The sequence below is a fragment of the Drosophila yakuba genome, chromosome 2L, assembly GCF_016746365.2.
Source record: "Drosophila yakuba strain Tai18E2 chromosome 2L, Prin_Dyak_Tai18E2_2.1, whole genome shotgun sequence".
Classification (NCBI taxonomy): domain Eukaryota; kingdom Metazoa; phylum Arthropoda; class Insecta; order Diptera; family Drosophilidae; genus Drosophila; species Drosophila yakuba.
Window position 1 is genome coordinate 19759064 of NC_052527.2, and position 115780 is coordinate 19874843.

A 115780-nucleotide genomic window follows, 5' to 3' on the forward strand; every position below is an offset into this window, starting at 1 on the left:
AAGCGAGGAGGTTCCTCCAGCAGTTCTCGTCGGCGCCTGACTCTGATTGATTTGAATAAACGCGTGCATATTTATCAAATTAGCCACAAGCAGCACAGAGGGAGACATATCGCCCTGGGAAAGATATGGAAAGGGATGCACACACATATGAACACACAATCACTCAGCGAAAAGCTAAAGGATTTCCATCAAAAAATTAATGTAAGAATTATTTATTTTAAGCGTAGAAAAATTCTTAAATCAAAATAATATATAATAATATATACCTATAATATATAAAGGAATGTTAAATGAATTGCATTAAACTATCAGAATGCAATTTATCCAACATTTCCTCTATTTCTTAATGTGCTTAATATTTTAATTTATTTATGTTTATTAGTCATGTTAGTTGTGTCAAGTAGCACCTTATGATCATATTTCATCATATTTAATCACAATGGGTAAAAAGCCAGCAAAGTACATTTTTAAGTGCACGTTTAAGTGCTCGGAACCATATGCAAGGCAATTTCAGAGTTCAGTCTTTCGCACAAAGTGTCATCAACTAATCAAGCATGGGTGGCAGGGCGATACGAGAAGGGGCGAGCCTTTGTAGGACAGGCTTGGACAGATGAAATGAAGATGAATCTTTTGTGGTCAGTAAAGGCATAAATTTTATCAAGCGGGGACGACGCCACTTCAGCGGTGAAATGTGAAAACATCATAATAAATAGGCTTATCAAATTGATAAAATGTTAAGCATTCTTGCCTTGAGTTTGATTTAAATGCCAGGCCATAAATCAATAGGTAAATGAATAAATATTACATCTATTGTTCACAGCGGTGGCAGCGATAATAAATAATATCCACCAAAGCAAACTCTTTCAGCGATTCCGCGCTGTCCATTAGCGCAGGGCATAAATAAACAACCATTGTCCGGCAGCTGAAGCCATTAACTGGCTTTGTTTAGTCGGTGAAATAATAATAATAAAATTGCCTAAGCTTGCTTTTTCACTCGCACGGAAATTTTAATATATACTTGGCGCCCTTTTAATGCATTTTCTAAGATTTTACTTTATAACGGCAGAAGATGGATAAAAACTCGGATAAGTATAAAAGTATAAAGGCGGGAAATAAGACGTTCACGCGCACCAGGGTTAAGTCAGAATTGGGAAAGAGTTGGGGAGAGTTGACCCATAATTTTGAATAATTTTGTTATTTATTTCTTCTTTTTTGGCCACAAAGGAAAGCCAACCATTAAAGAAGACCCCTGGGATACAACGAAGGGAGCCCCTTTGATGGGCATTGCATTATATTTTCATTAAAACGCCTAACATTTAATGGTCTTTAAGGGTAACCAAACTCTTAAGCAGTTTACCATCTAATAAAGCAGTCTTATTATTATATAAGAGCACATTTTTTTATACAAGCATTAATGATTGCATGAACACAAATAAAACGTAATGCAAAATTTATTCTGACGAAACAACAACAAATGAGGTCACTGCATAAACGTATTGCCAATGAAACATTTAAGACACACACGAACAGTAAAACTACAAATGGAATAAGGGAAAATACCAAAAATGCAGTTTTATTGAAATTTATGGCTAAAGTTCTGCCCACTTTCCTCTTCTCGCTGCTTCGTGCAATCCACATATTTCAATTAGTTTCAATTTGGCTAAAAAGCCGCGTGTACGTATGTATATATACATATACTAACATGGATTTCAATTGTAGAATCAATTGTTGATCGCCACAAAAACGGGATAAATGGGAATTATTGTGCAGGCCCTTAAAAATTATAATAAAAACAATAATCGAATATTACGCATTCGATGCGAACGGCCAACCCTCTATTGTTTATCCATCTAGAACCGAAAATATTTATATAACGCACGTGTGTGTGTGTGTTTGGGTACGGCTATGTATGTGCATATATCTATGTCCCAGGTCAACATGCGTTGAGCATTCAACGACGGTCAGCTGCATTGGCCATTGGAACGGAAATGAGAACTCAACGCAGCGGAAATTTAATAACGACCAACAATTTAGCCATGGAACTGGGGAGTGGGAATGATGGGAGAATGCCAGAGGATCGTTCTCACAGTCGGGACAAGAAGGACATATTTATGCGGCCATTTTGACTGACCGCATGCAGTATCCACCATCCAAACCAGCTGCGACCACGCCCTCCAATTGTTGTCCATTGACAAATGACCATTTCATATGTGAAATGGCAATTCAATTGATTTCTCTGCGCCAAACCGTTTGCAATTGAAATGAAAATAGTTCGAATATGTTTCAGCCATCGGCCGCTGACCATTTCTACCCTCCCTCCACGGACCCCCAGTAATGAGAAGTATTTCATAAAGCCCCATACCCGGCCACATAAATTGCTCCGTGTTTGGGCGAGAAAAACTGACAACAAATTGTCAATAATATTGACTGGGGTGCGGAGAGATGTTGTAAGCCAGAATGGCAATTTCGTAATGAAATATATTGCCTAGAACAGTTTAAGTATGTCAACGGGCATAATAATAAATTTTATAGTTTCATTTGAAGTGACGCACGACAATAAAATCGTTGTTTGGGATCGGTTTGCAAGTTATTAAGAACATTGCAGGAAATACAAAAGACAAGACAACAATTACGCTCAATTATAGATCCTACATTATAACTAGATGTAATTTGAAAATAATACTATATTTAATAAGACAATATTTAATATGAAAAATAAAAATGTGTTGCTTTCAATTAGGTAGGAGTATTTAACTAATATTCTTTATTGCGTATTGTATAAACTACTACCTAATAAACGAAAGCAATGTCTAATCAAAATGTCAAAATAGGTACACATATAAAATTTAGCAACTGAAATAAACTAACATTCAGTTATAAAGCAAATATAAAAAGTAGATTAAAAATTGTTGAACACTTAGCTCGTTGGTGTATTGTGTTGAGAGTATAAAAAGAAACGTAGCCCACACATCCACACACATAATAAATTGTTCGTTTATCAACCAAAACGCATCGGAAGCAAGCAATTTCCTATGAAATTAATTTCCCTAATCATCAGTCGTGGAAGTCGCAAGTCACCCGGTTAACTTTTTTGTGAAAAGCGACATAAGTCAGGACCTTGCTAACCTTCTCCAAAGTGTCACTCGTTCCTGTCATGCCAATCAAGTTTATTAAATGCCTTTTGCCTGGGCTCAATTATCTTCTTGAAATTCGTTTTTTTTTTTTGTGAGGGCGGCTGTGCTTTATAATTCATTCAGCTCAGTCGCTGATATGTGGAGAACTGGCTGAGATGACTGCCAGCTGTGTTTGTCAGATAACAAAAGAGCTCAAGACTGGGCCATCCTTTCGCCATTGTTCATTTCTTTGGTCGAGATTTGAGCGCAAAGATATTCGAATGCGGATTCTCCGAAAATTAAGTTATGCAGATGAGAGCTGTTAGAAAAGTGTTGGCTTAACTTGTTCATAAAAATATGAAAAGTGAAGAAACAAATATGATTTAATTTTCGCAGAGCAATTACAATTCTTAGGAGGCCAAATCCCAACTCGTCCAGCTTTGGAAATTCCATTTGGCCAAAGCCTAAGTCAAAAAGTAAATTTTCCATTATTTTCTTTAATTTAAATGAACCTCCAGTCGCTTGGATTGTCTCTCCCTTTCTGTTTCTATTCACACGGGACCACAATATAAGGAAAATTTGCATAACAAAAGGCTTTTCCAGTTGCTGCACAATGCAAACATTGCTAAGTCGATTCGTAATTTTCAATTAAAATCCCATTTATTTTTAGGAGGTGCGTTTAAAAAAGTTTATCTCGCATTCTTTTTGCTAAGCGAATTATTTCCTGAGCAAGGAGTTAAACGTGATTGACAATGTCAATGCTGACAAAGAACTTATTTTTTCTATTGCTATTCTGAAGATGTTATAAATATATGCTGCAATTCAAGAAGATTTATAAAATACAACATTGAAACACATATAAGCGGCGAAATCAATAAAAAAGCTTTTTATACAATTTACAAAGATTTATTAAGTTAATTTAGCGACCAAGGTGACATCATGTGCACATTTTACAAAAGCCAGTAATAAATAGAAGATATTGAAATATAAAATTATCAAACAATATAAGTAGTTTTAGGTGATTTTTTGTTTTTCCTCCTAAACTCAAAAAATTGTACCAGACCCAATCTATTATCCTTTTCCATATAATAGCGCTCGGGGTCCAATCTTTTGGCTAGCCTCCTCAATGAGTCCTCATCAGCTAAGTGAAGACTAAATAAAAAGCTTATCATTGCCGAATCAAATTGATCTCTCATCTCATTTATTACATCCGAGTAGTTTTGACAGGTCCAACGAAACTGCAGAATTCGTTCCCTGTAATAGTTGGAAACTATGCTTTGTGGTTTGTTTACGCGAACTTTTATCACATAGTCCACTGAAATTTGACTTAGTCTTAAGAACTTTTGCTGCTTATCATCAAGCTTAAGTATGAGATCATAAAGTCGCTCCAGATATTGATGGGGTTTTCGTAGATTTTTTGTTTGCAGGGACCCCAGCATGATGGTCCTCAAATATTGTCTATTGGCGTCCAGTAATTGGTCGACGGTATTTGCGTGCTTGCAGGCCAACAAAAGTCTCGCGAATGCTGGCTCCAATAAATAGTCCAAAAAATACTCCCTTAGTACATTCATCAAGCGCATACAGGCGTTTATCAACTTGGAAAAACATTTGAATGTGTCATTAAGGTCTTCAAAGCTTTTAAATGCAATACGATTGCGAAACTGCATCTGTTGCCTATGTATTCTTTCACAGAGCACATAGTAAACATAGTGGAATCTCCACATTGCGGTGAATATAGCCTCGTACTCCTTGGATTCCCCGCCGAGTAAAGCTTTCCAATGGACCGGCATCTTCCATCGGAGTATAAGCATTGACCAACACCTGGATCCCTCCGACTGGCTCTTATCTATATAGATGTCCGGAACTGGATTGTGCAAAATTTTATCTTTCATTTCGTTAAAAAGTCGTATATTGAAGGAACTCTCGGTATCACCAAGGATGGGCTCGAACATATAAAGGAACTCATTGGTAAACTTAAGATCCGAAAGCATTATGTACTTATGGAGCTCAGAAAACAGGTGCTCCGGATTGGTCCTAATCTTCCGAAGCTGTTTTAGGACCTTGCTGGATACTTCCAAGTGCAGCTTTCTAACAAAATGGTAGAGTGGTTCCTGATCGCCATGCCGAAAAAACTGATCCAATGTCTCAAACAACATGCTACGAAGTTCGTTTCTAGGCAGACAAGTTTCAAGGTTAATGGACAAATACTTATCTGAGTATTCCAAAGTTTTGCCTACACTTATCAGAATTTCATTTAACTGAAGGTCAAAAATACCACAGAAAAACTCTGTGATCCGGTAGCGTTTTTGCCAAAATTCATCTATCTTTAAAGATTTAGTTTGTTCTATGAGAAACTTATCGAGATTAGTAGAAGGCAGTCGACCGTTCCGAAGCCATTGGTGGAGATTAAATATAAATGGTTGAATTATAACTCTTAGCCATTTGAGAAGTAAGTTCCTTTGAAATCCGATTCTTCGGCTTGATTCCTCATAAAGGGAGACCACAACAGACTTTGCTTTCTGAACATTGTTAAACACCTCTAATAACCACTCGAATTGCCACTGAAAATTTCGAGTTCTGCGATACAAGGCAAGCAGTGAGCAGGGATTCCTTTTCTGTACATCATAAAATTGGTGGAAATTAAGTAAATACTTTTGTAGACATTTTCCGAGAGCAACAGCAGTTTCACCCTGTTCGGCAAGCATGACATGATGTTCTTTTAGCTCCCGATAACAGTATCCCAAGTAGCCGATGGTCAACAGCAGATAGGACTCACTTATATTCTTCTGATGCTGGGGTGAACGCAATAGAAGTCTTCCTGTTAATGGGGATACCTTCAAATGTGGCGATCCGTAGCCCATCATTCCATGGAGAGCATCAGTGAATAGACCCTCTGCAGATAAATCGTGATTACCTTTATCCCGCGATTGCCACCGCAAGGAATCATATGCAGTTTGTTCCTTTCTAGTTAGCAACTGTTCCAACTTAGCTTTCCCCACAATAGTCATCAAATCGGGGAAGTTCATATCTTTAGGCGCTTTTCTTATGATACGTTTTAGAACCTGACTTAACCGATGTTGTATCGATGCGGTAATTAGATCACCGTCTGCACAATATTTTTTTTGGCCCGTGATCTCAATGAATTGATCCAGTTGCTCATATAAATCAGGACCATTTGGATCTTCAGGGGGCCATTCATATGCAGGGTTCGATTTAAAGGACTTAACTATAACGCGAGGGGCGGCAATAACATAACGTTGATGGTGCCATTTGGGCCTAGGTTTTCTACACCACTCTGCAGAAGTAGCCTTATAAGTAATCCAATCATTCCTCTCAGTCACTTTGCATTTTCTTTTATTTATACTAAAACCTTCAGCAATGTATTTATCCTCCTCCTTTGAATAGTTTACCTTCACACTACAATTCTTACATAAATAAAGAATTTGATTACTGTTTTTACTTGACAGCTGTGTTTCAGAGCATTCGCATAATTCTGAAGTCTCAGACATGTGTTTTACATTTCTCGAGAGCGGTTTTCCAAGAATAGCATCAGAAGGATTTTTTAAAGTCGATTTAGATAAAGATGATTCAACATTCTTTAAAGGATTTACCTTAACCACATTTTCCTCAGACAAACCAAACAAAGTACCGTCATCTGTTGTATAATTTAATTCCTGGTTTTGTTGCTGCTTACTTAAATATTCATTAGATTTGCGATTCTGTAAAACGGCAGAAACACTTCTTAAGGTTATTTCCGACAAAGATTTAACCACTTCATTTAAAATGTTGATCTTGACATTACTAACTGTTTTCGTAATTTGACCTAATATCGGTGAAAGTTTGTCTTGATCATCGGGTTGGTGACCTGAAGTTAACCTTTGACTTATATCGGAGAATCCCTCCAAGATATTAGTGCTTAAATTACATGAAGATGGATTAAGTTCTTTCGAACCTCCACTACGCCTCTCATCTAACATGAGGGAATCTTCTTCATTTTTTATAGGAATATTTATCCCGGAAATATCGGACAGAAGCTTATCCATCTTCTTTAAAACTTGCTGCCTAACAAGATTACTCGTTTGGGTAATTTGACTTAATGCTGGTGAAATATTTTCCTCGACACCGAATTCATTTAAATTCTCTGTGTTATTTCTTAAATCGCAACCTTCCGTACATACATCAATTCTTAATTTACAAGAAGATGAGCTTAATTCATCCGAATTTTCAACCCAATCTGAACAGATCTTTTGTCTGCTTTTTCTATCTTTAAACATGTAAACATTATCCTTTTCATTTAAAACGTTTACTTTAACTCGACTTAAAATCGGTGAAATCTTTTCAAAATTATCCGGATCACAACACTCCTCACAAATATCAATGTTTAAATTTTGAGTTGATAAACTTAAATCTTTTGGGTCTGCAAATAAATCTGCAATATCTTCATTTCTGCTGCTTTCAACATGCAAGCAGTTTGAATCTTCCACTTTTATAACGCTCTGCTTGAATTCTCCAACCGATTGTTTAATTTCACTTATTATCGGTTCAATCATGGTCTCACTATCCTCTCTAGCTAAATATTGTTCAGATATTACTGGTGTTGCCTTCAATCTCAGAGCACTTTTAACAAAGGGGCTGTTCTTGCAGTTAATGTCGTTTGGATCATTATCACATTTGACCACTTTCTTATGTAATGCAACTGCTTGATTATTTTTATAAGATTTTGGCAAGGACTTATCAATTTTTTTTCTCGGACATAGATTTGATGTCGCCTTTTTTGTACTCACTGGGGTGTTATTAGACTTACAAGGTCTACAAGTAACACGGGAAAGAGCTCTTGGATATTGCAATCGAAGCCCGTCTGTAAATCTGGAATTTCGACCGTAGTTTTTCGTCTCATTCTTAGTTGATTCTTTGGACGGTTTTTTCAATAGTATGTGAGAAGAATTATAAAGGGTCAGTTCCAGGGACTTATCCACTTCTTTCAAGATATTTATTTTTATATCACTTACTGCTTGTCTTAGTTGATTCAAACTCTGATCCTCCGGCTTTGACAATACAGTTGCATCCATTTCTTCGGATTCAAAAAATGCTTGACATTTTATTTCTGTAGCCAGCATTTGTTTTTCAACTACTTCGTTCATTGCCACCAGTTTATTTTTGTAATCTACAAATAAATCCTTCATCTTTTTAAGATTGCTTTGAGTATGTTTATCAAATTTGTTTACGAATAATTTACCAGTAATATTTTTGAGAGCAGCTTGAGAAGACTTACAAGAATGAACTCCTATAGGAATTTTAAATGCTCCTTTATATAAACTATTCATTGAACAAGTAGCACTAGTATTATAAGGAAGAGGTTGAGCACTTTTAGGACTAATATTAGAATCATACAGCTTGAACTCCGAGTTTATGGAGGTACGCGATTTAGATTTTTCTGAAATATTTGAAGGGTCACAATAATCATTTTTTTTCTTAAGATCATCAGTAAAAGTGCTATACGATGCGTTGCCAGAAATGTTCTTTTTCACTCTACATGATACAACATGTTTATCTACACAACTCATAGAAAATGAAATTGTTTTATGACCAATTAGATTTTGTTCAAAGGTAAATGGAATAATATTCTCAACATCCCTCCGATCTAAGCTTTCGTCTTTAGCTAAACAACTTTTAGATACCTCTATTTCTTTGGGAAATGTATCATTCATTTTATCTGTGCCATCATAAAGTTCTTCCTTTGTATACATTGCATGTTCATTAGCACTCTTCAAAACTTTTTCATTACAAACAGCTGAAGAAACGAGTACAAAATGATTGTCAGAGCAGCTATCCAAAATGCGAATAGAATTTTCCACTGGTCCCATGGAGGAGGCAGTTTCTTCACAATTAATATAATCATATACAGCTAAAAGAACCTGATCGATAAAAGAAATGTTAGCCAAATACTCTGAGGCAATAGAAATATTGTTTTCATGAAAATTAGGTGAGATCATTTCCACTTTCAAACCATTTTTGAAAGTTTTCGGTTTTGCGGACGTGTCTCTTGGTTCAGATCTTTCTTTTTTATAAGTAACCACAGTAAATCCGTCATCAATTCTGATGCCCATTAAAGGGAAGGAAATTATTTTAGTATAACTTTCAATTAATCTATAACCTTCCACATGTAATATTTCATGATGCACATTGCGTAACTTGAGTTCTTTGTCCTGATAACATATTTCCTTATTCAAGCCCACAATCATAGGTAAGCTTTGGGTGTTAACTTCATTTCGAAACCTTTTCGATTCCAAATAAATATTCATTTCGGAGTCGGAGGATATTTCTTTAGCATCTGGAGTTCGACCAAGTCGTTCCAGTATGCTTTGAACCTGGCCATGCATACGATCGATAAGTTCCATGCGATAAGTAAATGGCTCTTGAAGTCCGTTTAGTTTTGGTTGAACGGAATCGAATAGATCATAGAACAGTTTTAGGTACTCGCATCGCTGTATCTCATCCGGCTCTATATCCACCAGTTCCTTATAGAGGCGCATAAACAAGTCCCCCCGAGTCTCGTGAAGAGTTCTTTCCTCTGGATCCTTTCCTCGTTGCAACCGTTCGAATTGCATCCGAAAATCATTGAGGAATACCAACTCAAAGGAACTGTTCAAGGGCTTATTGCTTTCGGCTATGAAATGTACAGATTTTTCGACATCGTGGGTAAAGTTACCAAGACTAACACTCAACTCCAAGATTCCCATATGAAGATCATAGGCCTCGGTACTGCCATCCTCTCCAGGGGGTTGCTTAAAAAAACCAGCCATTTCCTCATCTAGTGCAATTTTAATTGGCTGTATCTCCATTTTTGAAAATTGATATCAGATAATCTAAGGAACAAATATAACAGCATCCATACTTTATACAATAGTAAAACTAATTAAAAACATCTTACCACTAACAAGATATCGAATTTTGGCACATTTTATTTAAATTTGTGACTTAATTCCGAAACTTGATTAATATCTGACTAACAAGATTTTCAGTGCTACATGAGTGTAATCAAGCAAATAAGATTTTAGTTCTCTCCTTGTTTTCTATTCCTAGTTCCGCAGCGCCATTCACAATAATTAACCCATAAATCTGTCACAAGATTGTCGACAACTAAAAAAGAACTAAAGCAAGCCATTCAGCAAAAATTGCGATGCCTGCGCACCTTTTTCAGTTTCTGCCGGAATAGAAGCAACCGCAACCTTTTGCAACCTTTCGCAACTCCCTGCCAACTTTTCATTCATTACATAGCTCTCAACGCGCCGCGAATCTCCAGTACTTGGGGGGTGGAGAGTGGGGGGTGCTGGAAATGTATGACGCTACTTTTAGCCTCAGACCGTAAAAAGTTTCTGGGCTGCAGCAAAAGGAAACTATGCAAAGATAAGTGAAAAAGATTATATATGCATTGTACTAAAATTTACCGCCGACATGAGTGAAGCAGTTGAGCGAGTTAGCGTGGAGAACAGCCCAGAATTTTCTTCCGCAAAATGGCACGAAATTTACGTGCAGGCAAGTCAAACGTAACGCAACCGGAACCAGAACCGGAAAGAGCCATTTAAAAAGGCGGGGCTCCAAAAAAATTTGTGTCTGAAAGAACTCGCTCCGTTTTTCGGCAACAGGCCGCTCTCATCCTGGACGGAATTTCAAATGACAAAGGCAACAGGCATTCGGGTCAAACGAAGAACATTTATTTTGCATATTCGTGTGAGGAAAATTGGTTGTAGAGCCAGACAGCAGTCCACATTATAAAGTGATTTTTTGAAAAATGCAAGAACTGTTGCTTCTCTAACTGATATATGTATATCGTATAGATAAGTGCTTGAAAATGAGCTTGGCTATGTCTGACGAATGGGTCATCTCTGACGTGTAAGATGTCAGCTTTAAAATGAGTTTCCAAATGATAGTAAAGTGTAATCCAAATAACGGTGCACATTCTCGTATACGACTAAAGTGGACTAGATTCGTTAAAAAGGCAGAAATATGCATAAAAAGTTTACATATTCTTGATCAGGATCACAAACCGCCGCTAGGTTGCTTGCATCTTCGCCATTCCTCTAGGTGACTTACGGGTAACTTATATTTCAGACACTTAATTTATAGCGTCTTAATTGTTTATGCAAATTTTTGAAATTATTTTTTCATTATCTAATATCTCTAATATTAATTAAGATATCCTCCGCATTCGTGACCTACTTATGACACACCAAGGATAAATATCCCTGTTCGCGGAATCAAAGACTACTCCTTTACATCGCTCTTCCATTTTTTGTCCTTTGCAGAATTGGCTCTATTCTCCCAGCCGACAAATTCAATGGACAGTGCACAATAGAATCGGTCTGCCTAACAAACCCAACTTGTCCGCTTGTGAACTATAACTAGGGACTCACTTATGTTGTAGTTACCGATTCATGTGCATGTTGAACAAACGACTTCACTGAACAATGCAAATAATTGTCAAACTTAGCTGGGCACAAAGAAAGTCGGCTATAGACGTAGCTGCAGAAAACTAAACCCCTTGCAATAAAAGGAATGATATGATTTTTATAGCTCTGCCAGCAGGCATTGTGTGCAGTTGTGCGAAAACACTGAAAACGAAAACATTTAAAATTAGAAATAAAAAGTTAAATGCTAAAGCAATATATTCCAAATGGAATTTTTTATAAATTCCAGCTACTCGATCTTATTAACACTAATTTTATATTTTTATAATATTAAACGCTATTATTTTTAAGTTACAAGTATGTTTGGTGCCAATTGTATGCAGATTTTTAAAGGGGATTATATTTATACTTTGTATTTCTCAGCGTGTAATTCGTAATACTGCAGGGGGACTTAGAAGAAAGCTCTACTGATTGTCTCAGGGAATCCGAAATTGCGGAGGTAAAATCGGATGGAAGGCATTCAAACGTGCTAAGCGGCGCTTTAATCGCGCACAAACACGGATTGGGAATGGGAAATGTGCAGGACAAATCGACAAGTGCCACGAGTCGAATCCAGCCAGAGGATCCTGCGACAGAAAATAATAAAAAAAAAGGTGCACATTGTTAGCCCTTCGTCCCCTGTCATTGGCTTTTCACATTTCAATGAGCCTGGGCCGCCAGCTGGAGTCACTGCCTCCATTTCGACGAACAATGAAAGTCAATAAATTTGATTTGACATTTCCTTGGGAGACGCCCCACAGTTTTTTGCGCTGATTTGGCACATTTTCATCCGCATTGTTTGTCGCCGAGCTGCAATTGTAATTTTATTATTATGCCTGACAAAACGTCACACATTCTGTTTTTTAATGATCTGGGCGTTTTGAGAGCCATGTTTTTATCAATTGGTACATGGGGATGGGAGTCTTGTTCTTCGCGTCTTTACTTTGGCGTCATTTCAATCGAAATACTACGAGTTCTTTAATATCAATGTTGAGTTTTACAACTTCGATAATGCAAAATTTTAAAACCATAAATTAAGCCAATCATAACAGAGGTCTTGCATGTATACCACATAAGATTTGTGCTCCTAGAAGCCAACTGATATGGAACTGCACACCACACAAAATTAATCATCAATTTCTGGATTCGACCGGTGTGCGAATCAAAATTTATGCACTGCAGCAAGTTTGCGATAATTGAGGCTGGAAACTGCAATTGCTGCATTAGCCGGCCAGGAAATTAATTTACAGCTACTACCAAGTTTTGATTGCCAAACATCTCCGGATATCTGTGTCGGCTAAGACTCCGGTTTAGTTTACATTTACCGAGCGCACGTGGAAAGCGCTTAAAGAATCAAAACACGGACTTAGAGTCTTAATACTAATTAAAATCATGAAAGAGCAGAAGGGACAAAGGGTCGAGCAATTACGTGCCACACTTCAAGCGTCGTTTTATGGCAGACATTGAGAGCCATCCCATATCCCATGTTTATGGCATAAGCTGCTGCTTAAATGCAACGCATCCTCATGCACTCTAATCCCGGTCGGAGATCCAGATCCAGGCAATGCAATGGCCCGGCACATATAAAATTTAAAACCTTCTCCGTCTGTCGCTTATAATTACATTGTAATTGCAACTGGTTGTCATCTTTCGTATCCTCTCTGTGCCAATGCAGGTTGCAATTTAATGCTTATTAGATTTTGGCATTTTATGCGAGCGGTGGCTTCTACTATAGCTGTGGCTAAGTTTGCTATCTGAACTGACATGGCATTTGACTCTTTTAAAGTGTAAAATAAATGTTCTTGAATAAAAAGCATATGTTCTCTTATTAGTATTGAGACAACCCTTAAGGGTATTCAAGCATTGTTGTGTTACCTTGACAAACTGCCTTTGATGTTTGGCTTATTTTGAATTATAATGGCACCAGCATTGGGGATTAGTACACCTAAGGACATTATGCTTCAATACAAATTAAGCATTTCGGCTTACGGCAAATTGTATAAAATTAAATTGCAATTTACTCAAGAGCCTTGAAATTCGAATGCATTACACGCACACAAACGAGATGTGAAGTTTGTTTTGTGGCCAGTTGAGTTATTATGACGTTGTTTGGCATTCGAGTGCGGCCTAAATATGTGAAAACTGTGTGCTCATTTGTGGTTAATTGAATGCATATATTAAAATATCAGGGACTTCGTGTCCAGATGTCGTTTAAATTGGCTTGGCGGGCGTCAATTATTAAAACCTATATTGCAAAATCGTTAAATGTTGAAGTTTTACAATTTTACGGGCAGATTCGTAAGCCACCCACTTTAGATTAAAATTCCCTGTGCAACGCAACTCTTTTATTTCTTTAGCCACGCAGCAAATTAAAAAATTGTGCAACAATTGAAAGCACTCAAAAAGAAGGGAACATCAGCAGAAAAAAGCTAAGAAATTGTCAAGAAAATGCAGCGATGTTCATCCCACTTACAGAACGCTGGACTAGTGCAGCCAAGACAACGACCGAAGTACGGCGAGAAATTAGAAAAGGAAACCAAAAGATACATCTCCTCTAGTGACTTGACCACGGGATACCCATCAATCGAAGATTATTTACACATTTTCATAGCAAAAGCTGGGAAGATTTCAATATACGAATGGCTGTGGCATTAAAAGGAACGATTTAAATATCCACGCCCGAATTCTTAAGTGAGAGAGTTTTATTCAGCATAGAATGAACTATTCTTCTATAAATTTTGCAGGCTTCCTGTTCAGATCTAAAAAATATTCTGTGAATAAAGTAAATCATACTCCTTTAGCCGCCTAATACAGGGCATTGTAAAGCGAAAAATTGGAATAGAAAGCCAGCGAGCAAATGCCAAGGAACACAATGAGATGAGCAAGCTGTTCAGGCTAGATGAAAGGACGAGGACCTACAAGGTGCCAGGAGGAAGGATGAGGAGTGGGACAAGTTGGAGAGGACTACCAACCGGATCGGTGTCGGTGGCACGTGCAACACTTGCCACAGTAATTGATAGCACGCTAGAGTGATTCGTAGTGCAATTCAAGGCAGCTTTTGCCTTTTTGCACCGCTGCACGACAAATTTATTTGTTATATGTTATTTCGTTTTACTTATTTTTATTGTTGTTTGGGTGAGATTAGAGCCCGAAGTATCTGTTTAAAGAAGAAGGCGACTCATGGGAAACTCTTAAGAAGAATTAAATTTTTTTAAAGAAACTAGCTCTGCTTTTCAGATACTGTTCTAAATCCTACAGTATATTTATCATCAGATAATCACAGTAGGGAAATATTTCTTGACCGCTGCTACAGTAGTTTGCGATGATGATGAGACACTGATTACGATCAGCTCCATTGTTGTGTGCACAATCAAGTGCGCATGAATAATTCCCTCGGCAAGCAAATCCGCTATGAATTACACACACTTACGCTCACACTCCGCTGCCAGCAACCTACTACTTTGGCTTTTGGTATGCTTTTTTCTTCATTTTTTATGACTGCATGCTGGCTGAGATAGAGGGAAGCTGGTTGTGATTTACCGTCAACATCTTGGCAATGGAAATCATCAGAGGACTCGTCAAACTGGAAAAAATATTTCTACCAGAAGGGATGTTATACGAGTATATAGGAATTCTTGGAACATTTTAAAAGTATAGCCATAAAATAAACAAAATAAACCATAGAAATTCTAAGAGTTTTGTAATCACTTATAAGAAGGAGTAAGGTACTTTGAGACACATCTAATAATGTTTTTAAAAACTAAGTGCATTGTTGTATTAAACCTTAACTAACAGTACAATGCTTTAAGGGAACTCTCAGTGTAAATGGCAAGCCATTGTCTTTGCGTTCAGAGTGCACAAATCTATTTTAATATTTTCTTATTTGCCACTGACATTTAAGAAAAAAACGCATAAATTGCTGCACACAGCCTTTTCGCCTTCAAACTGTGGAAGGGGACTCGGCGGGCTGCGGGGTAGAAATGTCGACTACCTTGGGAGTTTCTTGGTTGAGTTTTCCCAGGGAGTGCGACGCAACTAAAAAGATTTTTTCCTCTACTATTATTCCCACGTACTTAAGTTCTTTTTTTCGTCCTATCGGAGCTTCTACATTCTTACACACATACACACACAGAATCGCAGGGATATAACAACGACGATGACGTCGACTGAGAGATATGCAGAGATATAAAGCAATTTTCTACGTAAATACTTTGTAATGGATTTAGTAAGTAGTAAAGTATGACGCGCTTGCCATCTAGAGCATGTCGGCATATATTCGTTTTTGTGAGTGTGCTATGTGTGTGTTGCCAAGGCTCTGGCAGTGCTTGTGTCTGTGTTAGCCATGTTTGATATTGTAAATCTCAGCATATATATTTTTGCGCATCATATAATTGATGAAAAAGTATTACAGCGATTTTGTTGTTGCATACTTATGTGCGCAGACAGTAATGCCTTCGTGTGTGCCTTCGCCTTCACATAGCCTTAGTAAATGGAGCGTGGTGAGTGAATTATATTTAATGCTTTGTGTAATTTAAATATAATAAAACGCCGTACATCTTTTTTTGTATTTTTTTTTATCTGACTGACTGAAATAAGTACAAAGTATGCAAGCACACAGAGACAACCAGACAAATAATAATTTTACATACTTTAGCAGACATATAACGCAATCGTAAAATGTATAATACTCATGAGTTTCCACACATTTGAGTGTGTTGAGCCAAAGAATATGTCATAACTTTTAAGTGCCGTGTACATGCATAGTCGTATATACATGTTGGGGTCTTTTATTTGCGATGGTTGGCAAGTAAGTGATAAACAGCATCAAAGAAATACATGTTTAATAACTTAAACGGCTTAAATATATTCAACAATCCCTCATCTGTTCAATATCAATACGTTTTATATCATACCTTAATTATTGGAGGGTGTTAATTTATTGAACAGTTTACCCATCAGTATTTCTTTCAAATTAAAACTAATAAGAAGTCGAATTTGTAACTATGTAGTTTGAAATTTAATATATTGCTAGTCGTTTGTACACCATTTCTTGTTGGTTGCATCATCAATGAATTCTCTATTTCATTTTTCCCTTTTTAATTGCAATCGAAATACAACAATTGGCTAGCCAAAATTTGTTTACCTACAGCTTGATTAAAAAACCACAAAAAGCCCAATAAAAAAAATGGAAAACTTGGGGAAAAAAACCCACAATGAGCACTTGATTGTGGAATGCCTCCACCGACATGTTGTGACAAGGAGGTCAGCCACAGGGTAATTTAAATGAAATGAACAACAAATGCACTCACAGTCGTAAAAAGGAAAACAAAGCCATATCCACTCCACAGGCGACATGTGCCGCAAATGTTGGCCAAAATAAATAGCTGCTGTGAATTCCACCGAGAAGCAGGGAGACGCATTCACATGTATTACTATAGAAAACCAGTTGGTCGGTTTGATTCCCGATGATTGGGGTGCCAAAACATCTGCTTCGATCCGACCCACACATATTGCTCTTCAAATTGGTCCACTGTAAAAAACAGCGAACGGAATTGGAAAAAAAATTGACGGGGTCAAGCTTTTATGGCGCTAACAAATTGCTTTTTATAACACAATTTGCGTTGAGATCCAAACAATAATACTCAACCATTTGTTTCTGGCAAGTAAAAAATGTACCATTTTATTCTCCTTTTAAATGCAAACGGAAGTTGATGCCAAGCAATTTAAAGCATTGCAGTAAATCATTAATTAGTTTTGGAAAACTAAGAAAAGCTTAAGGAAAATGCGTTTTACAACCTAATATTAAAACGCGTTTTTTAAATAGAAGATAACGATATTTCTGGGACTTTTCTTCAAAATTATTTAGCCATGCTTTTCAATTCTCCTATATATTTCGTTTTAAGTCACTGCGAATAAAAGTCACACATAACTCTCAATGATGAGATTGGCAAATAAGGATCTTTACCAACATTTCAAGGATGCAGGACTCGATTTGGCAAACCTTACACATCGCCGCAAAATTGAAATTATTTCAGTTTATTTTACCTGGATGCGTCTAATTATGAATACCTGGCAGTTGAGCTCTTATTGTTTGGATGAAATCACTTTCACACTTCAAACTATTCAATTTTGGATGGGTAGCTGCTACAATTTGTATATTGCTAATCAATAGTTGTAATCTGCAAATTAACGTTGGAATTCACAAAGGCTGAAATAAATAAATATTTTATGTTAGCAATCATTTGCTATATATGCATATCTAAATGCCATTTTTCGGCTTCACGTTTTTATACAAATTGAAATGTAATACTGTGGAAGTGCCACCGTACGTTTTCATCACGCTGCACACTTCATCGGACTTTGCCAGTGCCATTTTCCTTGGACCCCCGGCTGTGTGCTCTTCCTATTATAAATAACAAATCCCTAAATACACCACTCAAAATTCAATTAAAACTCTCGAAGCTCCAGCGCAGGCAGATTTCGTAAGCCCCACAGCCACAAATCCATAGGGGAGTCGGTTTTGGGATTTGGGGAATATGATGCAGCTGGGGGAGTGGAAATAACAAAAATCTCCCTCTTCGTTGCCCCCTGAAAAACATTTCACGAAAACAACAACCATTGAGTGCTTTTCTTTTTTTTCGTTGAAATTTTTGTTTGTTATTGCAAATATTTATCAAGGTAAATATCTGCCCATTCCTGGGCAATAAAAAATCGCCATTGGCCATCGTCGTCGCCCAGCACTTAGCATAAATCTAAGCAATCATTTTCCCAGCTTATCGCCAGTAGACAGCGCTTATTGCCAATAAAAGAAATTAAAATGAAAACGACCAAATAACACCAGGTTTACCAAGCCGCGAGCTTCAACTTTGCTCATTTCTTATACCCACAGCGATAAAATTGGCAAGCTACAGTCACTGTGAAAAGCGGGAAAGCAGTCTTCGAATGAGTTCTTTAAGCCCATTTATGTAGTTTAGGTTTTCGGGTCCAACGATTGCACATGACTGCAGCGGTATACAAATATCATTAGGAAAGGCCGCAGGCGGAGGAAAACCATGTTAGCGATGGGATGTGAGTTGGTACTAAACTATTCAAATAAAAATGATACGATTTTATTTGGAATTGGGAAAAGCCATTTTTAAATGGACTTCTATTAGATATTTACAGATAATATATTTAAAGAACACTCATATTAAAATATGAGAGCAAATAAAATTAATGAATATTTCAAATGAACATTAAATTGCTCTAGAATCTGAAATATCAAGTAAGCCGAGCATCACAAATAATATACTCTACATCTAAGCTGGCATATGAAATTCTGGGACGTTAGAACATTGTTTACCTATGCAACCCATCACTAGCGATTGTCCTTTGAGTTGGCCAGTTGTCGACGTTGTTTGAGCCATTGCGACCAGCTGTTTTCCCTGCTGGTTTTTTGTGGGCCTGTTAAGTATGCAGTTTTTTCCCCCACAGGGGTCCTTCGGTCCCTTCAAACCCCCTTGGTTCAGTGTGCGTGTTAAATGTGTGCGATTTGTCGTGGCAGCTCTTTAATGGCCTGTGGGCGGTGGTTGTGGTGGTGCTGGTGATGGTGATGGTGGTGGTCCCCTTATGCTTATGGGTTTTGCATGGCGGCACGTGTGGGACATGCAGATGGTGATCGAGTGAGGAGTTGAGTGGACCTTCGGGGAGGTCCACTTCCACTTATGCGGTCCCCGGCCACCGAATAACTAAAATTGAACAAATTCCTGACAAATTGGAATTTGGTTTAGTTTTTTCTTCGATTTTTTTTACTTTTCGGACCTTTCTTGTGCCAGCGAAATTTCCTCACATTTTTCTTGTTTTCTCTTTTGCTGCCTTTTTTTGTGAGCTCCCTGCTATTGTTTCTACAAGATTTCTCCTCAAATATGCTCTGTGCCATTATGATTATTTCTACATTGCCCGCGCGTCCTGTTGAAAAATGACACTTTACAACACTTGTAATTTGTTCTGTATTCTGGGAGTTTTTCCTCTAGGATGAAGCATTTTTATACCGGTTGCTCGAAGAGTATAAGGGTATACTAGATTCGTTGAACAGTATGTAACATGCAAAAGGAAGCGTCCTCGACCATATAAAGTACATTTACATATCTCTGATCAGGATTAAAAGCGGAGTCGCTCCGTCCCTATGAGAGTCGAGATCTCAGAAACTTTAAAAGATAGAAAGTTGAGATTAAGAATGCATCCAGCGCAAGTTGACCCATGTTGACATGTCAACTTTCACTCCCACTAACCGCCCAATACTGCCACGCCCACACTTTTGAAAAATTTTGAAATTTTCTTGTACTCACTTCCACCAGCTGGGAAACGGGTATCTGATAGTCGGGCAAATCAACTATGGCATTCTCTCTTGTTATACCCGTTCCTCGTAGAGTAAAAGGGTATACTAGATTCGTTGAAAAGTATGTAACAGGCAGAAGGAAGCGTTTCCGACCATATAAAGTATATATATTCTTGATCAGGATCAATAGCCGAGTCGATCTGGCCATGTCCGTCTGTCCGTCCGTCTGTACGTCTGTCTGTCCGTATGAACGTCGAGATCTCAGGAACTACAAAATCTAGAAAGTTGAGATTAAGCATACAGACTCCAGGGACATAGACGCAGCGCAAGTTTGTCGAATCATGCTGCCACGCCCACTCTAACGCCCACAAACCGCCCAATCCTGCCACGCCCACACTTTTGAAAAATAATTTGATATTTTTTCATTTTTGTATTGGTGTTGTAAATTTCTATCGATTTGCCAAAAAACTTTTTGCCACGCCCACTCTAACGCCCACAAACCGCCCAAAGCTGCCACGCCCACACTTTTGAAAAATGTTTTGATATTTTTAAATTTTTGTATTAGTCTTGTAAATTTCTATCGATTTGCCAAAAAACTTTTTGCCACGCCTACTCTAACGCCCACAAACCGCCAAAAACTGTCAGTGTTGAAGACCTCCTTCGCACTTTCCCTAGCTGAGTAACGGGTATCAGATAGTCGGGGAACTCGACTATAGCGTTCTCTCTTGTTTTTATTTGGTTTTTGGGATCACCATTACAAGAGGCACTGTGATTTGTGGCCATCAATGTGATATGTTGATGCCTCTCTCAATGCTATTTTGAGGCACGCGGAATACTCCGCTTCCTCTAAAATTTTCAGAACTATCCCCTTATTGGCTGAGAAATAAAATATTTAAAATCGCACTTAGTCCCAAGCTGCAAGCAATATAAATTAATTCCTTAATTTTGTGTATGGCGTAACCATAATAATGTTAAGCTGTTTATAAGACCTTTATTTCCTAGTTTTTCCGATCTTGATTGGCTTCCCTAATAAGACGAATGGCTCTTTGGTGAATAAGTGCAACTTCATTGCCATTATAAGCTCTGCAATCCAGGTGACCGCAATTTAATCTGCGTGCAAACAATCGCTACTCACTGGCCAAAAACAAACCGCAAAACCCAAATGTTTGTTATTTAGCATTCAAATTAAATTCATTATTTATAGATTTCGAATTATTACAAAAAGTCACTGGCGAAACATTTGTATAGGGCTAATTTGAATTACATGAAATGCTAAAAATCAAAAGCGAGACCAATTTTAGCAGTTTCATGGGTGGGAAGTTTTGTTAAATTATTGAAATAAATGCAAATTTCATTCCAGACAACCGAAACGTTATAAAATTGTCAAATCTCAAATTGGTTTAAATTCATTTGTTAGTAATTAGCTTTAAAAACATATTTAATATTTAACTAATTGTGAAACTTGCTAATCAACTAACAATATAAAATTTATAAACATTAGCGCTGTTATATAAATATTGCGTTAAGCCAATTAAAAATAATATACATAGTCGTATATGAATATGTGCAAATGTAAGCAGTTACAATGCCATCACAATATCCAAACCATTATAATTAATTTGCCATTCCGGTATCAATGTTAATTTCAACATTTCGATGAAAGTCACTATCTAGGCGCCTTTGGAAAACCTCTCTAATGGGCATACACCTGCCCCGTTTGAAAAGTACTCAGACTTTACACACAAAAAATTAAACAGACTTTTCTTAAGTCGAGTAACCTGACTATCAGATACCCGTTAATGGAAAAATTTTTGGCACGTAGATAAACATGAAGCCACTTATAAATAACAGTGAATGCTAGGCAGATTTAAGCGGTATGGGTATTTGTGGGAGTGTCACATTTTAGAATTAGAATTTCAGAATTGACTTAAAAAAAAACTTAAAAAAATAACCTTAATGATGTATATGGATGGAAAAGTATCACATACAAACATAACATTATATAGATCTGTAGATGAAGCAACACGTTGTGACCGCTTTTATGAGCAGACAAGGGGCATTATTAAGTCACGTAGCATCGTGTGTAACTGACACTTTCATCAATTATCGTACTTATAGTTTCCTTTCGCGTGTTGACTACTTTTTCCGCTTTTCCACTTGATTTTCTCTCAACGCCCAGCTCCTTTGCCTGGCCGCCTTGCTGGTTAATTGAATTGTGGCTAAGATACGTGGTCAGGTCAAGTTGATAACTCCAGCAAAGAAAAGGCGTTTGCAGCAGTGGAGGTCATCGGTCTGAGTGCCTTTGGATTCGTAAGCTTTGTGTTATGCTGTTTAAAACGTCAGAGATTCGTTTATGGAGGAGTTCGTAATTATAATTATTATATAATTAATTTCTAAATTTGATTTACTTTTTTAAGGATAACATTTCATATTAAAAGCTATAAAGCACCAAAGAAGTCAAGTTCAAGCTGACAACTAGGTATATATTTCTGATCGATTTAGAACCATTAGCAATTTAAGCACGCGCCGGTTATAAAGCAAATAAGACATCTATACCAAATCGCATTTCGTGGATATTTTAGTCAGTGAGCGTTGTTTGCGCTTCGAGTGCGGATCGTTAGCGGATTAATTGGGTAAAAGTGAAACTTCTGGATATTGAAAGCAATCGATCAAAATTCTAAAATACCTTTGGACGATATTTTTTTCAAAATTCGAAGTCTAAAATGCTTTTCCTCACCACCCGAGTCGAGCACACGTCCGAGCAGATTTTCAAAATAAAGCAACTCAGACAACTGGTGGAGAGTAAGCTAAAAATGGTGTGTGTGAAATCCTCTATTCGATCACCCAGGCGAAACTGTTTCAGAGTGCGAGGATCTAAGTGTGGGCACCGAGGACACCCTACTGACCAAGTTTCTGCACTACACACGCTGGGACACAATCAAGGCCTACCAGGCCATACACGCCTACTATGAGTTCAAGATGCGCCATCCCACCTGGGTGGCCCGCCACCCCATTGAGCACTATCGTCAGCTCTTTTACGGCGCCCACTGTCGCTACGTAATGCCCCAGGTGGATCGCAATGGACGGGTGCTGGTGGTCTTCAAGACGGTGGATGGGTTCCGGGACTACCCCGACTATCTGCAGAGTCTCGTCGAGATGGACGACCTGATCTTCGAGTCGCTCTTGCTGCTGCCACGTGTCCAACAGAATGGGATTACGGTTATTTGTGATCTCCAAGGGTGTGTTATATCGTATAAATTTAGTTTAATTCTTTATTCCTGGTTATTCTTACACAGTTGTTATGCATTTATGATAAATTTTATCTTTAACATTGTTATTGGTGCTGGGCCCTTTTTTTATTTGTGTTTTCAAATGTTTCTTAAAATATCATCCAGTCATAAGTTTAGTCCAGTTATTTAGTTCATTTTCATTTCTAAGACAAATGATATAATCTGAACAATTTTATCACCCTTCATTTTCTTATTCAAGATTTAATAGTAATCTCGATTGTTACTTCCCAGTACAACCCGAAATTTTCTGCGACAATTTTCGCCAGCGTTTATGAAGGTGGTGAACGAAAAGAACGGAGTTCTGCCTTTCAGTCAGCGTATTGTACATATAATACAAAGAGGTTTCCTCATGCACGTAACCTCCACTTTGTTTATGCCCTTCATGAACAAGGAATTCAAGGAAAAGGTAATACTAACCCGAGGTTTCAACTGGTTAACTCTAAATGTGTCGCTTTAAAGATCTTTACCCACGACGGGCGACATCTTAGCAAGCTCCGCGAAATGGTTGGCTACGAAAGTCTGCCCGCGGAATATGGAGGTCCTGGGACAAACGTCCTGGATACGAACTTGATATTCAACCACCTGAGCCAAAATGCGGAGTATCTGGAAAAGCTGCAGACTTACGGAAAGATATAGAAGGAACCTATTGTTTACTATCTATTAGTATATTTGAACAAGAACCAAATATGACTATTTATAATTATAAATAAAATGGGCTTTTTTTTTTAAGTAAAAGTACGCAATTAGTAAGTTGGCAACGCGGTTTTGGAACTATCGATATGCGATAGGCGGTAGTGCATTTGGTCAGTAGACCGGCAGGGTTTTCTGTTATCGGCTGTAAGGTATTATTGTTGTGAAATTTAAAAACATAGTCGTGACATTAGACAAATAAAGTTTTTTAATGGCATCTAATAAGGTGAGTTTACAAATTATTGCACTTAGCATTAACTTACCTGCATATTTCGATTTCCAGGAATGCCTTATAATTGTGCTGGATGTGCGAACATGTGCCGCCGAAGAAGTCAAGCTCAAATCCGCAAAGTGTGTGGCTGAGATTCTTAAGGACAAGGTGTGTGAAATACCTTGGGAGTTCAGTGCATAATGCTAACTGAATCCATTCCAGATAGTGTGCGATAGGAAGGACTACGTGTCGTTCGTCCTGGTGGGTAGCGACACCAATGAGAAGAAAACTGATGCTGCTTCCCACCCACATGTGGTTCCCTTTGGTGATCCAAGGCTTTGCAGCTGGCAGCTCTTGCTTGACTTCTTCCAGTTTGTAAATAAGACGGCCTGCGAGGAAGGAGAATGGCTAAATGGTCTTCAGGCGGCCCTGGATCTTCAGCAAACAGCAGCCTCGTAGGTAGCTTAGCTTATACTTAGGCATCCTGTTTTATGGAATTTTCCTTCCAGCTTTAGAGTCGCCAGACGAAGGATTCTCCTGCTCTTCGATTTCAACGACTTTCCACAGGATTACGAGAAGTTCAACGAAATCACCGACGAATTACTTACCGAAAACATTGAGTTAATTGTGGGGTAAGAATATTTATTTTATTCAAAACAGTCTAACTAGACCACAAATGTAGCTTTTCTGACCAAAAATTCATTCCTTTGAACGTTTAATTCATTCAGAACGCACAACATAGCTTACGTAGACAATGCCGAGACCTCTCAGCCGCAGTCCATCTTCAACTTCTCGCGCAAATGCGGCCCCGATGAGCTGAAGAACCAGAAGCATGTCCTCAGCCTCGTTCCCCGATGCAATGCCACGTTGTGCAGCTTCAAGGAGGCACTGCACACCGTCTTCAAGGTGACCAACCGGCGACCCTGGGTGTGGAACGCCAAGCTGAGCATTGGCAGCAAGATCTCCATTAGCCTGCAGGGCATTATCGCCATGAAGAACCAGACGCCAGTGAAGCTGGTAAAGGTCTGGGCGGAGAAGGACGAAATAGTAATTCGGGAGACTCGGCATTTTATCAAGGGCACCGAAGTAACGCCGCTGCCGGAAAATCTAATAACTGGTTACATGCTGGGCGGCACTCCGGTGCCATATGACGAGGCCGTGCTAGAGTCAAAGGACCCACACCCACCTGGTCTGCACTTTTTTGGGTTCATCAAAAGGAATGCCGTCCCAGATGAGTACTTCTGTGGCGAGTCCTTGTACCTTCTGGTACACCAGAAACAGAACCAATCTGCCGCGGTGAAGCTGGACGCTCTGGTGCGCGCGCTCGTTTGTTCCGATCGGGCCATCCTATGCTGGAAAATATTCAGCACCAAGTTTAATAGACCGCAAATGGTTGTGCTGCTGCCTCGCCTAGCAGACGATACTCATCCCGCTACATTGTATATGCTGGAGGTTTCCTACACGTCTCAGCACCACTTCTGGGATTTTCCCGCACTACGAACCGCCAAGACGGAGTGCAGCAAGGAGCAGCTAGATGCCATAGACCAGTTAATCGATAGCACCGATCTGGAGTGCACACTGCGGGACACGCAGCAGCCACGTCCGTGGGCGCAGAATGATCTGCTGCCCTTCGACGCTCTCCCCAGCATCTTTGAGCAGAATGTTATGGACGTCCTAGAGCGCAAGGTTATCCATAATAACAACAAGGATGACGTGGCGCTTAAGGACAAAAACTTCACGGATGTATTCTGGCGAGTGCCAGAACCCCTGGAGGAGAAGTCAAAGAGAGCGGCCGCTACTGTAAAAAAGCTATTTTCATTGCGCTACAGTCGCGCCTGGCAGGAAAAGCTACTGGCCAAGGAGCAGGCAGCGAATGGTGTGACAGTCAAGCCGGAACCAGCACAAAAGGAACTCCCGATGCCATCAGACGGAATGGGCTTGATCGAACCTTGCTCCGATTTTAAACGAGTCCTAGCCAGCGTTTGCTCCCTCACTAATGCCACTGAGCGGGATGCCCGCTTTCAGGGGCTGGCTGCCGATACCCGCGTGGTGATTATCACACTGCTGGAGCGCAAGAAACATAACATTGAGCAACTGGGCGAGATCATCACCCTGTACCGACAGAGCTGTATAGATTTCAACACCTTTTTGGAGTACGACAAGTTCGCTGAGGAGCTAAAGAAAATCACGCTGGCCAGAAATTGCAGCAGATTTTGGCAAGACGTTATGGTGGCCAAACAATTGGGCCCTTTGGTCCTGGGCGAGCTAACGCTGGACGACGAATTGACCCTCAAAGCCTATTACACCATAGAAAATTGGGCGGAAAACGAGGCGGCCGAGATGGAAGACATTGAAATGTAGTTTATCACTCCATTTTGTAAATATTAAGCAAATGTGTTAGAATCCGTTTTTGGTATATCCAGTTTATGCAGTTCTAAGTTTAAGTGTAATTATTATATTATTTATATTAAATCTTTATCTAGAAACTTATTTGCATGATTTAAAAAATGGTTTAAATCCGTGGTAAATTCCGGCTTTACTTTCATTATATACAGTAAAATGTGTTGTTTAACCTGAACAACGACGACTTTATTACTTCAACGTCATCACAAATGAGAATTGATATAATTTTTCTGGATTGCCTTCAATCTATGGATCTCTACCATAAGATATATGTGGAAACCCTTTTAGTAGTTAATGTGAGCAAATTTTAGGTATTGTTTTTCAAGCTAAAGCGTATGTATTTGGAATACAATATATGACAAAACAAACCATTACATTAATTGGTTTTTTAGATTTTCCTTTTGGAACTTTATTCTATATTGATGAATTAAAGAAAACTTGTTGCTATATCTTTTACGAGAGATAGACAAGAACTAAATGTAAATTTAAAACTGAAATACATTTTTTAAGTCTTAAGTTACCTACAGATAAATTAAAAAAAAATAATGAATACGTAGCTTGTTAATTCCAAAAAAATCACCTTTTGAATTCAAACTGAGGAAATTTTGAAAATAGCCGCAACAACTTGTTGTTTTGGATTTATCGATATCGTGAAAATCATCGGATGCCGTTTACCATTTTATCGATTTTGATTTCCGCACCAATCAGCTGATTGTAATCGGCGTTCGTAAATTTAGTCAAGATCTGAGGGCATACTGTACTAAACTGTTGGGTTTCTGTTGAGGATTGGCCATGGGAGTTCCCACGAGCGATTGGATATACTGGTGTCGCCTGTGCGCCCGCGACGACGTTGTGTATAAAGTACGCGAGCGGGACGACGATCTGGTAAAGATCATCAGCAAATGTTTTGATGTAGAGGTAGGTTATTATTTGTTTGCCCAGCCTCCAGATTTTTGATACATTATTTTCCCACACATGCAGATGACCCTCGAAGAACCGGAACTGGGAAGCATGTTGTGCGAGGAGTGCTACGCGGTGATTGGCCAGCTGCTCACCTTCTCGGAAAGCGTTACCAAAGTGCAAGCCATTTTTGAGCTCCTACGACACTCGGATCCGCAGGATAGCCAGGACTTGGACTCACTGCGTCTGGAATATGGCCTTCCGCCAGCATGCAAGCAGGAGCTTGAGTTCCTGGACATAGACGATGCGGATGACAAGAGTTCCTTGGTCGAGGAGCTAACGATATCAGAACATTCCACTTCTCCGTCTCCAGATTTTGATGTACAGCCCGTTCGGAGACGAGCTAATCTCAAACAGTGCAAATCCGAACCTGAAGTGGCACCCTTATCTAATGCATCAATACCTGAAAGTCAAACAAAACGCAGTCGCAGGCAACAGAACGTTGTTAAGCAAAATTCGGAGATGTACAGTCCAGCCGATTTGGATGATGACGAGTCCATCCCAGACGAAGATGAGGCCCTATCACCGCCGCCTGTGAAACGGAAAAGAGGCAGACCCAAGGGCACAAGCAAGCAGAGAAGGCTGAACGACAGCAAGAATTTAACTTCCCAAGAACCTAATGACAAGACATTCGAATTGAGCATGTCGCCCCAAGAGGATGGCTCCCATAGTTCGCCTTTTGTCGACTTCACCTGCAAAGCCTGCGACGAGACCTTTATGTCCTTCATGGCTCTGCGCAGGCACAAGCACGACATGCACGGCGGTCCAAAGAGGTTCGTTTGCGACCACTGCGGAAAGGGTTTGAAGACCTTCACATCGTTGGTGGAGCACCAGCTGGTTCACACGGATGAGAAGCCCTGTATATGCCCCGTGTGCAATGCTGGTTTTAAGAACAAAGCCAGGCTGAGGGTAGGTAATCGAATAATCTTATGTCCAACTAAATCATGTAATTTTAATATCATTTCTAGGTGCACAGCCAGACACATGGTGAGCCCAGGTTTGAGTGTAATATCTGCGGCAAAAAACTGCAGACTCGGGCAATTCTTAACAAGCACAAGTATGTGCACACGGAGGAAAGACGCTTTAAGTGCGAGGTTTGTGGCAGCGGCTGCAAGAACTCCACGGCCTTGAAGATCCATCTCCTTGGACACACAGGCCTCAGACCTTATGTATGCAAATACTGTGGGAAGGCGTTCGCCAGCAACACCAACTGCCGCTCCCACAAATGGAAAAAGCACCCGGAACAGGCGTCCAAGGAGGATGAAACCGAATCTTCCCGTATACCAGTGCCGACATTGGAGGAACTTCGGGCAATGTAAGCATCAGTCCTTCGCAGTTATTATAATTGTATTGTTTTGCTTAATTTTGGCCTACATTTTAATTTGCAGAACTCGCGAGATGGCGAAGGTCAAAAAGGATGATTAGAGCGTAAACATTCAATTGGTAAATAAAACTTTATACCATAGACCCGTATAATTGTTTAATTTCCAGTGCGCAGTAATGTGTATCCCCCCAGGAACATTTATATTTACACTTCATTAAACAATACTGCCGTTTTTGCAATTAAGTTGGTTTTTAATTAGTTTCAAGATACATTTACACTTTAAACGCACACTTAAATTGGGGAATGAATGGATGGCGTATTGATCACCTCTCAATATTTTGTGCCATAGCTCGGTGATAAAATAGTAAATATTAAGCGATTAAATAATAAAAATGTAACACGAGAAAAAATATAAGGAACAACTAAAATAATACAAATTAAATCATTTGTGAGTGGGTCTGTGTAAGATAAATATCTAAACATGTTTTGATTTCGATGGTTTTGCTATAATTATTTGCTGTTTAGTTTAACACGTTGAGAAGCAAAATATTTTGGCATGGCCTTCCAAACAGAGCAAAGAGTCAATAAATAGGGCATCCAAGTAGGTTGGCTCTTTATTTCTTCCTCCCTCACCACCCCTAGTCAATGTTCAGGGAGGACATTAACTCTTCGACGCTGCGTGGAAATAAAAGAAAATAAGTCATTTTGATTAACCGGAAATCGTAAAAGGCCGCTGTTGGTTAGGTACGAATGTTTACACTGGCACGCACGTGATATCTATGTCCTGGAAGGCCACGCCCAGCCAGGCCACCACCAGGCAGTAGTGCTGGAAGAGTTGAAGTAACAGTTCACCCTCGTCGAGCATTTCCAGCCGCTCGATACGCTGCCTTTCTGCCGCCGAGATGCTCTCGTACACCTGCACCATGTCCCAGGCACGGGCGCCAGTCCAGCCGCTGTCCTTAAAGCGGTTTCTCTGCGTATCCAGCGACAAACAGGATTCTACGCCGGCCAGACTGCAGCCCCGTCCGCGCAGATTGTTGAGCATCACATCACCGAAGCGGTCGTTCATGTTGACCTGCAGCGGTCAAAGAATTGTATACAATACATGGATGAGAAACAAACAGAGGAACATGCCAACCTGCTCGTAGTTGACGAAGACTGCTGCTTGGAACTTTTGCGCAATCCACTTCAGCAGGTTCCGGCAGTTTTGCGCCTCGATATACACCAGAACGCACTCGGCGAGGAATATGGTGGGCAGGGAGTAATCAACTTCTGCCTGCTGCAGCTTGCTGTCCACCTCGTCGAGGTTACGCAGGTCAACGCCCATCAGGTGGTAGCTGGGTCCGTGGAGATCTGTGGGACTGAGCCGCACCTCTCCATCTTCGTCGTGAATCCTGGCTAGCAGGGCCTTGTTGCGCTTGATTGTATAGCACTTGCGGGCGGTGACCGTGGGGAAGTCCAGCTCTATAAAGTTCTTCACCTGGTGGGCGGTGTCCCTCAGCCGGAAGTAGAGTGTGTCGAATCCGCAGCCCAAATTAATGATCTGGCAGTTGCCCGAGGTTTTCTGTACGGACAAAGGGTGGGAGACGGTTAAGGCAAGGTCAGACTGGCATGGACATGCGCGGTGTAGAGGGCATGACGGGCACGGCCTTGATGCAGCAATGCAACAGGATGACCTTGGCACGTGCCAGACAGTTGGGAGCCGCGGCAGATGAACTGACCTTTAGAAACTTCTCGACGCACATCTCCACGCCCTTGACCCGGGCAAAATAGCCGCGATTGATCTCCGGCGCCTTGCGTTCCTGATTGCGCACAAAGTACCCGATGTAGTCATCCTTCCAGTAGCCCAATCGCACCGCACATCGCTTGCAATCGCTGGCATCGTCGTTGGTGGCTATCACAGCCTCATCGCACGGATGGAATTTGTGCGTCGAGCCGGCAATTCCGGCCGACGCTGGCGGCTCCATGGCTCTGCGGTTGATGTGCTCGGTGGTTTCCAGTTGGGTCCTTATTTACAATCAGCTCCGGTGGCGAACACGAGTTCCAAAATCCTTGTTTTCCTGTTTAGAGTTTTTTCTCTCTTGAAAACAGCTGCAGAAGTCGATAAGCGATAGCAGTGCGCAGTGTTGAATAGCTCTTGGAGCCTGTCCGATAGATAGGGAGACCAATAGCCCGATTAGCGATGGCTTGGCGCGCACATTTAAAATATACCAAAGAAAATAGTAAAGTTATATTGCACTTATAGTATCCATATCCACATGTCACAGATTAAAATATATAGCAAGTTAATTTGTGAAAATCTCCTAGCTTTAAGATCCTAATGATAACAATTTTGTCAGGAAAACTTCATAATATTACTTTACAAGCATCAGATAATTTTCGGGAAAACCAAGGTTTAGGTCTCATAATGTCGTGTTTATCTTTATTTCTTCGCTTAGAATGTTTTTAATTTCCGGGCAAGTCCAATTTCGTACCCACTCTGGTATACATAGATTTTAATCCCAATTTGACAAGTATTTTTGTAACACGCTCTCGGGTTTTTTGCCAGTTTTTGCTCCTCAGTAAAAAACAAATGCAGTTTTTCTTTACCCTAATTGACTTAAGCACTTCATTAATAAAGTAAGGGTCAACATTGTAAACAAAGCGTCTCAATGCACAACTGCTTTAATTGCTTCCCGCATCTTTGACATCGGAAGCTCTGCCGCTCGAGTTATAATTAAAATTAGCAGCTACGCCCAGCAACCCGCTCAATAAGTCGGGGTCAAAATGTGAACCGATCGCCAATTGGCTTCGCGGTGCGGAGCTCGAAGCGTGAATCACATCCCATCCATCCATCGTCTGGGCCGCCGTCCTATATAAAAGAATTCAATTAGAAATTATGCAAAATTTTATTCCGTTTTGTCATGCAAAGATACTTTGTCCAGAACCGCTTCCTTTGGATGACAAGACTTTAATTTGTTTATAATTACTCACTTTGTTTTATTTTGTTTTAGTAAGTGTTAATAAAAGAAAAGCCTTACTCTTATTATAGTAATAATTCTTATTGCTTGTTGCATAACTTTTTGCATTACTTTATTCTTTAAAAGAACACAAAAACTTCACTAAACTGAACTTTAAAATTATAAATATTTAATATCTATGGATGTTACTTAAACAAAATTATGTGAACGATGTAGTTTTCTCTATCTTATCCATATTTGCGTAAAGTTATATTAAAGTTACTTTTTTATTATCATTTTTTAAGATGCTTTATTGACTTATGTTTGTGATATGTTTATTTTTAATGTTTTTGCAGATTATTTATTGCTTGCGATTATTGGATTTCCTCGATCTTTTATTTTCCGAGCCCCTCTAACAAGGCGCCCCCGATCTGCTGCCCCACTCCGCCCCTGAGGCACCACCAAAAGCACCCACGCCAAGTCGAGTTCCGCTCCTGGTCAGCTGGCAGAGCTGGCTCTCTTCCGATTCGGATTGCGTTTGCGTTTGAGTTTGGGTTTGTATTTGCTTGGCTCGTCAGTTCGTCGGCAGCGTTTGAAAGAGTCGGTCGATTAGTTGGCTGCGTTCTGGCGGTAGAGCGCACAGGTGAGAGTTCGGAGCGCAGGGGCGTTTAAAGCTGCGCGCGCCCAATACAACGAAAGAAACGGTCGGTCAGGTGTACGAGTATCTGTGTGCGAATCGTTGGTAACAGCCGGCCACTGAGTGTGAGTGTTAACTGAGTTACGTGCGTTGGTGTGCGTGAGAAGTGGTTTTTTGACGGCACATTGCGCTTACCTGGCTTACCTGAGTTTCAGTCTCCGACTCAAAAACGGTCATTTCAGCTGCGTTACGTTTTTTCTCGACTTGTATTTAGTCTTGTGTTTTTTTGTTTGTTACCTTTTCGGGGCGTTGGCTAAGAAAGTTATTGTGAGTGAGAAAAAGCACAAAAGTTAAAACTAAACTGCGAGTGGTAATGGTTGGAAAATCGCGATTAGATAGTGAAATGACGGTTAGAAGCCGCAACAAGTTGCCACGGCAACGTCATCAATTGGAGCATAACTGTAAAAACAGTGAGATTAAGCGACACAGAGAGAATACAATAGCAATAAAAAACATAAAGACAAAAACATAATACTATTTCAGTATATTAAACATTTGTTTTCTACAATCAACTCAAGATATCTTTTCATATTTGAATTTTACAATTTTGTTCTCAAAAATAAAACAAATTTAAAATGATAAAAAAAAAACTTTAAATAATATAAGCTGCTCATAAAATGTTTACTTAATTCATTCTGAAGTACCGGGATACTACTATTAAATTGATTTCATGGTCATCTAGAAAAATATCCGTAAAACATGTTTAAAAGTGCATCCCATTCTTTGCTGTGCATTGGTAGCAACAACACCTGTGTAGTGGGCCAACATACAGATATACACACGGCCACAGAGATAGGCACGCACACAGGCGCACCTGCGCTTCACTTTCAGCGTTATCGTTGCGTTTATTTTTTGCTTTGGTGATTGCGAAAAAGCAAAACTTCTACAAATGATTCATCCACGGGCAACAGCAACAGCAACAAACGCCATCGAAATTTCGACACGAAATCCGATCTGAAAGTTCCCAACCAGTTTCGCTATAAACTGCACAAATACTTTTGTGCAGGCGTTTGCACTTCCGTAACTTTTTAGAAACCCTTCGAGGGTTGAACCGTCGTATCATCGAATAACCGGGTAACTTGAGGCGTCCAAAGGCAGGTTAATGCACCCGTACATGTACGAGTCCTTGTGCCACATTTCACACACTCGCAGTCAGTACAATAGCACCAGGCTCACCTACATCTTATGTACGTTCTACGGATATTCGAATAGTCATCTCCATTGTTTTGGCCCGACCTGTACCTCTAAAACATAATGCAACCAGGGTAACGATGGCTCTGTTGCATCGATACAACATAGACTGCATTGGCAATCAAATGCCAAGAGCAAAATTCATACACAGACAATTTTGGAGTAGCCAGGTGTTTATATATTTACTCACTTATTCTTTTGCGGCATTTTCACACGTATTAGGGGTTGGATTGGCCGGAAACGCCCGACACAAATATATTAATAATGAATTTTATATTATTAATCAGTCTTCATGACTTCACTTCTTAGAATGTTCGACACTAGTTCATTTCCTTTTCTTAAGTTTGTTTGCTAGTGCCAGATCGATTTGAAGACTTACTTAAGTCATGGTCCATCGAATTCGGAAACCAACATTTTCTTAAACAATTTACTTGCCACCCATTGGCTCACACCATTTTACACCGATGACCTTTCTCTATTATCGGTGCAATTAACCCATTGACGCCGTTCCCAAAAGCCCAGACAAAGCACGTAACATTCAGTGTATGGGGTCTCTCCACTCGACTCCACTCTGAAGTCGCATTTTATGCTGTAACTTATTTTTAGCGCTTTTTTCGAGCAAGCATTCAAACGGGTTTGTCGGTCTCTCGGCCTCTTCTAATGCCGGAATGGATTCGAGTGCCAAGAAAATTGAGCCAACAACGTAATGGAAAACCAGTTTGGTCACTCTTACTGGAACTCAGAGCAGAGATTTGTTTTCATTCTGTTTGTTTATAGTAGTTCAATGTAGTTTTTGGCTGACCGCCAACGTGATCCGAAACGATTGTTGATGTATTTACAACATGAAAAACCCATAATATGCGGGATAAACTACTTACAATATTTATATAAGGCCAAGAAAAATAAGAAAAGCCAAAAAGTACTTAAAAACAAATTTTTAAAGAGAGCAAAGAGAGATTCAGTAATTTTGTAAGAACTCCACTTAACCTTTTGAATATTTCTCTTCACCTCTTTTTTTTACTTTTCTAGGTCACCATGATGCACAAATTGAAATACCGCGATAAATTAAAATGGCTTCTAGCGCTTCTTGTGCTGATCAGCATTTGTTTTATGCAGACAAAGGGACAGACAAGAGACCCCAGGTTTTATTCCCGCCCGGGCGTTGACTACCATTGGCCAAATCCAGGGGATCCAGATTACAGGTTAGTCATGGTTTCCGTTCGGCTTATCAGCTATTGTAAGTACTTACGTTTGATTCTTACAGAACTTACACGTTCAACGATCGCCGATATGGTCACTATCAGCCCAATGGCTATGGAGCCAATTATCCGGGCAGAAATCCACCTGGCCAATATCCACAGGGAATGCCGAATGAAGATCGCTTTCGATTCGATCCGGTAAGCAGAGAATCATATAGGTTAAATATCAACTGGAAATTAAGGCTTTACCCAACCCGTGAATAAAAAATCTCTTCGTAATTGTGTAATTTTTAAGACATTGCACTTTCATGAATATTTTGATATAAAATACCCAATGCAGCATTGTAAAATGAGCCAAATATTTTATGTTGGGTCCCAACTCGAGCTTTATCAATTAACTGTCGTGACACAAAAAACTGACCCCCATACCATAGAACCGTGCCGAAAGATCTGTAAGCGAACAATGCCAAGTCATTGAGAGAGGGAGTTTCTGCGATCAACAGAACGTTCCAATATCAAAGCAATAATCTTAATTAAGTTTTCATGCCACCGCGACTTAATCAATTACACATGTCGCCCATTCATTGATCGGCTCAGAGTCTCTATTTGTTCCACCACGTGAAATGGGCTAATGATGGTCTCATATTTTCCCAATTTCCCATCCCAGAACGATCCGAATGCTCGGACCCAGTTTCCGGGAGTGTTGGCCGGATGGCGAGAGGACTTGCAGGGCAAGCAGCGCCGGGATTCGTTGACCCTGGAACGGGATGTATTCGTGACCACAAACTATGGCCAGGTGCAGGGCTTCAAGGCGTACATGTACGACAACCCAGACCCCAAGTCCTTCTATCGTCCCTATCATTCGACCGTGGACCGTGTGATGGGCGAGTGTTCGGTGTTCCTGGGTATTCCCTACGCCCTGCCGCCCACTTTCGAGGGTAGGTTCAAGCCACCCCGCGTCCATCGAGGCTGGCAGCTGCTCCAGGCCGTCGACTTTGGACCCGCCTGTCCCCAGCCTGTGCGGTATACGGGAGCCACAAAGGGAGTCATGGACATGGATGAGGATTGCCTCTACTTGAACGTGTATTCGCCGAAGGTAGGCTTGAACTAAATCACGCATTATCATTAAAACTTAAAAACCGCTTTACAGAATCATATAAAATATTAATTAATAACTAATAAATTTTTTGTATTTTTTCTACCTTGTTAGACTGGGGCTGGTGTGGCCCAAAAGTACCCTGTAATGGTGTATATCCATGGTGGCGAGTTCATCCGTGGAGCCTCCAACCTATTCCAGGGCCATATTCTGGCCTCGTTCTACGACGTGGTGGTGGTGACCCTGAACTACCGCCTTGGTGCTCTGGGATTCCTTTCCACTGGTGATGAGAACTCGCCCGGGAACTATGGAATCCTCGATCAGGCGATGGCGCTGCGTTGGATCCATGACAATATTGAGTTCTTCAACGGTGACCGGAATGCCATCACTCTATTTGGTCCGGGAGCGGGAGGCGCCTCGGCTGGTCTCCTGATGGTGGCACCAAAGACGCGGAACATTGTGCGGCGTGTGATCGCACAGTCCGGATCGGCTCTAGCGGATTGGGCTCTGATCCAGGACAAGTATCGCGCTCAAAACACGAGTCGCGTGCTGGGACAGCTACTGGGCTGCTCCATCGAATCCTCATGGAAGTTGGTCAACTGCCTGCGCACTGGACGCAGTTTCTACGAGCTGGGAAACGCCGAGTTCTCTCCCCAGGTGGGTAGCTTTCCATGGGGTCCAGTTCTGGACCACAACTTTACGTTGCCCGGCGACGATTGGTACGAGGGATGGCGCGAAAAGGACTGGCGTTTCCTCACCCAAACTCCGGAAACCCTAATCCGGGCAGGTAAATTCAACCGGAATATTCAGTACATGACGGGGGTGACCACACAGGAAGCGGCCTTTTTTGTGGCCCAAAACGAATCTTTAAGTCCTTACTATGAACTAGATGGACGCTTCTTTGATCAGAAAATAAGGGAACACGTTTTCCGCTACAACTATACCCTTAATCCGAACGGAGTTTACGAGGCTATCAAGTACATGTACACCTTCTGGCCGGATCCCAATAATAACACCATAATCCGGGACCAGTACATCAACATGCTGAGTGACCTGTACTACCGAGCACCAGTGGACCAGATGGTCAAGCTGATGTTGGAGCAGAAGGTACCGGTCTATATGTACGTACTGAACACCACCGTGGAGGCACTAAATCTGCCACAGTGGCGGAAGTATCCACACGACACCGAGCGTTATTTCCTTACCGGCGCGCCCTTTATGGACACCGAATTCTTTCCCAAAAAGGAGCACCTGCAGCGCAACATGTGGACGGATAATGATCGCAATATGAGCCACTTTTTCATGCAGACCTACTCGAATTTTGCCAGATATGGGTGAGTACCTACACCGATTGCTACAATTACTATACCTACATACTTAACACAATGTGCTTAAATTTCTAGCAATCCGACGCCACAACAGGTGCTAGGCATGCATTTCCAGAGAGCCTATCAGGGAGAGATTCGGTACTTGAACATCAACACCACTTACAACTCCTCCATCCTGCTCAATTATCGGCAGACGGAGTGCGCCTTCTGGACGCAGTACTTGCCCACAGTTATCGGCGTGCTGGTGCCCACCTATCCACCCACAACGGAGTACTGGTGGGAGCCCAAGGAGCCGCTGCAGATCGCCTTCTGGAGCATGTCCGTGACCTGTTTCTTCCTTATTGTCTTGGTGGTCATCTGCTGCATCATGTGGCGCAATGCCAAGCGGTAAGATTCGGCTGAAAGTAACACTATACCATAATATAATCCTACATTCCAACTCCAATCTAAAGCCAATCGGATCGCTTCTACGACGAAGATGTCTTTATCAATGGTGAGGGCTTAGAACCGGAAGCGGATACGCGTGGAGTCGACAATGCCCATATGGTGACCAACCACCATGCCCTGCGCTCTAGGGATAATATCTACGAGTACCGGGACTCTCCATCCTCCAAAACCCTGGCCAGCAAGGCGCACACGGACACCACCTCGTTGCGCTCACCCAGCTCGCTGGCCATGACCCAAAAGTCCAGCAGCCAGGCGTCCCTTAAATCCGGGATCTCGCTCAAAGAAACCAATGGTCATTTGGTGAAGCAAGCTGAAAGGGCAGCCACGCCACGATCCCAGCAAAATGGTTCGACGGCAAAGGTGGCGGCTCCAGTGGAAGAGAAGCGTCTGCTGCAGCCACTTTCCAGCACGCCCGTGACGCAGTTGCAGGCGGAGCCGGCTAAAAGGGTTCCCACCGCCGCCAGTGTCTCGGGCAGCAGTCGGAGCACCACTCCCGTGCCCTCTGCCCGAAGCACCGTACACACCACAACAGCCACCTTGAGTTCCCAGCCAGCGGCTCAGCCGAGGAGAACCCAGCTGGTGGAAGGAGTGCCTCAGACTTCCGTATAAGTAACCGCTCTCTAAGCGCAGGATGCGCTTAGGGAGTCCGCCGAATCGTCCAATTACAGAGCCAATCAACAATCCAGAAGGAAGAACACCAGGTAGGTCGAAGTTTTTATGACCGGGATCTATACCAATAAATCTTTCTTTGTTTTGTTGACCTTAGTATAAAAAATTACATTACTTACAAAAACCTACATTCTTACAGTTCCTCCCGGGATTTTAATTAAAGTAAGTTAGTTATTTCCGAAAAATGTACGTTTTATTTTGTATTTATACTAGGTTTTTAAACAGATCTTTGAGATCTCAGTTTTGAGTTATATTTAGGAAAACCTGTATTTCTTATGCCTTACTTTAAATTTACTTGTTCGTAAGTTTGATAACCCAACGAATACAAATCCATATCAATGACATTCCATAGCCTTATAATCGGCCTTCACGTGTATATACATATATAATTTTAATGTACAATACGAAATATTTTAATATAGGAAATATAATGAAAACTAAAAATCTTTTTTGTAACAAATATTGAGCTTAACTTTTACTAAACTCCCTTTTAGTGGTAGTAATATCGAATGAAATTTACATAAGAGCATACATATTATTTGAATTATTATAGAAAGAAATAAATTAACGTTATTAAAAATAATGCATTACATTATTTAAAACCTGCTATTTTATAATACAAAATTCATAACATTGTCGCGTTCCATATCATAAGAATATCATGTTAACCATTAGATCCTAGCCACTCCCACACATCATCAAGAGCAATACCTACAGTGCCTTAAAATCTGGTAATTGTCTCCGATGGACGCATCACTAGTTCTTAACGAACAGTGTCCCTTATCCATGTACCCACTAAGTGTGCCTTTCATACATACATAAATGTACTCCTAGTAATATACTTTCTATATGTTTTGTGTGTCGCATATAAGCAAAATGACCATACAAAATCAGTGTGAACCGTCCAATAACTTTATGTTTTTAAAAGTATCGTGTACATTGTCTTTTTGTATATATCTTCATGTGTTACACGATGGAAAGCATAATGTTTTAAACACATTATATGTTTATATGTACTTTAGATAAGATTAATGTATTTGTCTATTAATAAATATTTTTACATTGCTCGGATGTTGTTTTTTGGCTTTGAAATAAAACAAATGGTATTCCTAGGTAAATTAGTGTTAGATCTCATGGTCATATTTATTTAATCCACGGCCATGATATTAACATTCTAATAATATACAAAGGTTATCGGCTTTAAAAAAAGTCAGTATTTGGCCGATATTTTAACCAAAGAATAATTGCAAGGTTCGGAAATCTTACAGTAAAGTTATTCGTTTTTGTTTCTCATAAGTAAATCTACAATCAAAGATGAAGCTGGGAAACAGCTCAATGGATATTAGAAACAACTTCAATTCCAATAAAATACGATTGGAATGGAAGTGGTAGTTGGGCCTTAAAATAGATTTTCCTAAAATCTTATAGATACAACGACGCGGCAAATACAATGTCACGCTTGAGCAACCTTATTCCTTCGGAGAACTTGTTTTCCAAGTCAGTGTTGCCAATGGTTTTCGAGGCCTGACACATCTGACGTAGAAGCTCCTCCAGTCGCCTCATGCATCGGATGATGGAGCCTTCGAAGATGTCGGTCATCTTGCAGACCGCAAGGAAACTGGAGCCCTTGCACCACGCCAGCACCACGTCCATCAGGAAGGGCTTAAATTTGTCCACGTACGTATCGGCGTCCAGATCGAGTTTGCATTCCGTGGACACCTTGGCAATGCGCCGCGCCAGATCTTGCATCGAGCGCAGTGGTCCCGATAGCTCCGTGGCGCTTTTCACCGACTCGCTGGACTTCTCGTCGCAAACAAAGCAGGAGAGGAGAGCCACGGCTTGCGGAGCGGTGAGGTCGTTAAATATTCCGTTAAAGATCATCTCGGTCATGAGAAGTTCATCCGCCGAGCTCAGTTCGCAGGCAACACGGCCCTTAAACTCAATGACGTCGCCAGGTTTGCAGTAGCCCATGCGCCGAAGCACACGCTTGCGATGCTTCAACTCCTCCATCTGCAGCAGACTGCGGGCAGCCTTTAGCTCGGCCTTCAGGTCTTGCAGTTGCGATTGCAGCGCTACCTTGTCCTGGTACCGCCGGTGGATGCGCTCCAATTCCGGTGACTTGTGCAGCGGATGCTCCTCTAGTCGCGTCTCGAATTGGGCAATGGTATTGACAATATCGCGGAACTCTCGTTCTTTGATGTTCATGTCATCGATGGGATTGAGGACCGGTGGTCCCTTGGGGAAACGTTTCTTTGCCTCCTGGATGGTCTTCAGCACGGCTCGCCGATTGTCAGCACTGCGCAGATCGTTGGGGAAGTACACGCGAATTGAGCTGATCTGAGTGATGAGGGTGTGGGCCACCGGTACCACCTCCATGCATCCACGTTCGTTCGGTTTGCATGGCTCCGTGTCGCCGGTTTTGGCGGCCGCTTCACTAACGTGCAGTAACACATCAATGGTGACGCTGGGCTCACACTTTAAAGGGTTCTTGCGGCTTTGGTCTTGTTTCTTAAAGTTCAACACAATCCCCCAGTCGTACTCCTGCGAGCCGGCTGCTACCTTGACCAACCTACCAGGCTGTAAAAACGGCAAAAGGTATTGTGGCTTCGTTATCCACTGACGAAACTGCTTGCCGTGCTGATCCAGCTGGGAACGTATGTGATGGTAGGAGGCAATGTTGTGCTCGTCCTTGATAGTCAGCTTATTCAGCTCCATCGTCTTCTCTTCCACCTGGTCATGCAGCCCGGGCAGTGCAGCTTGATTCTGGAATTGATAGAAACTGCGTTCCAGCATATACTCCGGATTGATTTCCTCCACGCGTAGCAAATTTAGCACCATATTGTATGTAAGATGGAAAGCCGAATTGATTGGATCTGCCTTGCCCTGAACAATGTCACGACCAACGGCTGGCGAAACTTTTTCGTCGATCATGAGGATGACGATGCCCTTGTCATCCAAACCTCGTCGACCGGCACGTCCCGCCATCTGGATGTACTCGCCAGAGCTGATCCATCGGAAGTCCTTGCCATCGAACTTACGTGGAGCCGTAAATAGCACAGTTCTAGCCGGCATGTTAAGGCCCATGGCAAACGTTTCGGTGGCGAACAGGGCCTTGATCAGACCTTCGCCAAACAGAATCTCTATGGTCTCCTTCAGAATGGGCAGCAGACCGCCGTGATGGATGCCAATGCCTCGACGCAACAACGGCAATACGTTTTCCACCTGAGGCAGGCGACGATCCTCCTCCGAGAGCACGTCCATGGCATTGTTGAACACCTCGTCGACTAGTTTCTTTTCGTCCGGAGTGTTAAAGTCCAGCTTGGCCATCTGCATGGCATAGATCTCGCAGTCCTTCTTGCTAAACGAGAAAATAATTACCGGTGCAAAATTGCGCTCCATGATCATCTTGACGATTTTAAAGATATTTGTTTGTCCAGCATTAGTTCCTTTAATGCCACCATTGCGTCCTTTCTGATCTCCTTTCCCAGCCTCACCTGGAAAAATGCAAATTAAAAAATGTTTGGAATAGTTTTTTTTTATCCTTAATTTACCTGCATTGGCGAGCACTGCCATTGCAGTGGTGAAGTTATCTTCCTTGAACTGCCCCTTTTCGTCGACGATAAGATGGATACCATCCCCTCCGGCCGGGAAGATGTAGTGCTGCAGAGGAGTGGGACGGTAGTCAGTGTAGACTACATGACATGGCTGCTTGTGAAGGTGGCACACCCACTCTGCGAACTGCCTAGCATTGGGAATAGTGGCCGAAAGAAAGACATATCGCACGTTGTCTGGCAGAAGGATGAGCGTTTCCTCCCAAACAACACCGCGCTCCTTGTCGCGCATGTAGTGAATCTCGTCGAAGATCACCCAGCCCACCTCGCGCATGATCTCGCTTCCGCGGTACAACATGTTCCGCAGAATCTCAGTGGTCATGATCAAACAGGAGGCCGATGGATTTATGGTCACATCACCGGTAACGAGACCTACGTCCTTAAATTCGTCAGTGAATTCGCGGAACTTCTGGTTGGACAGAGCCTTGATGGGAGTGGTGTATATAACCCGCTGCTTGGCAGCCAATGATTTTGCTATGGCATACTCCGCAACCACGGTCTTTCCGGCTGACGTGTGGGCGGAAACCAGGACACTCTGACTGTTGTCAATGCACAGAATCGCCTGGCGCTGGAACGGATCGAGCACGAAGGGGTACTCCTTCGCAGGCACGCCGCTGAACGGCTGTAGTGGTATGTACTCCTGGTCGGGATGGGCGGCAACCTCGTGGGTGCATGACTTGGGTGCGTCCAATAAGTGGGTCACAATCCTGGTCCGCAGGGCTTCCAGAGCCGCAGAATCATCCAAATCGATGGTACGAATGGGTTCGTCATCTGCGTCGTCGTCATTCAACGCACCCTTTGACTCCTCCTGCCTCAGACGCTTGGTCGGCTCCTCTTTGTCAACTCCTTCTGATTCTTTGGAGGATTTCGCAGAAGCGGTGTCCTCCGCTTGCCGTTTGCTGCCCTTTTTGGCGCCACCGCTCCCCGAGGGCTTCTCCTCCTGGTTAACTACCGGTGGCGGCACTGCCGGCGACACTTCATCAAAGCAGTCGAACAGCTCTTCTATATCCATGTCTTAATCTGTACTAACTGTCTGTTTACCTGATTTTACGAACTATTTCAACGCACGCCGCAAAACATGTGAAGAGCCGATAACACGATAGGAATTGTAATCGATTCTACTGACCAGTGTAAGTGACGACCATCTGACTATTTTGAGGGAAAATATATTTTTGAAGTACTTAAAATTATTAAGAATAAAACTTATACTTTATAACTTAAATATGCTATTTTGGTATCCTCAAATTAAATTCGCACGATATACGGTCATTATAATATATGTTATGCATTGGACAGTCAAACATTCGGTTAACGCAGGTGTTTTTTAAGTAGCTATGTATGTACATATTGGGTAAAACCAGGCAATTGAGCAGCGCCAAAATGACGAAGTAGTTTATGTTGATTATTTATTTGCTGTGGAGTTGGTAGGACACGCTAGATCAAACGATTCTAAAGCCTGGCTTTTTGACGGGGTTTATATACATTTTGTATGTGTTTGCTTAAATAAGGGCGCCTGTTCTGTACTTTGGAAATCTCTTAATACCGTTGCAGATTTTAGTTGGTAAGTAGGAAAGCGTATATTATTTTGCTTCATAGGAATAATCATACAGTAAGTAAAATAAATACAAATAAATAAATGAATAAGCTGTTGAATTTGAAATGGTATAGTCGAGTTACGAGTGCAAGGTAGAAGTTAAATTTATTTTTTTTAACAAATCGATGAAACGAAAATAACGGAAGAAAGAATTTTTTTATGCAAGTGGACAAAAAATCGTGACCATGTTTGTGGCATATAATTTTTTTTTTTAGATTTTGTCATGTCATACTATTCAACGGATCTAGTATACCCTCGTAGAGTAACGAGTAACAAGTACAAAAAAGTCCACAGTTCGGTCGCGTGCGGAGCAGTTTCTGGTATATCTGAGAGTGCGGCCACACTGGCGACAACAGCTGTTCTGTTTTTCCATTGTCGCTGTCCGATTAAATTATACAATTGTTGGCGTTTTCGGACGTCCACATCGCAGAGTTCACGAACAAACGGTGCAAAATGGTAGCTGGTGGTGCCTCGGAAACGGGCGGCGTGAAGCCGATGGTCATTGCGGGCCGCATGGTGCGGGAGCGGGAGCGCCTGATTGGCATGTCGCCGGAGGAGCGCGCCTGGCGCAAACAGTGGCTGAAGGACCAAGAGCTGCACCATGGACCGCGCAAGGTGCCCGCCCTGGAGCTGGAGCTGAACAACCCCATCAAGCGCTTCTACCGCGCTCCCCTGGACAAGGTCTGCAATGTTTTGGAGCCCGTCCTGGTAAGTTATTGTCGTGGGTATTATGTAATCAAGTTTTTGACCGAAGGAGTATCCGTTCCCCCGCCTACAGGGCTTCCAGAGGGCGTTCACCGTGCGCTACTGGACCGGAAAGGCTCTCCTCGCCCTCACCGGAATCTACGCCGGCGCCTACTACTTCAAGTACAACCAGAATGTGAGTAATGGGCCAAGTATTCAAGTTGGCTAAGCCATAAGTCATTCCATGCTAACTGGTGCCCGATACCTAAGAGTAATAGATCAACCAAAGTTAGTTATTCCAGAAAAATTCGTAGGGAAAATAATTTCAGGACTACAGTGTTAAATATAACAATAAGAAAAGGATGTCCTCATACAATGACGTAGTCTAAAATTATAATTTTATAACGCCATGTAAAGAATTTTAAATATGTATATACATAGATGTACATATTTAAGCATCTACAAACGCAGGGACTTAAGTATTGACACTAAAACTTCAGATTTAAACTAGCACTGTTATGAACTGGCAAAAACTGTAAAAACCTTGAAAAACTGCTTAAGTTTTTATCAGTGGATATCTTAAATATTTTAAATTGGAAGATTGGACAAAATTGCTTTATTAGATTCATAAAGATCTCTTAGTATATATAATGTCAACGAAAGCTATCAAAGCCATTCCAAAGTTAAGATAGTCTTAAAATTTACATTTGTGACTCGGTAAATTAAGGAAATTCGTTAAAATTCCTGAGGCTTCAAGCCTACATAAGCAAGTTAATAAGATCGCCTTTCTTCAACAAATTTACTGCTTCATCGTTTATACTACATAATTATAGCTAAATGAACGCCTAACCTTTTATTTAAGGATTGGACCCGGAAGGGCGGCTTTCGTGTGATCCACTCGCGCAAGCAGTGCGTGCCTGGAGATGAGGGCTATCCCAAGGTCTCCGATCGATCGGCGCCATCCGATTACGCGGCTCGCGGATTCAAGGAGTCGCCTCTGAAAGCTTGAAGATCGTCCCCGAGCTGGCTTAGTGATTTTGCTTAAGTTTGAAACGTAAATTAATAATATCAAAACAAAAATCGCAATAAATATGGAAACAAAAACACAGAGGAGGAGATTGAAAGTGGATTGTGGTTTTGCCATGGCTTCGCTGCTGCAGAAGAGGTTTTTCTGCTGCGCTCGGCGGATATTCTTTTTTGACTGTTACTCTGTCAAAAAGCAACCCTAGCACTTTGGAGGTGTGCTCAATTCGCTGAAATTGTTAATTATCGGCAGCTTTCTTTTATTTGGTTGTTCGAGCTGACGAAGAAACCAGGCAGCGATCGAAGCTCAAAGAAAATGAGATTTTCTAATCAGGTGTGGCAAATGGCGTTTAATCAAATTAAATATTTAATCAAATTAAATTTACATAAGCTTGATGATAAAAACGTCCAAACACGTAAATAATAGTAAATAATTAAATAATTAAGTGAAAAAGTGGGCATCAGCAGTAATTAAACTAACAAACTTTTTAAATTTGAAAAGTAATACATTTCACCTAAACTTTAATGTTTGTGTACGAAAATGTAATATCAAACGTGATAAAGTGAATTAATAAAAGAGTACTCAAAATTATTATTAAGAAGTGACTAATTGAAAAATAGATTTTCAAAACCTAAATCGATTAAAACTCAAAAATAATTATAAGATATAATATGGATTTATGGATTTTTAATCTTCTAAAGAACTATCCGATTAAAATTCCTGTAGTAACTATAAAAAACTAAATTAACCATAAAGCGCTGCAAAGAAAAATCTTCGGTAAGGATTGAAGATTACTGTTAATAAAAGGCATGTTTAATAGATAAAATTGTAATTCAGTAAAGTGGTTTGAAAAACCCTAGAAACATATTTAAATATTCCGCGCTTATGAACTGCAATTTGTCTGCAGTCTAAAGTCTTTACTAGTCTTGTCAACGCAATATGTGTAAATATGTGAATCAAGCAACAAAGAGTTTAAAAAATATAAAAGCGTGAACTTTTTGAGTACAGCCGTTATCGTTTGAAAAGCGCGCCAAAACATATAAGCTGCGAGTAAAAATGGTTAAGCATCTCATAGAATAACAAAATCGTAAGTGTTCTTTCTAAATTTGATTAATAGATACTCCCATGATTAAAATGAATATATAACAATTAAAATATAAGGGAATCGTGCTGTTCCAAAATTGTTTTAAATCCGTTATTGAAATATTTAACCCCTTACAACTGAAATTACGTAATGTAATTTCTCTGTTGAAAAATCATCAAACCAAGATTAAACATTTTTGCACACCTTTTATTGTTTCAAATGGAGCGAGCCACTAGGAATCACGAATAACGCTTAAGGAAAACCCTAATTCCAGATATGAGCACATGGAATATACAGTGCATTAAAAGTCATGTTTAATTGTAAAATAAAGTCATATTCATACAAGCTAAATGAAAGCCTAACAACTCCACATCAAAGTGTACAATTCGAGATTCAAATAACGCGCCCAATAAAAATCCCGAGACGCGATCGGCCGAGCTGGCAACGCTGCTACCGCTAAACATCGACTCTCTTTGCGCCGTGTGGCCAGATGATTATGGCCTTTTTTTATTGTGTGACTATTTGCTCTTTCTGCGCTGGTCGAAATATCCGATCGCTGCTTCGCTCTCTCGATTTCGATCTCGTCGCAGTGCCGTTTGTCGATTATTGTGTTACTTTCGAGTCGCTGAAAAGGCCGAAAAAGTGTGCTTGCGCCTAAATTAAAATTGTGCTGGCCAACGGCGATCGCATCGAATTGGCCTTGACTGGCGTGGGGTTGACCTGGCCGTGAAAAAGACCGCAGAACCACGAGAAAACGACCCAGAAAGGTGACAAAAAGGAGGTGAAACTGTCTTGCTGGCTGGCGTGCACTGGTGTGTGTGCGTGCGCGTGTGTGTGTGCGGCGGTGTGTGCAATTTTTTCATCAGCATTCCAGCCCGCGTGTGATTTTCAGTGTGCAATCCCGCCGAGAATTTGCCCAAATCCTGCCCACCAGCAGGTGAGTGATCCCGGCCATTTGGCCAACTCGATTTGAAGCAGGTGCAGGGTTCAAAAGTTCGTGAACTTGCGTATTGAGCGATCTCTCCTTTAGGCCTTTTTTCTCCATCTACATTCTACCAGTCGAAAAGTAATGGAAAAAAAAACGTGAGCAGCGACGTCGACGTTTTTTTCCTCTCTCTCTGTTCCCCTGCCCCTTCGCTCCTCTCGCGCTCTCTTCCGCGCCTTCTCTTTGTGCGCGCAGCTGTCATCGCTGTCAGCAGCGCGCGGCGACGTTGGGTTCCCGCGCGCGGGAAATCGCCAAGTTCAATCGATTCCATTTTGCCCGAATTAAACGGGATTTTTGATTTTAGTAAAAAATCAGATTCTGCGAGCTTTAATCTTTCAATTGGTTACAGGCACGCATAGGTTTTCATTTAGCTTGTCGGATTAATCAGCTCTCGAAGCTGGTGCCTAAAATGCTCGAATGTTAATCGATGACAACAACAAAGTGGTAGCAGTTTGTTTGGTTTCAGAGCAGCGTTGCCACCTGGTTGGCCCTCAGTCATTTTGTCAGATGTTTTTAGCTTGCAGTTCAAAAAAGCTACTAAAAAAGCGTATTAAATAAAGTATTTTAAGGGTTCTAAAGAATTAATATGTAAATAACATTTTACTGAATAAGGAATACACTTTAAGATATATTTCTTTTGATCTTGAATGATCTTAGAGCAGTCTAAAAATTAAAAAAAAAAGAACAGAAATATTAAAATTTAAATATTTTATTTTGTGAAGGTCGTGTATGAATTTTAATGGAAATCTGACACACAAAAAAATCTGGAGTATTTCCTCTTAACCACGATATATCCCAATAAATATGCCCTTCTGGCATCCTCGTCAGCTGTTTTTCGACCACCCAGCTGTTTGGCCGTCGAACCTCCAATTGTAGTCTGACTAGCCTGTTGGGGACTCCAATTGCAGACTCCATTCAATAAAATGCGAAGCTTGCCACCAGCGGCTTCATCGCCCCGTCTCGCTCTCTCACGCCCTGTTCTTTGCGCGGGAGATGCTCGCCCCATCTCCGTCTTTCCCCTAGAGTACAACAAAGTTGCCCCCTGTGTTTGTTGCATTTTTTGGCGCTTCGGATCAGCTTGTTTTGGCGCGTTCCTCTTGCACACTCGCCGCAGTCGCTGTCGCAGTCGACGTCGCTGCTTGTGATACCCAGTTCCACCAATTTTTTTCGGTTCAAAGCGATCACTTTGCTGCCGCCGCTCCGCTGCTCGTGAAGTTTTTTCGTGGCCGGCGTGTGACGACGACGACGACGAAAAACTCTTGAAAATCGTTGTTCAATTCCCTTTAAGAAAAACAAGTGAAAACACCGGGGATATCGAGCATTTTCCGCCTATTAGAAGGTAAACCCAATTGCACAATGGTCTGATTGGAAACGGCAATATGAAATTCCGAGTGGAAAAAAATGTATGACGCGTGTGTGGTGTGTGACAAGTGTGTGTGGAACGGTAAAGGAGAGAGTGGAAGAGAACGCAGCGTTTGCCGTCGTGTCTTTGCATTTTTTGCTACAAATACAACATCCTCTCATAAGAAAATTGACACGCTGTAGGATTTAACCGTTGCTTTCTGATTGGCAAGAGACGGGGTGCCCGAGTACCAATGATTACCCGTAAAAAGTTCTAGTGTTTAGAAAATTCCGATAAGAGTGCACTATAACCGAAAGTTTCCTATTCGAATTTTACTGCTATTCAATGGGAAAATCCTATAAAATTGAGAAAAGCCAATTCCAATCACTTTTAGGAGTGCACAGAGTTTCTTAAGCTTAATGGGAGTTCAGTAAACTATTGGATTTTTCTTATCATAGAAGGATGGAAATACAGCTTATTGGCTTGCCCTGCTGTTTTAGCCAACTTTCTAATCTTTCTCCCGCCCGAATTGCACTTTTTCCCGCCATTCGCATAGATTTTGGGCGGTAAAACAAAACTGCGCCAGCCCAAACGCCTAATTCGCGCCACTTTGTGTTTCTCCATTCTTTCCCCTATGTTCATTTCATTTATGTACGCTTCCTCCAACAACACACACAAGCACACAGACACTTGGAAGAAATGCGCTTGCTAAGAGAGAGGGGAAGCTCTCTTTCTCTCGCGCTCTTCCGTTTTATTCCAATCAGAACAGCGAGTCAAGTTATTTTCCCCTTCCCAACAACAAACAAAAACGTTTTAGTACTGCGCTACCGACGTCGACTGCGGCAGAGGCAGCGACGGCGGGAAAAGTTCAACGCAAAACTTGACGAACACGAAGCAGAGGTCAAAGCAGAATGGGGAAAAAGAGTAAAGAACAAAATAACCAATTATGTCAAAAGTGGCGCAAAAGTCTTTGGTACACGGAAATTGGCAGTAAATTTAGCCCTTGCCCAAAAAACCGTGTTAACATACAAACATATACATACATATAACATACACATATTTCACGGTATTTGTCACACATATATTAGTAGAATTTTAATTATTGTAAAATCATGATGTGTATAATTTTTTTCTGAGTAGTAACTCTATGTACGCGGTCCTAACCGATGAGTAGGCGAGATAGACTGCTTAGTGGAGAATGGAGTTCATTGATATTTCTCTGCAATTTGCTTTCGCTTCCCCTTCTTCTCCATCTTGCTTCGCGCCAACTTCGTTCTCTTCTATTCTCTCCTCTTCTGTTTCCATTTACCTGTCGCAATTCACGTTGTTGTTGTTTTCTTCGCAATTTTTTGGTTTCTTTATTTTTTTGCATTTTTTGGCGCTTTTTTGCGTGTTTGCTTATTGCGCCCGCGTGGCGGTGGTGTGCGCGGGGGTGGGCGTTGTATTGTTGATAGGGTGGATTTTTGTATACTTAATTTTTCGATTATGTCACCATCACGCCGAATATCCGTCTTTTTAGTGTGGATTTGTGGAGTTTAAATCATAGGGAAAAATTCCTTTTCTTAGAAGTGATTTTGAAAAAGTAATAGCATTAGTAATGGGTGTTCGAAACTTCGTTTATATTTTCCAAATTTTGTCGACCAGGTGATGGGATACTCGTTTGTTTGACCCATCTAAACACTCCTTGCATCACCTATTCAAATCCCCGTCATCACCTTTCAATTCTTCTCGGGATCAAGTGCTTCCCACCTTCGAAAGCGGTAGGTCATCAAAGCATTCTCTAGATGAGAAGAGAACCCAGACTGATCTGAAATATTTTCTCATCATACATGCGTGAATGGTTAATGGAATCACACATATCAACTGGCCTGGCCATATTAAACCGAATTCCTGGTAAAATACCATAAATATTTCTCAATTACAAGTGCGGAATGTTTTACAAATATTACATGCTATCCAAAAGGATGAGTTGTGAATACTAACTCCTTAAAGAAATGGTTCATATGTATATGTGGCCATTTTTATAGTCCATACACATTTTTTTCGCTGCGGCAGAAGAATCCGATTCGGAATCGGAATGAGGTGAAGCCGTATGTATGAGGGCAGAAACAACAATGATAAACAGTTTCCAGTTATTCCCAGACAAACAAAGGATAGTCCGACTGGCGAGTTTGGGAGCTGGGAGCGGGGAACACAGGACGCAGACCACTTGAGCTGGCTGAACCGCTGTGGGCATCCTTTTAGACGCTGCTAAATATAAACTAAATAGTCAATTGAGCGCGTCCCGATGTCCTAACGGCTACTTCAAGGCCGTCAATTCCTGGAACTGGAACGCCGCCGCCGTCGTTGCCGCCGCTCCATTCAAGAACTTCGATTTGTTCTCCTCCATCGGCTGGCCCGGCTTTACTTTCACACGCCGTTTTGCCCAGGCGGCGCTCTTCAGATACGCGCACACAGATATTCAGATGCTCGGACTCACAGATACGCTGGTGCGCGCAGTCGAGGAGACCTCGTCGGGGATCGACTTTCCTGTTTTCTTTGGCAGTACCCTGTAGTTAGGGTAGGGGTGGTGTGTGCGACTGAAGCAAAACTCCGATCTTTGGCCAATAGACCGTTAATAATTAAACACATTTAAGGGTTTGACTAAATCATCGAAGATCTGGTATCAAAATTCCATCATCTTTGCAAAGGTATGCCAAAGAGACATCAGTTTTTAGGAACCCAGCAATAGATTATACATTATCATATTAATCAGGTATAGAGTAAAGGAGATATGGTTTGGGCTTTCGTTTTGTGATATCATCTCAATGAACTACTCCACCAGTATCCCCAGTACTATGGAGCTCGTGGTTGCACAACTCTTGCAGACTTTCGGTCCTCCGAGTTCCGACTAATTGCAAGAGCTGTGGCCAAACCACAACACAGAGCCACAGATACCCAGATGCATTCGTATTTATCTCGAGTATCTCAGGAATGTATCTCGCCGCTCCGCATGTGCAGAGCCCAAAATGCAGCCCAAAAGGACGCACAAAAATTGCAGGCCAGACAGTTGAAGACGCCGGATAACTCGAGACCTGTTTTCCCTCTACATATGTATACGAGTATAGTATGGTATATACTTGAAATACATACAAACATTTTTGTATATGTTTTTGCGCTCTCCTTTGCGCATTTTGCGCATTCTTCTTTGCATTGCCTCAAGTTGCATTCATATTGTATCTCTAGACTTGGTCCCATTTCCTTGTGGGAAATCTTCGGCACAAAGCAAATATTCCACGATGAGGGGCCTTTGCATTTGCCGAAAAAATACGGTCGACTTTTTTTTCGACACTCGGTTTTCCAGTTAAATGACCTTGGAGGACCCCGTCCAGGTAAACAGATTCACTCATGCATCGTGCACCTTTAATTAGGCGCAGTGTGGAAAGGAAACCCCTGAGTTTATCCGCTCGATCCGCGGCATTATTCATATTTGTATACCTGTCGCCGCGGATTTCCCCCGAACTCGCAGCCTTCCTCACTTAATCTTCATTAGAGGAAGTTGCAGCCTGTGTGTGGGCAGTTCTTGCAATTAGTTAGGGGTCCATCTTAGTCACTGGTATTTGGACAAGAAGAATTAGTCTAGCGATAATACAGTCATTTGTTTGCCATGATCCCCTGTCAACTGCTTTGTAAAACTAGAGGATATTTGTTTGCATGTATCCTTATTAATGAATATTAATTTTAAACCATTTGTGATAATTATCCCGTGATTTACAAAATATGTAGATTACATTAATCCGAATACTTATGATCTTAGATTAATAGCTAAAACGGACATTTTTTGATTTTAACTGAAAGATAAATACCATTATTTTCTGTTACTTTGGTTCCTTTTTTTGCGATTATTGTTCAAATGTTGATCTTATTCACTGTTTTAGGCTTTGCACCTATTTAGATGTTCTAAAAAATAGGGTTTTTAGATTTTATAAATATTCCAAAATGACCAGAGAGACACAAGAATTTATAGATCTTTTTCGGAAACTTCATTGTTGTATATGGAATAATCAGGGGGTTGAAAACTAAGAAAGCAAAAATACTTTAAAAGGAGTTCGGGGAAGAAAAGGGAACCCAATTAATTAGGAGGCATATCCGCAATTAGTGTGAAAATGATGGTTGGAAACAGCAAAATATTGTGCATGAGAAAAGGCCGGAAAAACGAAAAGCAAGGCAAAAAGTGAGGAAAATAGACAATTCGTTGCGTAAGAACAAGAAAGTAAGGAAAGAAAGTCGTTGCCTAAAAAGCATTCGCATATGGGGTAGGAAAAAGGTGTCGAACTGAATGGTAGGCCGAAGGGAGGTCCATAAATCGTGGCAAATATAACGCCAGGCCCATATGTCACTCGGCAAAGGAAAATAAATGAAGCAAAGAAGAAGAAAGGAAGCGAGAAGGGGAAGGGGAAGGGGAAAAGGAAACGCGACAGGATACAATTAGCGAGGGGGAAGTCAATTGCAGTTACAAAAGCAACAGCAGAGACATTTCCAGAATCCTTTTAGTTGGGGTAGGACCTTCAACAGCTGCCGCTCTTCCCTTCCCCTTTTCCCCTCTCCCAGCTCCATCCACTCCACTCACCTGCCCCGCATCGCATCGAACTCATCATGCACTTCTAACAGAAGGTCAGCGATCAACTCTAGCCACAACAGGTGCATCGTGGCAATAAGGACTCCGCTCCTCGATATAATTAAGCGTTGTAAACCACTAGAAAATGCGGACGTTGCGCATGCGCCGAATGCGATGCACCTGACATTGGTACACTCAAAAAATTTAATTAGCTAATGAGTAATGCATTGGGACACATAGAAGACGCTTAAACAAGTTAATGCATTGAAACTTACGGAGTGACATATTTAATAGCAGTGTAGGGAAAATGCAAGGCGAGCAGCTGAAGCTGAAACTGCAGCAGAAGGCATCAATCGAGACTCGTGGAAATTCTATTATTATAAAAAAGATGACCATTTCGTGACTATCTGTTAAGATGACCCAACCCTAGAAGAGTCTTCCCATTCTTTCTATTTAAGAAATTTGAATATCTTGGACACACTTTACACCCCAAAGATGAATATTTACTTTCGTTTGTTTTGCTAAAAGCAAAAAGACGGTGTATTTATGTTATTCGAGAAAAACTCAAGTAAACAAATTTGTTTGGGGTTTCAAAGCGAGAAAACTCCTCGACCACATGCTGTGTGTGAGTTTCTCTTAAGGATCATATGTTTTTTTTTCCACAAGGATCTGCATATAGTGTTGGACTAACTGTTGATAGGTTTGTGAAATCGTAAAAACTCGACAACGCGTCCCATGTGATGACCATAGACCTAGACTCAATTATCTTAATATTTGATATTCGCTTTATAATTTTAAAATTATTTCTTTACAATTGATGACCTCTTTTATTAAGTTTATACTTTGTTTAATTTATTTGCAGTTCCTTTTAAGTCATTCAGTATACTCAAAACATTTCTGCTTTTGACGAGCAGCCTTAAAACCAAATTCAGAATAAACAGCCTTGACGGCCTATTAAGGCCGTACAATTATGGGTTTAAATGCCAAGAGGTAAGTTCATTATGAGCATTTTATTAATTGGAAAAACTTACCGTTAAACAAGTACTCTATTTTTCAAAAAATTCTTGTAAAACTCTTCCTTATATAAATAAAGTCTGTATTACAAAACAATAATTTTTGTTATGTTTTGAGCTGTATTAAGGAATTTTATGTTTCACGTGGATTATTTTTTGTGAAGATCTTAGTTTAAGCGAACCTGCGGTATTTTCTTAGACATTTCCTTTTCCCATCAAACACTTTTCGTGACTTCCATTTCCTCCACAGCTCTGACCAAACTAATTAGCACCCCACATGAATGAGACTCCCCAAAGGTCTATACTACCATTTGTTTCTAACGTTCGGCGACTTCCTGTGGCGACATCCGATCGACTTCCTTTTTACCACTAACTATCCTGGTAGGCAGCGGGCGGAGCGTCTCCCTTTAATTCTCTTAACCAAAAGTGATGTTTATCTAATAGCTATTTCGTAATTATAAAGCGACAGAGCCCAACTGGTTATGCCCGAATACTCCGCGGGAAAGACCCGCAGGAGCTACAACCACTCTGGATCCTACTGTTCCAACTTTCTGACTCAAGTGCGATAATCTAAAATGTATTTTCACTGTCAATTTCCAAAAAAGCCATCTGTTTGTAGGTGTTAAAGTCGAAGCAGCGTTGATAACCAAGTGCCGCATTCCTCAACACTCTGCATACCTTTACAGGACCATTGCAGGACCTTTTCGAGGTCCTGCGTGTGATTAGTATATAATTGCGCGCGAAAATGTCATTAGAAAAGTGTTTAGTTGTGGGACGGTTCGGGTCAGCTCGGTCATTCAGAGGGTTGGGTTTTGAGGGGGTTAGTTTGGTCGGGTTGATAATGCTGTCACTGCAGACACACACTTTTTGTGGCTTTTTAAGTCATGTCCTGGACAAAAATTAATTGAGTTTAATATGTTTTCACCCTGCACTATATACTCTTTTTCTTGTAGGTGCCTGCGCATGACCATAATTGCATAATTGCCCAGTCATTTGGTTTTGTCAGTTGCGTCCCCTTTTTCCATTCCACAACAACAACATCATCATCATCACCCACTGCCACCCCCTCCGACCCACTGATCACTGCGATCACTTAAGTGATAGTCCATTTTATGGACATATTTCGTGGTCAGCTTGTGTGCGACATAATTATTGGTATGTGTTGCCAAACTATTTCCCTGCCATCTATAACGGAATTTATCAAAAATGTCACGGAAGTTTCGTCTCAGGCTGTTCCGATTTCGTTGCATACTTTTGAGGGCATGGAGTAGTACAAGCTAATGTACTATAAAATGTTATATTAAATTAACCTATGGAGTTAAGAGCAACCAGTCCAACCTCCACATGAAATCCCAGACATAACTGTTTCGTGGATACAAAGTAAACGCATAAATAACTTATTTCTAATCCGAAAGTCGCCGTTCTTTAATTTATCATGTGAAAAAGATCATTCCCTCGATAGTCCACTTATTATCCACTGGACCAGATTCCAGGAACTGCTTCTTGGAAATTCTTCACGTCATCTCCGAGATAGCCACCCTACCCTTTGCTGCCTACAGGGATTCGAATTTGAAAAGGAATAAAAGGGGAAACGAAACCGAAACAAGGTATCTGGCTTTGCCGCAAAGGAAAGGAAACTTTCACCTCGAAATGACAAATTTCAGTTTGAACCCTAAGCCGCGGAGATGACTGGAAACCCCTGACCCCGAAACACTTAGTATACAGAAAGAAAGCGGGAAAAACTTGCAGGCCGCGTGCACGTACGCTCCATTAGTCCTTTCTCGTCATAACTCATTTTTAAGCGATTCCATTTTCTCGTAATTTACTACGTGATTACTTTTTCTTGTTCATTAAACCATTAAACCCGATCGATAGTGCAGGGCAAGGATCAAAACAGGAGGCTGCAATGCCGAGCCTCTGGCCAAGAAAGAAATGGCTAAAGCATTTGAATTTATGTGCAGCAGCCCTTTTTTGTATTGTCCCTTTACACGAGTTCCTTAAGAAGGGTTTTTGGTCCCAAGGGTTAAATTTCGGTTTTTCTCCTGAGCTCCTCGCTCAAATTGCGAAAATTCGCGCATCGAATTGCCTAAAGTGCAGTTGCTTGCTTCGCAACACTTGAGAGTTGCGGCGCAAGGATATAACATCTGCCTTTGAAGCATAGAAAATTGTATTTTCCGCGTTTGCCAGCCTTTTGCATTATGCTAATGTGCATGCAAATTTGCCAAAATTGCTCTATCTCAAGGAGGAAAGGCTTTCCTCGGGCCCTCACAACGGTCCATTTCCCCCGATCAGTCATCTCGATTTCAATTTCCCGGATGTTAAATATTAATGTATCCGTTGGGCGCCTTAATCTCGAGCCTCGCATCGCGATTCGAATGCCGTGTCAAAATTCAATGAATTTATGTTCGTTTCGTTTGTATCTATTTTAGAACGCCCCTATGTGTTTTGCAGCCTTGCCTCCGTGGCATATTGAATTTCTCTATTTTGCAAAAAAGAGGAGAAATTCGAAATAGCTGAGCCCCAGAAAATCGTACAGTGGTTTGGGCTTACCAAAATATGGGGGACGCTTTAGATCGATTTGAAGGAAATATTAATTATAGGCATTAATGGTGAAATATATATGTATAACTTTCTATTAACTGCTGTTTAAGGATATTAAATAATATAATTTGTTCTACTTTTGTGATTTAAACCTTTAGTGTTTAAGTGAGAAGTAAAATTAAACATATTTTTAATTAAAGATGAACCACTGTACCACTGCTAATTCCACTCTCTTTCTTTTCCAGTGTTTCTTCTACCAGCAGCACTGAGCCAAATAACAGCATAGTCACAAGCGCCCCCAGCAACGGAGAAGTCGGCAGCAGCATTGTCGTCGTCGTCAGCAGCAGTAGTAACAGTAGCAGCAGTGTTAGCCCAATCCCAATCCCACAACCAAATCCAAATCCAACCCCAATCCCAAGCACATCCTCTTCAGCGTGCCAGCGAACCGAAGAACTACCAGGAACATCAGCAGCTTCCAGAGTCGTCGAGATGTGCTCTTGTGATAGCCAGAACATTGCAGCATCCACAGCAGCGACTTCCAATGGCAATGGCAAACGTAAACGGCGTTTAAGCAGCGATTCAACCGAAGATGCCAAGGTACGTAATCCATACGAATCGTACTTTAAACATAAAGCCAGACACAGCAGATAAGTTTTATGAATGAAGTGCTTTATCATGCCATGTGACCTCGTTGAATTTTGCAATCTTATCAGGGAAACGCCAAGAGGGCGTCGCTGACTTGCAAGCAATCTAGGAAGCAGATGATCAACTTATGTGTTGCAAAAGTTCCTATGGATTTGAATTTAATTAAATGTTCACATTACCGACCTATTGAACTCTGGTCGTTCTCTGTTCGCTTAATTCTCGTCCATGGGTGATTCCCTTTTATTGAAATAGAAGCGCGTAGTACGCAATTTCATTCTAGCCTAAAGTAGAGTCTATTTTAATTCAATGATTTGAAGATCCTCGAAGATTATATTTTATAGACTCAACGATTAAGTTTAAGGCTGTAAAATCGAATTTGTTATGATCTAATAATATAAAACTAATATTATAACTGAACAGCCTGTTCAGTACTTTAATATGGCGTTGATTTCTGAATAATATTAAGGATTTTGAGCAATAGCCATTTTGTATACTTATCTATTTGATTAGAGTTTCCCAAATGTCTTCATTGATCACCGATCATCGCTAAACAACTCCTTATTTTTATATATTTAGCAAACGATCTTTTATTTGTACTTCCATTTGAATGCACAGCCCTTTCTGGTGGCTTCCACTCGCTTGGCTGGCGATCTTCATTTGATCTTTCGCTGCTTGAGTTCTAGCCAAATAAGCCGTTGAGCACGTAGACAGCTACTTGGCACTTTGGCGCTGGCACAATGCAAAGATGAGCCCAAAAATAAACGCTACTTACTGAAAGGGCTCATTTAGCAGCATCCTTGGAAGCCTGGAAGCCTTGAAGTCAGATCTCTTCTCAAGTAGCTGCAATCACAGCGGAGAACAATGGCTTCCTCGTCTCCTGGCGGCTCCTGACGATGGGCAGCTGTGTTGGTGCAAAGGATTTTTTTCAGTGCCACATGAAATATGGAGGGGAGAGAATATTATCCTATACGTGCAATGAACTTGCAGAAATGGTTTTCTTGTTTGTTGGTTTGGTACCCTCTGGAAGGGTATCTTGAATTATACCAGAGTATAGATCGGCTTTTCAGTTCTGGTCTTAATAAATAGGTCCGATTTGTATTTTGTTGTTACCTTTTATTTATAAAACCAAAACTAGAAGGGCTCTTCATTTTTTGTTCAGTTTAACTTATTAGTTCCTTACAAAAATCTTGTAGTTGGCTCAAATTGAGAATATTTCATACAAGGGTATTTAACCGTCTGTTGCTGAAAAAAAAAATCTTCCTGGATTATTTTTTGCTGTTTTTATTTTTTGTTTTTGCAACGTTTCTGCGCCTGCTTCCCTGCCGAACAAATGTCATTCCCTTACGAAAAAAGTGGATGGCAAGGAAGTGTTTGGCCCCCTCGAGGCGAACTTCGTTGAGTAAGGGAATTCTGAAGGGTCTCTGGCAGTATGCCGCGCATATGCACGCCAGGACAAAAGAGCCGGAGCAGGCGCAGGAGACGCAGAACAAGGACAGAAGGCGTCGTCGCGCATGCGCGCACACCTTGAGCCCAAGTCCGAGTTCTCCAGGGGTGGGTTTTCCGAAGTCAAGGCGGCGGCAAATGTCCGTTAGGGCCGTGGTAAGAATTTGAAATTGCGATAGTTATAGGTTAGCTTGAGGCAGAAGAACTAGATCAAGACAGTATCAAGGGATCGTGGTGACTACCGGAATGGGACAGAGCTGAAACCGCAACACACGAATGAACCAATGGAGGGGTTGAGCAACGCCTTATCCTTTTCAAGGATCACTGGGCCGAGTTCTTCCCTTTCCTTTCGCCTCTAATTAAATATTCATCGAGACGACATTTGCTTCTGCAGAAGATTCGGCGCATGAATAATGCTTTCCAACTGGGTTGCATTTTGCTACCCCGTTTCGGGACATGTTATCCTTATGCAAATGCGTTGCCCGATCCTGCGACGTCTGCTCATTAGATTTCCGTTAAACTTTTATGCAAATCATACGGCTCCTTCGTAAAACTCTTGTGTCATCTGCTTTCGGGACACTCACAACGCTCCTGCTTCGGAATGCGGTCTTGAAATATTATACAATATTTGTTTTGCTGCTGGCACAGGATCAAAATTATGGTATTATTTTACCAATTTGTCAGTGTAATGTAAACCCCTTTTTTTTACTCTTTACATGGCAGGCATGAAATCGGCGAAAGTTCTTTGTCTTTTTTTGGGAAACTTCTATGTTTCTTTTGTCCCGATTTCTCAGAAAGGGGAGTGGGGTTGCGTTCGCCCGGGTTTCCTTGCGATGCAATCAAGTGCGGGTCTTGATTTCTTTCAAGTCAGTATCGAGACATTGTGGGAAACTGAATTCAAGTTTCTCTTTCCCAGATTGTATCCCGTTTTGGGATCACGCATTGCATGCTTTGTTATTCAAAGTTTTTGATTTCAGAGAGGATTTTATTTAGCTGGAGGTAAACAAGAGATAGAAGTACGCTTGGGGAGCGATCTGTTTTCAGATTAATTACACACAAGATTCTTCTGATAAAAAACTAGTTTTTAATCAGATAAGGTTTGAAAACATAACTAGGCTAGGATACATAAATCATATGATATTATATTTTTGAAGGCTCCTAGGCGTGTGCAAATAAACTTATTTCAGTGACTTATCCATCACCGAAGATGTTCACATATCCCCTAAAGGAAAATGTCTTTCCTGGGCATTAATCAAACTCATTTTTCGCATACAAATTCATTCGCGGTTTGTCCTGTGTCCACTTACCCTCCTCCAGATTCACCAATGGGTTATGCTTTAATTCGTTTTGTCATGGATCTAACCAATTGCATGATTAATTACATGTCCAAGCAATTTCACCGTCCCTTTTGGCCACCGAATTTTTTCATTTCCCCGATGATAAATGTCACCGCGAAAGTGATGTGTTGGATTAACCCCTTCTGGACTGACCAGGGGTCAGTTGAATTGGTTGGAAATATGAGTGTTTATTGTTGTCCTTCAGGGATTTGTCCTCTAGCATGTTGTTTGCATACCATTTATTAAAAACAGAGCAACGGCGATGTCCCTAAAGTGGACAGGACTAGAGCTAATTTTGAATGATCATTAGGGCAATTGTAATTTGTCAGCTTTTTGAGTCCTTCATAAAAATGAAATATTTGAAAACAAAACCCGAGCTTGATCCTGAATTTCAAAGAACTGCAAACTGAAAAAATATAAACAACTACCGCACAAGGTAGACAAAAATTAAATGTTATCAAAAGACTTGGGGGAGAATTGAAAAAAAAATGTAAAAAAGAAAGATAAAAGGAAACAACAATGCAGCATATTACACGAATGCAGCGGTGAAAAAGTTACACCTGGACCTACGCAAAGGTCTGAAAACTAAAGGTGTTTCGGTTTCGAGCAGACGGCCGTCGAAAGATTACGACACATAAGCGCAGGACTTTATAAGGTAGGCAAAAGGGAGAGGGAGAGAGACACAATGGGGCACCAGGACATCGAGGTATGAGGTTGACGACGCAGCAGAGGTTGTCGCCTAACAATCGAATCGCTTCTTGACTGCTTTTCGTATGTACCCATAACTCGAGGAACTGCATCATCTGTCCCTGGCGACCCATGGTCTCCCTCCCAGTGAGATCTCGAGAGATGTTTTTGGGTGCCTTTCTTGTGGGCTGCGATTTTGAAGGAGCTGATCGAGATGTGAAGGACGATTGCAGCAGCTGCCTCCTTGAAGTAGAGACTTAAATCCTTTAGGCAGCGGCGGCGGTGGCGGTAGCTTAAGGGCAACAACCCAGTTTAACCCTTGTTAAACTTGGGATGCAACCCTCCGGGTCCATAGTGGTCCAGATTCCAGCCCACTTTACAGTTCACTAATTTCTCACACTCACTCCGCCGATCTTTCTCTTTGAATCCGTCATGTCGTTGAGTAAACTGGGAATTTTTGTGCATAATCTTTCTGATTCTATAACGCTTGACCAAATCCAAACGGCAGATGCAATGTCCACGCACCAAAAGGAAAAAGATGTGAAATAATAAGGCTAGAGGAGCGGAATGTCCATTGTGCAGGGAGATGGCTTCTTAGGCCATTGCACGCTTTGATTTTAATTACATTGCATCTGGGTGCCTTGACATGTGTCCATGTTCATGTCCATATCCATGTCCGTTTTCATTTTCGTTTTTATTCTACGATTGCCATTCCCGGTTACCTACTTCATCTTCTGCTCGGAGGGTTGTTGCAGTTTGATGGCCAGAAGAATAAGAAATTAAATTTGTCATGCGTCTTGGACCTTTCTGTCTTGCCTCAAAAAAAATGTATTTATCCTCGACTCCAGGAGGGGAGTTCTGCTCGGTATGTTTGTCGGGAAAAGGCAAACCTACTCAGACAATTAAAATTGTCACATAAATATCGCAATATTTTCCCCATTTTTGCCCAAGGAATTATGTGAAAATCTTGGATGGACAGCAGGGTTGGTTGCAATTGTTAAGCTTTTACGACGTGTAAGATTGACTGTTAAGAAAGTTGATGAAATGCAGTCGGTATTTGATAAATTATTTGGTGTGCACACCTTTTTCAACCAAAGGAGATTTAAATTGCTATCATAAACCGGAGGATATTGCGGAAAAAATTGATTTGTATCATGGATTTTATATCTTTTGTATTAGTTTATTGCTAATTTTATGGCCAGATATGGCAATTTTATATATTTGTATTATATATTTTTAAGGGTATTTTCTTATAAAGTTACCGGCCCAGCTGGTACTTTTTAATTTTTTTTTGATATCCTTTTATTCAAAATTTAAACATTCAAAACGAAATAACAATACTTTTATTAAACAGTTTAAATAGAGAAGTCTAAGAAACAATAGTTTTCTTGAACTGACTTCTGAAACTTTGCCAAACTTTTTTTTAAGGGAAATACACTCGTAAATGTATTTTTTATGATATCGACAATCCAACCGAATGACATCTGTGTCCCATGCTGAATACATTTTATTGTACTCAGGGACTTTCTGATTTTGGCTTCTGTTTTCCATCATCTGTCTGCAAGAACAATGGTCAAGGATCTCGATTGTTTTCGATTTTCGTTACTATTTTCGGTTTCTTTTTTTTTGTGTCATTTTTGCTGTAATCTTATGAGTGACTGAGGTTTCATTAGGCTCGCTCTACTTTTGGCTTTGGCACCGCCCCATCCCTCTGATCAATGCCAAAAGATAATTTATTTTTTGAGTAGCCTCCAAAATGCAGGATGGTTTTAATGCAGCCGCTCGAGCCAAAAGCTATGGTGCTAGCGAAAAGTACTATTATGGTGGTTATGAGGGTTATGTACATACATAGGTAGTGATTTTCCAAACGTCTTGCGTCTACCTGGACGAATATGTTGACAAAAATAATTGTAAAAAGGATCAGGAGCCACAGCCGTCAGTGGGATTTGTTGTTGGGCTGATGGTGATAAACACCCAGAGGCGAAAAATGCAATGCTGCAAAGGCAAAAACAACATAAGTCGTCGTCGTCTCAAGAAGAACGGATATCTTCGGGAACCAACCCCCGAGGAAAAGGGACGGCAAGTTGGTTTGGCGATCCTGTTTTACCGCTGTTGTTGCAGCAGTAGACGAAGAAAAGCAACCCCTATTTTTGAGGCCGTTGCATTCGTTGGGCAGGATAACGACGATCGGGAATCGGGGAATTCGGGGATCGGCGATCTGGAACGGTGAACGTCGAGCTCAGTTGCACAGCGCATGTCAACGCGATTGGTACTTGATCCAGTCAAGAGCGGAGTTAACTAAAAATAAAATAAAATAAATATACAAAATACAAAATACGAAATTCCCATACGAACTGAAACCAAAATCCAAATTATTCGTTGCCAAGTAGCCAATGTTAAGACTGATAAATATATTTATACAAACGACACACAGCGAGTGCAAAGAACTAATTTAAGAACCGGATTCGCCAAGATCACCCACCAACAACAACTGAAGGAAACAAAAAACGAAGCCAAAAATGTTTTAATGCTATAACCAAAAATCTGTTTGCACAATTATTTAATCATACCAAAGAAGCAACGCAACAAATTATTTCCAAAGACTGCTACTAAATTTATAACATCAAAGCAAAAAGTGCAATAAACGACATCGTGTTGATTATATGTTGATTATACCAAAAATATCCAAAAGAAACAAAGAGCAAAACGAAACCCGTTTCCACGAGAAAATCCAACCAAGTGCTATTGTCTTACCTCCATTCCATAGTCCTTGATCTTTTTTGTGAACTCCTCGCTTTCGTTTTGTGCGGGTGCATTGGGTCCAGCAGTAGTCCATCTATCAAGGATTACCAATTTTGACAGGCGTGCCCACATAAATTTCTCCAAACCTCCTTCGCTAATTAAATTCGGAGCACGTTTCTAATTCCTCCACCCGTGGGATCCTGTTCTCGACTTGAGTACCCTCTCCACTCATTTGTTCATGTTATTATGAAGTTGGAACAGAAGCGCAAATTTATTGAAATGGTAATGGTCGCTTGCTTACATCTTTCACAAATATGAACTAGTACTGTAGAATGTAATATCTGAAGTCAATCGTTATTTATATTGTGGTTCACCGGTCGCTAATTGCCCAATAATCACATGTGATTCGACTACTATCTTATTAATCATACAAACTCTAGTTTACTTAGTTTACTCATCATTTACTTTACTCTGCTTCATTTTCAGGACCCTGAACTCGGTTTTGAGCCTCCATCAGCCAAGCGGCAGCAGCGACTGCCCGCTCTGTACGGCAGCGACCAGGGCAATCTTTCGTCGGTGGCCTCTTCGGTATACCCCTCGCCCGTTGTCTCGGTTGATGGCCAGAGCACCCAGGAGCTGCTCAGCATACGTAGCTCACCGGCCGAGGAGCTCCCGGAGGCGCCACATAGTCCGCTGCCGGACAGCCCGGACAGTCCGCCGAGTCCGGATCGTGGAAGCAAGCAGACGCCAGTGATGGTGCGCTACGCTGTGGAGCAGGTGGTGACCACTACGGTGGTCACACAGAAGGCGGAGGACGATGACCTTTTGGACGATAGCTGCGAGGACTATTCGTACGACGAGGATGAGGAGGATGATGTCGAGGAGGAGGAGGACGACGAGGAGATCTACTCCTCCACAATTTCTCCAGCCTCCTCTGGCTGCAGTCAACAACAGGCGGTGAATGGAGAGTGTACTCCCGGCCTGTCGAATCATCAGGAGCAGATCCAGCATCCGGTCAGTGACTTGATGATCAATATGCGGGCGCCCATGTCGCCGGCGGTGGAGAACGGTCTGCGCCAGTGCCCACTTCCTGCACTCGCCTGGGCTAACGCCGCCGATGTTTGGCGCTTAATGTGTCATCGGGATGAGCAGGACTCGCGTCTGCGCAGCATCTCGATGCTGGAACAGCATCCCGGACTGCAGCCACGTATGCGAGCCATTCTCTTGGACTGGTTGATCGAGGTCTGTGAAGTTTACAAACTGCATCGTGAGACCTTCTACTTGGCCGTCGACTACCTGGATCGCTATTTGCATGTGGCGCATAAGGTACAGAAAACACACTTGCAGTTGATCGGTATCACCTGCCTGTTTGTGGCCGCCAAGGTAGAGGAGATTTATCCGCCAAAGATCGGGGAGTTTGCTTATGTGACGGATGGTGCCTGCACAGAGCGGGACATCCTTAACCACGAGAAGATCCTGCTGCAGGCGCTCGACTGGGACATCAGCCCTATTACCATAACCGGCTGGCTGGGCGTCTATATGCAACTGAATGTGAACAACCGCACACCGGCCTCGTTCTCCCAGATTGGCAGGCAAAAGGCCGCGGAGGCGGACGAGGCCTTTATATACCCGCAATTCTCTGGCTTTGAGTTTGTGCAGACGTCACAGCTGCTAGATCTGTGCACCCTGGACGTGGGCATGGCCAACTACTCCTACTCGGTGCTGGCTGCCGCCGCCATCAGTCATACATTTAGTCGGTAAGTTAGCTGGAGCATATTTCCCATACGAATTTGTTATTTTACCGAATATTTTTCGATTTTAGCGAGGCGGCTTTGCGCTGTTCTGGCCTGGATTGGCAGGTGATTCAACCTTGCGCTCGCTGGATGGAGCCATTCTTCCGAGTGATCTCCCAGAAGGCCCCCTACGTGCAGCTGAACGAGCAGAATGAGCAAGTAAGCAACAAATTTGGCCTGGGCCTCATCTGCCCCAATATTGTCACTGACGACTCGCACATCATCCAAACGCACACTACAACCATGGATATGTATGTAAGTATCTAAGTATATATAAAAAATGTGCATACGTCCAAAAGTGTTGCATGCTTGATACGCCCTGAGCATATACCGTACTTTATACCTTCAGTTACTTATTGAAACTTCTACCTTTCAGGACGAAGTGCTAATGGCCCAGGAGGCGGCGCATGCCATGCACGCTAGGATTCAAGCTTCCCCGGCCACCGCGCTACGCGCTCCCGAGAGCCTACTGACGCCTCCGGCCTCTAGTCACAAACCGGACGAGTACCTGGGCGATGAGGTTGATGAGACGGCGGCCAGGAGCGGCATCTCTTCCACAACGACTTGCTGCAGCACTGCCAGCAACAAGGGCGTCATGAGCAACAGCAAAAATTCGGTGACCAGCTGCGGCAGTAGTAGCAATCGCTGAGAGATTGGCCTCATTGATCTTGGCCATCATCCTCTCACACTCACCACACCCGCCCAACCAGTCTTTACGTTAAGTGTTTCTTATATTTAAATTATTTTTGTTAAGTGAAAAGTTATTAGTTGCCTAATTCCTATGCTAAAAACATATTTAATTTGAAATTACCCACGCGTTCTTGATTCTCAACTCGCGCTACAATCATTTCCCTCGCTCAGTTTAATATTTAACTTTGTGTATTTATAGAAAATCAGAAATATAATTTTTAATGTACACTATCTATAATGCGCTCAAGCATATATATATACACACTTAGAGTATAGACCAGGCAAAACTAATTAACCATTAGAATATTACCTGCTAAAATGGAACATAACACTATCCTGGATTCACTCACAAACTGAGTTGGGCTCCTCAAAAATGAAAAAAAAAACTTTGTTCGCAATCAGACATGTCCAGCTGTTAGTCAGTCATTCATTATCAATCACCAAGAAGCAACTAACAAAACTAAACTGACAAACAGGAGAGGGGCAGCAGAAGCCCAGAACACAATACTTGACTAACCAACTAAATTTAGCATGTAAGTCGAGGTAATCCCACTAACCCTTCTTATGTATTTCATTCGACCATTAATACTACTAACAATGAATCAACAAACAGACAAGTCCACAGCTGACATGGAGTGACAAAGAATATGGCAAAGGAAGAAGTAAAGAAATATATATTCATGAATTGAACCCCCAGAACAGACTATGTATTCATATACATCATTGTACAATTGTTTTAATTAGACTAATTTGCCATAATTTGCTAAGCAAATAAATCCTGTACATAAAACAAAACGCACAAAAACAAGAATTCACCGTAACTGAAACGCATATAATATATTATTATATAAGTGTACAATTCTTTATATGGCTTAAAATATTTTATGTACATTCAAAAGGCAACCATGCAGAGTAGAAAAATATTATTATTCGTTAGCTTAGGCGTAAATAACATGTATGTGTTCATACAATTAAGGCTGGAATGAAAACAAAAACAAACAAAAAACAACTAAAAGAAAAGCAAACAAAAAAATATAATCTATGTTTTATTTGTAGTTTTAAAAGCAATAATCATTTTAAAATTATGAAGTTGATTTTAACAATTTCAGAACTACGCTTATTTTCATGATTTGATGTTAATAAATATCGCAAAATCATAAACTAAAAAAATCAAGTGGAATTAAATGAGTAAATAAATATATTTTTGTAAATAAAATCAATTCAAATGTTTAATTTTTCAAGGGATCCAGTTGGCAACCCAACATGTTAAATATGTTTACAAAAAAAAATGGCACACCATTATTATTCAATATAAAAACAAGAGAGAACGCTATAGTCGAGTTCCCCGACTATCTGATACCCGTTACTCAGCTAGTGGAAGGGAGAAGGAGAGTCTTAAACACAGTTTTTGGCGGTTTGTGGGCGTTAGAGTGGGCGTGGCAAAAAGTTTTTTGGCAAATCGATAGAAATTTACAAGACCAATACAAAAATGAAAAAATTTCAAAACATTTTTCAAAAGTGTGGGCGTAGCAGCTTTGGGCGGTTTGTGGGCGTTAGAGTGGGCGTGGCAAAAAGTTTTTTGGCAAATCGATAGAAATTTACAAGACCAATACAAAAATGAAAAAATATCAAAACATTTTTCAAAAGTGTGGGCGTGGCAGTTTTGGGCGGTTTGTGGGCGTTAGAGTGGGCGTGGCAACATGAATCGACAAACTTGCGCTGCGTCTATGTCTCTGGAGTCTGTATGCTTAATCTCAACTTTGTAGCTTTAGTAGTTCCTGAGATCACAGCGTTCATACGGACGGACAGACAGACGGACAGACGGACAGACGGACATGGTCATATCGACTCGGCTATTGGTCCTGATCAAGAATATATATACTTTATATGGTCGGAAACCCTTCCTTCTGCCTGTTACATACTTTTCAACGAATCTAGTATACCCTTTTACTCTACGAGTAACGGGTATAAATAGAAATATGAAAAGGCAGTTCTTTCATGTTGTCACAAAATCTTTGCCTTCATTATATAAAAATATATGGGTAATTTACTATCTGTAGGTCATTTCAGAAGCTACTCTGTTTAATGAACCACCATTCAAATGAACCGCTTTATATTTCAAATAAAGGTGACACCAACGGTTGATCTTTATATCGTTCATATCGATATCATTGCTAACTGCTAACATTCTAAACCGCTAGCGATGTGGTAGAGGTTAACAGAGGGTAACGAAGTCATCTGGCAGCACTGGCGGGAAGCAACCCCTAACGTTTTGACCAAATTCGAGTTGAGAGGAGCGATTTCGAATAGCGAGGTATCGAGGAATCGTGCCCCAAGAGCGGCTATCTGGCCCCAAGAGCGCACTCAGTTCGTGGCGAGAATCTGGCGAGTGTGGATGCGTTCCGAGCAGAAACCGCGTCCAAACGAAAGTTCCATTCTGCCCAATGCAATCCGCTAAACCGATAAAACATAAAGAGGAAAGAAGTACGAACCCAAAGTGCAATATTAATTTTCACACTACAAGGCTTAACGGGCTTTGACTGGCCCTCAAGTTTGGTTTAAAGTTTCAAAGCCAGTTCGAAAATCTCTGTACCCCTCAGAATATCTTCAAAATCCAAACTTTGAAAAAAATCCAATACAGATATCTGTGTATATGTATAATGTATGTACGTGAGCGAGTGCCTGTGGTGGTGCAATAATTGTGAGCGCCAAAAAGCCGAAGGGACGAAGCCGCGCAGCAAAATAAATCTCTCGTCTCGTCTCGTCTCTCTGTTCGCGCTTCTCGTTCTCGCGTCGAGTCGCGCCGCTTTCTCCAGTTCGAAAGTCGCGTAGTAAAAAGTGTCGGCAAATCTGCGCCCCGCTGCACCACCCACCCACTTAGCCACCTTGGCCACTTTGTTTTTGGTCAAGACTTTCGCACACTCGACTTCGAAATTCGAAATTGCGAATTTGGCGCGCACCGGAGCATCAAGTAAGTGAGAGAGTGGGCGAGAGAAAGAGAGTCCTTTGGAGAGAACCAGGGTGCCCCCGTTGATTGCACAATAAAATGTGCAAAACAAAAAGCCAAATTACTAACGAAAGCGTTGCCGAAAATCACTAAATTCCCATAAATTCGCCAAAGTTTTCATTGCTATGAGCATAAATCACAGTTCGAGCGAAGAAGGAATGTTGCTTTAGTGTGTGCGTATGTGTATGTGTGCTCGTGGAGGTCCTTGCGTTTTGCGCGCCCAAAGAAGTTTGCTACGCCGTTTTACTATTACTACTACGCACACTCCCTCACAAACACACCAACACTAGCACTAACACCCACACCCTGCCAGTGTGCACAGGGCACATAATAACGGTTTATCCTGTACTATAGCCACGCAGCTTACGCAGCTGCGTAAAATCTCAAGGCTTGACCAATACCCCGTAACGTCTGGTTGGCCTTCTAATTCCCCAACTCCCATAAATCCCCATCCAAGGCTCCTGCCTCTGCACCGTTGTAAGCTGTTTACCCATATATAGCAAATATATACGCTGCATGCTAGGATGTGTGTGCGGGAAGTCATTTTGAGGATTTTATTTTATTATTGGGCATCACGTTTTTATGTCCCTTATCGTCTATCTCTGTCAAAGATGTCTACCTATTAAAAATCAATGGCAAAAAATTTCGATCTCATGGGCTAAGTTATGACGTTGTTTTGCAAATAATTAGATCGAAATTGTTCCCAAAAAATCTTCTTATTTACCTATTCAGTTTTTATATCAGTAATACATAAGTAAATTGTCTTTCAAAATGTGACAATAAATATGTCATATGGCCTGTTTGAGGGCGAACATTGAACAGATTTATAACTTATCAACATTTTATCCAGCCAGACACACAGACATATCGGTTTTTGGTTGTACAAAGTTTTGTACTCCGTCCTATTGAAATTTTCACAGGCACATTAATTCCATTACGAAAACTCCCAAGGCCATATTGCTTTTAAGCTGGCGCTCCGTGTGGACCAAACAAAACCAGAAAGTCAGGCCAAACATAATACGGCAAAGGCAAACAAAATAGAGAGGCACAATGGGATGGGAAAGGACGAATGCGCAGGATAGGGAAATGGAAAAAAGAATGGCAGGAGCTACCGATATATGCGATATAATAAATCTTTTGTATAACACGCAAAACTTTATGAACGTGCGCCAACTATAAACTTTCACTTTCCAACAATGGGTTCGTCCGTTTGACGTTGCCTGATGCCAACGTTGCGTATACGCCACGTTGCACATGCTTTTATTTTTATTATCACTATTAACTTGTTTCATCTTTCTTACTCCAGACCTCTTCGGATAGCAACTACGATGGTTTGATCTTAAATGTGCGATTTTTCGGTTAGGCAAATGTTTATGCAGTTGTATTTTTCATTTAATTAATCCTAATGTATTAGAGCTATACTGGAGTATCTTTTTGAGGTCAAGTCAATTTATCTGGACTGCAATTAAAGATACTTAAGGTCCTAATGGAGATTATAATTAACAATAAGATATCGTCAAAATGTTTCACGATGCTTTCGGCATTTATAAAGTTTCTATATGTTCATGTAATTTTAGTTGTAGGATCTTATGTGAAACATTTTTTGATTCAGAATCCTTTGATTGATGGAATTTTTTTTCTTTTTTTTTAATTCCTTTTATTCCTCTCGGGAACTGAGGGCTTCTACGAGAGCTGAATTTTTCGTATTAGTTTCGGTAATCGTTGTAAGTTTTTCGACCGATTTGGTGATTGGCCAGGTGCGATTGATGGAATAGGTAGTTTTAACTATAAAACAATGTGTTAGATGCTAAAAAATTAAGTTTTCACATAATTACGAATTTTTTTAGGCAAAGATTTAAACAAGTTGTGGCATATGAGGCAACAATGGTTAGACTATGAGTAAAGTTGCCTACTTTTGAGGGCCTGAAACAAAGTCGTTGACTTTCAGTTGGTTCTGCATGTGGTGCCGGTTCGATGTCGCATTCCCAGCGTGGATGGCGCTCCACTTCTGTCAAACTTTTTGATGTTGAGGCAGATGACAAAACGGGAGAGGGAATCAGAAAAGCGTGCGAAATCCGGTTATATATACACATATTTAGATATGCGGAGGTGGAGGACGCAGAGGCGGGTTTGTAGATGTCTGAGTGCGTATTGGCCGCAATAAATTGTCTTTCTTTCTTTCTTTCTTGCGGATGTGGTTGTTGGCCTGCGGAACAGGCAAAGGCTTGCAGCGTGTTTAATGAAAATTATTACGCGATATCCTTGGGGACGCACACAAGGGTTCTGGGTCCGGATGTATGGCAATGTGCGCCCTGTTAGGGGGTGGCATGCCCATACAAAAAAGGACGATTCTCTGGCGAATCCAGGAGTTCGGGTGAATGTGTGTAGCCGCCTTCTCATACTGCGCATGTACGCCAGATTCGAGTTCGAGATCGAATACACCACGAAGTTGCGCCTTTCTGCATTTGTGTGCGTGAGTTATGCTAGTGGATATGTGTTTGTGTGGGGCGGTGGGTGGAAACGCATTTCTAGGTCAAATCCACATGCAGCCAGAGGACCATCCTCAGCCCTTGTCCCCACCCACAACCAAAATCGTAAAAACATATATTACTGAAATATTTTTGGTCTGTTTGTGAACCAAAATAAAACTATTTGTAAACCAGTTCTATTTGGCTTATTTATGAAATAAATACATATAGCAAGGCCGCAGGTCAAATTTTCGTATATTTAATTCATTTTTGGATAGATTAATGTATCCATAGATTTCGTTGTACTTTACCTCTTCGAATTTTAAACAGAAACAGCGGATAGAACTTACATATTTTTATACCCGTTACTCGTAGAGTAAAAGGGTATACTAGATTCGTTAAAAAGTATGTAACAGGCAGAAGGAAGCGTTTCCGACCATATAAAGTATATATAGTCTTGATCAGGATCAATAGCCGAGTCGATCTGGCCATGTCCGTCTGTCCGTCCGTCTGTCCGTCTGTCTGTCCTTATGAACGTCGAGATCTCAGGAACTACATAAGCTAGAAAGTTGAGATTAAGCATACAGACTCCCAAGATATAGAAGCAGCGCAAGTTTGTCATTCATGTTGCCACGCCCACTCTAACGCCCACTAACCGCCCAAAACTGCCACGCCCACACTTTTGAAAAATGTTTTTAATATTTTTTCATTTTTGTATTGGTCTTCTAAATTTTTATCGATTTGCCAAACAACTTTTTGCCACGCCCATTCTAACGCCCACAAACCGCCCAAAGCTGCCACGCCCACACTTTTGAAAAATGTTTTGATATTTTTTCATTTTTGTTTTAGTCTTGTAAATTTCTATCGATTTGCAAAAAAACTTTTTGTGACGCCCACCCTAACGCCCACAAATTGCCAAAAACTCTCAGTGTTTAAGACTCTCCTTCGCACTTCCACTAGCTGAGTAACGGGTATCAGATAGTCGGGGAACTCGACTATAGCGTTCTCTCTTGTTTCATATACTAAATGTACAATTTAGTCATTACAACCGTTAAAACATTGTATGAGTGTTCGTTAAGCTATTACCTTAACTTGATAACCATTTTGGCATTAAATAATAAATATTTGTTCTTTTTCAGGTTAAAACACACACTTAACGACATATCCCAGCTCAATTAACAATAGTAAACAGAAAACAAAACCCGGGAAAATAGGTATAAAACAATGTTAAACTTACCCGGAAAATACAATACAGACTTTTGGCAACAAAAAATTTGTGACTTTCAAGCGATTATAGCAAGTATATGAAAACGCATCCAAAAAGTGTGAATAGGTGAAAAAAATCAATTAAACCGGGAAGTATATTTCATATTTGAACTGTTCTGTGGTGTTCAACCCAACAAATAGAATTTATACATTTGGAATTTAAAAGCAATCGATAGTGAGTCTAGCCGCAAACACGGGATTTAATCGTGAACAATCCAAAATAAATTGATCCACATAAATACGCAAACGGACAGCAAAACAAGCAAAAATGGAGAGCAAACATTGGAGCTGCTTCGTGGCCATTGTGCTGGGTGTGCTAATATTCCAAATGCACATATTTGTTGCGTCCGCCGATCAGGATGAGGATATACCGCACAACGAGTAAGTATTATTCATCATCCAGCATCTGACATCCGAATGGGAGTACCAACCCTTTCAATTATGCATATTGCCAAATATTTTGGCAATTTCCTCGGACAGGAAATTAATTGAAAATTTGTTTATTGTGCCTGAAACGTTTATCCCCTTCTCATTGTTTTATATACATATAATGTATAAATATATATATAATGTACCCCGATTTCTCGCAAACAATCCAACAAACTGCTGAAACACGTATGCAAATTTAAACAGTTTTTACTCTTGATTGGGCGGTATTTGTTGCATAAATAATTGGTGTGTTGACGAGTGAAGTGAGATGTTTATAGATTAGAGGCTAAGAAGCAACAAAAAATTAATTTTACCAGTTCAATTAAATAAATGATAACTATTAAGTTTAAAAATTCTGGGTTTTGTAATTTGTATTACACCTTTCCATTAAATTGATAAAACTTTAAAAAATTTGGCATTTATTGCATATCGAAAATATAAAAAAAAAAAAAAATTTTTAATAATCCATAACGTTTCAGTTCAGTATTTAAATTGTATATAAATATGTTCATGCATCAGGATTTTATGTGCTCTAAAGTCTCTCGTGTAAAACTTTTGCCATTCGTTTGCGTTCATAGACCTATTTATTTATTTTATTTATGATTATTACTTTGTTTATCACGCACAGATTGAAATAAAATCCGCTCATCCTTCTTGCTTGATCTTTATAGTTATAGTTATCGTTTTCGTACGAGAAGCATATTGACGAAAAAGCCTTAGAAACAGCCAGTTTCATTAAAAATGTTCATAAATGAAAAATAATGAATGACAAAATGGCATAAATGAAGGAAGTGCTTTCCCATTAAGTATACGACAAGATGTTTATAAACTTTATACATTCTGGTAGAGAACATATGAGGGTCTGACTTTCTGATGTGGCGACGCGTTACTTTTTGCCTGACGGTTCACAGTGTGCGTATCTAATGGATATATAATAGGATTTTGCAATTAGCTTCACACGGCGGCTGATGGGTGGTGCGGTGGTTCGGTGATGCAGAGAAAGACAGCACACGTAACCGCAACGCTCACTTGGCTAATTAACCCAAAAACCAACTGCCATTTGCAGGGAAGGACAACTGTCGTCTGATATGAATGTCGGGGGTCGATGGGTTGGCAGAGACCAGAAACCGGAACAGACACACTAAGTGATTTTTTTGGGGGCTCTGTTTTTGTATCTAATGTCACTTTTATTTATTGAAATTAATGTTGGCATGGGGTTTTTGTGTTGAAATTCAATTAGTTATTTGTTGAAGCAGTTCTGCTTTTCGGGTAGCTTTGCTGTGCAAGGAAAAATGAACGAGGACAATTCTAATAAACTAATTTTTGCGGTGGTTACATTGTTTAAACTTTTATTTAGTTTATGCTTTCCTGGAGCTACTTTATTTTAATTGAAATAAATTAAAGTTCTTTTTCTGAACCGCTGTTATCCTCCTGTTAACCTATTAGGCAAGTATTCTAAAAGATAATCTCCGTTTCCGGCCTATCAGTTTTAACTTTTGGTTAATATTCGAGACCTTTCATAATAACTTCTTGACTTCTCTTTAATTCTCGTTATTTTCGGACTGCTGACATGTTGTGGCACATGCGTAAAATAAATTTTATTAATTTGAAAAACAAACTTTTGCTTTCGCTGTTGGCCGGGTTTCATTCGACTCAACTCTCCCCGTTTCTACCCTGGCGTCCACGTTGCCGTTTGCTTTATGTCACTGCAGAAATTCAATTAAATTTATTTCAACTTTGCTGGCAGGAGGCGAAAGCAAGCAGGCCGCTCGAGTTTTCTCTGCCTTGAGGGTCCAGCTTTGACGATTATGTCTTGGCATGCCCCGATGGTGACGATGATGAAGTTGGTCCTGTTTCTGGATTCTGGTCCTATTGCAGGCAAATATTACTGTGCCCAATGCCTTGCTCTGACCCAAATCCCGCTGCCCATTGAAGGCGAAGTCGAAAACGTTGTTCTTCCTCGGCTGGCTCGCTTTCCCTTTGGACTGGCCTTCACGAACTAAACGGGTTTTCCATAGGCCTCTCCACTTCGCCTGCCCATTCACTTGCCTCATTTTCAGTTGTAGTTGCAGCCATCTTCCATCGCCATTTTAATGCATGCCTCATTTGCTTAAGCATCCCCTTCCTCCTTCGTATCCTTTTTCATTCGAAGGCAGTTGCATTAACAGCGTCTTATGGGTCACGTGCCGTGGCCAGAAAACTTTAAATCGTGGAAGAGAGGACATGCTCTCCTGTGTCAACACGATTGTTACATGAATCGTTTTGTGACACGGCCTGCAGATGAGCGATCGATTCGAGGACTCACATAACTCGGTAGCAATTAAGCGAATTAAAGGACTTTCGCTATATGCCGGAGAGGCTTTTAAATTGTCCATTTGGAACTGTTCTTAATAAATAAGGATATATATTTGCCTAATTAATAATTTATATTATTACATTTATAAAATAAAAACGCTTTTTAGCTTCAGGACCCTAAAATATAAGTTGCATGTCAAAAAAAAAAATGTTGTTAAAAAACGATTAGTTTTTCTTTTGTTGAAATGAACTGTTCGAACATTATTACTGAAATGTTTGAGAAATTAAGTTTTGCATTAAAACAAAGAACGCTAAAATTGAATATCAGATACCCGTTACTTAGCTAGTGGGAGTGCGAATAAGAATCAAAAACAAGAGAGAACGCTATAGTCGAGTTCCCCGACTATCTGATACCCGTTACTCAGCTAGTGGAAGTGCGAAGGAGAGTCCTCAACACTGACAGTTTTTGGCGGTTTGTGGGCGTTAGAGTGGGCGTGACAAATAGTTTTTTGGCAAATCGATAGAAATTTACAAGGCCAATACAAAAATGAAAAAATATCAAGACATTTTTTAAAAGTGTGGGCGTGACAGCTTTGGGCGGTTTGTGGGCGTTGGCGTGGGCGTGGCAAAAAGTTCTTTTGCAAATCGATAGTAATTTACAAAACCAATATAAAAATGAAAAAGTGTGGACGTGGCAGCTTTGCTATTGATCCTGATCAATATACATACATATATACTTCATATGGTCGGAAATGCTTCCTCCTGCCTGTTACATACTTTTCAACGAATCTAGTATACCATTTTACTCTACGACTAACGGGTATAAATATAATTATAAAAAACACAACAAAATCAACTGTGGGCGTGACAGTTTTGGACGGTTTGTGGGCGTTAGAATGGGCGTGGTAAACGAATTTTTCTTCGTGAAATTAACTAAGCAGTTTATAGTGACGCCTACTCTTTGCAGAACGTTGCCACGCCCGTTCTAAAAACAAAAAATTGTTTAATATTCATAATATTAAAAAAATTTGATTTTTTTTACAATTTTTATTAATATTTCAAAAGAATTTTTAAATTTCTTCCCCGCACCCTTACTAGTTGAGTAACGGGTATAGGATAGTGGAATACCCACAGTGATGTAATTTTCAATTTTATTAAAAAATATATATTAATAACTTTTTTGTGAGTTACATCGAATTTGTACTCTCTATTTGATGGTATTGTTTTGTGCAACTGGCACATTTGCTGATTTAAACCATTTTGCATAAGACACAATTCTTCTCTTTCTCTTGGTCGTGACAGATCTAATTACCGTGGAGAGGCGGCTTAAGTGAATAAATAAAGGAAAATCAACAAAAAGTAAGCAAACAGAGCACTAACTACTTATGACAAATGACAGTGAAAGTGCATAAAGCTAAAGCTGAACCAGAGACACAAACAGAAGCGACTACAGTGCCATGTCTAGCGCATTATTTTGGTTTTTAATTTCCACCTGCCACCAGCCGTAATTACCACATAGTATTATTTGTCGTGTTTCGACAAATTAATTAGTCTTCACACTGAATTGTTGGCAAGAAAATCGACCAGGAAAAACGAAGCATCCATATCTTTATAGATTTAACTAAGCTGGCCAAAAGAAATGAGTGACTCTCCGTAATTTAGTTGATTCACAGTTTTGTCATAGATGTTTATAAAAACGAACTATCACGTATCCAGTAAAACCAAGAGAGAACGCTATAGTCGAGTTCCCCGACTATCTGATACCCGTTACTCAGCTGGTGGAAGTGCAAAGGAGAAATTTCCACACTGACAGTTTTTGGCGGCTTTTGGGCGTTAGAGTGGGCGTGGCAACATAAATCGACAAACTTGCGCTGTTTCTAAGTTATATGTCTGTATGCTTAATCTCAACTTTCTAGCTTTTGTAGTTTCTGAGATCCCGACGTTCATACGGACGGACAGACGGACGGACATGGCCAGATCCACTCGGCTACTGATCCTGATACTGATTCTCTGATCAAGAATATATATACATACTTTATATGGTCGGAAACGTTTTACTCTACGAGTAACGGATGTAGCTAAATTAGTTGAATGGGAAAATAATAATAATAATACCACCCAATCGGTTAAAAAATTGCACTGCGTGTATACTGTGTACATAACAGGTTTAAGTTAGTTCTACTGGAATCAGATTCTATTTTCCGCATGCTATTTGCTCGAACTTCTTAGTATCTCTTCACCCGCTGAGGGTTGCATTGAAGTTCGCTCTTGTGATTGCGCATTCAAGTCTGTTGGCAGCGTCAGAAGGGGACTCATTTCCATTTCAATGATGCAAAATGGAAAAAACCCATTGACCTACTCTAAGGGACTACTACTACCACCGCCAGTCTATTTCCACCTGCCTTAGCATAAACTCTTCACCCGAAAAGTGAGAAACTGCTTAGACAAACGTGAAACGACCGAGCTGAACAAAACAGTGAAAATGGCAATGGAACTGGTTCAATGGCTTTTGGTATGCATATACATATGGTACTTGAGCATGACATACGTAGTTGGTTCGTGCTCAAAAAGCTGAGACAGAATTGAAAGTCACTAGAAATACACCTGAGCACCCACCGCCTCATCGTCACGAACATACACTCGTATACATAGTTTTAGCCATTGTCAAGTTTCTGGCCAAGCAACAAAAATACGAAAGAGGAAGGAATATCTGTGTGTAGAAATATGACTTTTTGTTTTGCCGGCCACCACAAGCACCAGAAGGAATTCAAAGAATCTACAAAAAGAATATCTTCTACTTCAGGCCAAAAAGATGACGTTGATGGCCTTTCACTGCAGTTTGCGGCTTTGGACCCGATTTTCAATGTTTTTCGTGTTACTTTTGATGTGTGTGTATGCATTCGCCATATTTTGTGCGTGGATTTCTTGCGTATTTTTTATAAATTAAAAGTATAATAGAAGTTAGTGCTATATTTAAGCCCTAATTTTTGTTTTAGATAACTGCAAATATATTTTTCAAAGGTTTTAAAAAGTTGCTTTTGAGCTTCAAGAATGTTGTGTCAAATATTCTGTGTTTGTTAACATGATTTTATTTTGAGAAAATCTAGATAATTGCTGGTTTTTTTGTTCGCCAAGCTTGTCTTCGATATTTTCAATTACATCTTACGTCTACTCTTAAACTACTTAATATACTTTCTTATTATTCTACTTTATTACGATCTCAACAACTTGAAAGCGTCATTAACATTTATATTACATTCGTTTTAACTCGTTTGTTTCAACAACCCGTCTATAGTTAACAAGTCCACGGTGTGGATATCGTTTAATTGTGACCACTTGACCCTACCTTCATTTTGCCAGCTCTTTGTTGTTGCCAGCCATCAGCATTATCCAATTTCAATCACTTTGTTGGCCACTTTACTTCGCTCCATTGTCTACGCTTTATTGCTGCGGGCCACGAAGATGCGGGAAGAGATGCTGGTGCTTCTGGTTTCTGGCTCCTCTGGAGTTTCCGTTTATAATACAATTTTCATATAATTTAAATTCATTTTTGGCATCGCTCGAGCCATAAAACTTTGTCTGTAGCCCGCTTGGCTGCAGTTGCACATCCTTCCCATCGCAATCTGCTGTCTCTTCACCCCCAACCAAATTTTCACCACCCTCCTTCCTTGTTGGCCGTATACCATATAAACATGCGCTTATTTTGTATCTAGATTGCAGGGAGAGAGAGAGAGAGCTCGTTGGTATGGTGGCTCGCCGTCGGCCCAACATAATCAACATTGCGTATACGCAACGTGGCTGCGGTTCAAGTTTCCTTTGCTTTACCTACCTTCCCCTCTTTGCCACAGTATTGATATTGCAGATAATGCCATAAAATTGTCCAAATATTTTTGGGGGCATTATTCTGCAAGGTCTTTACTCTGGCTCAACTTGATTTTCTTTTTGCTCGTTGTTTCGTTCGTAATTTTTTTTATAATATTCCTTTTTTTTCGTTTTCCTTGGTTGTATCAACACTCCGACTTCGGGTCCTCCCGTATTTTCAATTTTCTGTTGCTGTAGACGTATTTCCCCCCTCCGTGGACTTGGTTTATGAGCACTCGTTGGGCTGCTTTTGTTTTGCTTTTGACTTTCGCGTTTAGATTATAAATGTTTGGCAAATGTTTTCACAATAGTTGGCTGTTGGTCCTGTTGTTACCCCTTGACTCTTGAGAGTTTTCCCCGTCCCATTCGATGGTCCTCTGTAATGAGTTTTGCTGCTGTCTTGGGTTTCTCTCTAGTGAATTGGACTACTGGACTACCTATTACCTATTAGCAAATACAGTCCAAATATGTTGCCAAGTACATTTATATTTATACTTATTATTATGTATTTATACAAACATTGGCTGCAATATTTCCGCAGCCAAATATATAATGCTATCATTAAACAATCGTAGACTTAAACATAATGAGTTGGAAATAATTTATGCGAAATTTTAAATCGATTTAAATTGATTTAAAATCAGCCTCATGTCGATGAGTTGTAGGGTAATGACCTGAACGATTTTAACGATACTTGTACGAGTATTCTGTACATTAAGCAAATGTGGAAATTTACACTTAATTCCCAAGTTTTATTGAACACAACAAAACGGTTAATATACAACAAATAACAACATTAACTTTACTTTTAGAATTATTATTAGACTTGTGCAAATTTAATTTTGATTAAACTCATCCATTTTATACTTACATTTTCAGGGTTCGCAATTGGGCCTTGAAGTTCGGCGTTGACTTGTGGGAGTTTGGACGACAATTTACCAAAATGAACGAGATCAAAAGTGTAAGTAATTACGTGGACGAAATTTCTAGAAATTCGATGGCTGTGATAATATAAGCATATTTATCTGATAATGCTGACATGTGGGTACGACCAATCGCCTGGGTTAATGGCTACGATTGTTTGGCTGGGGTTTAGTCGAAACAAATTCACTTAAGCTCTGTGGCCACTTAGTTAAACTTATCGAAAAGCAAGTATATATCGATAAAAGCTTCGAATGGCTCGGCTTAGAGGGAGCTTAACTAGCAAATGCGTCAATTTTTTGTGTGTTCCTTTGACGTTCTTATTTGGTTCCTCTGATATGGTGTACGTTGTATTGTTTGGATTTGCTTTGTTGCCTGCTGTTGGCCTTAATGCAATTTAAACACAAATAGGGCTAATTTGGGGGGTTAAATCGTGGGTTAAGCGGGCTGATATAAGTATACGTCACGCTGCTATTTGGATTCGGTTGACTGCGTGGCCTGCGGTAGGGGAAGATGGTTTCAGAAAGTCGCGTACTTTTGCGTTTAATCAGACGTGCCTGAGTTAGTGGACTGCTTTTACTGGCCGACTGTATACTATACGTTGTCATTATGTGCGAGGATGTTACGTTTCTGCGGATTTGCATACAGAAGACAAGCGTTTTCCTATACTCTACGTTATTTTATTTTATGATTAAACGGAAGTAGTGATGTTGTTGTAGTGTTTAAAGAGCTTAAAACAAAGAGCCAATAGTTTTTAAGTTATGCTTTCAAAATAATTTATTAGTACAAATCTTTACTTTGAATAACCTAATATCATGAATCAATGTATAATAATTTTTTAAAGCTTTTATAATATTGATCATGGAAATAGCCAAGAAAGTGTACACTGACTTAATACTCCGAAATAAAGCCTTGAAAATACTTTTTATTTAAAGGTTAAACCAATTTTTCGGTGACATTAAAAGTGTTGATGGATTGAAATAAGCGCATGGGCCTTTTTTAAATGAAGTAAAGTATGGCCTGGACTTGCTGAAGGCCCAGCCGGCCCCAAATAAGGGTATAAATATCGGGTAAATTATGCAGCAAAACAGGGCAGGAGAAAGAACAAGGATCCTGGCGGGACGAGGGGACGTGAGAGAAAGGAGTGCTGCGGAGGAAGCGACAGGATTCGGAGCCAGAAAAGCAGCTAAAATGCAAATAAATTTGCTGGCTGCGACTGTCATTGAGTCTGTAATTGTCAAGTGCCTTGTTGCTATTGCTCTGCTGTACGTGTATGTGTCATTGTTGTTGTTGGGCCCGTTGTGGGTGTAAGTGTGTGTATGGTGTTTCGGTGTGCGTGTGCTGCTGTGTGTGGCTGTCGCTGACAACGTTTGTTTGTGTTAATTTAAAGCGCACGTCGCTTACAACGGCAAAAAATGAAAACCTTTGCCCAGATTGAATTAAATATCAAGTACTCGCCGCGTTGTTCGGTTGGCTGAAATGGTCTATGTGTCTATGTGTGTGTTGGCATGTATTTATATGTGCCTTATATCATACCAGTTTGTGCGTGTGTAGGTTGATCTGTCCTTTTTTTTACGATACGTTTGTTGTTAGTGGTTGTGTTAACGTTGGCCTTGTTAACGCCTTTCGCTTTGGCATCAACCTTCAACGCTATTAATACCCGTTACTCGTAGAGTAAAAGGGCATACTAGATTCGTTGAAAAGTACGTAACAGGCAGGAGGAAGCGTTTCCGACCATATGAAGTATATATATTCTTGATCAGGATTAATAGCCGAGTCGATCTGACCATGTCCGTCCGTCTGTCCGTCTCTCCGTCCGTATGAACGTCGAGATCTCAGGAACTGCAAAAGCTAGAAAGTTGAGATTCATGTTGCCACGCCCACCTTAACGCCAACAAACCGCCCAAAACTGCCACTCCCACACTATTGAAAAATAATTTGATATTTTTTCATTTTTGAATTGGTCTTGTAAATTTCTATCTTTTTGCCACGCCCACTCTAACGCCCACAAACCGCCAAAAACTGTCAGTTTTGAAGACTCCTTCGCACTTCCACTAGCTGAGTAACGGGTATCAGATAGTCGGGGAACCCGACTATACCCTTCTGTGTATTTTAAAATGATTAAAAAATATAAAAAAACTGCTTTAGAAGTAGTAGAAGTGGGATGAACTATATTTTGGATTCAAATAATTATATAATTGCATATTAATTATCATCGGGTAAATATACATTAACTTCCAAATGCTTATCAATCCATGGCTTATATTCAAAAACATCTGTATAAGTCCCCGGAAAGTTTTTTTCGTTACAACCCACGCCCCAGTTGACAATGCCAATTTGCTCAAACTGCTGGGGATCCTCGGTCATTGGACAGAAAAGAGCTGCACCACCATCGCCGGTGCATGCATCAATGTCCTTCTCGCCACCGGCACAAATCAACCCACGAGGCAGTGTAAAGTTTGGGCCCAGCCTGGTTTTTCGCAGCTTCTCCTGACATGCATCCCTGGGTACGATCGGTAAATCAATTTTTTTCAGGATGCTTGTTTGTTTCTTATCGCTGAACCGTTTTTTACCCCAACCAGCCACCACACAGCGAGTGGAAGTATGCGATCTTCTCTGGGTGGGCAAACAGATGGTATTAATCTTGAATGTGATTGGGAAATGATCCTTTAGGAAGAGCAGCGCCAAGTTGTTTTCTCCTTTCCGATAATCAAACAACTCATGAATAACCATTTCTGACACATCCGCCTCTTCAATTGGATATTTTTCCAAAGGATCTGCGTACTTCCATTCTCCCGCGCTGACGATAAGATCCTTCACGTCTTTATTGAATATCCGATGGGCCGCTGTGAGAACTACGTTTGGGGCAATTAAAGAGCCAACACCTACTAAGCTGTCATTGTGAATCACAGCTATGGTCCACGGAAATTCGCCTGGTTTTGCTTGACCATCGGTAATATTAAAGTCCACTTTCAAAGCATTTGGATTGGCTTGTCCGCACTTTGTAGGTACTAGCAAAAGGTCGGCTTTCTATAATTGAATAAGGATATAAAGACACTAGTTAAATCTGAATTAAAACTAATTATATTTGTACTTCATTTTCCGCCGCGCCAAAAACAAAAAGTGCCACTATTAGTGTCCAAGCGAACATGTTAGCTCTCCGAGACTCAATTCAAATTTAAATAACATTTTAAGCTACACGTTCCGAAAGCCTATATAATCAAACGAAAGATTTGAAATAATAGATAATTTCGTTTTTCGGGAGAAAGATTATTTGCTTTTTATGTGTATACAACAAATACGTTCAAAAATGTAGAACCATTTTTGAATGGAAGAAATTTTTGACGAACTAAATAAAAAAAATTATTATTTAAAAGTGGCATCTTTCTTTAGGTCATTTTCTTCTTCATTTAATTGCTGACACAGTAGTTGTTTGTATGGTTGTTCCTTAAAAAAATATGTTGTTATCGAGAAAATTGGAAAAAATGAATATTAAAAAGGAAAGTGGGCCACATTGTAGGTGTGGACCGCACACAGTTTTTCTTCTTTTTATTTAATCGCTTTTTCTTGTTGTTTTGCTGTAGCTGCTTTTTCTTTGCTATTTTGGGTAGCTGTTTTTTCCGTTCGGCGTTTTAAAGAAACGCCATAAAAAGTAAAACAAATGCAGCGCACACGTTTAGTTATGCGAAAGGCGTCGCAGGACAACAAGGACACCAAGGACAACAGCAATCCAAAGACAAAATGGCTGCGACGAAGGAGAAACACAATGAGAATGGGAGGGAGTGTGTGTGCGTGTATTTGTGCGGAATGCCTGTGCGTGGCGCATATTCATTTATTTTATTTTCCGTATTCTTTTGGCTCAAAAGTGCTTAGCGCTGACTAGCTAAAAAAAGTTTCTAGCTAAGTCATGAAATATGTTTTTCAGACGGGTTCAACATTCAACCGGTTTCAATGGCAAATGCGAATTTGGCATACTCTCTCTGCCATATTTTTTAGCACGATTTATAAAATAATGAATTATTGACAACTTGTATAAAATATTTAGTAGTTCCCGTACACTGCGCAGTAAGGTCGATCTAGTCTGCTAAAGATTAACAAATATTATAAATAATCTTATTGCTAAGACTATTAAATCAGAATTCGATGTTAATTTTCCTACGCAAATGATTGATTGTGAATGAAATGGTACATCGTTATCTCTTATATGCAAGTTCAAAGAAACTTTATTAAAAGTGTCAGCTTTTCTGCTAGCTGAGCTTATTAATAACTATACCCGTTACTCGTAGAGTAAAAGGGTATACTAGATTCGTTGAAAAGTATGTAACAGGCAGAAGGAAGCCTTTCCGACAATATAAAGTATATATATTCTTGATCAGGATCAATAGCCGAGTCGATCTGGCGATGTCCGTCTGTCCGTCCGTATGAACGTCGAGATTTCAGGAACTACTAAAGCTAGAAAGTTGAGATTAAGCATACAGACTCCAGAGACATAGTTTGTCGATTCATGTTGCCACGCCCACTCTAACGCCCACAAACCGCCAAAAACTGCCACGCGCACACTTTTGAAAATTTTTTTAAATATTTTTGTATTGGTCTTGTAAATTTCTATCGATTTGCAAAAAAACGCCACGCCCACTCTAACGCCCACAAGCCGCCCAAAGCTGGCACGCCCACACTTTTAAAAAATGTTTTGGAATTTTTTGATTTTTTTATTAGTCTTGTAAATTTCTATCGATTTGCCAAAAAACTTTCTGCCACGCCTACTCTAACGTCCACAAACCGCCAAAAACTGTCAGTGTTGAGGACTCTCTTTCGCACTTCCACTAGCTAGGGTATCAGATAGTCGGGGAACTCGACTATAACGTTCTCTCTTGTTTATTTTAAAATCGGCTTTTATTCTATTTAATTATTGGAACTATATCAAGTCAAATATTTTGTTATTTCGTGGCTACTTTCATTGCACTACTACCATGTATTTGATCTGCTATAATAATTCAGTTTTTATATTATTGAGCCGCTGAGCATTACCCAAGATATTTCAACGAAAATTGAGGTGACAGCCGAATTACACAACCAAATAACTTGCATATGGCAGCCACTTTCTGTCAAAAGTGACTGCAAAGAAAAGGGTTTATCGACAACATGGCAACACAAATGGACAAAATGACAGGATTTTATTGTCAATATGGAAAATGATGATGTGCAGCTAACAGTGCTGCTGATCATTGTCTAACAGCTGGGCTCGCATCTCACATCACTTGTAGTAAAATATGGGTCAAATTTATGTGAAAATTGCCTTTTCTTTTTCTACTTGCTTTGCAGGCAAATAAATTTAAGCGTGCCCTCATTTCGCATGAAATACCAAACTTTAAAAACAGCGAAAAATATAAGAAAACAAAACTGGCGCGTGCTGTCGTTTTTCTTCGGCGTCCAGCCCTCGCTTTCCCTTACACCTTTCCATTTTCCCTCCTCTATTTCATTTTCCCAGTCGACTCCCACTGTAATTGGCATGCAAATTATTGTTTTCTGCCTTTGTCAGCTTTTCAGCTCTTCTACTTGGCATTCTTCTCGACGCTTATTGAAGGTAAAAGTAAACCATCTGTAAGTCGAGCTCATATACCTTCATTGCGCTCACTGCTCGATATTATGATTTAGTTGTGATTTAAATTTAGTAAGAACCCCTTTCTTTGCGTCTGCATTCTGCACGCCGTCTAAGCAATTAAAATTTCTCGTGTGCAGGGTCTGGGCTCCAAAATGCAGATTGTTGGTCATTTGTTTGGGAAAGTGGTTGCCCACTCCGCCGATACAAACTACACATAAGCTTGCAACTCCCACGCGACGATTCTGCTCCATTTCCCAGAGTTTGGTGACAAATACAAAGGCCTTGTGAAGTGCCTTGTGGCTTAAATGGGGGCGGAGACCGTGCTTGGGCTCAGAGAGATCGAGTTGGTTTTGTGTGTTTGGCTAACTAAGTGTGTGGCGAACAGTGTTGCGGACTGCAAAGAGACTAATCGTAAATCAAGGCGACGACTAGGCGACGCACTTGAGAGGGTTGGGCATAGGGGATCCAACGGAATGGCCGAGGCCAGCTCAGCTCCTTCATGGAGCTACTCTCCACTGGCTTTTGTGCGGTCCAAAATGCATTCGGGCCGCAGACCCACACAGTCGTTGATCCTCTTCATATATATAGGTATATGTATATGTATGTATAGATGTACGTCGGTGTATGGCCACGTCTTGTCTATGCAAATATTTAAGTCTGTCGTTGTTGTTTGGTGGCGAAAATGCGAGCATGACATACAGCTGCCGGCAAATAAATGTTAGGTGGGCGGATACTTCTCGGAACTGGTCCTTAATGAAAGTATAAAACAAATTAAATATTTAATTTCATTAAATCCTTAGGGGGTTTGTCCATTAAATGGATGAAGCAAATGCCAGCTGGAATGACTCAACTCCCGGTAGGTTATATATTTTCTTAATTAACTACAGAATAATAAAAGACTGGTTTTCTAGGCAGTTTTTTCCCTTTACACTAATTTCAATTAGGTTCCAAATACGTTTAATAGTCGCACTGCTTTATGAGTTAGGAAACACTGCCCTTTAAACTAATTAATACGAGACAGAAGGTCTGCTGAAACAAACTAACTTTTTACCTCGTCGTTAAAAACAAGGAAAACACGCTCATTAAAACTTAAATGCAGTTCGTGAGTAAAACATAATTTAAATTATCAGTGGGAGAAATCAATTAGCATCAACTACATACTTTAATATGCAAAAAAAAAGAGGAAAAATATAAAAACATGTCTGTGCTGAGAAACTAGTTTAAGAAATCTCTACTTCAGTGAACAGGGAAACATGCGCGTTGATGCGAGGTATTGTTGCTCGCTCCGAAGGGTTGGGGCGCTAAGATTCGTTGGGGCTACAAACAGGAGTTGAGAAGCGACAGCGACATCTTCATTAAAATCTAATTAGCGCATTTCCAGACCATGCCACAAAATGCCAAACCAGACCAAGGAGTTTGTCCGCTGTCGGAGCTCGTCGTGGCTCTTAAGAGCATTATAACTCAGACAAGAGAAAGCCAGGGTGAAAGTCAATATTCCCAACGCTACAAGTGCACTGGTGGGAATGCTTTTATATACCTGTTATATATAAATAATCTTCAACGCAAGACCTTTTGGGTTTTTTTTTTTGTTAATAACTGTTGATAACCCTAAGAATGACCTTTTATTTCCGTTTTTAATCGAAATGCAAAACCTCTGTAGGGTGTTTTCAATAATGAAATTTTTATAGAGAATGTACAGAATAAGTGTTCAATAAAGTTTTCCAACTCTGAAAGTTTGATAAGCCGAATATGTGATTTGGAACACAAATCCAGTATTATCTTTTATTCTAATAAAAAATGTCTGATGTAATCAAAATGAAATTCGTGGAATCTCAAAACATGAATTTTATTGAATAAATGCAATATTTTATTTGTAAATGCAATCAAGTTTTGCGGCAGATGCCTTTAAAGTCATTGCTTTTTGTTTCAGTGCAAAAGAAGTTTAAAATTTGCATCTGAGTTCTGCCAGAGTTCAGGTCCAGGTAGCCGACGCTGCTGTTGCATTGGCTGTTGCATTCGCAGCTGCATGCGTAAGCTGCTTAACTTAAGATGGAATTCAACAGGAGCAGAAGCCAAAGCTCAGGAATGCTCCTCTCTCGCAGTTCCGCCCCCGGATGTCCTTGCTCCAGTTAAAATTCTGCACCAGCTGCATACGCACCCGCTTGTGGGTGGTTGGCCGATAAGGACGGTGGGTGGGGTGGTTGACAGAGGTCCGCTGGAGGGCTCCTCCTTGCGCAACATTTTCCAGAGTCAACCGCAATATGAAAACTTTCTATGGCTGCTGCTGCTGCTGTTCTCGCTCTTCGAGTGCTACCCATATTGTATACATATTGTATATAGTTTTTTGCGCCACAACCCTTGCAGCGCCTCCCCCACCACACTCCCTAGCATTTCGCATTGTGACAGGACACTGCTACACACACACATACACGCGTTTGTCCTTCAGGCGTGCATTGCATTTCGATGTTGCTCGCGTGGAAATTGCTTTATAAAATGTTGCCGTCGTATGAAAGTTGGGTGAGGTTTTTGTGGGCGTGGCCGTGCAGACATGGCTAATATCGTGCTAGCCTCGCATATAGATATATCTAGAAGTAAAAACTTTTTCTTTTATTGATTCTTTTTTTTTTTGTTAAGTTTCGGCTTCTTGCTTGACATTATTTTAATTTTCAATGCATTTTCCTAACCCCATGGATTGCCTATTCGATTTAACCTTGCTCTACTCCTTTTTTGACCATTGGCTTTGAATTGGAAATAGTTTGCTAATGGTTTTTGCAACCATAAATCATCCTAGCGGTTAAAACTGTGGAGGATCGATTTTCGTACCAAGGAAAAGTGCTTGAAATTGGATTAATTTAAATGTTTAGCTAGCGTTAAACTTCTAATTTGAATTTCCCTTAAAGAGATCTTTATTAACGACTTTAAAATTTAAATTATTTCCCTAGTAAATGTAATTCCGCTATTTCAAAGCTTTTACATGTGAGTCAATTGCAGTCGGAATTTATAATGCTCAGTGGTATTACAAGTAAGACAAAGCGGGGGATAAGCTCCTTGTGCCAGTAATACAGTATTTTTATTCACAATTTTAGTGGGTGACTTTTTCTTTGACTCACCAATGACTGCCACAAAGAGACTTCTTCCTGCAGTTTTAGTTCTGAGGTGACACACAAGCATTCAAATGGTAAATGGTGGAATTTTGGCCCAGGCCACAAGTACTTGCAGCGTGTGTGTTATATTCACTCTTACATTGACAAGTATACACAAAGAAAAGGTAATAGTTATACCCGTTACTCGTAGAGTAAAAGGGTATACTAGATTCGTTGAAAAGTATGTAACAGGCAGAAGGAAGCGTTTCCGACCATATAAAGTATATATATTCTTGATCAGGATCAATAGCCGAGTCGATCTGGCAATGTCCGTCTGTCCGTATGAACGTCGAGATCTCAGGAACTACAAAAGCTAGAAAGTTGAGATTAGGCATACAGACTCCAGGGACATAGAAGCAGCGCAAGTTTGTCTTTTCATGTTGCCACGCCCACTCTAACGCCCACAAACCGCCCAAAGCTGCCACGCCCACACTTTTGAAAAATGTTTTGATATTTTATCATTTTTGTATTGGTCTTGTAAACTTCTATCAATTTGCCAAAAAAAATTTTGCCACGCCCACATCAACGCCCACAAACCGTCAAAAACTGTCAGAGTTGAAGACACTAACGGGTATCAGACAGTCGGGGAACTCGTCTATAGCGTTCTCTCTTGTATTTAATTTGAATTAAATTTTTTTTGCGAACGTATATGTATTTATAGCCAAGCAGTTTCTTGTCTGCTGCTGCTGCTGGCACTGAATCAGTTAAAAAAGTTTCCTAATTAATTTGCTTGGGACATGTACAGACGCACACAGGACTTTGCGCTTTTCTTTCTTTCTTTTCCCGTTGCAGCAGAAATATAATTTAACTGACAGTTTGTTTGAAAAGTGACAATTTGAAATGGGCGTGGCCGACCCCCCCGTATAACTTCATTTCTAAATTGCTAATTTGTGCCACTTAAATGAATGGAAAAGTCATAAAATGCATTTGCCTGCGAAGCCCATTTCTTTTCCATTTGCCTGCTACTCTGGTCTTTTGATTATGACTATGGGAACTCACCAGAGAGAAAAACTAACAGAGAAGAAAACTCGTCAGAATTTTTCATTAAAGCAGATGACAACACGTTTAATAGAAAAATCATTATAATGGCGATTTGCATCTTCGTGTGCGTGTGTTGGCTCTAGTAACTGGTGAGGAAAATCAGAGCCACTAACTTGGCCTTTAAATACGTATCTCTGCTTCAATCTTAAGCTAGAATGTGTGCGTGTCTCACTTCAGTTAGCAAAACTTTCATTTGTGAGAGTGTTGTATGAGGACAAGTGCAATAAATTGTAAAATTTTATAAGAAGTACGCAGTTGCGAATTTTTTAATAATAGAAGAAGTGCATTTTGGACTGTGTTTACAAATTAAATTTAATTAAATTTTAGTGGTTAGTTAAACGTTATTCGATGTCTTAACTCGATCAATTTTTCATTTTATGAGCAGTTGGATGGCTTAAAAGAGAATGTCACCAAAACCCTGCGTTTATCTAATGAAAACCTTATTTAATTAATAAGATACATTAAAATCCATTTAGAATCAATTTAAGAGTCGCCTGAAGCAATAGAAACTCCGCCCACTTAAGTAATTTCAGGTTCAGATTGCCATTTCCGAGGTACATCAACCTTTTATGTTGGACAATAAGAAAGCACAAAAGTTTTATGGCCCCTTAACCCTTTTTTGCTTTCGCGAACCTGCGCTCATCACTTTTATAGTTTATGCCTGTAGAGTGTACTGAGAATTGTGTATCTGATGATTTCGTTTTTTCATTAACAGCGCTTCAAGGACACCGAGATCGAAGTAAAGCGCAAGGATGGTATTATCCTTCTGCGTGAATTGGCCGCCGAGGTAAAGAACTTTATGGATTTCAAGCGCAATGCTGTCATGGTAAGTGAAAATCTTCTACTCTTCCCTTAAACCACCAAACATTCCTGCTCTGGTACACTTACCAAAATTTTTGTAAAAGAGTTTAGAGTCTCATAATTTAAAAAATGGGAACTGAATAAATTTTTTTTAATGTTTTTTGCGTACGTAAGAAAATTTTGGTATGTATATTTTTGGGGAAAATATAAAAAAGCTTTTTTGTTGTAAGTGTTAATTAACAACAACAGTAACAAAAACAAAATCAGCAGATCTGCAATCCAAATGAATTGCACAGCTAGAAAAGGCGATTACTCTTACGTGATATGGTAATAAAGAAATTGTGTTCCGATTTTGGTTTTTACTGTACCATCCCGAAACTTTCTGTTAATCGGAAGTGCCTACAATTGACAAGTGGCTCAATCTCTCAAAAAGCTCAAGGGAATGGTGACGACCCACCAACTCTCAAATTTGAGGACGGCACTAAAAAACACAACAAAACAATAACACGCGGACACAGGACACCGTCTCCAGTGGGACACTGGCGTAAAGTGAAAAACAATAAATTGCCGTGGGGCCAGTCTGATTGCGATGGTGGTACGTACTCGCGGTGGTGAATCTGTAGGGTCGGCGCCAAATTGAATTTAAAGCGCGCCCGCCACAAGCCCAAGTTTTTGATGGTGTTCGCAGCTGCTGCGTGTGCGTGTCGAGCAATGTCACGGGACGGAAAGCCCCGCTCCTGGCGAAAGGACTAACTGCCGGCCACGCCCACGCCACAGAGGACATCCCCATTCTGCGGTCCTTGCGGTCTGTCTCTCTTTGTGGCACTCCACTGTGTCCACTGCGTGTCAATGAAGTCCCCCATGCCACGATGGGTTAATAATATACAGTGAATTGTCGATAAAAAAATCAATTGGTTCTGAATGACTAAGGAAAAGCAAATCCAGCTAATATCAACTAGGTTATTGCATTAAATACACCAAAAAAGTCTACAATTTTCACATAACGCTCTATTGAAAAGGTTTCGAACAAATTTATCTATTGGGTTAAAGAATATGTAATTATCTTTTATAAAAAACAGTTTTTGCAAAAACACAGAGTATTCCAGACCGGCATAATTATCATCCGTTCACATCTTGTAATACAAATCAAAGATTTTCGCAGTATTTAAAAATAATTCATTATACAAATTTATGGTATGTACTCGTATACCATTTTCGAATGATTTACACTATTGAAATCATCTGAGTCGTTATCTTGCTGAGGGGGTTTAACAATTTGTTGATCATTTCCTGGAACTTCATTATAATTGGGCTTTTCCATTTCGGTAAACGAGTGACTTTTACTATTACTATTTCCATAGGCAAGTTCTGGATTAGCTTCTTGGATCTGCCATCCATTGGTTGCAATATTTGGAAGGTCTCTTCTATAGTTCGTTTGCTTCAACAGGTTTAGTGGTCTCTCGCCTTCTGTAACCGGGTAATAAGTAATTGGCTGATTTTTACTATTACTATTTCCATAGGCAAGTTCTGGATTAGCTTCTTGGATCTGCCATCCATTGGTTGCTATATTTGGAAAGTTTCTTTCATAGTTCGGTTGCTTCCACAGGTTTAGTTGCGAGTTTTCCCCAGCTAGTGTGTTTGCATAAGGAACGTCCTCGCGCTTTTCAGGCTGGGGGGCGTTGCCTGTTTCCGTAAGAATCCACTGGATAACGCTGGCCACATTTGTATATACACCTGGGACGTCTGGTAATCCGCAGTTTATGCCGAAGTTTACAATGCCAGCCAGTTCATAGCGCTGCGGATCGTTTTTCATCGGGCAGGCTAGTGGAGACCCACCGTCACCGAAGCATGCATCCTTTCCAGGCTCCCCGCCTGCGCACATTAGGCTGTTGTCGACGACGAAATCGTCTCCGTAAAAGCGTTGAAGTTTCTGCTGACAGAGACGGTTTGGGACCACCGGTAATTCGACCTTCTTCATGACATTTATGTAGGTGGAATCATCAAAGGACTTCTTACCCCAGCCGGTAAATATGCAGCGACTGAAGTCAAAATTCTTTGGAGCCGTGGGCAAGCATACTGGATTTATGTGCCGGGATTTTTCAACCGATCTGACGAGAAACACAAGCGCCACATTATTGGCCCCGGTTGATATATTAAAGCCAGGATGACGGACAATCGACCGAATAGGAACGTCTACATGAGGAAGCTGCTCGGTATTGGTATCAAAGTCCCATTCGCCGGCCCGCACAACAAGTTGGTTGGCGTTCATATTTTCGATCTTTTGCTTGACCGTGATCACCGTATGTGGAGCGATAAGGGCGCCACCAGCCACGTATTCGCGGGTTGTGGCATCCAGCAAGGCCACCATCCATGGTATCTCCGCCTCCTGGGCAAAGATCGTTTCCTGACTAAATGAAAAGGTCACACCATTTGGGTTGATAAATCCGCATTCGGGATTATTCATAGGCTGAAACTGGACGAAGGTTGGCGCGCTGATCTGGAATAACATATATAATAAAGTTATATTTGAGTCGAAGGTATTTAGGTATATAAGACTAATGGTGTCCCAATACATTTTAAAGCTTACTGTTAGGTTCCTGGGGCAGCATATAGCTGTGGAAACACATCCTAGGTTGCGGTATGATATTGTCGATCGAAAATCAAGTTGAAATTTGCACAAGTGACGTGGGACGCAATGGTGATCCCATGATCCACCGCAATTTTGGTAAAGTTCCTGATCCTGCGACTGGACATGACCAGCGAGCAGGATGAGGCACACTATTAAAATAATTCCGTACATTAAATCCACTCAACTTAACGTTGCGAAATAAACTAATAGCAGAATATTCAGCGGACTTTTTGATATGAAAAAAGACCAGCGTTATCGCATTAATGTATACATTTATATATACAGTGCCTCACAGCTTATTTCGACCAGCGTCTATGAAAATCTTCAACGGTCTGTAAAAGCTGAACTAAAAATTTTATCAACAAAATTTAAACGCAACATAATTCTTTTATGTTTAAAGATATTATTTATTAACTTATTTTATTTTTAATTAATTTGGTAGTATTTTTTAAAGAATTAATAATTAAAATGCACCTCAAAACAATCCCACAGCTACTAAAATAATTAAAAATAAAATAAGTTAGTAAATAATATATTGAAACATACAAGAAATATGTTGGGTTTAAAGTTTGTTGATAACATTTTTTGTTCAGCTTTTACAGACCGTTGAAGTTTCAGATAGACGCTGGTTGAAATATGCTGTGAGCCACTGTAATTATTTATGTGTTCTGATTGCATACATAGTTATGTCTTTCTGTGGGGCAAAAATATAAGCGAACCCAATGGTATACATCGCCAATTCAAGATTATATATACATATATTCTGGTTCAGGATTACTAGCCGAGATTATATCTTATAAATAAATTGTACCATTTACCATATTTTATACCTATTTAATGTCACTGGCTTGTTAAAAAAATTGACTCCGTTGAATGTATTTCAAGCGAATAATTTTGATTGATTGTTTCGGAAAAGTTTGCTTTACAATAAACTAGGGCTTTTCACTTCTTTCAGTTCCTTTCTCTGCCTATAGTCATTCGTCTTCGATGCCAGGCAATTCGTCTGATGGAAAGTTTCCTCCTGATCCCCCAATGGGAAATTGCACTTAATGCCCAACAGCATGATCTTCTTGCATTTATATAATTGAATTATAATTAACGTTAGACTATTGCCGAAATTTCTGTTAATATATCCTAAATAAATAAGAAGTATGTAAATATTAATGTAAATGTAATTATGCTTTAGGTTTCACAGTGTTATGAAATTATTTACAAATTTATGGCAAGGCTGGAAAAAGTCGAATACAATTTACGGGTTATCAATCAAATGTTTTAATCAGCGCATTTTCTGACCCTCCGGCAGCACTGATCCGGGCACAAAAAATACAGTGTGTGGTATATACAAATAATTTTTTATTTGTTTTTAATTTGTAAACCCGTGATCATTATATTGATTTTATTAATAACAGTCAGAAGTTCTTATTTGACAATATATAAGTTCGGTTTTAGTCTGATTGAACTCGGACGACTAGATCATATAGGAATGGTCCAAAAGTTGAAGGCAAATGACGAAAAATAAATATTTATGTACTACATATTTGTTCTTCAAAGGAAAAATACAATAAAAGCTTGAACTCAAATGTGCAGCCGGCTTTAACTTTGTCATCATCCCCGAAATAAGAAACCAACGTCAAATTCTAGGCTGTGCACTTGCTGATACTTAATACGGCTATTCTTTGCTGTATATGTGGAAGCAGTTTCTGGGAAATGCCAACTTCATAATCGCCAGAGGAATCATACCGGTTTGTTGGCTTAAAGCTGACGGACGAGATATGATTACCAGAGACGTTGCCATGGCGGCTTATAATTGCCACTTGGCCTAGAGAAAAATATTTTTGTTGACCTGTTAATACAACTGAGTTAATTAAAAGATTAGTTCGTATTGGAATTCTCTCTCGCAAGCAACGTGTTTTGACCTCGGAGAGATCTGTTTTAATTTATAGCTTATCTCTGGGAATTTCGCGTTTGCAATATATTCGTATATATTCTGGACTTAAAGCTAAAATAAGTGTCCAGTATCTCTTCGTTATTCGCCACAAGCAGTTTACATTGAAATGGATTCGCGGACCTTTGTATTCCTCTTGCTAATTGGCTGCCTTATTGTTGGATGTTGCATGGCAGCGCCTCAAGGATGTCAAGGTGGATTTTTTGCCGAAAACGGGGACCTGCATATCAACACGTTAGAAATTGAAAAATACCTGGAGTGTATAAACAAAGAGCATCAACGTGGATAGTTTTATTCATTAGTATATACATGTTTAGAGTGCCAAAATGTTGAAATGTCTATACATTTTATAAAATATGCACAACTGATTCTAATTAAAATTTGGATGATTATTTGTCAATAAACAACTGCTGATGCAGGCGCATGTTATAATAGAAAAAAAATCGGAAAACGCTTCTTAATACTGGTTTTTTGTTTATTAAGCATTCAGAATATTTACTTTTCTTAGTTCATTGAATAAAATACCTATTAACATTTTAATTCCCCACTCGTGATAACAAAAACGCGTTAATTATACGTTTTATTGTAATGAAAGTAAATAATGGTTTTCTTGTTTATCCAAGTAAGCTCTTATAATTTTGCTGTGGGTTGTAGACATTTAAAAGGAAATAAAAGCCATTTATATATTCATATAGTTCAGTGTTTAACATACTTTTTTTGTAAGCCAGATAATCAAGGAAAATATTGATTTTATTTTTAATTCTTTAAAAAGGCAACTTGTTTGATTTATGACTATCGCAATATTTTAAGCGGTGAAAACCTAAAAATGCTTTTCTTGCAAATCATAGAAATTTCATTGTTAAGAGGATTTGTGTTTTATTTAAAGTGATACTCATAGACGGATATAGTTGTGAGCACATTCTATGGTACTTAAATCGACTCTGGCTGGGATCTGCGTACTAACTGCTACAGTATTTGGAGCCCCACTGGACCCCTTTGCCTGCCCTCGACAATTTGCGCTCATGTCGAACATGAAAAATAATGAAAAGCAGCTTGAGCGCGACCAGCCGAGCACCTGCAGGCCCCTACCCCCTTCACCTGAGCGATAACCTCCATCGACGTTATTATCCCAGCCCTATGTGTGCAGCCTCTATCTTTCCCAGTCCCCATTGACACCATTGGCCTTGCAGCGCATCGCATCACATCACTCGGTTGGGCACCTGCAGTTGCCCTTTGTTTGGTGCGGCATTAAAATGCTAATTGCCTGTAAACATAAAGGGAACTGCAGATGCCGCAAATACTCGTACGCACACATGCACGCACGCATCTCATTTTCCACTTTGTTCGGAGGCGTATACGTAATAATTTGTACGCAGACAAACGGCAATCGCCGTTGCTAATTCGATATCTTTTAACGCCTGTCAATGGCGTTTTAGCTGAACCACTAACTGAGCCACTGCAACCAGAAACCTTTAAGGACCTCAGTTTTTCCTTTACCACACACACACCCCACACCACCCCCCCCCCCGTACTCCCACTAATCGCGTCCTGCCGCTGACAGCATTTATTTGCATTCGTTTGCAAGCTAAAATTGACTTTAAAATTGCATTTAATGGCGGAAAAGAGACAGTGCCACGCCCCCTGCTCTTTGTGCCATTTATTTTTGAACAGTGCTGGCACTCTGGCCTTTGTGTGATATTTATGTGATATGGTGATATTTTACTTTTTATTTAATGTGCCTTTATTATCTTTGAAATTGTTTAAAATTGATATTGATATTTGTAAATAATGAAATTTTCAATCTTATTAAAAAAAAGTGATTTAGATTTCAGTTTATTTAATTATATATACCAGGTTTATACATTTAAATTATTACCGACGCAATGCAATGCACATAATAGCCTGATAAAAACACTTAGAGTATTTTCCTGTATATGGAAAACCAACAGATACAACTTTTTGCGCAGTGCCTCAGTTTGGTTCGTTTTCGTTTTAGCCACACCACCCACTACCCAAACTCACCCGTCCACTCCCACATCCTGTGCGATGTTGACTTCTTTGCCATAATGCCACTTGCACTTTGACGTTGACATTGTGCAAGCGAGAGGCCAGACGTTGCTAGAGCGAGAGAGATGGATAGCTAGATGGAGGGCAAGTGGGTATGTCTATGGGTATTGAGTATATTGGAAGGCTGTTTGGGTTTTTTTAAATAGAAACATGCAACAACGATGCATAAAATGTCTTTACACTAAAAGCATTTGCCTTCCGCTAAAAAAGACGAGAGAAAAAAGAATCTTCAGAATGGCAGCACCAAATTTGTTGACACTTACTGAAAGTTGTAATTGCACTTGGGATAGATTTACGGATCGTGACATTCAATAGTAGCGAAGATGACTCCGCAAAAAGTGCTTAGAAGTGGCACACTTTACAGAGTTTAATATTAAGAGCAATGGCACAATTTAGTTTCAAAACAAATAATATGTATGTATATTGGTTTTTAATTGAAAACAGCTAAGGTGGATTTTGATAAAATAGGTTTACAAATAGGTCTATCATGAGTTTATTTAATTCGGTATTTCTTTCGTAAACGTTAAGCAACTCAAAGCCCTTACTCCAAAGACCATTCTTTCTAACAGAAGTTCGAGTCTGAAATAAAAAAGAAACCTTCTTTCTAACAGAAGTTCGAGTCTGAAATAAAAAAGAAACCACCCACAGTTGCACTTTGGCTGGGAGAAAAGGTGTTTATAATCCCCAAAGTAGAAAGCATCAAATAAAAGTGTGAATGCGTCGTCAGAGCCCAGTCATCCAGTCGCATTTGTGGCTAAAAATTCCCAACAGATTTGGCCAGGACAGACAGACCAAAGCAGAACAGAGTCGACTTGAAGAGGACATGTAACGGAACAGGTGCCACCCACTTGATGTCAGTTAGTTTTTTTTTTAACTGGTCTACTTATACTAATCAGGGGCTTTCATTCAAAGAACATCTGAAACCTCCACCTCCACGTCTTTAAATATTAAGGTGAACTTATATTAAAACGTAATATAAATTTCTTTTTCGGCTGCAAAACTTATTGCTCCAACATTTGGCACGTCCATTCAGATGGCAAATATATTGGGAAAAAATTCGCTGAGTAAGGTCGTGGGCCAGGGAAGGGAAGGTGGCTTAAACACATATCTCGCATTATCCAGTAGGAGAGGAAAAAACTGGACCGAAAAATCATTCGCCTGGATTTGGCTTTTCACTTGGCAAATGGTCAACGCGTATTCGTTTTTTGCCAGCTAGTCCTCAGTTTTTTGCACAGCACACTTTCAGGCTGTTGCTCAAGCCAACGCCCAGACCCCTTATAGTTCTGGCGAACAAATTGCGTGCAAGTAGCTGCATTTTGCTAATTCCGGCACCACCCATACACTGCACCGCTGACATTTGAGCAAGTCTCCTCGGTCTCAGTCTCGGCCTCGGTCTTCCAGACCCAGAAGCAAAACCAGACCCATACTCATTCGCAGCCATCTTTGGCGTTGTCATTGTTGGCTTTTGAATGTTAAGATGTCGACAGCTGCACAGACGAGCGACAGGGAAGCCAGCTGGTGTCAACTAAGAATCGTGTGCGAGAGGGCATTGCTCAGGGTCGGGTCGCCAAGCGAAAAGCCCACCCATTCCATCCATCTATGCAACCCTTTTCGCCACACAGACACCTCTCCTTTTTTATTTTTCAGCCCCCTTCCTGTGCATTGCTTAGGGGCGGCACTGCCTCGACCTTTCCATAAGTGCATAATATTGTTGAAGTAAAAATATACAAAAAAAATTGTATAATACATGGCCATGTTTTGTCTGCTGAACTTATTCATGTTCCATCCCAAGTTGTGTTAGACAAAGCGACTACGCATGTTGGCAATTATATACATAGGTATGACATCGTTGGTCGACGCAAATAACTACGGGTTCAGATGAATGACATCTTGGATTCATGAAGCAATGATTTTTTTTTTAACAGCTTTTAAGTTAAGGGAAAGGGGGGGAAAACAATTTTTCATTAACCATTGTTAATAATGAATTTTAAAAACATGTAGTATTAATAAATGTAGAATGCAATTTAAAAGTTAGCTATGTGGTTATCTCACTTCTAAAACCATATTACCTGTAGTTTCAGACAACATCGGAGTTGGCAAAACTGAATAACTACTTTGAAGGAACTTTTGCTATTTTTCCCGCCCTTTAGCCATTGAAACCAACTTTCAGCTGGTTGCAGCTAACCGAAGACTCGAAATCCGATAGAAACTTCCTTGCCACTTACTACCAGTGTGCTCCTTTCTATTGACTCACTTTTGCAGTGTTTATTATTTAATGCCTTAACTAGCTCGCTACTCAACACCTTTTTGGGCAAACTTTAAGACTCCTTAACTAATTCGAGCTCTCGGAAAATGTGCAAATAACTTTGAGAGTTGGGGCTCCACCTGGAAAGAAGTTTTCGGTGCAACAACTTTTTATCCCACCACCACCACTACTCCCGTTCTATCTGGCATTCTTTCCTCAATACCTACCATAGTCGCTGACACATTCCCGTGGCACCAGCGTTTGCCCAACGGCAGCCAATTTACATTGAAATCTTCTTCAGACTCGGACTGGTTGTTCCCATGCACCGAGAACACCAGGGCTCGAGCATTTTTATTTTATTTTCCTGCTCTGCGTCCCCATTGTGCAAAAGTAGTTGAACTATTTCAATGCACCCACATGCAGCTTAGCTCGACAGCCACTGCAGCATCTTCAGGTGCACCTAAGTTCCCATTCCCTATCCTTATTTTCCCGTGCGGGAGTGGGATTAAAAGGGGCGTGGCCCATCCCCAGTGGTGTCTATATCTGCAGGTGTTTGTCCTCCTTCGGAGTAGGGATCTGCCCCCTTTGGGTCTAATTTCGTTGCAGCTAGAGTTCTTGTTTGCGTCTTATGAAAATATATACTGTGGGCACCAAGCTTTATCTGTGAAGATAATTTATGCCTTAACTTAGCTAGACCCTCTGCAGCTTCTAGGTAATTTTTTCTGATTCCGACTGGGTTATGATGGGCTACAAATTGTTATAGAAGAATAGTGATATCAAAAAAATTTTCCAAAGTTTTGCATAAAAGTTTTGGATGGCTTGCGTACGTTTTTGCTATGTCGATAGAAATTTGGAAAACCAATAATAAAATAAAAAAAGCAAAACCTTATAAATATGTGGGCCAACCGTTTGGGACGGTTTGTGGGCACTTGATTCCGCTTCACTAGGAAAAATCTCAACTTTCTAGTTTTTATAGTTACCGAGATCACAGCGATCGAACGGACATGACGAGATCGACTCGGACAGTAAACTTCATCCAAAAAATATACATACTTTTTTACGAAGGTATACCTGCCGTCATACTCTACGAGCACGAATAAATTTAATATTAGCATACACCATTATTAAAAGAAGTACATATGTATTTCAAAATGTGGCATACTTTTGAACAGCATACCGAACACTGTGCAGGAATGATATTTCCGCGCGGATAACTAGCGCTTTGAATTAAGCTTCACATACACAACCAACTCGAACTAAAAGTTTGTCAAAAAGAAGGCGGAGTGAAGCCATGCAAACTCCAGAGCTTTGTGCAATTTAAGTCGTAGCGAAAAGAATAAATTGCATAAAGCGCGGAAAGTTTTGCAACTTGCCCCTATTCTCCAACCCCTAGGGATATATTTAAGCAGATTGATGACAGTGACTGAAACCAAATAACTCTTTTTTCAGCGCCTGATGGACTCCGCCGAGCAGGCAGCCCTATCAGAGCTGGAGGGCCAGGGGCAGGCGGAATCCCCGTTGGGCGGACAGCAGCACTACGATGCCCGGCGGATCAACGAATACAATGCCGATGGGAAGCTGGCGGACGGAGCCCGCCACATGGACATCCGGTTCATGCGGCGCTTCGAGCGCCTGCCGGTCAATCTCAGTCTAAGCTCGATTCTGGTCCCGCACGGCGTCGACTTGGATGAGCCGGACGTGAAGTCGTCGCTGCAGTGGAGCAGCCATTTGGATCCGCTGTTCCAGAACAACTTAGAGCAAGATCCGGCATTATCGTGGCAATACTTCGGCTCCTCCACAGGCTTTCTGCGCCGCTTCCCGGGCACCGCCTGGCCTCCGGAGGGCTCCAAGGGCAGCAAGCTCATCCACGACTTCCGCACGCACAATTGGTTCGTCCAGGCCGCCTCGTCGCCCAAGGACATTGTGAGTATATATTATGTTATATTATATTTTTGTTATTGTATATACTACCGCTGCTGTGTCACGAAAACTATAAAAATTATATATATTTGGAATTAATCAAAAGAGCATATTAAATATTTAATAAAACTTTAATCTTAAAAAAAACTATTTGTTACTTAATTTTTGTTTTAAGTTTTCCACGACCTAAACTAGGAAACCAACCGTTATGTTTTGTTTTTCAGACTGTTATTTTGTATTACTTAATTATACGTTTATGTTACTATTAGTATAAGCAAAGTTAATGATGAATGATAAATCACTGACTGGACTTGGGCCTTCTTCCAATCAGATGATTCTTTTGGATGCATCGTCGAGCATGACAGAGAAGTCCTTCGACCTGGGGATGGCCACCGCCTTCAACATATTGGACACCCTTGGTGAAGATGATTTCGTGAACCTCATTACCTTCTCAGAGGTGGTAAAAACCCCAGTGCCGTGTTTCAAGGACCGCATGGTTCGGGCCACGCCCGACAACATCCAGGAGATCAAGTCCGCGGTAAAGGCCATCAAGCTGCAGGATACGGCGAACTTTACGGCGGGTTTGGAGTACGCTTTCAGTTTGCTGCACAAGGTAAACGGTTCATATATTCATGGTTATAGCAAAATTAACGAGTACCCCGATTTAGTACAACCAATCTGGGGCTGGGAGTCAGTGCAATCAGGCCATCATGTTGATCACGGAAAGCACCTCGGAGTCGCACAAGGACGTTATTAAGCAGTACAACTGGCCACACATGCCCGTCCGAATATTTACCTACCTGATTGGCAGCGATTCCGGAAGCAGGAGTAATCTCCACGACATGGCCTGCTCGAACAAGGGATTCTTCGTCCAGATCAACGATTACGATGAAGCTCGCCGAAAGGTGATTGACTATGCCCTGGTGATGGCTCGTCCAATGATCATGTACCAGGCGGACCATCCGGTCCACTGGAGTCCAGTGTTTGTGGCTGGTAAGTCCGGAGGACTTGGCCGCGATTCGGAGTACCAGCGACGCCTGGTGACGACAGTTTCAACTCCGGTCTTCGATAGACGGAACCATTCGGTGCGCGTTGCCAATCTGCTGGGCGTGGTGGGCACCGATGTTCCCATCGAGGAGATCCGCAAGGTGATCCCCCAGCACAAGCTGGGACCGAATGGCTATTCGTTTATCGTAGATAATAACGGACGGGTGCTTTACCATCCGGATCTGCGTCCTTTAGGCGATGCCAACCAGTATATCGACCAGCTGAAGCCCAAGTACGCCTCGGTCGACATCACGGAGTTGGAACTGCCGGAGACGGAGTTCGGCAACAATAACGAACCCATTGAAATAAATAAGAACCTATTAAACGAGGTGGGTAACAACATTTATATTTTATAACATGATTTATTCTAAATTTGTTGTTTCTTTATAAGATGCGCGGTGACATGATAAAACCGAAGGAGGGGGAGACAGAGTTCACTGTGATGAACCATTACGATGAATCAAAAAGGGTTTCGACCAGGACGCATCGGTACTTCTACGGCCCTATCGAGGATACACCATTCACACTGGCTATTGTGCTCCCGGAGAAATACGGTAGCCATGAGTTTGTCTCCCAGCAAGAGATTCGGCATTCGCGTAACAATGGTAAGTTTATCTGGAGTACCCTTCTGATTTTCCAACTAATACACTTCTTTCTTTTCAGTTACTGAATACTTTAGAGGAGACAACTGGCGCGTACATCCCGACTGGGTATATTGTGAGTACAATAGCGTGAGTGATCTGGAGAAGGAAAGAGAGAGCTCCGGTGAGTACTCCTCGCGCGATCAGGAGCCCAGTTTCGGATCGCCGGAGGAGCAGGTATTGCACTTTCTGTCTCGTGCTGGACGCCCCGGCTGGAAGTGGATGTCGGTAAGCAATCTGACTTGGGAGAACGGGTTCTCTCATGGTGGCTATCTCAGCTGGCTACTTTACTTATACGAAAAATCTCGTCTTGAATCAGGTTCGACCTAAGTCGCCGCAGCCACATCACAACATGCACAGTGGCTCCAACGGCAATGCGCCAGGATCGAGCCACTTTGGATCGCAGCACCAAAACTCTCAGGGATCTCGCAAGGCTGAGCCGTACTTTTGCGATCGAGCCCTCCTCCAGAGTTTGGTGCGCGATGCCATGGTAACTGATGGACTCGAGAGGAACACGACTGGATCCTCCAGCGGAAAGGAGGATAAGCAGTAAGTTTGAATGGAATATAATAGATTTCTCTTTTTTTTATTTTTGTTTTAATAAACCACATATTTTTGTCTGTATTAAAGTTTTTTTGTTCTTCCAAATTAAGTATGTGCAAGTTATTTATTATTATTAGTTTTAGACGCACACTTAAAATATTTTTGTATATACATTTATTTAAAAGTTTAAGAATGATCTCTTAATTTTTTGTCGCATTTTACTAAAGCACAAAAACCATTTTCTCTCCGCATATATTTTCCTCACTCTATTTCTATAATGGCAAACACTTTTTCTGTTTTGCTAATCTCTGCACTGTCTCACCTGAATAACCATAATCTAAAATTTTCCATAACGCAAATAATTTGAAAATGTTTATTTGAACAAATGCAACTTAAACTGATACGCACCACTCTTATATGAATAATTTCTATAGTCCCATCGCCACATTGATGGCAATCCTAAAGAGGTAAATCGAAGAGTAATTTGGTTAAAGTTGGAGTAGAATAAAGAAATGCAATCGCTTTAGAGGACCAGCCACATGAAGAAGGCTTGAATAAACATTCCTTAGAAATATCTTGCGCTGGCCCCAATTGATTTGAACCTTATAGATTCAAATGAAACTTTAATATATTCATGTTTAATCTTAGGCAAGGCTACCAGAAGTTTGTGGTCGCTACTTCTTTCGTGGCTACGAGATCGGGTCTCCTCCGGTGGATTGATCATGTAAAGCGACCTGAGGATACCCCCGAGCCGTTAGTATTCAATTTATTTGTAATAATTTGTGAAGCTATCTTAATTGTTTTCTACTCCATGTTCTAACAGTCACTTCAGCGAAGATAATGTTAGAGCCATGGACACATCCTGGTATAAGAGGGCCATTGACCAACATTCGGTGGAACCAGATAGTTTTGTATACAGCGTTCCCTTTGGATCGGGCTATGCCATTAAGTCGAACGCCACTCTGGTGACCGCCTCCCATGCCATATTTGTGGAGCATCGAGGTCACAAAGCTGCAGCCGGAGTTGTGGGTCTGCAGTTTCAGCACGATTCTTTAGCGAAGCATTTTATAAACATCACCTCAGCCGTAAGTGTCTTATTAATTTATAATAATTATTATTATGGTTTAGGGGTTTTATTGAAACTTTTATCCTTTTAGTGCACTGGAATGACTGGTTGCAAGAGAACCTGTGCTTCGGACAATTTGGACTGCTATGTTCTAGACAACAGTGGATTTGTGATCATATCCGAAGAGATGGAGCACACGGGCAAGTTCTTTGGGCAGATCGATGGCACCATTATGGATTCCTTGGTGCAGGATCGCATCTACAAGAGAGTTACGGTGAACGATTATCAGGGTGTCTGCTCCGATGCGGATAATCCATATACGGCTGCGGGGGGAATTTTAGAACCCAATCGCCTTGGATCCTGGTTTTTCAATCACCTTTTGGCCCTAAGTGCCGCCTGGTTGTCCCTTATTCCTGCTTCGCTGCGTGCTTGGCCGCAGGAAGAGTATACTTATGACAACGAGGATGTGGTTTTCGTGGACAACAATTACTCTGATGAATACGAGTTCGGTAATGAAAACGAATACAATATGCAGGTGGATCAGGAAATGGACGAATTCTTCACAACAGCCGACGTGGTGAGTAGAAATTTCATTTTACAAATGGATAGGATCTGCAAATAAAACATTTTTATTATCATAGGAATATACGACACCACCGCCTAGACAGCATAAACCTCACGTTGGACCTAGATTTTCACCAGACCCTCACAATGCCAGACGTTGCGATCTCCGCACGGATCTCTATATGCTTCAGCCGGACCGCCTGAATCAGGGTGGTCAAAACAATCCACTCAAAGTAAATAAAGTAAATGAAGAAACAAACTGGAAATGTAATAAAATGTCTCTATTTTTCAGGGTAAACTAACCAACTGTCATGTGTCTGGATGCGAGCGTCCTTTCAGCGTTCAAAAGATCCCGCACAGCAATCTGATCCTGTTGGTGGTGGACACCTTGTGTCCATGTGGCTCCAAGCAACTGGACATTGAGCCCTTGGAGGAGGCGGGCGTAATCGGTGGGTAATACTGGGATGTATATGAAGAAACCATTCTTATTTTTTTTTTTTGAATTCTAGGAGCCTGCAGTACGAGACGCCAGGGACAGGAGCAAGAGTCCCGAAGGCGCCCCAAAAAGTGCATCAACTATCATCCGGAGGAGATCGAAATACAGCAATGTGGGCGTGGTAGCACCCTGCTGCACATGTCTGGATCGGTGATTGTGGCCCATCTTTTGATGGTGACCGTGACCTTTGTGCTGGCCAACGCGTGATATGAGTACTAAACATATTTTGGAAACTAAGTTTGCACTAAATATGTGTTGAAAGAAAATAGCGGATGAGACCTTAAGGGCACCAGAATTTCTTTTCGAAGGAAATAAGCAGTTTGAGTTTGTTAATTTGGGGTAGAAGTGAAAGCTGTTAGAAAACCTCTTGCCACTGAACCTGGTAAGAGAAAAATCAAATATTTATTAGAAGATTTGCAAACGAGCAACGTTTAATGATAACACTATCGAGTTTATATCCTTATGTTTGTAGACAATAATTTCCAGGACGATTAGAAAAAACGATAGCTAAACATAAATTCTGTATGTATGTGTGCAATACGATTAGCATTTAAAAAATAATTGTTTAGTCCAAAGCTTTATAGATCGAACTTTTCTTTAAAAATTATTAATTTATTTAATCATTCAATATGATGCGCAATTTCAAGAACCAGTGCAAAATAAATAAATAAATGTAATAATGAAGGTAAAATAGTTATCAGTCGGATTATGTAAATAGTATCAAAAATATTCAGCATGAGCAAAATTCCTACCGATAAATAATTCGTTTCTTTCCGGTTTTTTTGTCGTACAACTTAAATACTAAATAAACGGAGTTACTTTTGCACTCAACTGCGTACGCACAAATATTAAGTATTATATATTTTACAACCAAATAAAATCGAATTCACTGAACAAATGTAAGACTTGAAATACCCGACAGCAATGTAAAAATAACAAAAACACATTAAGAACAAAAGCAAAACCAGAAAAAATATGTAGGCAGTTACATATGTATATGGCTGACAACCAAATTTGAACAGAAACAAAACGAATACAGAAGAAAACCAAGTTAATTATTATATAAATATTTGATTAGTTTTGCAGAAAACACAAAAAAAAAGAACAAAGTGGAGAGGGAATAAAAATTTATTTTATATACATTTTTATACAAACCTCATTCATATAACAAATAGCGAAGCGCAAAAACCAAATCAACTAGTTTAATTGTTTTAATTACATTAGACTATACAGTGTGTTTTCTGCGTTTCCTTTTGTTAAGTTATTAGGTCTACATAGAAATTTACATATCTATCGGAGTTCTGAAATAAAAATACATTTCTTTTCCAAACTAATAAACAACACTATATAAAAAGCAAATTACATGAAACACTTACATATTCACACCGACACTCAATCTCACTCACTTTAAACACAAAAAAAACACTTACAAAAATATACCAAATATAAAGAAAGAATATTTTCTGTGTCTTAAACTTGTATAAAAAATGTCTTCCATTACAAATACTTAACGAAAATGAAATCCATACAAAGTAAAACAATTTATAAATCAATACCTACTAATTAACTAACACTAAAAAATACGATTATATAAGGAAATATATATATATATTAAAACATTTAACTCAAAAAGTCATTAACCAAGCATACACAATTTCAAAAGTTTCGCTCCGCTCCTCTTGTTTAGCTTTAAGCTGAAAGAGGGCAGAGGAAACGCAAAAAAAAATGGAAAATAAACATTCGTACACCCATTAGAAGGTTAGACAATGTAGGTAGTTAGGGCTGGCTAATGGGCGGCACCGGCAGGAAGGGGAGCATTGAAAGGAGGATCATACAAGCATTAGAAGAAGAATTAGCAGAATATTTAATATATAGCAAATATGTAATAAACTCAAATTTAACATACAACCTAAACCGAGTACTCATTTGTAAGTCATAACTCATAAGAGCTGTTTGTTAAACGTTAATAATGTCGATTGATTGGACGGTGTGGCAGTACGAAGGTAAGACACCAGTGCGTATGCGTAATCTGAGCTGGAGTGCGTGCATGATTGGATGTTTAGTGATTGTTTGCGTGTATGGCTGGGAACCTTGACTGACTTTAAGTGGCGTGGGTGGGAATGTGTGGGAAACGACAATGGAAATACCTGGTAGGCCACCGAAGGCAGAACACAATACACAGTACAGTTAAAATCGCTATACAACATTTGCCCTTTTTTTTCCCACTCTGCTGGTATCTTCCGGTATCAGCTACATTCTCACTCACTCCTGTTCACCATAAACCCACTGTAAAATGGCATTCAATTTATTCGCATAACTTCAACTCGAAAGTAATAAAAGTATATGTATTCAACTTTTTGCAAAACGGAAATTCCATATCAAACACACAAAAAAAATTATAAATAACACGAAATTGATATCTACTGATTTATATAATAAAATAGTAATGTTCTGCAAGATTTGCTATGTTTGTTTATTTTTATAAGGAAATCGAATGTTTGTATATGTAGTCCATAATTTTCTAAAGGAATATGAATATATTGAGAAACACGAAAACAAAGCGAAGTAATCTTTATTGGTCTTAATAAAATGTAAAACCAAAGGAAAAACAATTATACTAATATTATTAACTTACGATTTAAATCAAATTTTTTGACATGCGATTTTTGCTTTTTGGAAATCGTGCTTTTTGCTAAAACAAAACTACAAGAAAAGGAAAACAAAACGACCTACTATTAAAATATGAACTCACTTTTGCTCTCTATAATCCCTATATACAAGCATCTTTTCATATGGAAAATTTATATAAAACCATCCGAAACAAAACGAAAACAAAAAGAATCTCATATATACCATTTAATAAAAAATGTCCTTAAATATTCATCTCTCTCACCTCACACAAGAAAGCCGTAAAGTTAATTTTTCATGATTTGCCGTTCCTTGCTTACTTTAATTTTTCTCATTTTAATTACCATATTTAGAGTTGAATTGAGACCGAGAAACATATTAGACAAAATCTGACAACTTAGCATTTATGAAATATTAAAAAGCAGAAACATTTACTGACTTAAATTTAAAAGAAAAGTCATCTTATCAAGTACTAATCATTGTAAAAATTCTGTTATTGCTGTCGAACATTAAAATTAGACTAAAATAAACCCAAAGCAACTTTTAAATTGTACAATTGTTGTTCCATTAAATTTGTCATTATGAGATTTGAAAATATAAAATTTAAATACAGATGAAAAGCAGTATGGAATACATATAAATACGTACACACATGTAAGTCATTAACATGTTCCAGAGACCCACAAAATGGCGGAAAATAACTATCAAAATTGTTCAAAAGGGCTTAAAATATGGATAACAACAAATTTTATTTGTTTTACAAGAAATCTCACATTAAAATACGGTCACCAATGGCACATCTTAACCTGTTATTTTGTACAAGAAGTCTACAAAGAATTTTGCGTAATAGTTTACAAAACGTGAAACTATTTAACATTAGTCAAAATAAACACACATTTGCGAAAGTCTAGTTGTTAAGGGAAAAATAACAAAGTAAACCGCATACTTACATAAATTAACTATAAATTAATATAAACTTGCTCATTATTCTAATTACAAACTGAAAATTATATGTAAATGGTATACATAAATAATATATTTAAAACCATGTTAAGATTAACATTAAACAGGAAGATGAACAACTAAAAATATTATAAATACATAATATAAACGAAAAAACAGAAAAAGCGCATAAAGAAGCAGAGAATGAAGAAATAAATGACAAAAAGTATTATAAAATAATTAGCCTTAGTTTTTTTTATTGTGAAAGGGAATTTTTTGTTGTTAAAAACTATCTACCTTTTCTTCAAAAAGTTTATTAAAGGCTTATAAAAAACCCACCTCCATTATTAGAAGTCCGTTGCATCATGTAGATGGCGCCATAATAAATGTGTCTCGTTGGTGGAGCCATCTATATAAAATGTTTTTTTTTCTTAACATCTATATACATATATATGTATATTAGCCAACTAAATATAAATTCAAAGCAAGTCTCTTGTTAAACATTTTGGGTTGCCATTTTTGAACGCCAGCGTCACCAGCATGTGAAGTTTTTTATTAAGCTTTCTCTAAAGCTGTCATTTGGTAAGGAAAATGGCCGTGCAGGTGGCGCCAGTATATCTTTTGCCTGCATTGTTAAACATAACCCACCCTCAAACGAAGCAACAGCACGGAATCAAAATGCATTGCAATGCATTGCGAGCATCATTAATGACGTCCTGCACTTCCGGTACGCAATTACGAATGGCAAACACAATTCAAATGCCAAATTGCGATATAGAAGTCTGTTTTTGTGGCACGTGATCCTTCCCCAAGGATAAGCTCAAATTATAAATTTGGTAATCAACTAAATTTCGCATAACTGTTTAACTTATTTATAAGGCCGACGCAAACATACACCATCTTATTGAAAAACTTGTTAGCCAAACAAAACGGGCCTGCAACTGTGGAGAATATTTGCACTCTATGTACTGTCAACAAAATTCAAATCAAATAAACTATAAATGTCAGTGGGAGTGGGACTTTAGTTTCGGCTTGAGCTGGCTGCCATTGTGTTTGAGTTCGTGCTGAAATCGTTATCCTGTTACTTGTCATTAATTCGACCCTTCGTGCATATTGTTACTCCTGTCATTATTGCCCCGTATTGTTGCCATTTCAGCTCTGTGCGTCGAGCCGTTAAATTAGCCGCTTATCAATTATGTATTTGAATTTAATTGGCGAACTAGAAGGCTCCCGGGACTCGTTGGCAGGCCTGAGCCTGGATTGAACTTCACATAGATTTATCATTGAACAAATAAATTTGCTTTTAAACTAGCAAAATTTTATTGCATTCATATATGTACAATATGTAATTAATTAAAACACGTGTACTTTATGAAGAGTTTCATTGAATTCAATCTGAAGGCTTCACGGTCACTTGTTATATAGCTACTGTTAAACAAGATTCTGATTTCATACCCAGAGGCTTATGAAAAATATTTTTGGAAAGCAAACAATACAATATTTAAAATATAGAACTAATCAATTAAAAGATGTACGACTGTGAAAATTAGTTAACGCAAAAGAATTATACTTTTTTCTCGACATGCAAATTAAATAAATCCAAACAGCGGGCAAAAAAATCAACGGTTTCCATTTTATTGGGAAACGATTTGAAGAACGACTAAAAAGAATTCTTGGCTTTTTGTGTGTGGCTGCAATTGCATTTTGTGTGATTTCGGTTATTTGTCGTGGTTATTTGCTCGACACTGGCCAGCCAGCCTGATTTATTCATTAAATAATGTGTGGGGAGCCGCCGTAACCCTTATCCCTACGTTCGGGTGTGTCCTCATGCGTCATGATTTTCTATAAATAAATTGATTTCAGTTTTCAACATTAATTTAATAGTTGTTGTTATGGGTGTGTCCAGTGGTTTGGCCAGTGTTTTCATTGTTATTGCAATTGGCTTGGTTGTTGGTAACTGGGATCTGTTGCTGCTGATGGTTACATTTTGTAATTTCATTTTCGCATGGCTCTGCGGATTCCGGCAATTGAGCATTATGCAATGCATTTACATATATGCATGAAATCGTTTAATTGCAATTCAGATGATATAATTTTTTCGATTTTGGTTTTAACTGTTTGCATTGTTTGCGACCAATTTGCAACAGCATTCCGCCATTTTGTATTTGCATACCGAATGGTAGACACTTTTGATCCTCCTCATAATCGTTAAGCAAACGATTCCATTTACAATTTTTACGATGTTCGTCGTTAATAAAGCATAATATGTTGACCTCAGAGCTCTCAATGCTACTGCGCCAGCCATAATTCTGCGCTCAGTTTTGCTGCGGCTTCTGCGGATTGCTTTCGCTTTTGTTGCTTTAACCGCTAAAAGCAATTTGCAATTGCACTTGTTTATGGTTGGAACTGAGCTCCTGGCGTTAATTTGACGTATTTGGCTTAGCAAACGGAACTGAAAGGATTACTTAGTGAAGGGAGCTTAATGGATAACATAATGGAATGCACGTCGGTTCAACAACGATATTTAAAAATTATTAGCCCAATAAAAATTCTAAATTCATTTTCTTATTACTTATTACCGATAAATAAAGATATTGCGGCTCTGCTATCGGCGTCAGTAAAACTCTTGCAGGTTTTAGAATTCCCTAAATGGCTAACGGGTAATTTCAATCAAGGATCAAACTACTGAACTCCTTAAGCCCCGACCATTGAGCTTTCCAAACTTTCTCCGTGCCGTCTTGACATATAAGCAACCAGGAACGCAGAAACAATTTAATCAATCAATGTGCAACTATATAATAAGGCACAAATCTGACGGTAGAACAGCCTGCTTGACTTTCGAAAGTTCCATTGCGTAAATTGATAAATCCTTTAATGTTGCGCCCACACACGAACACACGAGGAACCTAGAAACCGGAGCATGGTACAGGGTACATCCGTACAACTGTACTCTTGGGCACGACACAATGACATCCACACAGCCATGGGGTTAAGGGAGAAATCAACTTTCGATTTCATCGAATAAATCCACTTTACAGATTGAGACGGCCGTGGCACGTGAGGACATGGGGGAATTTCAATTCCTTCTAAGCACGACGATAGGGACAAACTCATTCAACGAGAGCGAAGACAAAATACGTGCACTGCGTTAGAGCTGCGTTTAAAAGTAGCCCTAATAAATTTACAAGCAAACTATGTAAACCACATTTCTGTACTATTTATTTATGCACAATTATTTGACATATCACATCCTAAGCTATAATAAGCTCATTACATGTATATTAATAAATCTATGGAATAGACAGCCGAATATAATTATGCAAGTCCAATAAAAAATTCAAAAATATTTGTGGTTTTCGTTAAATAATTAACAAGTGTGAAACAATAGGAACACTAATATTTTGGCGAAAGCTGTATGCAGATGGCAGGATGTTGTGCTTGAATAATTGAATTCATCAAAGCTAACTCGCACAATTGTGAAAATGCTCGAGCCACAACCAACGCCAATGCCTGAAGCTACCCGATTTCCCCTTTGAATTTAGTTCTGTAAACTTTCCGCTTACTGTGTGTAGGCTGCCTTTGATGACGGAGACAGCGGCTAAATTCGGCTAAAAGAATGGCGTACAAAAAGATTTGCGAATTGACAAAGTGCAAGTGGGTCTTAAGGCACGAACATGCCAGATGATCGAGTAGGCAGGAGGCAGAACGGCAGGACGGCACCTCATAAGGGAGCACGTGTGTGCGAGTGCCTCTGCCTCTAAGGACCTCCTCGGGCAGGCAACGAAAGACACACTCGCACACAGCGACAAACATCTCGAAAATCCATGTCAGTGTCACGTAGCAGAGTGTGTCCCAAAACAGGAACAATAACAACACCACCGGCAGCCAAAAGCAGCAAAAAAGCTTGATAAAACAACAAGAGGGTTCTCGAGACGATAAAGAAACGGATACTGTCAATATGACTAAACCTAGATACACTAATAGATTTCTTTGGAATACAGACAAAGCCGAGATTTACTAATAGAGTCCAGAAAAGGTAGTAAACGGAAGGTTTTCTGCATAATGATAAGAACTAAAATTGACAGTTCGTGTAGGTAACTTTTGATTTAATGAAATAGTAATTAGAAATTTTTAAAATTATATTATACTGTATTACGTTTTTCGAATAATCAAGTAACTGAATTGCCCGAGCTATTGAGATATTTACTAGAACTGCACCCTCATCCATATCCAATTTTTTGCCCTCATTGTTTTTCCTGCTGATTGGTGTCTTTGTGTTTTTTCCCATTCTGAATTCCTATTTGCCTTTATATCTAGCTTTCCTGTTCATCACAGTATCTCAAGCTTCATTGGCATACCCGGAGTCTCAAGAATATTTTCTGCTCGCATTGCGTATACGCCACGTTGCACGCACCGTTGATTAGGTCGCTCGTTTTTCGTGCTTAATCAATTATGCGATGTTGGCAAATTCACGAAGCTTCTCGAGTTATTTTCGCTAATCACTGGAATTCAATAAACTTAAGCCTCAAAGCCTCTAGAGATGACGAACTTCATTCACGGAGTCCAGAATGGCTTACGGTAGCTTCAAGTAGTTTTATGGATGCTGGACAATTTTTCCAGCCCTTTCTGACCGGGTCATTTTTCATTCTGATGAAAATATTGATTTCGATTCTCTTTCACCCATTTTCATCCGCGGTCGACGTGATGCTGATGTCTGTTTGTCAGTCTAACGATTGCTCCTTCAGTGGTTACCTAGCCCTCAATGAAAACGGGCAACTTTCCCCCGATTACATTCGTTTGCCATCGACCCATCAGTCCTCATCCTCGTCCTCGAGCCGATGCCCCTTCAAAGATTTATGAGTTGTCCGCCTCGAAGTTGGGGAGGCAAATGAAATATCGCCAGTGGGCAAATATTTGCGATACGGAAGGCGCGTGATTCGATCAGGAGCCAAACGCAACGAGGTGAGCTTGGAACCCAGTTCCACACAAACCGACCCAAATCAATGGCCAAGCACCGCGTGCACCTGCGATGTACAGTGGGCCTAAAGGAATAGTAAACTTTTTTTTCGAGAATTAGCCCATTTTCAAGTCTTTGGCTAACTGCAAGACGAGTATATATCTAAAATTATAAATTTAACGAAAGAAGTACGAATTTTGTATCAACCTAAACGCGTCCACCCGAATACGACTACGAACAAATATTTATCGTTAAAAAATATTATCGTTAAAAATATTTATGACTTATGAGTGTACACCACGGTGTATAGTTTAAATATTTAACATTGCTTAGCTTCTGCAATTGCGACTCCTGGCTGACAGGTAATAAGGTCATCAAAACGCTCGATGCGGTTTGGTCGTCTGATTTATGAAGTTGTGTCGTCAGCATGGAGCAAGCCAAGCCAGAGGCAAGATGGTTACGGGGATGGTGGCTTTTGGGAGGAGGGTGAAAAGTGCAGCCAGCCAGCCGTGACAACTCAATCGAGGACAGCGCGCATACGCCACGTTGTTCGCAGTCACCTTTGGGGAATGGAATCGGAATGGGGATGCCAGGGATGGCAAGGATGTGTCGCTTGGTCAGTCAACGATTTCGCCTTGTGCTCTCCTCCTACCGGTTGCATTTTTTGGAAAGCGATTTATAAACGTTGCAAGCATAAATAAACAAACAGATGCTGGAACAAAAAATAAGACCTGGAAGGACACCGCATAAAGTACTGAATGGCAACATGTGCCTGGCCTTCGTTTTTCGCGCTGTATTTATTTACTTTTGCTCTTTTATAAAATATTTTTTAATGCAGCCACAGGGCTGCCAATTTGTGCAGATTTATAGAGGCTGCCAACGTCATGGCTCCCGGGAATAAAACCGACAAAAAATACATAACCAACGCTCTCTGTTGACAATCGCCACAGGAAGTGGGCAAGCAAGTTGCCAAGGATGCCAGAAATGTGGATGTGCATGGTTGTTGCTCGTGCTGCTGCTGCTGCTACTGCTGCTGCTACAAAAGGGTCATAACTGATTGCTGCAAACACTTACGGGGGGATGTGGAGCATGAGGGGTTACAGGACACTCGCCGGTTGAATGG

At 40.3% G+C, this 115780-nt stretch overlaps 14 protein-coding genes across 22 annotated transcripts; 9 read left to right on the forward strand and 5 right to left on the reverse strand.

Moving 5' to 3' along the window:
• Window positions 1-4003: 4003 nt before the first annotated feature.
• LOC6528973 lies at window positions 4004-10151 on the reverse strand. The gene is made up of 2 exons (XM_002089969.3): window positions 10045-10151; window positions 4004-9979 (listed from the first exon to the last, which is right to left on the reverse strand). Exon 2 carries the CDS (start codon window positions 9953-9955, stop codon window positions 4109-4111), a length of 5847 nt encoding a protein of 1948 aa, XP_002090005.1. The 5' UTR covers window positions 9956-9979; window positions 10045-10151; the 3' UTR covers window positions 4004-4108.
• Window positions 10152-17420: 7269 nt separating this feature from the next.
• Window positions 17421-17816, forward strand: LOC26535840. Its single transcript, XM_015199182.3, has one exon. The coding sequence runs from the start codon at window positions 17496-17498 to the stop codon at window positions 17730-17732; it is 237 nt and encodes a 78-aa protein (XP_015054668.1). The 5' UTR covers window positions 17421-17495; the 3' UTR covers window positions 17733-17816.
• A 4488-nt stretch (window positions 17817-22304) lies between these two features.
• On the forward strand, window positions 22305-23874 carry LOC6528974. Its single transcript, XM_002089970.3, has 4 exons — window positions 22305-22679; window positions 22741-23116; window positions 23399-23573; window positions 23627-23874. The coding sequence occupies exons 1-4, from the start codon at window positions 22601-22603 to the stop codon at window positions 23801-23803; spliced, it is 807 nt and encodes a 268-aa protein (XP_002090006.1). The 5' UTR covers window positions 22305-22600; the 3' UTR covers window positions 23804-23874.
• An 89-nt stretch (window positions 23875-23963) lies between these two features.
• LOC6528975 lies at window positions 23964-26646 on the forward strand. Its single transcript, XM_002089971.4, has 5 exons — window positions 23964-24083; window positions 24141-24236; window positions 24291-24523; window positions 24578-24700; window positions 24797-26646. The coding sequence occupies exons 1-5, from the start codon at window positions 24069-24071 to the stop codon at window positions 26427-26429; spliced, it is 2100 nt and encodes a 699-aa protein (XP_002090007.1). The 5' UTR covers window positions 23964-24068; the 3' UTR covers window positions 26430-26646.
• Window positions 26647-27195: 549 nt separating this feature from the next.
• Window positions 27196-28994, forward strand: LOC6528976 (zinc finger protein weckle). 2 transcript variants are annotated; one of them, XM_002089972.3, is made up of 5 exons: window positions 27196-27389; window positions 27453-28340; window positions 28400-28746; window positions 28820-28874; window positions 28923-28994. In XM_002089972.3, the coding sequence occupies exons 1-4, from the start codon at window positions 27264-27266 to the stop codon at window positions 28854-28856; spliced, it is 1398 nt and encodes a 465-aa protein (XP_002090008.1). In that variant the 5' UTR covers window positions 27196-27263; the 3' UTR covers window positions 28857-28874; window positions 28923-28994. The 2 variants fall into 2 exon arrangements, with proteins under 2 accessions (XP_002090008.1, XP_039226403.1); XM_039370469.1 differs by having other exon boundaries at window positions 27197-27389; window positions 28820-28994.
• On the reverse strand, window positions 28986-30859 carry LOC6528977 (leucine carboxyl methyltransferase 1). 2 transcript variants are annotated; one of them, XM_039370470.1, is made up of 4 exons: window positions 30477-30859; window positions 29894-30319; window positions 29514-29830; window positions 28986-29430 (listed from the first exon to the last, which is right to left on the reverse strand). In XM_039370470.1, the coding sequence occupies exons 1-4, from the start codon at window positions 30720-30722 to the stop codon at window positions 29394-29396; spliced, it is 1026 nt and encodes a 341-aa protein (XP_039226404.1). In that variant the 5' UTR covers window positions 30723-30859; the 3' UTR covers window positions 28986-29393. The 2 variants fall into 2 exon arrangements, with proteins under 2 accessions (XP_039226404.1, XP_002090009.1); XM_002089973.3 differs by having other exon boundaries at window positions 29526-29830; window positions 30477-30858.
• A 1390-nt stretch (window positions 30860-32249) lies between these two features.
• LOC6528978 (neuroligin-like protein glit-1) lies at window positions 32250-39386 on the forward strand. 4 transcript variants are annotated; one of them, XR_005560033.2, is made up of 8 exons: window positions 32267-32456; window positions 34612-34784; window positions 34847-34979; window positions 35449-35877; window positions 35992-37211; window positions 37281-37592; window positions 37658-38353; window positions 38419-39386. XR_005560033.2 is itself a non-coding variant. In XM_002089974.4 (7 exons), exons 2-7 carry the CDS (start codon window positions 34618-34620, stop codon window positions 38259-38261), a joined length of 2865 nt encoding a protein of 954 aa, XP_002090010.1. In that variant the 5' UTR covers window positions 32250-32337; window positions 34612-34617; the 3' UTR covers window positions 38262-39386. The 4 variants fall into 4 exon arrangements, 2 of the variants coding, with proteins under 2 accessions (XP_002090010.1, XP_039226336.1); XR_001454404.3 differs by having other exon boundaries at window positions 38461-39386; XM_002089974.4 differs by having other exon boundaries at window positions 32250-32337; window positions 37658-39386.
• On the reverse strand, window positions 39328-43027 carry LOC6528979 (exosome RNA helicase MTR4). Its single transcript, XM_002089975.4, has 2 exons — window positions 41873-43027; window positions 39328-41815 (listed from the first exon to the last, which is right to left on the reverse strand). Exons 1-2 carry the CDS (start codon window positions 42942-42944, stop codon window positions 39744-39746), a joined length of 3144 nt encoding a protein of 1047 aa, XP_002090011.1. The 5' UTR covers window positions 42945-43027; the 3' UTR covers window positions 39328-39743.
• An 827-nt stretch (window positions 43028-43854) lies between these two features.
• LOC6528980 lies at window positions 43855-45825 on the forward strand. The gene is made up of 3 exons (XM_002089976.4): window positions 43855-44234; window positions 44305-44406; window positions 45073-45825. Exons 1-3 carry the CDS (start codon window positions 43980-43982, stop codon window positions 45217-45219), a joined length of 504 nt encoding a protein of 167 aa, XP_002090012.1. The 5' UTR covers window positions 43855-43979; the 3' UTR covers window positions 45220-45825.
• A 995-nt stretch (window positions 45826-46820) lies between these two features.
• LOC6528981 (G1/S-specific cyclin-E) lies at window positions 46821-66928 on the forward strand. Of its 3 annotated transcripts, none has more exons than XM_015198658.3 (6): window positions 46821-47255; window positions 54105-54232; window positions 57042-57393; window positions 64137-65407; window positions 65473-65698; window positions 65820-66928. In XM_015198658.3, exons 2-6 carry the CDS (start codon window positions 54213-54215, stop codon window positions 66090-66092), a joined length of 2142 nt encoding a protein of 713 aa, XP_015054144.1. In that variant the 5' UTR covers window positions 46821-47255; window positions 54105-54212; the 3' UTR covers window positions 66093-66928. The 3 variants fall into 3 exon arrangements, with proteins under 3 accessions (XP_015054144.1, XP_002090013.1, XP_039226385.1); XM_002089977.3 differs by lacking the exon at window positions 46821-47255 and adding an exon at window positions 48545-48642; XM_039370451.1 differs by lacking the exons at window positions 46821-47255; window positions 54105-54232; window positions 57042-57393 and adding an exon at window positions 63153-63932.
• A 1568-nt stretch (window positions 66929-68496) lies between these two features.
• LOC6528985 (voltage-dependent calcium channel subunit alpha-2/delta-3) lies at window positions 68497-108038 on the forward strand. Of its 2 annotated transcripts, XM_015198659.2 has the most exons (17): window positions 68497-69104; window positions 72748-73255; window positions 80339-80420; window positions 90882-90992; window positions 101303-101776; window positions 102105-102386; window positions 102442-103149; window positions 103212-103425; window positions 103484-103689; window positions 103781-104010; window positions 104439-104471; window positions 104653-104757; window positions 104828-105089; window positions 105162-105647; window positions 105712-105867; window positions 105927-106083; window positions 106144-108038. In XM_015198659.2, exons 2-17 carry the CDS (start codon window positions 73143-73145, stop codon window positions 106335-106337), a joined length of 3813 nt encoding a protein of 1270 aa, XP_015054145.1. In that variant the 5' UTR covers window positions 68497-69104; window positions 72748-73142; the 3' UTR covers window positions 106338-108038. The 2 variants fall into 2 exon arrangements, with proteins under 2 accessions (XP_015054145.1, XP_002090017.2); XM_002089981.3 differs by lacking the exon at window positions 104439-104471.
• Window positions 82524-83580, reverse strand: LOC6528983 (phenoloxidase-activating factor 2). Its single transcript, XM_002089979.3, has 2 exons — window positions 83475-83580; window positions 82524-83410 (listed from the first exon to the last, which is right to left on the reverse strand). Exons 1-2 carry the CDS (start codon window positions 83529-83531, stop codon window positions 82586-82588), a joined length of 882 nt encoding a protein of 293 aa, XP_002090015.2. The 5' UTR covers window positions 83532-83580; the 3' UTR covers window positions 82524-82585.
• On the reverse strand, window positions 91956-93814 carry LOC6528984 (proclotting enzyme). The gene is made up of 2 exons (XM_002089980.3): window positions 93555-93814; window positions 91956-93464 (listed from the first exon to the last, which is right to left on the reverse strand). The coding sequence occupies exons 1-2, from the start codon at window positions 93765-93767 to the stop codon at window positions 92157-92159; spliced, it is 1521 nt and encodes a 506-aa protein (XP_002090016.3). The 5' UTR covers window positions 93768-93814; the 3' UTR covers window positions 91956-92156.
• LOC26534717 lies at window positions 95578-96231 on the forward strand. The gene has a single exon (XM_015199057.3). The coding sequence runs from the start codon at window positions 95651-95653 to the stop codon at window positions 95828-95830; it is 180 nt and encodes a 59-aa protein (XP_015054543.1). The 5' UTR covers window positions 95578-95650; the 3' UTR covers window positions 95831-96231.
• Window positions 108039-115780: the final 7742 nt, after the last annotated feature.

What these genes read in the sequence shown, in the direction of transcription:
- LOC6528973 (XM_002089969.3), bottom strand. Translation starts at nt 9,955, where the DNA reads ATGGAGATACAGCCAATTAAAATTGCACTAGATGAGGAAATGGCTGGT.
- LOC26535840 (XM_015199182.3), top strand. Translation starts at nt 17,496, where the DNA reads ATGATGAGATTGGCAAATAAGGATCTTTACCAACATTTCAAGGATGCA.
- LOC6528974 (XM_002089970.3), top strand. Translation starts at nt 22,601, where the DNA reads ATGCTTTTCCTCACCACCCGAGTCGAGCACACGTCCGAGCAGATTTTC. An exon ending in ACTCAGACAACTGGTGGAGA is followed by an intron (nt 22,680 to 22,740) that starts GTAAGCTAAAAA and finishes AAACTGTTTCAG; the next exon opens with AGTGCGAGGATCTAAGTGTG. An exon ending in ACAAGGAATTCAAGGAAAAG is followed by an intron (nt 23,574 to 23,626) that starts GTAATACTAACC and finishes GTCGCTTTAAAG; the next exon opens with ATCTTTACCCACGACGGGCG.
- LOC6528975 (XM_002089971.4), top strand. An exon ending in CTTCAGCAAACAGCAGCCTC is followed by an intron (nt 24,524 to 24,577) that starts GTAGGTAGCTTA and finishes TTTTCCTTCCAG; the next exon opens with CTTTAGAGTCGCCAGACGAA. An exon ending in AACATTGAGTTAATTGTGGG is followed by an intron (nt 24,701 to 24,796) that starts GTAAGAATATTT and finishes TAATTCATTCAG; the next exon opens with AACGCACAACATAGCTTACG.
- LOC6528976 (XM_002089972.3), top strand. Translation starts at nt 27,264, where the DNA reads ATGGGAGTTCCCACGAGCGATTGGATATACTGGTGTCGCCTGTGCGCC. An exon ending in AGAACAAAGCCAGGCTGAGG is followed by an intron (nt 28,341 to 28,399) that starts GTAGGTAATCGA and finishes TATCATTTCTAG; the next exon opens with GTGCACAGCCAGACACATGG. An exon ending in TTGGAGGAACTTCGGGCAAT is followed by an intron (nt 28,747 to 28,819) that starts GTAAGCATCAGT and finishes TTTAATTTGCAG; the next exon opens with AACTCGCGAGATGGCGAAGG.
- LOC6528977 (XM_039370470.1), bottom strand. Translation starts at nt 30,722, where the DNA reads ATGGAGCCGCCAGCGTCGGCCGGAATTGCCGGCTCGACGCACAAATTC. An exon ending in GCGTCGAGAAGTTTCTAAAG is followed by an intron (nt 30,320 to 30,476) that starts GTCAGTTCATCT and finishes TTGTCCGTACAG; the next exon opens with AAAACCTCGGGCAACTGCCA. An exon ending in TCTTCGTCAACTACGAGCAG is followed by an intron (nt 29,831 to 29,893) that starts GTTGGCATGTTC and finishes TGACCGCTGCAG; the next exon opens with GTCAACATGAACGACCGCTT.
- LOC6528978 (XM_002089974.4), top strand. Translation starts at nt 34,618, where the DNA reads ATGATGCACAAATTGAAATACCGCGATAAATTAAAATGGCTTCTAGCG. An exon ending in CCAGGGGATCCAGATTACAG is followed by an intron (nt 34,785 to 34,846) that starts GTTAGTCATGGT and finishes TGATTCTTACAG; the next exon opens with AACTTACACGTTCAACGATC. An exon ending in TCGAATTTTGCCAGATATGG is followed by an intron (nt 37,212 to 37,280) that starts GTGAGTACCTAC and finishes TTAAATTTCTAG; the next exon opens with CAATCCGACGCCACAACAGG.
- LOC6528979 (XM_002089975.4), bottom strand. Translation starts at nt 42,944, where the DNA reads ATGGATATAGAAGAGCTGTTCGACTGCTTTGATGAAGTGTCGCCGGCA. An exon ending in GGCAGTGCTCGCCAATGCAG is followed by an intron (nt 41,816 to 41,872) that starts GTAAATTAAGGA and finishes GCATTTTTCCAG; the next exon opens with GTGAGGCTGGGAAAGGAGAT.
- LOC6528980 (XM_002089976.4), top strand. Translation starts at nt 43,980, where the DNA reads ATGGTAGCTGGTGGTGCCTCGGAAACGGGCGGCGTGAAGCCGATGGTC. An exon ending in ATGTTTTGGAGCCCGTCCTG is followed by an intron (nt 44,235 to 44,304) that starts GTAAGTTATTGT and finishes CCCCGCCTACAG; the next exon opens with GGCTTCCAGAGGGCGTTCAC. An exon ending in ACTTCAAGTACAACCAGAAT is followed by an intron (nt 44,407 to 45,072) that starts GTGAGTAATGGG and finishes CTTTTATTTAAG; the next exon opens with GATTGGACCCGGAAGGGCGG.
- LOC6528981 (XM_015198658.3), top strand. Translation starts at nt 54,213, where the DNA reads ATGGGTTTAAATGCCAAGAG. An exon ending in ATTCAACCGAAGATGCCAAG is followed by an intron (nt 57,394 to 64,136) that starts GTACGTAATCCA and finishes CTTCATTTTCAG; the next exon opens with GACCCTGAACTCGGTTTTGA. An exon ending in ATCAGTCATACATTTAGTCG is followed by an intron (nt 65,408 to 65,472) that starts GTAAGTTAGCTG and finishes TTTCGATTTTAG; the next exon opens with CGAGGCGGCTTTGCGCTGTT.
- LOC6528985 (XM_015198659.2), top strand. Translation starts at nt 73,143, where the DNA reads ATGGAGAGCAAACATTGGAGCTGCTTCGTGGCCATTGTGCTGGGTGTG. An exon ending in CCTCGTCGCCCAAGGACATT is followed by an intron (nt 101,777 to 102,104) that starts GTGAGTATATAT and finishes TCTTCCAATCAG; the next exon opens with ATGATTCTTTTGGATGCATC. An exon ending in AGCGGAAAGGAGGATAAGCA is followed by an intron (nt 104,011 to 104,438) that starts GTAAGTTTGAAT and finishes TAATTTCTATAG; the next exon opens with TCCCATCGCCACATTGATGG.
- LOC6528983 (XM_002089979.3), bottom strand. Translation starts at nt 83,531, where the DNA reads ATGTTCGCTTGGACACTAATAGTGGCACTTTTTGTTTTTGGCGCGGCG. An exon ending in TTGGCGCGGCGGAAAATGAA is followed by an intron (nt 83,411 to 83,474) that starts GTACAAATATAA and finishes ATTCAATTATAG; the next exon opens with AAAGCCGACCTTTTGCTAGT.
- LOC6528984 (XM_002089980.3), bottom strand. Translation starts at nt 93,767, where the DNA reads ATGTACGGAATTATTTTAATAGTGTGCCTCATCCTGCTCGCTGGTCAT. An exon ending in GCTGCCCCAGGAACCTAACA is followed by an intron (nt 93,465 to 93,554) that starts GTAAGCTTTAAA and finishes ATGTTATTCCAG; the next exon opens with ATCAGCGCGCCAACCTTCGT.
- LOC26534717 (XM_015199057.3), top strand. Translation starts at nt 95,651, where the DNA reads ATGGATTCGCGGACCTTTGTATTCCTCTTGCTAATTGGCTGCCTTATT.